The sequence below is a fragment of the Pseudophryne corroboree genome, chromosome 3, assembly GCF_028390025.1.
Source record: "Pseudophryne corroboree isolate aPseCor3 chromosome 3, aPseCor3.hap2, whole genome shotgun sequence".
Lineage (NCBI taxonomy): Eukaryota > Metazoa > Chordata > Amphibia > Anura > Myobatrachidae > Pseudophryne > Pseudophryne corroboree.
In genome coordinates, this window is record NC_086446.1 from 377071983 (window position 1) to 377204375 (window position 132393).

Consider the following 132393-nt stretch of genomic DNA (forward strand, 5'->3'; position numbering starts at 1 on the left):
TTGATTTCTGGTGTCAAATTTGTGACCCAATACTCATTAACCCTTGCAAAACTGTATGATCTGAATAAGAAGCTGGAGCTTGAATAAGAAGTGAGTAAGAAGCTGGAGCTGCTGGCCGAGTACGAAGCTAACTTCAGCCTCGTCAGTCTTGGTTACACTTTGATTTAATCCAGAATGGTGGTGTGCTAGTCTTGTGTAGCAGAATATATATATAATGTGTGTATATATATATATATATATATAAACTGTGTGTGTGTATGTATGTATGTATGTATGTATGTACGTACATATATAAACACACACACGTCATGTCATATACACGCACAAACACACGCTGCCAAGGTCCAGCCAGGTACAAGATGTACTATGTGTGTCCGTGAAGTGTAGTGTCTGAGTCTTGGTGCATAATAGGATAAGACTCAGTGTCGCGAGGGAGGGGGCACAAGCATCATTGGCGGTGAGTGAGCTCCTTGTATCCATGAGGTTCTTGCTGGTGAAGCATTATTCTCACCTCAGTGAGTCTTCCTGATTTCCCCGCTGTTCCCAGCAGATGGCGCTGGTTTCCAGTAGAAAAGAAAGAAGGGGAGGTGTGGCAGAGAAGAGAAAGGGAGGGGGAGAGATAGAATCATAAGCTGTCTGTAACAGTGTACAGAGAAGGAAGAATGGAGGGGTGACGATTGGGAAGCATGGGGCGTGCAGTGGATTTAGGGATGTCTTGTGGAGGGTTCTGCAACCCTTTGGTGGTCCTGTTTGTGATGTGCTGCATAGGTTGCCATGGGAAATCACTGGTGGAGCCCCCAATGCCTCAGGGTAAGTCTGGAGGATGTTGAAGACAATGAAATGGGGTGGTAGCAGGGTCAGAGGAGGTGGAGGGAGCTATCATAGGCACAGATTACATGTACTATGATGTATACAAATGTACCTAACCCTAGTCGTTCTGGGTGTTATATTGTGGGGGTCTTTTGTTAAGAAAAAATGATGTATTGGGTGGATTTCGATAATCCAGGGAGTCTGATCTTTGATTGGATGGAGGTTCTGATCTCTGATAGGAGATGGACCTCTGTTGTTTGATTGGTCTTGGCAGATATTGGGGTGATCATTTTCCGTGGATACTGAATTCAGATACATCCCATTCGTTTGCTGGGGTGCCTGTAACAGAGATGTGCATCCCGAGAATGGAGCTAATGTTTCCTGGGGAGGAGTATATGGATTACTGTTGTAGCACAGTTAGGGGAGGGAGGAAATAGTCTCTGGGGTGATTCTACTATGTGATGTAATGGGTGGGGATGCATTTGGGGTTTAGAAATGATGACTCTGTCCACAGATTATGATAGGAGGCTCTGGAATGCAGATGTCATTTTTTATTATTATTATTATTATTATTATTATTATTATTATTATTATTAATAATCTCATGAATTGTGAGTCGTTATATTATGGCACTGGTGTCTGGCCTGTGTATTCTGCTATTACAAGGTTCTAGTTTGAAATTAGTCTTATTTGTAAACACAATCACTTAATGGAATTTTTTATGCTGATAATAGTTAAGGGGTTAAATACTTTGATATCACATTACATCCTCTCCTTTGGGGGTCATACAGTATATAGAGGAGGGGTAAGTACCCCTTGTGATCTCACATAATAGGACTACTTAGGTTAGGGTTCTCTTTTGTGTGTATTAGCAGGCTCTATTTCTAGTCACTCCCAATATCAGCTGTCTCTGCTCTCAGCTGTCTTGCTAGCAGAGGACCGTCTCAGTTGTCTGCTTGCAAGAGGAATCTGTGTCGGTTGAAATTTTGGGGCAGATGTATTAAGCCTGGAGACGGGATAAAGCAATGATAAGCGCAAGGTTATAACGCACCAGCCAATCATTGCGGATTTGAAAAATAACAGGAGCTGACTGGCTGGTGCATTATCACCTTGCACTTATCACTGGTTTATTACTTCTTTATCCCTTCTCCAGGCTTAACACATCTGCCCAACTGTGTGGTTGCAATTTTATTTACTGTTCTATAAAATATATAAATATATATAAGTTAGTACATTTCTGTAAATATAAAATGTCCATTTATCACTAAACTATTATTAATCATACTGGACACTTAAAATACCAGGGCATATAATAAGGACACCTTCAAAAGTGACACTGCAGTCTCTCAGGAGTGATGTACTAACATGGTGCAATGGTACTAATCTGTATGCATCATAGCAATCGGTAAGATCAAACTTGTGCAATTTAATGTAAAGAACTCAAAGATCCTGGTGGATGTTATGCTCTTTATCCACTCTCTTTTAAACATGTATTTCAATATTATGGGGTATATTTATCAATGGTGGCAAGGCGACGGTGATAACTATCATTCTGTATCGCTGCATATCTTAGCAATTTAACATGTATTACCAATGCTAATTTATCATGCAAGGAATCCTTGCCAAAGCCTGGCAAAATGCCTCCTCCTAAATGACATTAGAGATCCATTCACTAACACCATTACACCATGGTGAAAGATGGAAGCACTATAACGCATGCCCAAGTAATGCAAGTGCGTGGCGGGAATTCAGTAAAGTCTCTACATCAGCATTGAACCCCATTGACAATGTAAGGTATGCCATCCTGAGCTTAGTGAATTGCTCACCATCGATGTTCCCATATAGTTCTAGATTACCCTGTATTATAACTAAGGCAATGTCTGAGAAATCTGATGTCTCTACCATTTACCTTTGGTAAATACGAAATGAAGGTAATAGAACCTGTTATTGGCATTTATGTCCACATTTTGGCTTTTCAACACTTCCTAAATAGATCCCCCTATCTATGAGAATGCATATATTGACACAAATAATGAATGGGAGAATTTATTATTATTACTAACAATATTCATATAGCCCCTAGATATTAAAGTGATTTACATAGAAAGTGTAATTATTCACATCAGTCCCTGCCCCAGTGGAGCTTGCAGTTTTTACTCTCTGCCATGCCTCGGGATCGGTATGTGATCCCGCCGCACGGTATGCCGAATGTCAGTATACCGACACTGGCATCTTGCAATCAGACCTGTCCTTTGCAATGTGCAGGCCAGCGGCGGCTGCAGGGGATGCTGGGTGAGTTCCGTTATAGAAGCCTCTCCACAGTGCATTGTGGAAGAAGCCCCATAGGCTTTCGCTAGCGTTAGCATATATAGGGGGATATCCAATTAGCCCCAGTAATTTACTGGGGCTAATTGTCCCGCTGGGGGCTAGCTAATTAGCCCCGATAAGCCGCGGCACGCGCCAGCTTATCGGGGATTTTGTTTCACCTGACTCAGGCAGGCGAAGCAGAATCCCCGGAAAAAGCCCCGTTTTAGTCCGAAAACAGGCTGATTCACACGAAAACACACAGGTTTCACTGAACCTGTGTGTTTTCGGGAGAAGTGTTTTTTTTTTTTTTTACAGGCGATCGCTCTGGATAGCCTGTAAAAAAAATCGGTGAAACATCGGAAAAAAGTCCGAAAAAGGACGTTTTTCGGACCCAATGTTTTACCGGGGATAATTGGATATCCCCCATAGTGGCAGATGCTCAATTAGCTTAGTGATATCATTCAGGTGCTTGGAAGGCAGGGGTATTTCTAAGCAGGAAAAAAAACACATTTTGTTTCCCCCAGCACCCTGAATAATAGCAGTAACCAGATTTAAATCCCATACAATATCTTAGAATTCAGAGATCTTGGTTACATATATCTGCGCAAATGTATGTATAAGCCCCCAAGCCACATCAAGGCCTCTCTGTATGTATTGGGGGTCCCTAGCGCTATATCTACAGTAGGTGCAGGACGTGGCACCCCAAAAAGCAGCATAAGACAGACAGCCAAGGGCTGCATACCATTGAAAAAAGTATAATGTTAATAGATTAGTTTTAAGAAGCCGAAGCTATAGCTATTTCGCTAGCGTTACCCTGTGCGGCGGAGACTCAGCGTAAGTACATATGGAAATGCGGTAAATACCCCAAAACAGGGTGTTTACTGCGTTTTCACTTTAGTACATCCCGCCTTCTGTGAGAAGTATGAAATGTCAATTGTTAAAGGGAGTATAAAAATAAAAGGTCACTCTCTATGGCCATGTACAATTCATTTTGCCAATTACCCGCTAGTTTTGTATATCAAAAAGCAAAATGTGTGTGAAAATGTATCTATGTACTTGGCTGTGGACAACAGGGTAATGGGGAGAAAATCGGGACACAAATGGGATAATTTGAAGGTGTCTGTACTTGCAGTAAAAGGAAAAACAAATGAAAGTTTGATTTAACAAAACTACCTGTGATGCTCTTTTTCACTGTTTTATTACACAGACATAGGAGGGAATTCAATTAGCCGTAGTAATTTACCGCTGGCTATTTGATTTCCTGTGGCTAAACAATAAGCCCCGAATCGGCAGCTATTATCGGGTATTTTTTTTCAGGACCTGAGCAGGCTCCTAAAACAAATCCTTGATAAAAGCCTGCATTTATGAATCCAGCAGCGAAAGCACGTAGGTCTGTGAACGTATCACGGATTCTGTGGGTTATATTTACTAAAAGTCGATTTTGAACATCTTTTGTTCGATTTTTGATCGATTTTGTGTTTCAGGGTCTAAATCACACATTTACCAATATGATATTTTACTTTTTTTGCAAATTTGTTTTTTTTCTGTTAATTATCTGTTAGTAAATATGGGATTTAGGGGTATATTTACTGAAAGTCGATTTTCAGTATATGTTTGGTTGATTTTGTATTTCGGGGTCTAAATTCCACATTTACTAACAGATGATTTTAGGCATATTTGTTTGAAGTGATTAAAAAAAATTGCCATTAGTAAATGTGTAATTTAGACCCTAAAACACAAAATCAATCACAAATCAACCAAACATTGACAAAAAAATAGATCAAGATCGACTCAAATTGACTTTTAGTAAACATTCCCCTTTTGTGTTTTTGCCTGAAAATTTATATTTTTTGCAGGCGCAAAAAATGGAGCCTAATTGAATAGCCCAGTGAAAATCGATTAAAACTCGTTTTTCGCACTCGAAAAAATATTGGATCTAATTGAATATGCCCCTAATCTTATGGAAATTTTTGCATTTTTTTTATCCATTTTTTGTCCAGTATTTACCCCAGACTCAAATAGCCCTAATTTGTAATCCAAATAAACACCAAACAAAACAGAAAGTCCTTGTTTTTTCAAAAGGAAAAGGTAAACCTGTTTATCGTTTAATTCAAATGGTAATCCAAATCCAAATGAGATCTATTTGTTTTTCCCACTAAAAAGAAATAGATGACTGGAAGCTACTGTATTCATTGCACCATCGCAGAATGAATGTGAACTCAATTTAACAGTATTTAGGGGGTAATTCAGAGCTGATCGCTGCTGTGCGTTTTTGCACAGCGTGCTATCAGATCCGAACTGTGCATGCGTCTGAGCCGCAATGCGCCAGCGCGTTGCACCACAGCAACAGGCATCGGTGCAAGGTGATTGACAGGAAGTGGCCGTTTGTGGGTGTCAACTGACCATTTTCCAGGAGTGTCCAGAAAAACGCAGGTGGGCTCAGGCGTTTTCAGGGAGGGTGTCTGACGTCGGCTCCGGCCTCGATCAGCAGGATTCTATCGCAGCAGCTGAGTAAATTCTGGGCTGCGCAGAAACTGCACAAACTGATATTTGTGAAGCTCTGCTACAGAAGCGAACGCACACTTGCACAGTGATTTTCCCCTCCCCCTGTAGGCGGCGACTACCTGATCGCAGGGCAGTAAAAAACGCAACCCAGCGATCAGATCTGAATTAGGCCCTTAGCTGTTTAGCCAAGCACAAGTGGTTTCCCATACTGCTCATAATGTGATTGCCTGATGGTGAATCAGTCTTCCCTGATTTAATCACACATCAACAGAGATTAAATAAGATTTTACTTACCGGTAAATCTATTTCTCGTAGTCCGTAGTGGATGCTGGGGACTCCATAAGGACCATGGGGAATAGACGGGCTCCGCAGGAGACAGGGCACTCTAAGAAAGAATTAGGAATACTGGTGTGCACTGGCTCCTCCCTCTATGTCCCTCCTCCAGACCTCAGTTAAGGAAACTGTGCCCGGAAGAGCTGACACTACAAGGAAAGGATTTTGGAATCCAGGGTAAGACTCATACCAGCCACACCAATCACACCGTATAAATCGTGATAAACTTACCCAGTTAACAGTATGAACAACAACAGAGCACCAGATAAACCTGATGCAACCATAACATAACCCTTATTTAAGCAATAACTATATACAAGTATTGCAGAAGAAGTCCGCACTTGGGACGGGCGCCCAGCATCCACTACGGACTACGAGAAATAGATGTACCGGTAAGTAAAATCTTATTTTCTCTAACGTCCTAGTGGATGCTGGGGACTCCGTAAGGACCATGGGGATTATACCAAAGCTCCCAAACGGGCGGGAGAGTGCGGACGACTCTGCAGCACCGAATGAGCAAACACAAGGTCCTCCTCAGCCAGGGTATCAAACTTGTAGAACTTTGCAAAAGTGTTTGAACCCGACCAAGTAGCTGCTCGGCAAAGCTGTAATGCCGAGACCCCTCGGGCACCCGCCCAAGAAGAGCCCACCTTCCTTGTGGAATGGGCTTTTACTGATTTTGGAGGCGGCAATCCAGCCGCAGAATGAGCCTGCTGAATTGTGTTACAGATCCAGCGAGCAATAGTTTGCTTTGAAGCAGGAGCACCCAGCTTGTTGGATGCATACAGGATAAACAGCGACTCAGTTTTCCTGACTCCAGCCGTTCTGGCTACATACACCTTCAAAGCCCTGACTACATCTAGTAACTTGGAATCCTCCAAGTCACGAGTAGCCGCAGGCACCACAATAGGTTGGTTCAAATGAAAAGAGGACACCACTTTTGACAGAAATTGCGGACGAGTCCGTAATTCTGCCCTGTCCATATGGAAAACCAGATAGGGGCTTTTATGTGACAAAGCCGCCAATTCTGACACACGCCTAGCCGAAGCTAAGGCCAATAGCATGACCACCTTCCACGTGAGATATTTTAACTCCACGGTTTTAAGTGGCTCAAACCAGTGTGATTTCAGGAAACTCAACACCACGTTAAGATCCCAAGGTGCCACTGGTGGCACAAAGGGGGCTGAATATGCAGCACTCCCTTTATAAACGTCTGAACTTCAGGAAGAGAAGCCAGTTTTTTTTTGAAAGAAAATGGATAGGGCTGAAATCTGGACCTTAATGGACCCCAATTTTAAGCCCATAGTCACTCCCGACTGTAGGAAGTGAAGGAAACGGCCCAGCCGGAATTCCTCTGGCCTCACACCAAGCAACATATTTTCGCCATATACAGTGATAATGTTTAGCCGTCACGTCCTTCCTAGCCTTTATTAGCGTAGGAATAACCTCATCCGGAATGCCTTTTTCTGCTAGGATCCGGCGTTCAACCGCCATGCCGTCAAACGCAGCCGCAGTAAGTCTTGGAACAGACAGGGCCCCTGTTGCAACAGATCCTGTCTGAGAGGCAGAGGCCATGGGTCCTCTGTGAGCATTTCTTGCAGTTCCGGATACCAAGTCCTTCTTGGCCTATCCGGAACAATGAGTATTGTTCTCACTCCTCTTTTTCTTACGATTCTCAGCACATTGGGTATGAGAGGAAGAGGAGGAAACACATAAACCGACTGGAACACCCACGGTGTCACTAGTGCGTCCACAGCTATCGCCTGAGGGTCTCTTGACCTGGCGCAATACATTTGTAGCTTTTTGTTGAGGTGGGATGCCATCATGTCCACCTGTGGCAGTTCCCATCGACTTGTAATCTGTGTGAAGACTTCTTGATGAAGTCCCCACTCTCCCGGGTGGAGGTCGTGCCTGCTGAGGAAGTCTGCTTCCCAGTTGTCCACTCCCGGAATGAACACTGCTGACAGTGCTTTTACGTGATTCTCCGCCCAGCAAAGATTTCTGGTGGCTTCCGCCATCGCCACCCTGCTCCTTGTGCCGCCATGGCGGTCTACATGAGCCAATGCGGTGATGTTGTCTGACTGAATCAGCACCAGATGGTTGCGAAGCAGAGGCTCCGCTTGACTTAGGGCGTTGTATATGGCCCTTAGTTCCAGGATATTGATGTGCAGACAAGTCTCCTGACTTGACCACAGACCCTGGAAATTTCTTCCCTGTGTGACTGCCCCCCACCCTCGGAGGCTTGCATCCGTGGTCACCAGGACCCAGTCCTGAATGCCGAACCTGCGACCCTCAAGAAGGTGAGCACTCTGCAGCCACCACAGAAGAGACACCCTGGCCCTGGGGGATAGGGTGATCAGCCGATGCATCTGAAGATGCGATCCGGACCACTTGTCCAACAGATCCCACTGAAAAGTCCTCGCATGGAACCTGCCGAAGGGAATGGCCTCGTATGACGCCACCATCTTTCCTAGGACTCGCGTGCAGTGATGCACCGACACCTGTTTCGGTTTTAAGAGGTCTCTGACCAGAGTCCCGAGCTCCTGAGCCTTCTCCGTCGGGAGAAAAACCTTCTTCTGGTCTGTGTCCAGAATCATGCCCAGGAAGGGCAGACGCGTCGTAGGAATCAGCTGCGACTTTGGAATATTCAGAATCCAGCCGTGCTGTTGCAACACTTCCCGAGAGTGTGCTACGCTGATCAGCAACTGCTCTCTGGACCTCGCCTTTATGAGGAGATCGTCCAAGTATGGGATAATTGTGACTCCTTGCTTTCGCAGAAGCACCATCATTTCTGCCATTACCCTTGGTAAATATTCTCGGTGCCGTGGACAGACCAAACGGCAACGTCTGGAATTGGTAATGACAGTCCTGTACCACAAATCTGAGGTACTCCTGATGAGGTGGATAAATGGGGACATGCAGGTAAGCATCCTTTATGTCCAGAGACACCATAAAATCCCCCTCTTCCAGGCTTGCAATGACCGCTCTGAGCGATTCCATCTTGAACTTGAACCTTTTCAGGTAACTGTTCAGGGATTTTAAATTCAATATGGGTCTGACCGAACCGTCCGGTTTCGGTAACACAAACATTGTCGAATAGTAACCCCATCCCTGTTGAAGGAGGGGAACCTTTACCACCACCTGCTGGAGAAATAATTTGTGAATTGCCGCTAACACTATTTCCCTCTCTATGGGGGAAGCTGGCAGGGCCGATTTGAGGTAACGGTGAGGGGGCATCACTTCGAATTCCAGCTTGTATCCCTGAGATACAATCTGTATAGCCCAGCGATCCACCCGTGAGCGAACCCACTGGTGGCTGAAATTTCGGAGACGCGCCCCCCACCGATCCTGGCTCCACCTGTGGAGCCCCAGCGTCATGCGGTGGATTTAGTGGAAGCCGGGGAGGACTTCTGTTCCTGGGAACTAGCTGTATTGTGCAGCTTCTTTCCTCTACCCCTGCCTCTGGCAAGAAAAGACGCACCTCGGCCTCTCTTGCCTCTTTGTGATCGAAAGGACTGCATTTGGTAATATGGTGCTTTCTTAGGTTGTGAGGTAATATATGGCAAAAAATTTGACTTCCCAGCCGTAGCTGTGGAAACTAGGTCCGAGAGACCGTCCCCAAACAATTCCTCACCCTTGTAAGGTAAAACTTCCATGTGCCTTTTTGAGTCGGCATCCCCTGTCCATTGCCGAGTCCACAGGACCCTTCTGGCAGAAATCGACATTGCATTTATTCTAGAGCCCAATAGGCTAATGTCTCTCTGGGCATCTCTCATATATAGGACAGCGTCTTTTATATGCCCCAGGGTCAGTATTATAGTATCCTTGTCCAAGGTATCAAGTTCCTCAGATAAAGTATCTGTCCATGCTGCTACAGCACTACACATCTAGGCCGACGCAATTGCCGGCCTTAGTAGGGTACCTGAATGTGTATAAATAGACTTCAGGATACCTTCCTTCTTTCTATCCGCAGGATCTTTTAGGGTGGCCGTATCCTGTGACGGCAGGGCTACCTTCTTAGATAAGCGTGTCAAAGCCTTATCTACCCTAGGGGAGGATTCCCAGCGTAACCTGTCCGTTGGCGGGAAAGGATACGCCATAAGCAACCGTTTGGAAATCTGCATTTTTCTATCTGGAGATTCCCAAGCTTTTTCACATAACTCATTTAACTCATGTGAAGGGGGAAAGGTCACCTCATGCCTTTTTCCCCCAAACCTATAAACCCTCTTGTCAGGGACTGGGTTTTCCTCTGAGATGTGCAATACATCCTTCATTGCTATAATCATGTGGCGGATGGCTTTAGCCATTTTAGGCTGCAACTTTGCATCATCGCCATCGACACTGGAGTCAGAATCCGTGTCGATATCTGTGTCAACAATTTGGGATAGTGGGCGCTTCTGAGACCCTGACGGCCTCTGCGCTGTAGGAGCAGGCATGGGTTGAGACCCTGACTGTCCCAAGGCTTCAGCTTTATCCAACCTTTTATGCAAGGAATTAACATTGTAATTTAAAACCTTCCACATATCCATCCAATCGGGCGTCGGCGGCGATCCCACATTCATTTGTACCTGCTCTGCTTCCACATAGCCTTCCTCATCAAACATGCCGACACAAGCGTACCGACACACCACACACACAGGGGATGCTCTATTTGAGGACAGAACCCCCACAAGGCCTTTTGGAGAGACAGAGAGAGAGTATACCAGCACACACCCCAGCGCTATATGACCCAGGAATTACACAGTAACTTAGTGTTTACCCAGTAGCTGCTGTATATACTGATTTTGCGCTAAATTTATGTGCCCCCCCTCTCTTTTTACCCTCTTTCTACCGTGAATCTGCAGGGGAGAGCCTGGGGAGCTTCCTCTCAGCGGAGCTGTGGAGAGAAAATGGCGCTGGTGAGTGCTGAGGAAGAAGCCCCGTCCCCTCAGCGGCGGGCTTCTGTCCCACGATTTTGTGTAAAATAATGGCGGGGGCTCATGCATATATACAGTGCCCCCCCCCCTGCGCCCTGTACCCTACAGTGACCGGAGTGTGTGGGTTTAATGTGGGAGCAATGGCGCACAGCTACCTCATATGAAGACTGGAGTCTTCTGCCGCCGCTTTTGAAGTCTTCTTGCTTCTCACGCCGGCTTCTGGCTTCTGGCTCTGCGAGGGGGACGGCGGCGCGGCACTGGGATCGAACGACCAAGGGTGCGTTCCTGTGTACGATCCCTCTGGAGCTAATGGTGTCCAGTAGCCTAAGAAGCAAGACCTATCCACAGTGAGTAGGGCTGCTTCTCTCCCCTCCGTCCCACGTAGCAGAGAGTCTGTTGCCAGCAGATCTCTCTGAAAATAAAAAAATCCTAACAAAATACTTTCTATTTAGCAAGCTCAGGAGAGCTCACTAAGGTGCACCCAGCTCGTCCGGGCACAGATTCAAACTGAGGTCTGAAGGAGGGACATAGAGGGAGGAGCCAGTGCACACCAGTATTCCTAATTCTTTCTTAAGAGTGCCTTGTCTCCTGCGGAGCCCGTCTATTCCCCATGGTCCTTACGGAGTCCCCAGCATCCACTAGGACGTTAGAGAAATTATATTTCTATTGATGTGGGGAAAAGACAGTTACCAGTGTTGTCCCACTTCATTGATGTCTATGGCTTATTCATGTTTGTAGGTAAATTAATGGGGCTCTAAAAATGAATGGGGGCTCTACAAGTAAAAATCAATGGTAAAGACAAAGCATAATGATGGTTAAACCACTTTTGTAAAATGACTACTGTATGTACAGAATAAATTCACATAGATATGAATGAAGCTTGTTTAATAGATTAACATGATTTGAACTCATTAAATAGTAAAAACCAGTATCCAAAAACATGTCCATATTAATTTTCAAACAAGTGCAAATGGTCATGGATGCATGTAAGGGCTGATTCCGAGTATGACACATCTGCGGCCATTTTCACATTCAGCTGCACTAGCCTATTTATTGGTTTACTAGCGTCTGCACGCGGCTTCATTCACGTGGATGTCTCTTATTGCTCAGCAAAATGATCCATCTAAAACAGGAGTCCCATCTGTGTCCAGATCCCTCAGACAAGCACAGATGTCGAGCTACTGGCCTACAATACTACCATAGCATTTCATTTGTTATATAAAGATATGACCACACAAGGCACTAAACCTTTAATCTTCTATAGTAAGGAAGCTCCTTGCTGACTCCCAAAAACGTCATAATCAATCCTTCGGTAGGTACTCTGGATGGCTGGAAGTATGTGGACACCCTTTCTAATGAGTGTGTGGCCATGTCAGCAACACCCATTGCTAACAGGTGGCATCAAGCATGTATCTGTTCATCTATGCAATTTCCATAGTCTAACATAAGCAGTGCAATAGGACCTGCGGAACAGTTTAGTGTCGTTCAGTGTGGCACTGACATAGGATGTCACCTTGGCAATAAGTCAATTTTGGGTTTTGCGTAAAGCACTTCGTCATTGGCTCTTAGAGCAGTGAAAATGTGTTCTCTGTGGTGAAGAATGCAGTTTGATGGATGAATCTGAGTTTGGTGGATGCCAAGAGAACAGATCCCTCCTGTATGATTTCCAACTGTATGAGAAATAATGGTCTTATGTTTTTCATGGTTTGTCCTGGGCCTCTTAATTCTGTGAAGGGAATGGTTAATGCTGCAGCATACAATACATTTGAAAGACTCATTTGCCTCCAGTTTTGACGCAACAGTTTGAGGAAGGCCTGTTTCAGCATGACAATGACCATGTGGACAAAGCGAGTCTATGACTGGCCTGCTCAGAGCCCTGCCTGAATCCCATCAAACACCATTGGGATGAATTGGAACACCAGCTGTGAGACAGGCCTAATTGCCCATTATCAGTGCCCGACCTCACTTATGCTCTGGGTGTGAAGGACTGTACAGATTCACCCAGTATGCAGTCATATATACATCTATATATGAACAGAGCCGAGATGCTATTGGTCAATTCATTCACCTGTGTGGTGTGGTTGGAGTAGAACTGGGGACACCTAAGGCAACATTCCACTGCCAAAACACGCAAAGTTGTGTAGTCAAATGCAGAATGAACATTTTGCATATCCCTACTTCTGGTAGCTGAATAGGGTACAATGTACACACAAAGCATGCATTATGTCTAGTGTTTTTCTGCAAGAACACTGCCGTCACTCTAATTGTACCTCACATTCATTTTCTGATGTCTTGTATTCCATTCCTTTAATGTATGTTCCGCTCTTTATGGTGTAGGTTTAAGGTACAGTCACAAAACTTTTCTCTCCAGCATTCCAAGGAGACCCCAAAGTGAGAGGACCACCAGAGATGTAGTGTGTCAGTGAGATCTATTTATCTCTATGCCATGTCACCACTGTGCTATCCACAGAAATAGTACTGATAAGAGGATAGTACGGTGAGAAAAGTCAGCCACAGTTTGCTATGGGAAACTCCGAGCTGTATATATCTTTGTTGTGCACACAGCTCAAAGACAATCTGCGCTCCAGGCCACACTGTTTTCCTAGTGGCATTTTATTTAGAAGAGAAAACGCTTATGTTCATATTGGGGCTTAGGTAGAGTTGGGCGTAAACGCAAATTGTGGGTATTCGACCCCAGGAGCAAAATATGCACTGATGTTGAGGATGATTGTCTGCCAATGCTGATTGGCTGTGTGTGTGCTAGTCCCTCCCACTGTTACTTTTGTCACTAATGATATTTGCAGTCATGCTGTGGAAGGAATGCAAATTCACAGTTTTTCAAAGAAAACAATGAATGTATTTTAATGTATTTTAAATGGGAAATTATTAATAACAGTGTGTGACGTAGTCAGGATCCAAAGTGGGACGTAGTCAGGATCCCGGCAGTCAGAATCCTGACACTGGAATTCCAATGCTCACAATGCTGACAGATGCCCATGATGAGTATTAGGGTCAGGTACCCGGGAGGGGGGGTTAGACTGCAGGAGGGGACAGTTAGGTTAGGCTGCGGGAGGGGTCTGTCTATCTATCTATCTATCTATCTATCTATCTATCTATCTATCTATCTATCTATCTATCTATCTATAGTATATTGTGTACAAATAGTGTATTGAAACTGTTACATTTACTACTAACATTGTTAAGCCACATCTTCTGATGTAAACCAGGTGTATGTATATTACTGATTTCTTCTGGCACATATGCAGTGTCGCCGAGAAGCAGGGGGAGTGTGTACAAATTACCCGGGCTGCTGGATGGGCCTGAGGGGGGGGAGGTCCGCTAATAACCCCATTCAGCCCCCCCCCCGTGGAAGATACCTGTATTGTTGCCAGACGGCGGTCGCGCCATCCTCCCGGTGATATCTTCTGAAAGATGGTGCCGCACATAGAAAGCAAGGACTATGGCACTGTGCCAGAGGCCTTGCTCTCTAGTGGCCAGCGTCATCTTCCTAAATATCAGTGGGAAGATGGTGCTGGCCGGGGAAGAGGGACCCACTTCCAGATTAAGTAAGTTAGTAAGAGGTGCCCTCCCCCCGCCTCCATATGTTAAAATGGCACCACCCTTTATTTTATACTAAAGGGCATAGTCACTCCCACTTAAAAATCCACGCCTTCAGGCCTTTACTGGAGGCCTGGGTTGGCTCTCAACGGCCCTGCACATATTCCATCCTTGCAGAGCTGCTTCACTTCTGATGCAAAATTCCTCTTCTATGATTTATACCCCTTTCACATCGCACAAATAACCCGGTATCGACTCTGCATATTGCTGGGTCGACACGGGTCAGTTTGCGGTGTGAAAGGGCCATGGTCAAAATCCCAAATAAAGCAGTGTTATTCCCGGGTTGAATACCGGGACAGTAGCAGCGTGAACGGGCTTCCGGGTCGATGCGACTGGGACCCGTTCACTACAATAGGGAGAGGCAGCGCGGAGATTTGCTCATCTCCTAGCGCCACCTCCGCCCACGCCCATAAAACCACGACAACTGAGAGGTCTACATTTGGCAATAGCCCAACCTCCTGTCCACTAATTTATGGAAAGACTGTTCTGACCATCCACTGACAGTCCTGTTTTCCGTCCATGACAAACATAAACCTATCTTGTCCCTATTTGCTTTTCCTCCGTGTCAGAGCTGTCATGTCCCTTTATGTTATTCCTTTCTGTCATCATCTACTTTAGCAATGTTTTCGCCCTTTCTGTTCCCCCCTTCTCCCCTCTTGTATTTATTTTGCCTGTTTGTGAGCCCGGAGCATGTAAATGAGGTTGTTACCAAGACAACAGGAACACTTTTTCATCCCATTCACTTCCAGTGAATGCCTGGGAGACTGGTCCAAGTCCTGCCACCTTGTTTTTTGTTTTTTTCAGTTACCCAATAAACATAAAGAGTTTTTACAGTAAGAAACAGAGGATTATACATGGTAAGATTGCACAAACAAGTATCATGCCTTATGTAAAGTGATAAAATACAGCAATAATTCTTGTGCTAAAGAAATTATAGGGAACATTTATATGGAGCTACACTATATGGAGAGGCAATGCAGAGTAACAGGAATTCATGTAGGGAAAGGTTATTTGGATTACATTATTAGGGAATATATATATATATATATATATATATATATATATATATACACACACAGTACATATATATATATATATATATATATATATATACACACACACACAGTATATATATATATATATACAAACAAATCTAGAAAACCACAGCACTCACCACCCCAGAAGCGGGGTGCAATATCTGCACTCACCACTCATAGGGTGGGGTGCATGTAGCCCATGGCCACCTACTCAAATATATACAAACAGAAAGTTCAGCACTCACCATAGCAAGCTCACTTATCCTTGGTTAACTCTTATTAGCCGTGGTCACAGGCCTTTTCATGCACCCCTGTGTAATCTCACTTGTTCTAAACCTGTGTCAGCTGCTCCTTAGTAATTTATCAGCCAGTGTCAGGTGACTAGTGTACCTTTAAAAGCCATAAGATGCATGGCAGATACACATTAAACCTAGTGGGCATTTGTGCAGTATATTATGTGTGATACAGTTGCCAGGTTTTAATTTTTGAGACTCTGTGATAGTGTAGGACCTGCATTAAGATGGGGTACCTTGGCGAGCGGTATGCAGGCTTCCGTGCATTGGCCAATTCACTAACTAAACCCCCATCATTTATTTATTGATGTTGTGAGGATAAGTGAGCTTGCTATGGTGAGTGCTGAACTCTCTGTTTGTATATATTTCTCTAACGTCCTAGTGGATGCTGGGCTCCGAAAGGACCATGGGGAATAGCGGCTCCGCAGGAGACTGGGCACAACTAAAAGAAAGCTTTTAGACTACCTGGTGTGCACTGGCTCCTCCCACTATGACCCTCCTCCAAGCCTCAGTTAGATTTCTGTGCCCGGCCGAGCTGGATGCACACTAGGGGCTCTCCTGAGCTCTTAGAAAGAAAGTTTATTTTAGGTTTTTTATTTTACAGTGAGACCTGCTGGCAACAGGCTCACTGCATCGAGGGACTAAGGGGAGAAGAAGCGAACCTACCTGCTTGCAGCTAGCTTGGGCTTCTTAGGCTACTGGACACCATTAGCTCCAGAGGGATCGACCGCATGGAACTGGCCTTGGTGTTCGTTCCCGGAGCCGCGCCGCCGTCCCCCTTACAGAGCCAGAAGCAAGAAGAGGTCCGGAAAATCGGCGGCAGAAGACATCGGTCTTCACCAAGGTAGCGCATAGCACTGCAGCTGTGCGCCATTGCTCCTCTTGCACACTTCACACTCCGGTTACTGAGGGTGCAAGGCCCTGTGGGGGGGGGCGCCATGAGCAGCAATAAAAACACCTTGGCTGGCAAATATATCACAATATATAGCCCCAGAGGCTATATATGTGATAAATACCCCTGCCAGAATCCATAAAAAAGCGGGAGAAAAGTCAGCGAAAAAGGGGCGGAGCTATCTCCTTCAGCACACTGGCGCCATTTTCTCTTCACAGTGCAGCTGGAAGACAGCTCCCCAGGCTCTCCCCTGTAGTTTGTAGGCTCAAAGGGTTAAAAAGAGAGGGGGGGGGCACTAAATTTAGGCGCAATATTGTATATACAAGCAGCTATTGGGAAAAATTCACTCAATATAGTGTTAATCCCTAAATTATATAGCGCTCTGGTGTGTGCTGGCATACTCTCTCTCTGTCTCCCCAAAGGGCTGTGTGGGGTCCTGTCCTCAGTCAGAGCATTCCCTGTGTGTGTGCGGTGTGTCGGTGCGGCTGTGTCGACACGTTTGATGAGGAGGCTTATGTGATGGCAGAGCAGATGCCGATAAATGTGATGTCTCCCCCTGTGGGGCCGACACCAGAGTGGATGGATAGGTGGAAGGTATAAACCGACAGTGTCAACTCCTTACATAAAAGGCTGGATGACGTAACAGCTATGGGACAGCCGGCTTCTCAGCCCGCGCCTGCCCAGGCGTCTCAAAGGCCATCAGGGGCTCAAAAACGCCCGCTCCCTCAGATGGCAGACACAGATGCCGACACGGAGTCTGACTCCAGTGTCGACGAGGTTGAGACATATACACAATCCACTAGGAACATCCGTTACATGATCCCGGCAATAAAAAATGTGTTACACATTTCTGACATTAACCCAAGTACCACTAAAAAAGGGTTTTATGTTTGGGGAGAAAAAGCAGGCAGTGTTTTGTTCCCCCATCAAATGAGTGAATGAAGTGTGAAAAAGCGTGGGTTCCCCCGATAAGAAACTGGTAATTTCTAAAAAGTTACCGATGGTGTACCCTTTCCCGCCAGAGGATAAGTTACGCTGGGAGATTTCCCCTAGGGTGGATAAGGCGCTCACACGTTTGTCAAAAAAGGTGGCACTGCCGTCTTAGGATACGGCCACTTTGTAGGTACCTGCTGATAAAAAGCAGGAGGCTATCCTGAAGTCTGTATTTACACACTCAGGTACTAGACTGAGACCTGCAGATAGTGCTGCTGCAGCGTGGTCTGTAACCCTGTCAAACAGGGATACTATTTTGCGAACATAAGACGTCGTCTTATATATGAGGGATGCACAGAGGGATATTTTAGCCGTCTGGCATCCAGAATTAATGCAATGTCCATTCTGTCAGGAGGGTATTAGAGACCCGACACTGGACAGGTGATGCTGACTTTAAAAGGCACATAGAGCTTTATAAGGGTGAGGAATTGTTTGGGGATGGTCTCTGGGACTTCGTATCCACAGCAACAGCTGGGAAGAATTTTTTTTACCTCAGGTTTCCTCACAGCCTAAGAAAGCACTGTATTATCAGGTACAGTCCTTTCGGCTTCAGAAAAGCAAGCGGGTCAAAGGCGCTTCCTTTCTGCACAGAGACGGGGGAAGAGGGAAAAAGCTGCACCAGTCAGCCAGTTCCCAGAATCAAAATTCTTCCCCCGCTTCCTCTGAGTCCACCGCATGACGCGGGGGCTCCACAGGCGTAGCCAGGTACGGTGGGGGGCCGCCTCAAAAATTTCAGCGATCAGTGGGCTCGCTCACAGGTGGATCCCTGGATCCTTCAAGTAGTATCTCAGGGGTACAAGCTGGAATTCGAGGCGTCTCCCCCCCGCCGTTTCCTCAAATCTGCCTTGCCGACAACTCCCTCAGGCAGGGAGGCTGTGCTAGAGGCAATTCACAAGCTGTATTCCCAGCAGGTGATAGTCAAGGTGCCCCTACTTCAACAAGGACGGGGTTACTATTCCACACTGTTTGTGGTACCAAAACCGGACGGTTCGGTGAGACCCATTTTAAATTTGAAATCCTTGAACACATACATAAAAAAATTCAAGTTCAAGATGGAATCGCTCAGGGCGGTTATTGCAAGCCTGGAGGAGGGGGATTACATGGTATCCCTGGACATCAAGGATGCTTACCTACATGTCCCCATTTACCATCCTCACCAGGAGTACCTCAGATTTGGGGTACAGGTTTGCCATTACCAATTCCAAACACTGCCGTTTGGACTATCCACGGCACCGAGGGTCTTTACCAAGGTAATGGCAGAAATGATGATACTCCTTCGAAAAAAGGGAGTTTTAATTATCCCGTACTTGGACGATCTCCTGATAAAGGCGAGGTCCAAGGGGCAGTTGTTGGTCGGAGTAGCACTATCTCGGGAAGTGCTACAACAGCATGGATGGATTCTATACATTCCAAAGTCACAGCTGGTTCCTACCACACGCCTACTGTTCCTGGGGATGGTTCTGGACACAGAACAGAAAAAAGTGTTCTCCCGCAGGAGAAAGCCAAGGAGCTGTCATCTCTAGTCAGAGACCTCCTGAAACCAAAACAGGTATCTGTGCATCACTGCACACGAGTCCTGGGAAAAATGGTAGCTTCTTACGAAGCAAAATTCCATTCGGCAGGTTCCATGCAAGAACCTTTCAGTGGGACCTCTTGGACAAGGGTCGGGATCGCATCTTCAGATGCATCGGCTGATAACCCTGTCTCCAAGGACCAGGGTATCTCTACTGTGGTGGCTGCAGAGTGCTCATCTTCAAGAGGGCCACAGATTCGGCATACAGGACTGGGTCCTGGTAACCACGGATGCCAGCCTTCGAGGCTGGGGGGGCAGTCACATAGGGAAGAAATTTCCAAGGACATTGGTCAAGTCAGGAGTCGTCCCTACACATAAATATTCTGGAACTGAGGGCCATTTACAATGCCCTAAGTCTGGCAAGGCCTCTGCTTCAAAACCAGCCAGTACTGATCCAATCAGACAACATCACGGCAGTCGCCCATGTAAATCGACAGGGCGGCACAAGAAGCAGGATGGCGATGGCAGAAGCCACAAGGATTCTCCGATGGGCGGAAAATCACGTCTTAGCACTGTCAGCAGTGTTCATTCCGGGAGTGGACAACTGGGAAGCAGACTTCCTCAGCAGACGCGACCTACACCCGGGAGAGTGGGGATTTCATCCAGAAGTCTTCCAACTGTTGGTAAACCGTTGGGAAAGGCCACAGGTGGACATGATGGCGTCCCGCCTAAACAAAAAACTAGATATTGCGCCAGGTCAAGGGACCCTCAGGCAATAGCTGTGGACGCTCTAGTGACACCGTGGGTGTACCAGTCGGTTTATGTATTCCCTCCTCTGCCTCTCATACCAAAGGTACTGAGAATAATAAAAAAACGAGGAGTAAGAACGATACTCGTGGTTCCGGATGGGCCAAGAGCTTGGTACCCAGAACTTCAAGAAATGATATCAGAGGACCCATGGCCTCTACCGCTCAGACAGGATCTGCTACAGCAGGGGCCCTGTCTGTTCCAAGACTTACCGCGGCTGCGTTTGACGGCATGGCGGTTGAATTCCGGATCCTAAAGGAAAAGGGCATTCGGGAGGAAGTCATTCCTACGCTGATAAAAGCCAGGAAAGAAGTAACCGCAAACCATTATCACCGTATTTGGCGAAAATATGTTGCGTGGTGTGAGGCCAGGAAGGCCCCAACAGAGGAATTTCAGCTGGGTCGTTTTCTGCACTTCCTACAGTCAGGAGTGACTATGGGCCTAAACTTGGGTTCCATTAAGGTCCAGATTTCGGCTCTGTCGATTTTCTTCCAGAAAGAACTGGCTTCACTGCCTGGAGTTCAGACATTTTTAAAGGGAGTGCTACATATTCAGCCCCCCTTTTGTGCCTCCTGTGGCACCTTGGGATCTCAACGTGGTGTTGAGTTTCTTAAAATCACATTGGTTTGAGCCACTTAAAACTGTGGATTTGAAATATCTCACGTGGAAAGTGGTCATGTTATTGGCCTTGGCTTCGGCCAGGCGTGTGTCAGAATTGGCGGCTTTGTCATGTAAAAGCCCTTATCTGATTTTCCATATGGATAGGGCAGAATTGAGGACTCGTCCCCAGTTTCTCCCTAAGGTGGTATCAGCTTTTCACTTGAACCAACCTATTGTGGTGCCTGCAGCTACTAGGGACTTGGAAGATTCCAAGTTACTGGACGTAGTCAGGGCCTTAAAAATTTATATTTCCAGGACGGCTGGAGTCAGGAAAACTGACTCGCTTTTTATCCTGTAGACACCCATCAAAATAGGTGCTCCTGCTTCTAAGCAGACTATTGCTCGCTGAATTTGTAGCACAATTCAGCTGGAGCATTCTGCGGCTGGATTGCCGCATCCTAAATCAGTAACAGCCCATTCCACGAGGAAAGTGGGCTCATCTTGGGCGGCTGCCCGAGGGGTCTCGGCTTTACAACTTTGCCGAGCTGCAACTTGGTCAGGGGCAAACTCGTTTGCTAAATTCTACAAATTTGATACCCTGGCTGAGGAGGACCTTGAGTTCTCTCATTCGGTGCTGCAGAGTCATCCGCACTCTCCCGCCCGTTTGGGAGCTTTGGTATAATCCCCATGGTCCTTTCGGAGCCCAGCATCCACTAGGACGTTAGAGAAAATAAGATTTTACTCACCGGTAAATCTATTTCTCGTAGTCCGTAGTGGATGCTGGGCGCCCATCCCAAGTGCGGATTGTCTGCAATAATTGTACATAGTTATTGTTAACTAAAGGGTTATTGTTATGAGCCATCTGTTGAGAGGCTCAGTTATGTTTCATACTGTTAACTGGATATGGTATCACGAGTTATACGGTGTGATTGGTGTGGCTGGTATGAGTCTTACCCGGGATTCAAAATCCTTCCTTATTGTGTCAGCTCTTCCGGGCACAGTATCCTAACTGAGGCTTGGAGGAGGGGCATAGTGGGAGGAGCCAGTGCACACCAGGTAGTCTAAAAGCTTTCTTTTAGTTGTGCCCAGTCTCCTGCGGAGCCGCTATTCCCCATGGTCCTTTCGGAGCCCAGCATCCACTACGGACTACGAGAAATAGATTTACCGGTGAGTAAAATCTTATTTTATATATATATATATATATATATATATATATACTGTATGCAAACAATATATCTTATATATGGACTTCACAGTCCTCGGTAGACAAACGATGGGAGAAAAGATACGGTGAAAATCAACTGTGTACAAGTAGAAAGGAAAATGTTAGCCGGCATATTTCAATGTTTTTTCTTTACCCTCAGATATTGCCTTTGTGATTAATAAGGTTAGACTTGTAATATTCCAATGTCACCAGTTGTGTCTATACTTGACTGAACTCCTATATATGTCCTCAGCAGAAGTCCACATAAAAGTCCAGGTGTATGAGAATGGAGACCTCTCTCCCTTGGCCTCGGCTGTGGTGGAGATATTCGGGAATCAGAGCGGCCTGGCTTCCGGCATCACTGATCAGGATGGTATGGCTGTGCTTGGCATCAGTTACAGACTCGGAACCTGGGTTCTTGTTACTGCTAGCAAAAGAGGCTACGTGACCAACTCTGTGCCCTGGCGTGTGGATAGACTTCCACGTAAGGATTGTGAGACATAGCATATGTATGTATGTATGTATATATTGTGTGTGCATTTTGACATTGCCATACTTTCATGTGGAATCAAACTCATTATTATAGCATCTACCAGCAACTGGTTCGGGAAATATATCAGTACTATGAACAACTACCACCTATATCCTGAACCTTGTGCATCTAGTTATTTACAGTTTACTTCCAGGACTGGTTTTAAAAATAATGGTAAATGCTAAGATGCCAGTGTTTTGTATTCATTTTCATTTATTCATTCTATTTAAATTTCTTTTAATCAGTCAGACACCCTAAAGACTGATGGTGATCCTCCATTGCTAACAGTGTATTGTAGTGCGGGCAGGCATATCAGACCTGATCTAGGGGTAACAGTATATTGTAGTGCGGGCAGGCATATCAGACCTGAGCTAGGGGTAACAGTATATTGTAGTGCGGGCAGGCATATCAGACCTGATCTAGGGGTAACAGTATATTGTAGTGCGGGCAGGCATATCAGACCTGATATAGGGGTAAGTTACACTGCCTTCCCTTCAGCTGTAGTGTCATAAATACACTAGTGGGGAGTAGTTCTAGGGTCAGTCCCTCTTTTGCAAAAGATGTGTGGCAGAGTACTAAGAATGTGGCCCAATTAATTGCCCCATTTGCCATTCAAAAACCACCTCTTGCTAGTACATTACATACTGGAAAGTAATCTGTAACTCCTTACACAGGCAGCCACATTATGCTCATCACAAGGTTTTGTATTCTTTACTGATTTCCATTCTCATCCCACATTCACAGACCTGACTTTATGCTCTGTAAACATGCCAGTGTAAATTGGTCAGCTTTCTGATGTATTGGGACCGATACTTTCTCCAGATTCCCTGATGGGGCTGGAGTTAAGCGCTGGCATCTGTTAGTGTTTTGGGACATTCATTTTACCACCTGTCCTCTGTGGTGAGATATAAAGAAATTCCTGACATGCTGACCGCAGCTGTGTATCTGGGAGTGGTCATCTGTAATGCTGTTGTCTGGTGTCTCCAGTCTATCATATACCATAGGGCCTGATTCAGAGATATATGTAAGTCTATAATGTTTAATGATCCATGCATGCGGAGGAGCCGCGGCTGCACATTTGTACAATGGTCCTGCTATGACGGTCGCAGTGCCCCAAAAGCTGCAGCATGATTAACATGCTTCTGGTGTTTGGGGGAGCAGTGATGGGGAGAATTCTAGGGAACGGGGGCGCGTCTGACCCTTTTTCTGGGCAAGCTGAAGCCAGTGGCTCAGTCCTTATATGCAGATTCACTGGCACCGGCTGTGTGATTATGTCAGACATCCTTAATAACCTGAAAGTTATGATGCTTATGCAGATGATCCAATGCTGCATTTTCAGACGCTGCAAGCGGATCACAGAAGCCTGCAGTAGGCGTCTTTTTACTTAAGACGCCTTGTGCGTAATTCCACACAGCCACTGCGACATCAGTGCCATTAGCGCCCACCTCCGAATCAGCCCAATAGTCTTAAAGTAGATCGATCACCTATACAGCGGATGCACCCATTCAATTGGACCATTGTGCAGTCTATTGATGCACTGGGGAGTAGGGATATCATTGAGGCATCAGGTACTTCATTCCTCTTGTTTCAGTGATAAAATTGGTGGTGACAGGCTGCACCGTGTCTAGGTGACAGGTATACGTTTTTATTTCACTTGTTGATGGTGCAGACAGCGGGTACATAATAAATGCATTACTTGCTGTGTATACACAACATGTCCCAATGTTGCATGCATCTCACCAGCGTAGGACTCTGGGCTAGATTTACTATTTTACCATTAATGTGGTTTGCTAAAGCTGCCAAGATCTGTGGTATTGATCAATAGTTTTCAAGTGGCATCAAAAAAACATTCTAAAAAAGCCTGGTTTAGCATTTATTTATGTTGCCACTTTAAGGGGTATATGCAATTCCGGGCGAATTGCAGCACTTTTTCGCCCGTTTTTAAATTCGACACAATTCGACCGTCGAATTCCGGCAGGTGGGTGCCGGAATTCGACATATTCAATAAAAAACGAATTCGACAGTCCCGCTGTCGAAAAACGGCCGATATGACGGATTTTGATCCGATTTTTAAAAATGGTCAAAAAACTGTAAAAAACCCGAAAAAAAATTGCGTGGGGTCCCCCCTCCTAAGCATAACCAGCCTCGGGCTCTTTGAGCCGGTCCTGGTTGCCAAAATCCGGGGGGGAAAATGACAGGGGATCCCACGTATTTTAACAACCAGCACCGGGCTCTGCGCCTGGTCCCGGTGCAAAAAATACGGGGGACAAAAAGAGTAGGGGTCCCCCGTATTTTTTGTACCAGCACCGGGCTCCACTAGCTGGACAGATAATGCCACAGCCGGGGGTCACTTTTATACAGCGCCCTGCGGCCGTGGCATTAAATACCCAACTAGTCACCCCTAGCCGGGGTACCCTGGAGGAGTGGGGACCCCTTCAATCAAGGGGTTCCCCCCCCAGCCACCCAAGGGCCAGGGGTGAAGCTGCGGATGGGGGGCTGATAGCCATGTGTAAAAATGTAAGAATATTGTTTTTTGCAGAATAATTACAAGTCCCAGCAAGCCTCCCCCGCAAGCCGGTACTTGGGAGAACCACAAGTACCAGCATGCGGGGGGGAAACGGGCCCGCTGGAACCTGTAGTTCTACTGCAAAAAAAATACCCAAATAAAAACAGGACACAGACACCGTGAAAGTATAACTTTATTACATACATGCCGACACACATACTTACCTATGTTGACACGCCGACTCTGGCCTCGTCTCCAATGTCGACGTCCGGGGTACCTGAAAATAAAATTATACTCACCTGATCCAGTGTCCAGTTCTTTTATTATAATCCACGTACTTGGCAAAACAAAAAAACGCATTTACCCGAACCAGACGGACTGAAAGGGGTCCCATGTTTACACATGGGACCCCTTTCCCCGAATGCAGAGACCCCCCGTGACTCCTGTCACAGAGGGTCCCTTCTGCCAATGAGGAAGCGCCACTTCGTGGCACTCTCCTGATTGGCTTTGCGCGTCTGAGCTGGCAGACAGCGCATCGCACAGCTCCCTCCATTAGTTTCAATGGTGGGAACTTTGCGGTCAGCGGTGGGGTTACCCGCGGTCAGCCGCTGACCGCGGGTGACCTCACCGCTGACCGCAAAGTTCCCACCATTGGAGGGGGCTGTGCGATGCGCATCTGACAGCTCCGACGCGCATAAAGCCAATCAGGAGAGTGCCACGAAGTGGCGCTTCCTGATTGGCTGAAGGGACCCTCTGTGACAGTACTCACAGGGGGTCTCTGCATTCGGGGAAAGGGGTCCCATGTGTAAACATGGGACCCCTTTCAGTCCGTCTGGTTCGGGTAAATGCGTTTTTTTGTTTTGCCAAGTACGTGGATTATAATTAAAGAACTGGACACTGGATCAGGTGAGTATAATTTTATTTTCAGGTACCCCGGACGTCGACATTGGAGACGAGGCCAGAGTCGGCGTGTCAACATAGGTAAGTATGTGTGTCGGCATGTATGTAATAAAGTTATACTTTCACGGTGTCTGTGTCCTGTTTTTATTTGGGTATTTTTTTTGCAGTAGAACTACAGGTACCAGCGGGCCCATTTCCCCCCCGCATGCTGGTACTTGTGGTTCTCCAAGTACCAGCTTGCGGGGGAGGCTTGCTGGGACTTGTAGTTCTGCTGCAAAAAACAAAATTCTTTCATTTTTACACAAGGCTATCAGCCCCCCATCCGCATCCCTTGGATGGGGGGGACAGCCTCGGGCTTCACCCCTGGCCCTTGGGTGGCTGTGGGGGGGACCCCTTGATTGAAGGGGTCCCCACTCCTCCAGGGTACCCCGGCCAGGGGTGACTAGTTGGGTATTTAATGCCACGGCCGCAAGGCGCTGTATAAAAGTGACCCCCGGCTGTGGCATTATCTGTCCAGCTAGTGGAGCCCGGTGCTGGTACAAAAAATACGGGGGACCCCTACTCTTTTTGTCCCTTGTATTTTTTGGACCAGGCGCAGAGCCCGGTGCTGGTTGTTAAAATACGGGGGATCCCCTGTAATTCCCCCCCCCCCCCCGGATTTTGGCAACCAGGACCGGTTAAAAGAGCCCGAGGCTGGTTATGCTTAGGAGGGGGTACCCCACGCATTTTTTTTTTCTGATTTTTACACCATTCCATGAAATTTTTTTTTTTAAATAATATTTTTAAAAATATATAAATAATACTTGTGCCTCCTAAATAGACAAATCAAGTACCTAATCCCTTCTAATATAAATAGATATGCTATTACCAATAAAAAAAACACAAAAAAAAAACATATTTTTACATTTTTTTATTAGATTCCGCCAGCAAAATGTGGCGGATTGAAAATGACGAATTTACTGTCTAAAAGCACTGTTGTCGAATTTACAATCTACAATTGAATATACTTTTGTCGAAATGCCGCATTTGTACCATTGCAGAAATGTCGAATTTGACAAATGTCGAATTTCAAAAAGTCGAATTTGGAATGGCCGTTTTTTTGGCGAAAAGTACTGTATTGCATTGTCGAATTTATTTTTTTTTGGTGAAAATGTACAGTTTTTCGACATTTTCGGGAATTCGACCGTAATTGCATATACCCCTAAATCGGTTAGTCAAAGCGGCCAATCATCAGCGACTTTAACAAACTGTGTAATAATAAATCTAGTCATGTGTCTCTTATGTTCAGTGTTGTTGCTTTACCATTGTTGGTAGTTCTCTCATCCTTTGTCTGGCAGGATACAACTAGTTTCCTGTCTTCTTATCCAAGGTCACAAGAAAGAATTCATTGGTATTTCTGTCAGCCCACTGTTATCCATTTCCCTGCCTTTTTTCAAAGCCACTTCACTCATACAATATATCTTCCCTTTTCCATAGTTTTCTTTAAATTCAGACACCTCTACAATGTGTCTCAACATTTCAAATGGGCAGTGAGGTACATTTAATAATGAATGTAAATAAATGCCTCTTGGTTTCTTTCAGACAGTATACAGTTACCCTGTGGGGGCAATTAATTAAAAAAATTAGTTCGTAAACATAAAGACATTGGGGGTTATTCCGAGTTGATCGTAGCTGTGCTAAATTTAGCACAGCTACGATCATTCACACTGACATGTGGGGGGACGCCCAGCACAGGGCTAGTCCGCCCCGCATGTCAGTGCGTGCCCCCCCCCCCCCCCCGCAGAAGTGCAAAGACATCGCACAGTGGCGATGCCTTTGCACTTCAAGAGTAGCTCCCAACCAGCGCAGCTTTAGCGTGCTGTCCGGGAGCTACTCGTCGCTCCCCGGCCCGCAGTGCCCTCCTGCCCAGCGACCGCCTCTGCCTCAGAGGCAAACACTAGGCAATGACGGCTGGCATGTGCCAGCGCATGCGCAGTTCTGACCCGATCGCTGCGCTGCGAGACACTGCAGCGAGCGATCGGGTTGGAATGACCCAATTAGGAGTTAATCTGAGTTGGATGCAGACACGTCTTTTGCCGCAGCCGCTTCTGTGTCTTTATGTTAATGCTGCAACTGAAAGCTTTCTACAGAGACTCCGACTGGCTGCGGTGCAATTCTGTCTTAGGGCCTGATTCAGCAGTAGACAGATATGTTAAGCCACACAAAAACAGCTTTGCAAATCCATCCACTGAAAATGCAAATACAGAAGGAAGTGTCAGACACCTCTTTGCTGCACTTGCGATCCCAGAAAGGTTGCAGCCTGAGATCAACATTGCGACTGCTGGTCACGATGTTTCCCGCAGATGGCCAGCTGAGTAAGCCTCAATTTGCGCCCTGCGAGGCCAGGAAGTATATGTGTCTGGAGATGCAGACCCTGGCCTTGCCACTCCAGTAAAATGGGGGCGACACGCCCCTGTTTCTGTAAACACCAGCCTTCCATGCCCCCCGAACTCCTCTGCCTATTAATCAGGCAGAGGCAGAAGGGGGATTAGGTGAGATCACTCAGGACCCATTCTGCACATGCACAGAACAAGTCCTGCGCAGACTCCTGATCATCTGGAATCTGCGTGGACATTTGGATCAGCGTGTACTGCTGAATCAGCCCCCTAGTGTGTCTTTACTCACACCCCAAATCTTGCATCTGCTCTATGGCAAGCACAGTTTATTTGTATGAACAGTTCTGCTTTAGAAGCAGCTGCTGTCAGCGACACGTCTGGCTAGCTGGGAGGCATTTGATATGCTGGCTGTCGGGATCCCGGCGCTCACCATACCGACGCCGGAATCCCGACAGCCGGCATACCGACAACTATTCTCCCTTTTGGGGTGTCCACGACACCCCTGGAGGGAGAATAACTAGAGCAGTGCACGTAGCGCGCACCCATGCCCGCAAGGGGCTCTTTTGCACTCCCCCGGTGCCTGCATGCCGGCGGTCGGGATCCCGGCGCCGGCATAATATACTAAACCCTGGCTAGCCAACCACCTGTCGCCTCCAAGGAACGCCCGCTAAACATCACTTTCTCTCCATTCAAATTAATTTTGCTTCTCCAGGCAGTAACCATCAGGCCACATGGATAGTGCCACTCGATGCATGCGCAGACTTATAACATAAGCTGCTTGCCTCCAACATCGCCACTGCATCCACCTCTGAATCAGGCCAATTGTCTATTTGCTATGTATTACGGCAGAGTTACTTCAGTAGTTTTCTTACATTTTTTCAAATGTGTGAATTGATAGAGCACAATCAACATAAACAGAATTCAGTTAGCAAAGTCAAAAACACTACAAATCATTAACAAAATTATAGCCTGGCATGGTCGCATCAGATGGGACCACACCAGGCTGGACTTTTCCTGACATGGTCGCATCTGAAGCGAGCAGTCAGAAAGCCCACTGTGCGGCTGCTTCCAGCAGCTGCCGCTTTCAGAGGGGCCTCCTAGCCCCTCTAGTTCTCTTCCCCAGTGCCTGCTGTGCTGCCGATCACTGCTGATTGGGCAGCCCGGCGGCACACCCCAGCCCATGGCTGCAGACATTAGTAGCTGCTAGGGAATCATAATATAAGTCCTACTTACCTTGCTTGTGTACACCCTGCGACTGCAGAGAGTAGCAGCTGCTGGGAAAATGTAGGCTCATGATGTTCCGATCATTGATGGACCGATATCTAAGCCTTCAATGTTTATAAAAAAAAAAAAAAATCTTTTTTTTTTTATAAAATTGTTTTAGATATGTTTCAAAGGGCAGGCATTTAATTTACCGGTTGTTGAGATCCCGGCTGTCAGGATCCCGACACCAGAATCCCCGACACCTGGGAAAATACCGGCGGTCGGAATCCTGACCACCGGCTAGAATCCCCACTTGGGTGATGGTCCACGCCACCACCCGAGGGGTAATATAACCCGCCACCAGGCCCAAAGCGGGGCGAGCGCTGTGAGCCCGTGAGGGGACACACTGTGCTTGCCGTCGGTATCCTGACCGCCGGGATATAATACCCAATCTGTTTCAAAGAGATATTCTTAACTTAGTTCAGTCATAAAAAACCCATACATTTTTTAGCACTTTGTGGAAAAAAAATATTAGCCAGTTAAGTGGTTAAGCACTAATGAGTTTTAAGGGAAAGCATGCCTTCAAATACTTGCGCAACCTCACCTTCAGCGCTCTGTTTTCACCCCACTGTCACTCACATACTCTCTGTTTGTTGTTTCAGTATATGCATCAGTAAGCTTGTACCTGGTTCCTGAGCGGCCGGCCACGCTTATACTATATGAGGACATCGTACAGATTCTGCTGGGCTCCCCAGGTACCTTTCATATTTTTCTGTACTTAGGGTTTCCGCTTATATCATATTACTAGTGTGTCATGTTTAGGCTGTCTTGTGTTCAGATAGCTAATTGCGTTTTAGCGGATTGTAAAACCCGCCTCAGAAAATTCTGAACTGAAAGTTAAATCTGTACAGAAGGTCATTGTGTCTGTTTTGAATACACTGTGTGACTTGTGTAATATTCTGAGAATAGACATACACAGACTTTTCCTGTTTAAATGAATTTTACCCTATTTATTGTGTGTTGAACACGGCACGTTTGACGTAGAGAAACCTCACACAATGTTATATATGATGATCTGACATCTGAACTATTTTTTGCTATATAGCACTGCAGGGAATGGATAATGGTGGTCATTCCGAGTTGATCGCTAGCTGCATTCATTAAAAAAATGGCACTTCTGCGCATGTGTATGCGGCGCAATGCGCACGCGCGACGTACTATTATCACGAACTATGTAGTTTCACACAGGGTCTAGCGAAGCTTTTCAAAGCACTGGTGTCCGCAGAGTGATTGACATAAAGTGGGCGTTTCTGGGTGTCAACTGACAGTTTTCAGGGAGTGTTCGAAAAAACGCAGATGTGGCAGAAAAAACGCAGGCGTGGCTGGGCGAACGCAGGGCGTGTTTGTGACGTCAAAACAGGAACTGAACAGTCTGAAGTGATCGCAAGCGCTGAGTAGGTATTGAGCTACTCTAAAACTACACAAAAAAAATTTGTAGCCGCTCTGCGATTCTTTCGTTCGCACTTCTGCTAAGCTAAAATACACTCCCAATGGGAGGCGGCATAGCGTTTGCACGGCTGCTAAAAACTGCTAGCGAGCGAACAACTCGGAATGACCACCAATATGCCTTAATTTGTCAAATGATGTGGCTGGCTCTCTCTGAATGGTATACTATGATCAGTAGATCTGGACATAGAAGTAGCAGAGAGGGTGAGTCACAGAGTGGAAAGAGAACTGGCGTGTTCATGTGTGGATAAATAATTGTTATTATCAACCACCAGCATATTATGCAGCACGTTGCAAGGAATGTTTTATCCTTTACATCAGTCCATGCCCTAATGGAGCTTGCACTCTAAATTATATGACGAATGCATACACTAACCTACATAGTGTCAGAGTGGGGTATTAAGGGCCCACAGGGGGAATGCAGTGATAGGAGCACACTGAGGAGCGGTGGCACAAAGCTGAAGGGGTGTGACCAGCCACCAAAGGGGCGTAAGGAAAGAAGAATAACTGACACCTCACCTGAGTGATCCTTCTTTCCTTCTGGCACAGTAAAAGGGACATTGGTATAGTTTTAAACAATGTGAGACAGCTTTCTGCTGACCTGCCATCCACTTACAATAAATGGGCAATACTGTGTGTGCTAGTTGGTGTAACTATTAAAGAGGCAACTAGGCCAAATATAGGGCCTAATTCAGACCTGATCGCAGCAGCAAAGTCTTTCTCTAATGGGCAAAGCAATGTGCACTGCAGGGGGGCGGGGTGCAGATATAACATTTGCAGAGAGTTAGATTTGGGTAGGTTATTATGTTTCTGTGCAGAGTAAATACTGGCTACTTTATTTTTACACATTTTGGGGGTCTTCCGAGTTGTTCGCTCGCTAGCAGATTTTAGCAGCATTGCACACGCTAAGCCGCCGCCCTCTGGGAGTGTATCTTAGTTTAGCAGAATTGCGACCGAAAGATTAGCAGAATTGCGAATAGAAAATTCTTAGCAGTTTGAGTAGCTCCAGACCTACTCACACATAGCGATCAGTTCAGTCAGTTTCGTTCCTGGTTTGACGTCACACACACGTTCAGCCAGCCACTCCCCCGTTTCTCCAGACACTCCCGCGTTTTTCCCTGACACGCCTGCGTTTTTCCGCACACTCCCAGAAAACGTCCAGTTTCCGCCCAGAAACACCCACTTCCTGTCAATCACACTCCGATCACTTCAACGATGAAAAATCTTTGTTTGGGCGTGAGTAAATGTACTAAGTTTTGTGTTAAAATACTAACTGCATGCGCACTGCGAACCATGCGCATGTGCATTTTTGCCTTAATCGCTCCGTTGCGAAAATCGGCAACGAGCGAACAACTCGGAATGACCCCCTTTATATCTGCCTCACCTGCAGTGCACATGGCTTTGCCCATTAGAGAAAAATTTTACTACTGCAATCAGGTCTAAATCTTCCTCTAATGGACAAAACAAAGTGCACAGCAGGGGGGGCAGATGTAACATGTGCAGAGAGAGTTAGATTTGGGTGTGGTGTGTTCAAACTGAAATCTAAATTGCAGTGTAAAAATAAAGCAGCCAGTATTTACCCTGCACAGAAGCAAAATAACCCACCCAAATCTAACTCTCACTGCACATGTTATATCTCCCCTCCTCCCCACCCTCCTTCAGTGCACATGGTTTTGCCCATTAAAGTAAGATTTTGATTTTACAATCAACCTTGAATTAGACCGTATGGGTAGTATTCATTTAGGTCGAAAAAATAGCATTTTTCGACGGTTTTTAGGTCTAATTTACATTCAACCTATTCAATGCCCGTGCCGTTTTTTCAACTGGTCATAAAATCCGTCACTGGCGTAAACCATGTGTATCAGTGAATTCGCGGGCATTTTAACTCGCTTTTGGCTCAATTTTTGCGCATTCAGATTCAACAGGGGCTTATGTATTAAGTCACCGTCTTTTTCAAGAATGCCTCCATAGGCATAAAGAGGTTTATGTAATCTGAGGATGGCATAAACCAATGGGTTCAAACTCCGAAAATTAAAGGGTCAGACCGTAGACCCCAATGATAATATTCTAGACTGTGGTTTACAGCGCAAATTAGCCTTGCGCAGGAGATTTCCATGAAATCTCCTGTATTAGTCTGTTATTCATAGTGGGAATACTGTAGCTTCCACATCAGTTTATAAAAAATGGCCATAATAAATTGTCAGCGAAAGAAATGAAAACATTAAATACATAAAGTGAGTGCACTTTTACCTATATGAAACATAAACGTAACCGCCAAAGCATATAGTGATGATAACAGAGCGCTTGTGATAATGCAATACCTATGGAATAAAAAGATTAGTTGTATGTTTACAGCACTTTCTTTGATTTACTGTAAAATCCACAGAAAAGGATCTCTAGAGGTTCCAATATTGTTGCCGTTGGTGACTGAGTGGGAGCGAAACAGGTAATGTGCTAACTTTACCTAAACTCGTACCTGTATTTTACACATGTCCCGGCTGGTTCCCTTTCGCTGCTGTCAAGGATAGCTTAAAACAACACATATTCTTCTTGTTATTGAAAAAAACTTTAATTGAAAACGAAAGTTGTATTCCTAGTTTTGTTTAAAAAAAAATTCAATAAAAAGAAGAATGTGCTATTTTAAGCTATCCTTGATAAAGTGCATGACGCCCAAAACACGTTGGTTAGCACACGAAATAATAGCCACAGAAAGCAAGAGACTAAATTCGTTATCAGCCGCCATCAGGGGCACGGATTCCACACTGTAAAGGGACCAGCGGGCCACCTCTGTTACCAGCCACCGTCCGGGAGAGCAGGCGTAGCAGCGCATGGAGATCAGACGCACACCTCTGTTACCAGTCACCGGACGAGCCAGCAGTGAAAGGAACCAGCCGGGACATGTGTAAAATGCAGGTACTAGTTTAGGGAAAGTTAGCGCATTACCTGTTTCTCTGACGTCCTAGTGGATGCTGGGAACTCCGTAAGGACCATGGGGATTAGCGGCTCCGCAGGAGACTGGGCACAAAAGTAAAGCTTTAGGACTACCTGGTGTGCACTGGCTCCTCCCCCCATGACCCTCCTCCAAGCCTCAGTTAGATTTTTGTGCCCGGCCGAGAAGGGTGCACACTAGGGGCTCTCCTGAGCTTCTTAGTGAAAGTTTAGTTTTAGGTTTTTTATTTTCAGTGAGACCTGCTGGCAACAGGCTCACTGCATCGAGGGACTAAGGGGAGAAGAAGCGAACTCACCTGCGTGCAGAGTGGATTGGGCTTCTTAGGCTACTGGACACCATTAGCTCCAGAGGGACCGAACACAGGCCCAGCCTCGGAGCTCGGTCCCAGAGCCGCGCCGCCGGCCCCCTTACAGAGCCAGAAGCAAGAAGAGGTCCGGAAAAATCGGCGGCAGAAGACATCCGGTCTTCACCAAGGTAGCGCACAGCACTGCAGCTGTGCGCCATTGCTCCTCAGCACACTTCACACTTCGGTCACTGAGGGTGCAGGGCGCTAGGGGGGGGCGCCCTGAGCAGCAATAAAAACACCTTGGCTGGCGAAAATACATCACATATAGCCCCCAGGGCTATATGGATGAATTTTAACCCCTGCCAGATTTTACAGAAAAACGGGAGAAAAGGCCACCGAGAAGGGGGCGGAGCCTATCTCCTCAGCACACTGGCGCCATTTTCTCTCACAGCTCCGTTGGAGGGAAGCTCCCTGGCTCTCCCCTGCAGTTACTACACTACAGAAAGGGGTTAAAAAAGAGAGGGGGGCACTAATTAGGCGCAGTATAACAATACAGCAGCTATAAGGGGAAAAACACTTATATAAGGTTATCCCTGTATATATATATAGCGCTCTGGTGTGTGCTGGCATACTCTCCCTCTGTCTCCCCAAAGGGCTAGTGGGGTCCTGTCCTCTATCAGAGCATTCCCTGTGTGTGTGTGCTGTGTGTCGGTACGTTGTGTCGACATGTATGAGGAGGAAAATGAGGTGGAGGCGGAGCAATTGCCTGTAACAGAGATGTCACCCCCTAGGGAGTCGACACCTGAGTGGATGAGCTTATGGAAGGAATTATGTGACAGTGTCAGCTCTTTACAAAAGATTGATGACATGAGACAGCCGGCGACTCAGCCTGTGCCTGTCCAGGTGTCTCAAAAGCCATCTGGGGCTCTAAAACGCCCGTTACCGCAGATGGCAGATACAGACGCCGACACGGATACTGACTCCAGTGTCGACGATTAAGAGACGAATGTGACTTCCAGTAGGGCCACGCGTTACATGATTGAGGCTATGGAAAATGTTTTTACACATTTCTGATAATACCAATAACACTAAAAAGGGTATTAGGTTGGGTGAGAAAAAACTGCCTGTAGTTTTTCCTGCATCTGAGGAATTAAATGAAGTGTGTGATGATGCGTGGGTTTCCCCCGATAAAAACTGTTAATTCCTAAAAAGTTATTAGCATCATACCCCTTCCCGCCAGAGGATAGGGCACGTTGGGAAACACCCCTTAGGGTGAATAAAGCGCTCACACGCTTGTCTAAACAGGTGGCACTACCGTCCCCGGACACGGCCGCTCTTAAGGAACCTGCTGACAGAAAGCAGTAAAATATCCTAAAATGTATATACACTCACACGGGTGTGATACTGCGACCAGCAATCGCCTCAGCCTGGATGTGCAGTGCTGGGGTGGCTTGGTCGGATTCCCTGACTGACAATATTGATACCCTAGATAGGGACAGTATATTACTAACTATAGAGCATTTAAAAGATGCATTTCTATATATGCGTGATGCACAGAGGGATATTTGCCGACTGGCATCAAGAGTAAGTGCGCTGTCCATTTCTGCCAGAAGAGGGTTATGGACAAGACAGTGGTCAGGTGATGATGATTCCAAAAGGCATATGGAAGTATCGCCTTATAAAAGGGAGGAGTTATTTGGGGTAGGTCTAACAGACCTGGTGGCCACTGGAAACAGCCAATTCCCAGGAACAAAAGCCCTCTCCCGCCTCCGCAAAGTCCTCAGCATGACGCTGGGGCTTTACAAGCGGTCTCAGGCACGGTGGGGGCCCGTCTCAAGGAATTCGAGACGTCTCCCCCTCGCCGTTTCATAAAGTCTGCTTTACCGACGTCTCCCTCAGACAGGGAGACAGTATTGCAAGCCATTCACAGGCTGTATTCCCAGCAGGTGATAATCAACCCCTCCTGCAACAGGGAAAGGGGTACTATTCCACACTATTTGTGGTACCGAAGCCGGACGGCTCGGTGAGACCATTTTTAAATCTAAAATCCTTGAACACTTACATACAAAGGTTCAAATTCAAGATGGAGTCACTCAGAGCAGTGATTGCAAACCTGGAAGAAGGGGACTATATGGTCTCTCTAGACATCAAAGATGCTTACCTACATGTCCCAATTTACCCTTCTCCAAGGGTACCTCAGGTTTGTGGTACAGAACTGTCACTATCAGTTTCAGACGCTGCCGTTTGGATTGTCCACGGCACCCCGGGTCTTTACCAAGGTAATGGCCGAAATGATGATACTCCTTCGAAAGAATTGAGTTTTAGTTATCCCTTACTTGGACGATCTCCTGATAAGGGCAAGATCCAGGGAACAGTTGGAAGTCGGGGTAGCACTATCTCAGATAGTGCTGCGGCAGCACGGTTGGATTCTCAATATTCCAAAATCGCAGCTGATCCCGACGACACGCCTTCTGTTCCTAGGGATGATCCTGGACACAGTCCGGAAAAAGGTGTTTTCTCCCGGAGGAGAAAGCCAGGGAGTTATCCGAACTAGTCAGAAACCTCCTAAAACCAGGCCAAGTGTCAGTGCATCAGTGCACAAGGGTCCTGGGAAAAATGGTGGCTTCCTACGAAGCAATTCCATTCGGCAGATTCCACGCAAGAACTTTCCAGTGGGACCTGCTGGACAAATGGTCCGGATCGCATCTTCAGATGCATCAGCGGATAACCCTGTCACCAAAGACAAGGGTGTCTCTCCTGTGGTGGTTGCAGAGTGCTCATCTTCTAGAGGGCCGCAGATTCGGCATTCAGGACTGGGTCCTGGTGACCACGGATGCCAGCCTGAGAGGCTGGGGAGCAGTCACACAGGGAAAAAATTTCCAGGGCTTGTGGTCAAGCCTGGAGACATCACTTCACATAAATATTGTGGAGCTAAGGGCCATTTACAATGCCCTAAGCCAAGCAAGACCTCTGCTTCAAGGTCAGCCGGTGCTGATCCAGTCGGACAATATCACGGCAGTCGCCCACGTAAACACAGGGCGGCACAAGAAGCAGGAGGGCAATGGCAGAAGCTGCAAGGATTTTTCGCTGGGCGGAAAATCATGTGATAGCACTGTCAGCAGTGTTCATTCCGGGAGTGGACAACTGGGAAGCAGACTTCCTCAGCAGGCACGACCTCCACCCGGGAGAGTGGGGACTTCACCCAGAAGTCTTCCACATGATTGTAAACCGTTGGGAAAAACCAAAGGTGGACATGATGGCGTCCCGCCTAAACAAAAAATTGGACAGGTATTGCGCCAGGTCAAGGGACCCTCAGGCAATAGCTGTGGACGCTCTGGTAACACCGTGGGTGTACCAGTCAGTGTATGTGTTCCCTCCTCTTCCTCTCATACCAAAAGTACTGAGAATTATAAGACGGAGGGGAGTAAGAACTATACTCGTGGCTCCGGATTGGCCAAGATGGACTTGGTACCCGCAACTTCAAGAGATGCTCACGGAGGACCCGTGGCCTCTACCTCTAAGAAGGGACCTGCTCCAGCAAGGACCCTGTCTATTCCAAGACTTACCGCGGCTGCGTTTGACGGCAGGGCGGTTGAACGCCGGATCCTGAAGGAAAAAGGCATTCCGGATGAAGTCATCCCTACCCTGGTCAAGCCAGGAAGGATGTAACCGCAAAGCATTATCACCGCATTTGGCGAAAATGTGTTGCGTGGTGCGAGGCCAGTAAGGCCCCGATGGAGGAATTTCAACTAGGTCGATTCCTGCATTTCCTGTAAACAGGAGTGTCTATGGGCCTAAAATTGGGGTCCATTAAGGTTCAAATTTCGGCCCTGTCCATTTTCTTCCAGAAAGAACTAGCTTCACTACCTGAAGTTCAGACGTCTGTAAAAGGGGTACTGCATATACAGCCTCCTTTTGTGCCTCCAGTGGCACTTTGGGATCTCAATGTAGTTTTGGGGTTCCTAAAGTCACATTGGTTTGAACCACTTGAATCTGTGGAGTTAAAATATCTCACATGGAAAGTGGTCATGTTGTTGGCCCTGGCCTCGGCCAGGCACGTGTCAGAATTGGGGGCTTTATCCTGTAAAAGCCCTTATCTGATATTCCATTCAGACAGGGCGGAATTGAGGACTCGTCCTCATTTTCTCCCTAAGGTGGTTTCAGTGTTTCATCTGAACCAACCTATTGTGGTACCTACGGCTACTAGTGACTTGGAGGACTCCAAGTTGTTGGACGTAGTCAGGGCCTTGAAAATATATGTTTCCAGGACGGCTGGAGTCAGGAAATCTGACTCGCTGTTATCCTGTATGCACCCAACAAGCTGGGTGCTCCTGCTTCTAAGCAGACTATTGCTCGTTGGATTTGTAGTACAATTCAGCTTGCACATTCTGTGGCAGGCCTGCCACAGCCAAAATCTGTAAAAGCCCATTCCACAAGGAAGGTGGGCTCATCTTGGGCGGCTGACCGAGGGGTCTCGGCGTTACAACTTTGCCGAGCAGCTACTTGGTCAGGGGCAAACACGTTTGCTAAATTCTACAAATTTGATACCCTGGCTGAGGAGGACCTGGAGTTCTCTCATTCGGTGCTGCAGAGTCATCCGCACTCTCCCGCCCGTTTGGGAGCTTTGGTATAATCCCCATGGTCCTTACGGAGTTCCCAGCATCCACTAGGACGTCAGAGAAAATAAGAATTTACTTACCGATAATTCTATTTCTCGTAGTCCGTAGTGGATGCTGGGCGCCCATCCCAAGTGCGGATTGTCTGCAATACTTGTACATAGTTATTGTTACAAAAATCGGGTTATTATTGTTGTGAGCCATCTTTTCAGAGGCTCCTCTGTTATCATGCTGTTAACTGGGTTCAGATCACAGGTTGTACGGTGTGATTGGTGTGGCTGGTATGAGTCTTACCCGGGATTCAAAATTCTTCCTTATTGTGTACGCTCGTCCGGGCACAGTATCCTAACTGAGGCTTGGAGGAGGGTCATGGGGGGAGGAGCCAGTGCACACCAGGTAGTCCTAAAGCTTTACTTTTGTGCCCAGTCTCCTGCGGAGCCGCTAATCCCCATGGTCCTTACGGAGTTCCCAGCATCCACTACGGACTACGAGAAATAGAATTATCGGTAAGTAAATTCTTATTTTCGCTCCCACTCAGTCACCAACGGCAACAATGGTGGTCATTTCGAGTTGTTCGCTCGGTAATTTTTTTCGCATCGCAGCGATTTTCCGCTTATTGCGCATGCGCAAAGTTCGCACTGCGACTGCGCCAAGTAAATTTGCTATGAAGATTGGTATTTTACTCACGGCATTACGAGCTTTTTTCTTCGTTCTGGTGATCGTAATGTGATTGACAGGAAGTGGGTGTTTCTGGGCGGAAACTGGCCGTTTTTTGGGAGTGTGTGGAAAAACGCTGCCGTTTCTGGGAAAAACGCGGGAGTGGCTGGAGAAACGGAGGAGTGTCTGGGCGAACGCTGGGTGTGTTTGTGACGTCAAACCAGGAACGAAACTAGGATATACACAAATATTTTTTCTGAAGCGCCCACATTTTTGTGTATATACAGGAACGAAACTGACTGAACTGATCGCACTGGAAGAGTAAGTCTCGAGCTACTCAGAAACTGCAAAGAAATTTCTATTCGCAATTTTGAGAACCTTTCGTTTGCAATTTTGATAAGCTAAGATTCACTCCCAGTAGGCGGCGGCTTAGCGTGTGCAATGCTGCTAAAAGCAGCTTGCGAGCGAACAACTCGGAATCACCCCCAATATCGGAACCCCCTAGAGATCCTTTTCTGTGGATTTTACAGTAAATAAAAAAAAAGAGCTGTAAACATACAAGTAATCTTTTTATTCCACAGGTATTGCGTTACACATACCACTATCACAAGCGCTCTGTTATCATTAATATATGAAATAATCTCCCTTTTATTCAGAGCTGCTCCAACAGAACCCCCATTGAAAATGCGCAGTCTTATATAAATTTATGTAACAGCCAAAGCAGTAAGTTATATAAGTTTCCACTTTTTCTTATTTCTGGATTGGGAATTAAACCACACATTTACCACCAGAAATCAGGATAAAGCTAATAGCAGATGTCTAGAAAAGGTATGTAGGAGTTGTACGGTTTCCTGCAGAGAACCAGACAAGTGGTCACTTGTGAAGTCTGTATTCCTTTCACAGACTGTGTCATGACCCAGTGGAGTATCCAATGGTCTTTATAGGTGTACCAACCCAGGGGTTGGTCACAAACTTGGTGTTCTCTGGATTGCAGAGCTACTGTATTGTGCTTTTTCAGATAATTTCCTGCATCTTCACTGCAGTCAGGTCTACTAGTGCCAAGACACATTCAACCAGGTCATTGGGTTTTTGCAGCTTGCTGGTCATGTACTTTTCAAATGATACTAGATGCACACTGGAAAAATACTCCTTCCAAAGGCTGTGTGATAGTTTTATTTGTATCTCTATATCTTCCTTGAGAAACTTAGGGGTCTATTTACTAATCCTTGGATGGAGATAAAGTCTATGGAGAAAAAGTACCAGCCAATCAGCTCCTAACTGCCATGTTACAGACTGGGTTTGAAAAATGACAGTTAAGGCCCGTACACAGTGGCTGATATATCGGCCGTTCTCTTGACCGGCCGATATATCGCGGGTCCGTCGGCCAGTGTGTATGGCCGATACGTCTGTGAACTCCGTCGTTCACAGACGTATCGCGTCGGCCCCGCAGCACAGCCGACGGCCAATATATCTACCGATATATTGGCGCATCGCTGTGTGTATACGGGCGGTCGGCCGACCACCCGTACAAATCCTGCGGCGGCCGTCGGTGATTGACAGCTGAACTGGGCGGGCCGACCGCCCCGTACACACACAGCGACGCGTCAATATATCGGTAGATATATTGGCCGTCGGCCAGTGTGTACGGTCGATACGTCTGTGAACGACGGAGTTCACAGACGTATCGACCGTACACACTGGCCGACGGTCCCGCGATATATCGGCCGTTCAAGAGAACGGCCAATATATTGACCAGTGTGTACGGGCCTTAAGGCTTAGTAAAAAGAACCTGAAGTGCCGGCCAATCTGCTCCTAACCGTCATGTTGGTATTTGAGAGATGACCGCTAAGAGCTGGTTAGTTGGTTCTTTTTCTCCATCCAAGGCTTTGTAAATAGACCCCTTTATTAGACAAGTCTGTCCATATTGTTAAAGGAGAACTGGGATTTTTTTTTCTTTTTGCTTCACTGCTGTAGTGGCCACAGAATAGCCCATTTGGCCTTGTCATTTTCCCTGTTCCTATGGGCTTTACAACAGACAGCTGTGCACATTTCTCCATAGGTCTGCAGACGTGTATGTTTATCAAAATGAATGTAAGGTGTATTGCTTAAATCAAAGTTCGCCAAATACCGGTCACTCCTCCCACCAAGACCCTCCTCCAGACCTCAGTTAGATTCTTGTGCCCGGCTGAGCTGGATGCACACTAGGGGCTCTCCTGAGCTCCTAGAAAGAAAGTATATTTAGGTTTTTTATTTTACAGTGAGATCTGCTGGCAACAGACTCACTGCAGCGAGGGACTAAGGGGAGAAGAAGCGAACCTACCTAACAGGTGATAGTTTGGGCTTCTGAGGCTACTGGACACCATTAGCTCCAGAGGGATCGACCGCAGGACCCGACCTTGGTGTTCGTTCCCGGAGCCGCGCCGCCGTCCCCCTTACAGAGCCAGAAGCATGAAGAGTCCGGAAAATCGGCGGCAGAAGACTTCGGTCTTCACCAAGGTAGCGCACAGCACTGCAGCTGTGCGCCATTGCTCCTCATGTACACCTCACACTCCGGTCACTGATGGGTGCAGGGCGCTGGGGGGGGGGGCGCCCTGAGGGCAATATAAGACACCTTGGCTGGCAAATCATCACAATATATAGTCCCAGGGCTATATATGTGATAAATTACCCCTGCCAGAATCCATAAAAAAGCGGGAGAAAAGTCAGCCGAAAAAGGGGCAGGGTTTCTCCCTCAGCACACTGGCGCAATTTTTTTTCACAGTGCAGCTGGAAGACAGCTCCCCAGGCTCTCCCCTGTAGTTTTCAGGCTCAAAGGGTTAAAAAGAGAGGGGGGGCACTAAAGTTATAGTGTTAATCCCTGCATTATATAGCGCTCTGGTGTGTGCTGGCATACTCTCTCTCTGTCTCCCCAAAGGACTTTGTGGGGTCCTGTCCTCAGTCAGAGGATTCCCTGTGTGTGTGCGGTGTGTCGGTACGGCTGTGTCGACATGTTGGATGAGGAAGGTTACGCGGAGGCGGAGCAGAGGCCGATAAATGGGATGTCGCCCCCTGTGGGGCCGACACCAGAGTGGATGGATAGGTGGAAGGTATTAACCGACAATGTCAACTCCTTACATAAAAGGCTGGATGGCGTAACAGCTGTGGGACAGCCGGCTTCTCAGCCCGCGCCTGCCCAGGCGTCTCAAAGGCCATCAGGGGCTCAAAAAACGCCCGTTACCTCAGATGGCAGACACAGATGTCGACACGGAGTCTGACTCCAGTGTCGACGAGGTTGAGACATATACACAATCCACTAGGAACATCCGTTACATGATCTCTGCAATGAAAAATGTGTTACGAATTTCTGACATGAACCCAAGTACCACATAAAAGGGGTTTTATTTTTGGGGAGAAAAAGCAGCCAGTGTTTTGTTCCCACATCAGATGAATGAATGAAGTGTGTAAAGAAGCGTGGGTTCCCCCGATAAGAAACTGCTAATTTCTAAAAAGTTACTGATGGCGTACCCTTTCCCGCCAGAGGATAGGTCACGTTGGGAGATATCCCTTAGGGTGGATAAGGCGCTCACACGTTTGTCAAAAAAGGTGGCACTGCCGTCTTAGGATACGGCCACCTTGAAGGAGCCTGCTGATAAACAGCAGGAGGCTATCCTGAAGTCTGTATATACACACTCAGGTTATATACTGAGACCTGCAATTGCCTCAGCATAAATAGTGCTGCTGCAGCGTGGTCTGATACCCTGTCAGATAATACTCTAAGACAGGGAGAATATTTTGCTAACATAGAGCATATTAAAGACGTTGTCTTATATATAAAGGATGCACAGAGGGATATTTACCGGCTGGCATCCAGAATTAATGCAATGTCCATTCTGCCAGGAGGGTATTAGAAACCCGGCAGTGGACAGGTGATGCTGCCTGTAAAAGGCACATGGAGATTCTGCCTTATAAGGGTGAGGAATTGTTTGGGGATGGTCTCTGGGACCTCGTATCCACAGCAAAAGCTGGGAAGAAAAATTTTTACCTCAGGTTTCCTCACAGCCTAAGAAAGCACCGTATTTTCAGGTACAGTCCTTTCGGCTTCAGAAAAGCAAGCGGGTCAAAGGCGCTTCCTTTCTGCACAGAGACAAGGGAAGAAGGAAAAAGCTGCACCAGACAGCCAGTTCCCAGGATCAAAAATCTTCCCCCGCTTCCTCTGAGTCCACCGCATGACGCTGGGGCTCCACAGGTGGAGACAGGTGCGGTAGGGGCGCGTCTCGGGAACTTCAGGGACCAGTGGGCTTGCCCACAGATGGATCCCTAGGTTCTGCAAATAGTATCACAGGGATACAGGCTGGAGTTCGAGGCGACTCCCCCTCGCCGTTACCTCACATCAGCCTTGCCTGCTGCCCTCAGAGAAAGGTAGTACTGGCGGCAATTCACAAGCTGTACTTCCAGCAGGTAAAATCAAGGTACCCCTCCTTCAACAAGGCCGGGGTTACTATTCCAAAATGTTGTGGTACCGAAACCAGACGGTTCGGTAAGACCCATTCTAAAATTGAAAGCCTTGAACACTTATATACGAAGGTTCAAGTTCAAAATGGAATCGCTCAGGGCGATTATTGCAAGCCTGGAGAATTTCATGGTATCACTGGACATCAAGGATGCTTACCTGCATGTCCCTATTTACCCTCTTCACCAGGAGTACCTCAAAATTGTGGTACAGGATTGTCATTACCAATTCCAGACGTTGCCGTTGGTCTGTCCCCGGCACCGAGGTATTTACCAAGGTAATGGCCGAAATAATTATCCCGTACTTGGACGATCTCCTTATAAAGGCGAGGTCCAGGGAGCAGTTGTTCGTCGGAGTAGCACTATCTCGGGAAGTGCTACAACAGCACGGCTGGATTCTGAATATTCCAAAGTCGCAGCTGGTTCCTACGACGCGTCTACTGTTCCTGGGTATGGTTCTGGACACAGAACAGGATAAAAAGGGTTTCTCCCGGAGGAGAAGTCCAAGGAGTTGTCGTCTCTAGACAGAGACCTCCTAATACGTATACAGGTGTCGGTGCATCAATGCACACGAGTCCTGGGAAAGATGGTAGCTTCTTACGAAGAAATTCTATTCGCAAGGTCCCATGCAAGGATTTTCCAGTGGGATCTGTTGGACAAGTGGTCCGGGTCGCATCTTCAGATGCATCGGCGGATAACCCTGTCTCCAAGGGCCAGGGTGTCGCTGTTGTGGTGGCTGCAGAGTGCTCATCTTCTAGGGGGCCGCAGATTCGGCATACAGGACTGGGTCCTGGTGACCACGGATGCCAGCCTTCGAGGCTGGGGGGCAGTCACACAGGGAAGAAACTTCCAAGGCTATGGAAAAGTCAGGAGACTTCCCTACACATAAATATTCTGGAACTAAGGGCCATTTACAATGCCCTAAGTCAGGCTAGACCCCTGCTTCAACACCGGCCGTTGCTGATCCAGTCAGACAACATCACGGCGGTCGCTCATGTAAACCGACAGAGCGGCACAAGAAGCAGGATGGCGATGGCAGAAGCCACAAGGATTCTCCGATGGGCGGAAAATCATGTGTTAACACTGTCAGCAGTGTTCATTCCCGGAGTGGACAACTGAGAAGCAGACTTTCTCAGAAGACACGACCTCCACCCGGGAGAGTGGGGACTTCATCCAGAAGTCTTCCAAATGATTGTACACCGTTGGGAAAGGCCACAGGTGGACATGATGGCGTCCCGCCTCAACTAAAAGTTACAAAGATATTGCACCAGGTCAAGGACCCTCAGGCGATAGCTGTGGACGCTCTGGTAACACCGTGGGTGTACCAGTCGGTGTATGTGTTCCCTTCTCTGCCTCTCTTACCCAGGGTAATGAGAATAATAAGAAGGAGAGGAGTAAGAACTATACTCATTGTTCCGGGTTGGCCAAGAAGAGCTTGGTAACCAGAACTCCAAGAAATGATCTCAGAGGACCCATGGCCTCTGCCGCTCAGACAGGACCTGCTGCAGCAGGGGGCCTGTCTGTTCCAAGACGTACCGCGGCTGCGTTTGACGGCATGGCGGTTGAACGCCGGATCCTGAAGGAAAAGGGAATTCCGGAGGAAGTTATCCCTACGCTATTTAAAGCTAGGAAAGAAGTGAACGCAAACCATTATCACCGCATATGGCGGAAATATGTTGCGTACTGTGAGGCCAGGAAGGCCCCAAAGGAGAAATTTCAGCTAGGTCGATTTCTGCACTTCCTACAGTCAGAGGTGACTATGGGCCTAAAATTGGGTTCCATTAAGGTCCAGATTTCGGCTCTATCGATTTTCTTCCAAAATTGAACTGGCTTCACTGCCTGAAGTTCAGACTTTTGTTAAGGGAGTGCTGCATAGTCAGCCCCCGTTTGTGCCTCCAGTGGCACCGTGGGATCTCAACGTGGTGTTGGATTTCCTGAAGTCGCATTGGGTTGAGCCACTTAAATCCGTGGAGCTATAATAACCTCACGTGGAAAGTGGTCATTCTGTGGTCCTTGGCGTCGGCCAGGCGTGTATCAGAATTGGCGGCTTTGTCATACAAAAGCCCTTATCTGTATTTTATATGGATAAGGCGGAATTGAGGACTCGTTCCCAATTCCTTCCTAAGGTGGTATCAGTTTTTCATGTGAACCAACCTATTGTGGTGCCTGCGGCTACTTGGGACTTGGAGGATTCCAAGTTACTGGACGTAGTCAGGGCCCTGAAAAGTATATGTTTCCAGGACAGCTGGAGTCAGGAAAACTGACTCGCTATTTCTCCTGTATGCACCCAACAAGCTGGGTGCTCCTGCTTCTAAGCAGACGATTGCTCGCTGGATCTGTAGCACGATTCAACTTGCACATTCTGCAGCTGGACTGCCGCACCCTAAATCTGTAAAAGCCCATTCCACGAGGAAAGTGGGCTCTTCTTGGGCGGCTGCCCGAGGGGTCTCGGCTTTACAACTTTGCCGAGCTGTTACTTGGTCGGGTTAAAACATTTTTGTAAGAGTCTACAAGTTTGATACCCTGGCTGAGGAGGACCTAGAGTTTGCTCATTCGGTGCTGCAGAGTCATCCGCACTCTCCCGCCCGTTTGGGAGCTTTGGTATAATCCCCATGGTCCTTACGGAGTCCCAGCATCCACTTAGGACGTCAGAGAAAATAAGATTTTACTCACCGGTAAATCTATTTCTCGTAGTCCGTAGTGGATGCTGGGCGCCCATCCCAAGTGCGGATTGTCTGCAATACTTGTTTATAGTTATTGCCTAACTAAAGGGTTATTGTTGAGCCATCTGTTGAGAGGCTGTTATATTTCATACTGTTAACTGGGTATAGTATCACGAGTTATACGGTGTGGCTGGTATGAGTCTTACCCGGGATTCAAAATCCTTCCTTATTGTGTCAGCTCTTCAGGGCACAGTATCCTAACTGAGGTCTGGAGGAGGGTCTTGGTGGGAGGAGCCAGTGCACACCAGGTAGTCCTAAAGCTTTCTTTAGTTGTGCCCAGTCTCCTGCGGAGCCGCTAATCCCCATGGTCCTTACGGAGTCCCAGCATCCACTACGGACTACGAGAAATAGATTTACCGGTGAGTAAAATCTTATTTTTGCAATAATATGCAAATTGTGACTGATGTAAAAAATGCAACAGACTTTAGCCTGATGACGCTTTAGGCAACTTTCCAGATCACTCTAAATACTAGTACTGATGTCAGGCGCTATCAACAATTATAAATAATGTATAAATAAATAAATAATTCTCTTACAACTCATACAATTTAAATAGCCGCAGACAGGGTAAAATGGCCTGTGGAAGTGGCCAACGTAATTACACCTGATTAAAACCAGGTGTAGCAAAAAAGATTCTAGTTAACCTCTTGCGCTACTTTCCAGATCAGTGGAGGATGTTTGCTTGCCCATCACCATTTAGGGGGACATGTAGTAAGCAGTGATAAAAGTGGAGAAGTGGCCCACAGCAACCAATCAGCTGTTCTGTATACTTTGAAAGTATGCAAATTATAAATGTTACGTCAATGCTGATTGGTTGTCATGGGCAACATCTCCACTGGCTCACTTCTCCACTTTTTTCACTGCTTAGTACATGTCCTCTTTAATTACATACCTGACTTGTGACATGCTATGAATAGATGCTAGAGAGGCATGTTGCTGTCTAAGGAGCATATTGAAGGGGCATGTGTGGCATGGTTATTGAAGGGGCATGTGTGGCATGGTTATTGAAGGGGCATGTGTGGTAGTATGTACAATTTTTTGTTTTGGTTGGGGGAAATGGTCTGGCCTCTAGACTTTGTTGACCCTTGACTTATATGATTGTTTCAAAACAGCATGCTCTCCATGCAATGGGTCCCCAAATTTTGATAGTCCTACATCGAAATCATGCTTTAAAATAACATTGAACTGCAGTCCAAATTGTGCTCATCTCAGTCATGGAGGCCGACATCATGCATTTGTTGGCTGTAAGCCACACTTAAAACACCCTTATTGACTCTCTAGATCCTGAGACCAATGAGTTTGCACCGTTGCCCAGTATACACAGTATACAGAGTTGGGGGTAATGCATTATTAGTGGGCTTACTTCACAGTTGCTGGGATGTAAGGATTTCCTTTCTGTCATTAAAGTCACTGACTTTGCCCACTACATTGTAAGAGGCTTAGCTGCTGCCACAATCAGGCTCCCGGCACCTGTTCTTCTTTGCATGTGTTGTTTATTGTGCTTATTCTGATTGGCGGTGCTGGCACTATAGAATGTGCACCTGCATTTTCTTTCTATCAGTGTGGAAGTCACAGTGATAGGCTGGTTACTGGTGGCTGCTGGGGACTTGGGATGGGTCAACACTGCTATGCCTGACATGAACTAGGGCAGAGTGATCACTGATCTGTAATGTTAGAGATGATCTCTATTACTGACACTCATCTAAAGCTGCTTTCCTGGAGTTCAGCCATGGGCCAGCATCTTCTCCCCAACTCGGCAGCAGCACTCTCCAGCTCTGGCACTTGGGCATTATCTGCATGGCTTCCACCCTGCAGGACATGAAGGTCTGTTCTCTCCAGGGGCATCAGTTTATGGGAGCAGGTCCTTATACCCCTATTCCCCATCTTCCAGCAGTCACCACCATCACAGCGGGAGTCCCTACCTGAATTACCAGCACTACAGCAACACCTTCAGCCATGCTTGGAGAGGATACATAGACCTCAATAGGTTATACACCCATTTATCACCTGAAGTACAAAACAATTTCTCTTCTGCTTTAATGACATTTTGTCATGAAACAGCGCAGCGACCTCAGAAACAGGGCTTACCCATCCGGAGACTGGTACTGTTGTTGTATGGTGCGTGGAGGGTCCGTGCCAGGCAGAACACTGCTGGAGTTCCGGCCTCAGCCACGGCTGGCTTCCCTGTTCAGTCTCCTCTTCTGGCCTGTGCTAGCGGGGATGGTGTTCCACTTGTCGGCGTTCCCGCCAAGCCGGGACTGTGGGCGCCCCATGTTGGAAGCGGTCAACTGACCGCTGGCCGGCCAACGGGGAGACAGCTGTGGTCCTTCCTGCCACTCTGGCTAATCGGCTACTACCAGTGCCTATAAGAGAGACAGCCAGTGTTCAGCCTGTATTAGTACTGAAGCCGGGATGCAGTTAAGTTCCCGAAGGACGACACCGGGAACCTGAAGGACACCACAGGCGCGGCATGTAGATACCGACGCTGCTCGGGATACCGGCATCAAAATACTAACAGCTGTAATCCCAAACATCCTTTCAGTGGGACGCGGGGGGGGGGGAGGTTTAGGTATGAGTAGGGGGGTTAGGGTGCAGGGACAATAGGGTTAGGGAACGGGGGGGGTTGGGTTTAGGCACTTAAAGGGGGAAGTTAGGGTTAGGCACCAAGCAGGGAGGGTTAGGTTTAGGCAGCAGGGTAGAAAGAGTTAGGGTTAGGCACCACCAGGGAGGGTTAGATTCAGGTACCCACAAGGGAGGGTTATGGTAGGGGTCAGGGGAGGGTTAGGGTGCTTTACAGGGGGCTGTCGGGATTCTGATGGTTGGGATGTCGCGGTCGGTATTCTGACCGCCAGCATCCCGTCCTCTGGGAAATCATACTAAACCCCTGAAGCCAGCCAGTGATCAGCCTCTACTCTCATTGAATCTGCCTCTGCTTAGAATCACTCTCAGTCCGGACTTTGCCTCTCTGGTACCATACCAGTAATAGTCTGTCACTGTATCTTGTGTGTCCACTCCACTCTGGAATGCAAACCCTTAAGTTATGTGTTCCGGCACGCTGTTGTGGGGGCATGGCTAGGCAGGTTGTCAGAATTTGCATTAACTGCTGCTGAGGCTTCTGGCAGCAGCATCACAGAATGATCAGTAAAATGTGGAGCAGCAGGGAGACCCGGCCAGCCAAACATATAAGTGACTGACGGCGGGGCTAACAGGTCAGTACCTTGCCAGGAGAGTGGGTTGCTAGTGGGCAGATGCTTTCCTAACTGGGCATTCTGGCGACAATGAGTACACTCACTGCATTGTTTTTCCATTTCACACAGCTCTCAAGGTCTCCATATGTCCAACTGAAGGGTTCCGGTATGAATGGTCGACCATGTTATGGTCGACAGTCATTAGGTCGACCACTATTGGTCGACATTGGCATGGTCGACATGGACAAATGGTTGACACATGAAAAAGTTGACATGAGGTTTTTTTTACTTTTTTTGGTGTCTGCGCTCGGCACAGATGACCATTCCCAATCGTAGTCCACGTGGATCGTAAAGTATGGAAAAGTTCCACAAAAGAAAAAAAATGTGAAAAACTCATGTCGACCTTTTCATGTACATGGTCGACCATCCAAACGGATACCCAACTGAAGCCAGGGATCAGTCACACTGAGATCACCCAACAGTATAGAAATCATGTGCTTCATAGTCTGACCGACCCCTGGCTGCACATAAGCTCATGGGACCCTATTCCCCCTGTGCAAGGAGCCAGTGGGGAAGGGTATGCAGAATATCTCAACTACAGTGGTGTGTGAGGGGTGTATGCAGGACATGTGTACTACAGGGGTGTGTGTGTGGGGCTATGCAGAACAAATGCTCTACAAGTGTGTGGATGGAGGGGGGGGGGTGTATGCAGAAGATGTGCACTACATGGGTGTGTCGGAGGAGTGGGATATGCAGAAGATGGGCACTACCATGTGTTTGTGTGGGTGGAGTGGAGTATTCAGAAGATGGGTATTACCAGGTATGTGTGGGTGGCGGGGGAACGTATGCAGAAGATGGGCACTACCAGGTGTGTGGAGAATGGGGGGTTCTGTGCAGTAGATGGGTACTACCGTGTGTGTGGAGAAGGGGGGGGAGGGGTGTATGCAGCAGATGGGCATTACCAGGTGTGTGTGGAGGAGGGGGGGTGAAGCAGTAGATGGGCACTACCAGGTGTGTGTGGAGAAGGAGGGGGGGGGGGGTGAAGCAGTAGATGGGCACTACTGTGTGTGTGGAGGGGGATATACAGTAAAATGGGCATGCCACTACCAGGTGTGTGTGTATAGGGGGTGGGTATGCAGTAGATGGGCACTACTGGGTGTAAGTAGGGAAGGGAAGGGTGGCTTTACGGGGATGTGTGAGTGGAGCAGGGATGCAGTTACAATGTCGACTGTTAGGATCCCGGCGTTCAGGATACTGACACCGAAATCCAGACAGTCGACAATGTCGCCAGCCGGAATCTCGGCGCACCAGTGCTATTGCCACTCGTGGGTGTCTACAACACCCGAAGAGTGGGAATAGATCCTATGGCGAGCGAAGCGAGCCACCGAGCCAGCAAGGGGACTCTCAGTGCTTGCCCTGCTGCCGACATTCTAGCGGGTGGGATGCCACTGACAGGATATTGACAGCCGTAGTGTAGGAGTTGAGCACTGTGTGTTTTTTTCCATCCTGTGTCCCGATGGTGTTCATATAGATTTAGACGCATGCACGGAGAAGTGTATTAGAAATGTGTTTGGCGTACCTTGGTGGTTACAGGTGGTTGGCTAATAAAATGCATATGTAACTTAATATGGGCATGTTGTTGGTGTGACACAGGCATGTTGCTGATAGTGCTAGGGTACAGAGACATAAATGACACAGTAACGTATGTCAACAGTGCGACCGATGCACAAAACATGATTGCAGCATCTCAGTCTTTCACATTAGAATGCACAGATGTACACCAGGGATGCCGCAAGAGATGCAAGGAAACTGCCGCAAGAGATGCAAGGAAAGCCACGTCTGTGTCCAACTCATAATCAGTCCCTCTGAGGAGGGAGTATACTACCCCCTTCCCCTCGATAAACCCCAACCCTCTCAACAGACCTTGCCTATTTTGGGGCAGCTTCCAGAAATTTTAATTTTCAGAAATAAACAATTTCAAGTTTAAATTTCCAGAATTGATTGACAAGCAGAGGCGATCGCATTTTCTGCAGCCCCCTCCGAAGAAAATGCAGGTGCATGCACAGGACGGGTGCTGCACATGCGCCCGCATCTTTTTTTGTAATTTTTGTGGTTGGATCGTATACTGTGATCCAACCTGAATTATCCCCAATATTTGGACATCAGCTCACAAATTGGAGACATTACCCATTAGAAACTTATACTATAGAACACCAGCCTACAGTTTACTGACTCATTGGACATCGTGGGACAGACCATAAAAGACATTATGTGAACACTGACATTATACCCTGGAGCACACCCATCTAAACATTATTTGACTACTGTATTAGGGGATTGAGACATCCCCTTTTAGGAGCTGCTAAGGGTAATTATCTCAGAGTGCTGCATATATTATACACATATATACACTTATATATATAGATATATATAAATGCGAAAGACCTCACTCACTGACTGATTGACTCATCTCTATGGGGTCTGTTTAGATTTGGCCAGAGTCACCACTTGACATACAGGCCTACTAAATTGGGACAAAACCGCCTTCTATGCCCTGACACGCCCACTTTCAGGTGAGGCTGTCCCTTATGAAATCCATGAAAAACCCTAATTGTGTAAACGACAAAGTACAAATAGAAATAAAAGCGCACTTACCTTATTCCATAAGAAAGGTCAGCATATGTCAAATGGGAAGCAGCCCATGGCTGCACCCAAATTCCTCCTCCCTCCTACTCCTTTCTCCACTTATAACACTACACTAAAATATTTATAGACTAACTAATAAAACTTAACACTTCGTAACTTATACTAATCAAATTATCAGTATCGTTAGCACTAAGCTCAAACACCACCAGCTCCACAGTTTGTGTCCTGCACTAGTGGGGATCAGGTAACAGGATAAACCCTACTGTGCTGCCCTGGCTTACCACTCACTGTGTAATCAAATATTACAAATATTTGTATGACATAAAGTATCATCAGACTGTGTATAGGGGTAAGCAGGGACAGAATAGAATATCTCCCACCTGCCACAATTAACACACCTTGAAAGGGGCAATATTTTACCAAAATGGGTGGAGCTTTGTAGATTGGGGCGGGCTTATTTTGTTCCAGTGACGCATGTCTGAATGCTGTGACGTGGATCAGGCATTGCCAAGCACCATAATAAAGTTTGGGTAGAGACCTGACAATGCTGCTCCATCCTCCCAGGGCACCCTTTGTGCTCTCAGAATGGCAGAGCAGGTGCCTCTTTTCATATGCAGCATTGATAAAGCCATAAAAGTGACACCTGACCCCATCTGCCAAACTTACTCAAATTCCCTCACCCCTAACCCAATCCCTAACCCTAATACCATAACGGGAAGACTGGAAGGGCCATATGGTTCTTATTTGCCATCAAATTTTATGTTTCTATTGCAATTACGTATACTGGTCAGTACGTATATATGACTCCTGGATACTCTTTTTACACTGACTTCAAAAACTGGGACACGCACTTATACAGTGCCTACTATGACACCAGTACATTTCTATAGAACTACTCAGAGTACTACTCACTATAGATTATCAGTAAGTACAACCTATCATATTGCTTATACATATTGTGCGCACCGGTATACTTTACATTCCACAGTAGCCAATTGTACTATACTGCACTATATTATTTATTAACAGTTTCTTATATAGCGCAGCATATTCCGTTTCACTTTACAATTAGAACAACAGTAATAGAACAAAACTGGGTAAAAACAGACAGACATAGAGGTAGGAAGACCCTGCTCGCAAGCTTACAGTCTACAGATGCTTGCTCATGTGTGTATATACGAAGGTGGTTCAATATGTAAGGTAACAAGATCTCTCACATGTGTAATATTCTCTATTTCAATCTAATTTCCCACTAGACCAGAGCAGGTAGACCACTGCTTCCTCTCACAGCACCTCATAGCAGTTGTACTGGTCCAACATCAGCTGAAAGATTGTGGGGCGGGCGGAAACATGGTCAAACATTAAGGTGTGTAGTGTAAACATATTTCTGCGTCTAAAGGACAGCAGCTGAGATTCATCGCAATATCACTAACTCTAATGCATATATCCTCCTGAATCAGACCTGCAATGCAGCAAAAATTGTCATCTGTGGTGGACGTGTTTGACTGACCGGCTCACTTCTCATCTTGAATGTCTGTCCTGCCGTTATCAAAGGCAGTGCACCATATCCAAACCTGTTTCCTTGACATGATGTTATCACCGTACTCCTCATCAAGTTGGGAATTAATTTCTGCTACATCAATAATGGTACTTAATAATTTTCACTGGGAAAGGGCGCAGCTTCGAGTGTCAAATCCTGACACTAAAGGCCCCGCCCCCTCCCTCTTAGTGCTAGGACTTGGATGATTAACTGAGTCCCAGGGGTTAGAAAAAAAGTATATATTAATTTCCTGCTGTGGGTGGCCCCCTGCCACATTTAAGTGTTATGTCACAGTGTCACAGGGCACTCCTTGCGGATTGCACCAGCACCATAGGCACCACCCTCCCATTGGAATACTACAGGGTACTGGATCACTGAGTGCTACTGTTGATAACTGTTTCTGCCAATCAGAGTTGAACACAAGCCAACTGTAATTGCACTCCCATTGCATGCACAGACCTAAATGATTTGTGCACATCTCTGTGACCGCACCTCCCTATTTGTACACTTGGTTTTATCAGTAGTAAGCACTTGAACCAACCCTAGTATTGGAATTGCCCCCTTCCCCCCATTACACCCCTGCAGCCACAAGTTGGGGTGTGCCTGAGTTGCATTGCCTGTAATTGCATACATTCGGCACCGGAGAATGTGCAGTGTGAGAACATGCAAGATCTGACTGCACACCGGATATGCATTCAACCCTGCATCGGCACCTTAAGCTGGGTACACACTGGCCGATTTATCAAGCGGGTCGGCGGGTGTGTACCTCCGAAATGTCTGTGAACGACGTTGTCCACAGTCATATTGTGCCGCCTCCGCAGCCCAGCCGATGGCTGGAATATCTGCAGATATATGGTCGCATCTGGCTGTGTGTACGGGCGTCCCGCCGAGCACCCGTACACTTGCTGCAGGGACCACCAACACAGCTGGTCAGGCAAATTCAAATGACTTCCCAGCTGTGACATCGGAACGACATATCGAGTAGCCGATTGGTGTCTATACTTACCTGAATCGGACGCTCTCTCAGCGCGACCTCAGGGCCACCAACATGTCGTCCCAGTATGTACCCAGCCTCAGTGTTTTTTGCTGCTTGCTTTTCCCCTTGTACTGTCTGTCTGAACTAATTATGTTGATTTTATTGTAATTTTAACTATATAGCGCAAGAGTCACTTGAAGGCGCCATATAAATAACAAATAATCCGTATCCCATATCCAAATATCCCGAAATACGGAATTATTTGAGTGATCCAGAGATAGTGAAACCTTTGTTTTCTGATGGCTCAATGTACACACACTTTGTTTAATGTACAAACTTATTAAAAATATTGGCTAAAATGACCTTCAGACTGTGTGTATATGAAACATAAATGCATTCTGTGCTTAGACTCAGGTCCCATCACCTTGATATCTTAATATGGTATGTAATTATTCCAAAATACAGAAAAATCCAAAATCCAAAATACCTCTGGTCCCAAACATTTTGGATATGGGATACTCAACCTGTATATAAAATTGTATGTATGTATGTATGTATGTATGTATATATGTATATATGTTCCAGCTTAACACTGGAATGCCTGGAGAAATTTACACCAAACTTTGTACACATATGATTTACAATCTGGTAAGAAATACTGTGGGGGTAAGACACCCCTAGGGGTGGGTGTGGGAAGGGGGTGACATGTAAAAATCCATATTTTTCGGCATAACTCTGGAATGCCTGGAGAAATTTACACCAAACTTGATACACATATGTCTTACAATCTGGAAAAAAATAAGATTTTACTTACCGATAAATCTATTTCTCGTAGTCCGTAGTGGATGCTGGGGACTCCGTCAGGACCATGGGGATTAGCGGCTCCACAGGAGACAGGGCACAAAAATAAAGCTTTAGGATCAGGTGGTGTGCACTGGCTCCTCCCCCTATGACCCTCCTCCAAGCCTCAGTTAGGATACTGTGCCCGGACGAGCGTACACAATAAGGAAGGATTTTGAATCCCGGGTAAGACTCATACCAGCCACACCAATCACACCGTACAACTTGTGATCTGAACCCAGTTAACAGTATGACAACGTAGGAGCCTCTGAACAGACGGCTCACAACAAGAACAACCCGATTTTTTTGTAACAATAACTATGTACAAGTATTGCAGACAATCCGCACTTGGGATGGGCGCCCAGCATCCACTACGGACTACGAGAAATAGATTTATCGGTAAGTAAAATCTTATTTTCTCTAACGTCCTAGTGGATGCTGGGGACTCCGTCAGGACCATGGGGATTATACCAAAGCTCCCAAACGGGCGGGAGAGTGCGGATGACTCTGCAGCACCGAATGAGAGAACTCCAGGTCCTCTTTAGCCAGGGTATCAAATTTGTAGAATTTTACAAACGTGTTCTCCCCCGACCACGTAGCTGCTCGGCAGAGTTGTAATGCCGAGACCCCTCGGGCAGCCGCCCAGGATGAGCCCACCTTCCTTGTGGAATGGGCCTTGACAGATTTAGGCTGTGGCAGGCCTGCCACAGAATGTGCAAGTTGAATTGTGCTACAAATCCAACGAGCAATCGTCTGCTTAGAAGCAGGAGCACCCAGCTTGTTGGGTGCATACAGTATAAACAGCGAGTCAGATTTTCTGACTCCAGCCGTCCTTGAAATATATATTTTCAATGCCCTGACAACGTCCAGCAACTTGGAATCCTCCAAATCGCTAGTAGCTGCAGGCACCACAATAGGCTGGTTCAGGTGAAACGCTGACACCACCTTAGGCAGAAAATGAGGACGCGTCCGCAGTTCTGCCCTGTCCGAATGGAAAATCAGATATGGGCTTTTATACGATAAAGCCACCAATTCTGACACTCTCCTGGCTGAAGCCAGGGCCAGTAGCATGGTTACTTTCCATGTAAGATATTTCAAATCCGCCGATTTGAGTGGCTCAAACCAATGGGATTTGAGAAAATCCAAAACTACATTAAGGTCCCACGGAGCCACTGGGGGCACAACCGGGGGCTGTATATGTAGTACTCCTTTTACAAAAGTCTGGACTTCAGGAACTGAAGCCAATTCTTTCTGGAAGAAAATCGACAGGGCCGAAATTTGAACCTTAATGGACCCCAACTTGAGGCCCATAGACAATCCTGTTTGCAGGAAATGTAGGAATCGACCCAATTGAAATTCCTCCGTGGGGGCCTTCCTGGCCTCACACCACGCAACATATTTTCTCCAAATGCGGTGATAATGTTGTGCAGTCACCTCCTTCCTGGCTTTAACCAGTGTAGGAATGACCTCTTCTGGAATGCCTTTTTCCCTTAGAATTCGGCGTTCAACCGCCACGCCGTCAAACGCAGCCGCGGTAAGTCTTGGAATAGACACGGTCCCCGCTGAATCAGGTCCCGTCTTAGAGGTAGAGGCCACGGATTTTCCGTGAGCATCTCCTGAAGTTCCGGGTACCAAGTTCTTCTTGGCCAATCCGGAGCCACGAGTATCGTTCTTACTCCCCTTTGCCGTATAATTCTCAGTACTTTGGGTATGAGAGGCAGAGGAGGAAACACATACACTGACTGGAACACCCACGGTGTTACCAGAGCGTCCACAGCTATTGCCTGAGGGTCTCTTGACCTGGCGCAATACCTGTCCAGTTTTTTGTTGAGGCGAGACGCCATCATATCCACCTTTGGTTTTTCCCAACGGTTCACAATCATGTGGAAGACTTCTGGATGAAGTCCCCACTCTCCCGGGTGTAGATCGTGTCTGCTGAGGAAGTCTGCTTCCCAGTTGTCCACTCCCGGAATGAACACTGCTGACAGTGCTATCACATGATCTTCCGCCCAGCGAAGAATCCTTGCAGCTTCTGCCATTGCTCTCCTGCTTCTTGTGCCGCCCTGTCTGTTTACGTGGGCGACTGCCGTGATGTTGTCCGACTGGATCAACACCGGCTGACCCTGAAGCAGGGGTTTTGCCAGGCTTAGAGCATTGTAAATCGCTCTTAGCTCCAGTATATTTATGTGAAGAGACATCTCCAGGCTTGACCATACTCCCTGGAAGTTTCTTCCCTGTGTGACCGCTCCCCAGCCTCTCAGACTGGCATCCGTGGTCACCAGGACCCAGTCCTGTATGCCGAATCTGCGGCCTTCTAACAGATGAGCACTCTGCAACCACCACAGAAGAGACACCCTTGTCCGTGGCGATAAGGTTATCCGCTGATGCATCTGCAGATGCGATCCGGACCATTTGTCCAGCAGATCCCACTGAAAAGTTCGTGCGTGGAATCTGCCGAATGGGATTGCTTCGTAAGAAGCCACCATCTTTCCCAGGACTCTTGTGCATTGATGTACAGACACTTTTCCTGGTTTTAGGAGGTTCCTGACAAGTTCGGATAACTCCTTGGCTTTCTCCTCCGGAAGAAACACCTTTTTCTGAACCGTGTCCAGAATCATTCCCAGGAACAGCAGACGTGTTGTCGGGGTCAACTGAGATTTTGGAAAATTCAGAATCCACCCGTGTTGTTGCAGCACTACTTGGGTTAGTGCTACTCCGTCCTCCAGCTGTTCTCTGGACCTTGCCCTTATCAGGAGATCGTCCAAGTAAGGGATAATTAATACGCCTCTTCTTCGCAGAAGAATCATCATTTCGGCCATTACCTTGGTAAAGACCCGAGGTGCCGTGGACAATCCAAACGGCAGCGTCTGAAACTGATAATGACAGTTTTGCACCACGAACCTGAGGTACCCTTGATGTGAAGGGCAAATTGGGACATGCAGGTAAGCATCTTTTATGTCCAGGGACACCATAAAGTCCCCTTCTTCCAGATTCGCTATCACTGCTCTGAGTGATTCCATCTTGAACTTGAATTTTTGTATGTACAGGTTCAAAGATTTCAGATTTAGAATAGGTCTTACCGAGCCGTCCGGCTTCGGTACCACAAATAGCGTGGAGTAATACCCCTTTTCCTGTTGTAGGAGGGGTACCTTGACTATCACCTGCTGAGAAAACAGCGTGTGAATGGCTTCCAATACCGTCGCCCTGTCTGAGGGAGACGTTGGCAAAGCAGACTTTAGGAACCGGCGAGGGGGAGACTTCTCGAATTCCAACCTGTAACCCTGAGATACTACCTGCAGGATCCAGGGGTCCACCTGTGAGCAAGCCCACTGCGCGCTGAAATTCTTGAGTCGACCCCCCCCCCGTTCCTGAGTCCGCTTGTAAAGCCCCAGCGTCATGCTGAGGGCTTTGCAGAACCCGCGGAGGGCTTCTGTTCCTGGGAAGAAGCTGCTTGCTGCCCTCTCTTACCCTTTCCTCTGCCTCGGGGCAGATATGACTGTCCTTTTGCCCGCTTCTTATAGGACCGAAAGGACTGCGGCTGAAAAGACGGTGTCTTTTTCTGTTGGGAGGGGGTCTGAGGTAAAAAGGTGGATTTCCCGGCCGTTGCCGTGGCCACCAAATCCGATAGACCGACGCCAAATAATTCCTCCCCTTTATACGGCAATACTTCCATATGCCGTTTGGAATCCGCATCACCTGACCACTGTCGTGTCCATAAACTTCTTCTGGCAGATATGGACATCGCACTTACTCTCGATGCCAGAGTGCAAATATCCCTCTGAGCATCTCGCATATAAAGAAAAGCATCCTTTAATTGCTCTAAAGTCTGTAAAATACTGTCCCTATCCAGGGTATCAATATTTTCAGTCAGGGAATCCGACCAGACCACCCCAGCACTGCACATCCAGGCTGAGGCGATGGCTGGTCGCAGTATAACACCAGTATGTGTGTATATACTTTTTAGGGTAGTTTCCAGCCTCCTATCAGCTGGATCCTTGAGGGCGGCCGTATCAGGAGACGGTAACGCCACTTGTTTTGATAAGCGTGTGAGCGCCTTATCCACCTTAGGGGGTGTTTCCCAGCGCGCCCTAACCTCTGGCGGGAAAGGGTATAATGCCAATAACTTTTTTGAAATTAGCACTTTTCTATCTGGGTTAACCCACGCTTCATCACATACATCATTCAATTCCTCTGATTCAGGAAAAACTACAGGTAGTTTTTTCACCCCCCACATAATACCCCTTTTTGTGGTACTTGTAGTATCAGAGATATGCAAAGCCTCCTTCATTGCCGTGATCATATAACGTGTGGCCCTACTGGAAAATACGTTTGTTTCTTCACCGTCGACACTAGATTCAGTGTCCGTGTCTGGGTCTGTGTCGACCGACTGAGGTAAAGGGCGTTTTACAGCCCCTGACGGTGTCTGAGACGCCTGGGCAGGTACTAACTGGTTTTCCGGCCGTCTCATGTCGTCAACTGATTTTTGTAATGTGCTGACATTATCACGTAATTCCATAAACAAAACCATCCATTCCGGTGTCGACTCCCTGGGGGGTGACATCACCATTACCGGCAATTGCTCTGCCTCCACACCAACATCGTCCTCATACATGTCGACACACACATACCGACACACAGCAGACACACAGGGAATGCTCTATTGAAGACAGGACCCCACTAGCCCTTTGGGGAGACAGAGGGAGAGTTTGCCAGCACACACCCAAGCGCTATAATATATATGGGAACAACCCTATATAAGTGTTGTATCCTTATAGCAGCTTAAATATAGTAATATCGCCAAAAAAAGTGCCCCCCCTCTCTGTTTTACCCTGTTTCTGTAGTGCAGTGCAGGGGAGAGTCCTGGGAGCCTTCCTCACAGCGGAGCTGAGCAGGAAAATGGCGCTGTGTGCTGAGGAGAATAAGCCCCGCCCCCTATTTCGGCGGGCTCTTCTCCGGAGTTTGTGAGATCTGGCAGGGGTTAAATACATCCATATAGCCTCAAGGGCTATATGTGATGTATTTTTTAGCCATAAAAAGGTATTATACATTGCTGCCCAGGGCGCCCCCCCAGCGCCCTGCACCCTCCGTGACCGCTGTGTGAAGTGTGCTGACAACAATGGCGCACAGCTGCAGTGCTGTGCGCTACCTCAGGAAGACTGAAAAGTCTTCTGCCGCCTGCTTCTGGACCTCTTCCATCTTCGGCATCTGCAAGGGGGGTCGGCGGCGCGGCTCCGGGACCGGACTCCATGGCTGGGCCTGTGTTCGATCCCTCTGGAGCTAATGGTGTCCAGTAGCCTAAGAAGCCAATCCATCCTGCACGCAGGTGAGTTGACTTCTCTCCCCTAAGTCCCTCGATGCAGTGAGCCTGTTGCCAGCAGGACTCACTGAAAATAAAAAACCTAAAAACTTTTTCTAAGCAGCTCTTTAGGAGAGCCACCTAGATTGCACCCTGCTCGGACGGGCACAAAAACCTAACTGAGGCTTGGAGGAGGGTCATAGGGGGAGGAGCCAGTGCACACCACCTGATCCTAAAGCTTTATTTTTGTGCCCTGTCTCCTGCGGAGCCGCTAATCCCCATGGTCCTGACGGAGTCCCCAGCATCCACTAGGACGTTAGAGAAAATACTGTGGGGGTAAAACACCCCTAGCAGTGGGTGTGGGAAGAGGTTGACATGTAAAAATCCATAGTTTTCGGCATAACTCTGGAATGCCTGGAGCAATTTATACAGAGACACACATGGGTAGGGGCAGAGGCACCCATGTGTAAATGCAGAGGCATCCACGGGTAGGGGCAGAGGCACCCTTGTGTAAGGACAGAGACACCCACAGGTAGGGACAGAGGCACACACGGGTAGGGGTAGAGGCACCCACAGGTAAGGATACATGCACACACGGGTAGGGGCAGAAGCAAATATGGGTACAGACAGAGGGTAGGGGCAGAGGAAACCACAGGTAAGGATAGAGGCACACACGGGTAGAAGCAGAGGCACCCACGGGTAGGAGCAGAGCAATCTACGGGTAAGGGCAGGGGCAGAGGCACACACGGGTGTGGGCAGAGGCATATTTTAGTTCCGGAGCTAAGCAAGGAGACCTAGGGCGCTGTGACATAGAGTCAGCCTGCAAAACTTAACATATTTAACATACAGTGGGCGGAGCTTGGCCTGTCGTCCCAGCATTTCCAGCACTGAGCAGGGCAGCAGCAGAGGCGGGACGGGGCATAGAAGGAGGCGGATTATTCTCTTCAGCACCAGCATTTTGACAACATCAATCCGGGGAAGCCCAGAGGTGCGGCCTGACAAAGATTGGCATTATTCTTTAAATTCTGTAGCGAAGCACGGGTATTCAGCTAGTAATAGTAATATATGTTAGGACTATAGGAGGAAACCTGGACACCTGACCGAAAAACACATAAACCTTAAAATTAAGAGAGAGAAAATAGTTAAACAGACAAATCCTGCAAACAGTGAAAAACATGTCAGACAGTGCTGCAGCCCACACTGTACTTATCATGACTGGTGGTTTGTTATGTGAATGATTGACAGTAAAGTGTGATTCATCCACTGAATAGCTTCACTGTGTAGGTGGTAGAGCAGTGTTCTCCCCAGGGTCTTTCTAACAGGCGCACCACCCAGCATTTTTCACAAACCACCCAGCTGTCAATCTGTTCCAATGTTCCTGATGGACAAACAAGGATCACAGCAGCAGCCAACAGTTCTTACTCCACACTGGAACCCTCCCATTCACTGTCCATCCCACTACCCTACAACTCACTATTTGATCCACTCCTCACTCAATCTCTCCCACTCAGTGTGACATTAGGGGGTCATTCTGACCCGTTCGCACGCTGCGGTTCTTCGCTGCGATGTGAACGGGTCGGACATGTGCATGCGCGGCGGCCGCAATGCGCACATGCGTCGTTGCCCAGCAACAGCCGTCGCCGGGCAACGCCCAGAAAAAAGTGATCGCTTGCGCGATCGCAAGAAGATTGACAGCGGGGAGGCGTTCTGGGGCGGATACTCACCGGTTTCTGGGCGTGGAGATCTGAACGCAGGCGTGTCCAGGAGTTTGGAAGGCGGTTGTCTGACATCAATTCCGGGACCTTCATCACTGGATCCATCGCACAGGGTAAGTAACTGCAGGGCTAGTCTTGTTCTGCACAAAACTTTTTTAGCATAGCAGGGATGCACAAGCGATCGCAGCCCTGCTATGCTAAAATACACTCCCCCATAGTCGGCGTCTAGTTGATCGCATGAGCAGCAAAAAGTTGCTATGTGCGATCAACTCGGAATGACCCCCATAGAGTGGAGCAGGAACACTTGTGTTCTTTTTAGTGCTTCAAGTGCAAGCACAGATTAGATCAGCGGTACCATGCTATTACTCTGTCCTCTTACAGATTTTCTATATATATGTACACTATATACGTGGTGACTCACTATTCAGATTATTTAGGGTTACTGGTGGGGAAATGTAACAAGCCTCCTAAAGAGTAGAGAAGTGGACATGTGGAGAAGATTCTACCTATCATTTTATAGACTGTACTTGCAAAGAGGTAGGCAGAAGGGGTGTGGTGTAGCCCACAGTGACCATGTTGACGTTCATCATGTAAACGTCAACATGATGAACTGTCAACAAACTGTCCCTGGTGGTCTAGTGGCGTCTTACATTCTCCCAGCACTAGCATCTTCTTCCAGGTCCCAGTTCTTCTGCCCTTTTCCTAACCTCCTCTTGGTGCCTAAACTTAACCTCACCCCTACAGCCTAACCCTAACCTCCCCCCGCAACTCAATATTAACCTTTCTGATGGTGCCTAACCATTGGCATCCTGAAACGGTTGACATTTCATTTGTCTACATTGTGAACCTGTCAGCCTGGTCCATGTCAACATTCTGATGTCGACATTAGGAGCGTCAACATGGTTGCTGCCGACCATTCGACCGGATACATTCCCCCTAAGTTTGGCTGACACCAAGTTGAAGCAGGGACAATGAAATAACACTTCATCTGCGCTACTGCACATCAAAGCTGCACAAATGAATATGCTCATCTATATTGCTGACAATGACTTCCAGAGTCTTTGTGATTAATAGAAGAGTGCAGTCTGCCCCCAGCAGGCTTCGGCATATAATGCCACCCAGATGGGAAAATTATTGGGGGAGGACAATTGTACAGGCATAGTGAAAGAGAACTGCACTAATTGAAATTTATTACAATTAAAGGGCATGATCAACCTTATAGTTTTTTATGTTTCCTTAATATTTGTTCATTGTAGTTTGACTAATGACTTTTTAGTTTTAGTTTGTTATTGGATGATTAAATCTGCTACAGAGGTCACCATTTTTTTCACAATCCCCTTATCTTCAGGGCTCTCCTGTCAATCTAGTTGAGCAGTTAATATTATAATCATCTCAAAACACAATACGTTTTGGATATGGCCAAATGAAAATGGACTTGGGTGACATCACTTGTGGTGGGATATGACATCGTTGTTGTGTGTTGTTTGGAAAGGTCCCCAAATATTACCAAATATTATATATCAGACTGAGAGGTAGCAAACACAAGACTTTTAAGCCTTTAATAAGTTGCCATGAACAGCTCATGGGGGGATGGAGGGATTGTGAGTTGCCGAACTAGGTCCACTTACGAACAAAAATCTGCAAGTCTGGCTGTACTGTAAATGCGGTATACAACCACACTTTTTTGCATCAGTGGCTGTTCGCGGCTAATTGGACCCTCTCCCCTCATGTGTATTTCTATCACGGAAGCCAGTTAAGATATGTACAGTACTTTTAGGGGTAAATTTACTAAGATGGGAGTCCTGTTTAAGATGGGATATTGCACATAGCAACCAATCAGATTCTACTTCTCATTTATCTAGCACCTTCTAGAAGATAATACCTGGATTCTAATTGGTTGCTATGGGCAACATCACATCTTAAATAGAACTTTAATCTTAGTAAATTAACCCCATACTGTTAATAGTGGGTGGGATCAACTTAATTTCATTTAACTAATGTTTTTCTGAAAATTTTAAAATACTTATACCTGAAATTAAAAACAATGTTGATTTCCTTCATTAAATGCTTCACAGTAATTATTAATAACCATGAAAATAATTAATTTAACATTTCATTGTAAATAAAGAACAAAAGCGTAAATACAGCAACTCTGTGAATATCATGTCAATACATTTTAAAATCCCTATGGAAGACTGTTTGTGAATTCCACTGATATTTATTGTGTGTTCTTGCATTTATCTTTTCCTTTGTAAAGGTGTCCGTAGCCAGCCTTTGGTGCAGTTCCAGAGAAAGTCAGCCCGCTTGCCTCGATCGTCCACCTATAACCAACTGTCCTCGTCGTTGACCACTGCTAGCAACCTCCACCAGATGAGAGGATTCCCAGCATTCATTGGAGCTGATCCTGATCCCACCAATGGGGGTAATTATGCAAATATTTTTTTTCTCTAACGTCCTAGTGGATGCTGGGGACTCCGTCAGGACCATGGGGAATAGCGGCTCCGCAGGAGACAGGGCACAAAAAGTAAGCTTTTAGGATCACATGGTGTGTACTGGCTCCTCCCCCTATGACCCTCCTCCAAGCCTCAGTTAGGTTTTTGTGCCCGTCCGAGCAGGGTGCAATCTAGGTGGCTCTCTTAAAGAGTTGCTTAGAAAAAGTTTTTAGGTTCTTTATTTTCAGTGAGTCCTGCTGGCAACAGGCTCACTGCTACGAGGGACTTAGGGGAAAGAAGTGAACTCACCTGCGTGCAGGATGGATTGGCTTCTTAGGCTACTGGACACCATTAGCTCCAGAGGGAGTCGGAACACAGGTCTCGCCCTGGGGTTCGTCCCGGAGCCGCACCGCCGACCCCCCTTGCAGATGCTGAAGATTGAAGAGGTCCGGAACCAGGCGGCAGAAGACTTTCAGTCTTCATCAGGTAGCGCACAGCACTGCAGCTGTGCGCCATTGTTGTCAGCACACTTCACACAGCGGTCACGGAGGGTGCAGGGCGCGGGGGGGGGCGCCCTGGGCAGCAATGTATAATACCTGTATGGCGAAAAATACATCACATATAGCCCTTGAGGCTATATGGATGTATTTAACCCCTGCCAGATATCACAAACTCCGGAGAAGAAGCCCGCCGAAAAGGGGGCGGGGCCTATTCTCCTCAGCACACAGCGCCATTTTCCCTCACAGAAATGCTGGTGGGAAGGCTCCCATGCTCTCCCCTGCACTGCACTACAGAAACAGGGTTAAAACAGAGAGGGGGGGCACTGATTTGGCGATATGAATATATATTAAATGCTATAAGGGAGGAACACTTATATAAAGGTTGTCCCTGTATAATTATAGCGTTTTGGTGTGTGCTGGCAAACTCTCCCTCTGTCTCCCCAAAGGGCTAGTGGGTCCTGTCCTCTATCAGAGCATTCCCTATGTGTGTGCTGTATGTCGGTACGTGTGTGTCGACATGTATGAGGAAAATGTTGGTGAGGAGGCGGAGCAAATTGCCTGTAATGGTGATGTCACTCTCTAGGGAGTCGACACCGGAATGGATGGCTTATTTATGGAATTACGTGATAATGTCAACACGCTGCAAGCCGGTTGACGACATGAGACGGCCGGCGATCAAATTAGTACCTGTCCAGGCGTCTCAAACACCGTCAGGGGCTGTAAAACGCCCATTTACCTCAGTCGGTCGACACAGACCCAGACACGGACACTGATTTCAGTGTCGACGGTGAAGAAACAAACGTATTTTCCTTTAGGGCCACACGTTAAGGGCAATGAAGGAGGTGTTACATATTTCTGATACTACAAGTACCACAAAAAAGGGTATTATGTGGGATGTGAAAAAACTACCTGTAGTTTTTCCTGAATCAGATAAATTAAATGAAGTGTGTGATGATGCGTGGGTTTCCCCCGATAGAAAATTATTGGCGGTATACCCTTTCCCGCCAGAAGTTAGGGCGCGTTGGGAAACACCCCTTAGGGTGGATAAGGCGCTCACATGCTTATCAGAACAAGTGGCGGTACCATCTACAGATAGGGCCGTACTTAAGGAGCCAGCTGATAGGAGGCTGGAATATATCCTAAAAGGTATACACACACATGCTGGTGTTATACTGCGACCAGCGATCGCCTCAGCCTGGATGTGCAGAGCTGATGTGGCTTGGTCGGATTCCCTGACTAAAAATATTGATACCCTTGACAGGGACAGTATTTTATTGACTATAGAGCATTTAAAGGATGCATTTCTATATATGCGAGATGCGCAGAGGGATATTTGCACTCTGGCATCAAGAGTAAATGCGATGTCCATATCTGCAAGAAGATGTTTATGGACACGACAGTGGTCAGGTGATGCAGATTCCAAAAGGCACAAAGATGTATTGCCGTATAAAGGGGAGGAGTTATTTGGGGTCGGTCCATGGGACCTGGTGGCCACGGCAACTGCTGGAAAATCCACCGTTTTTTACCCTAAGTCACATCTCTGCAGAAAAAGACACCGTCTTTTCAGCCTCAGTCCTTTCGTCCCTATAAGAGTCATATCTGCCCAGGGATAGAGGAAAGGGAAGAAGACTGCAGCAGGCAGCCCATTCCCAGGAACAGAAGCCCTCCACCGCTTCTACCAAGTTCTCAGCATGACGCTAGGACCGTACAGGACCCCTGGATCCTACAAGTAGTATCCAAGGGGTACAGATTGGAATGTCGAGACGTTTCCCCCTCGCAGGTTCCTGTAGTCTGCTGTACCAATGTCTCCCTCCGACAGGGAGGCAGTATTGAAAACAATTCACAAGCTGTATTCCCAGCAGGTGATAATAAAATTACCCCTCCTACAACAGGGAAAGGGGTATTATTCCACACTATATTGTGGTACTGAAGCCAGAAGGCTAGGTGAGACCTATTCTAAATCTGAAATATTTGAACACTTACAAAGGTTCAAATCCAGATGGAGTCACTCAGAGCAGTGATAGCGAACCGGGAAGAAGGGGACTATATGGTGTCCCGGGACATCAGGGATGCTTACCTCCATGTCCCAAAATTTGCCTATCTCAGGTTCGTGGTACAAAACTGTCACTATCAGTTTCAGACGATGCCGTTGGATTGTCCAAGGCACCCCGGGTCCTTACCAAGGTAATGACCGAAATGAGGATTCGTCTTCAAAGAAAATGGACGACCTCCTGATAAGAACAAGGTCCAGAGAACAGTTGGAGGTCGGAGTAGCACTATCTCAAGTAGTTCTACGACAACACGGGTGGATTCTAAATATTCCAAAACCGCAGTTGTTCCGACGACACGTCTGCTGGTCCTAGGGATGATTCTGGACACAGTCCAGAAAAAGGTGTTTCTCCCAGAGGAGAAAGCCAGGGAGTTATCCGAGCTAATCGGGATCCTCCTAAAACCAGGAAAAGTGTCAGTGCATCATTGCACAAGAGTCCTGGTAAAAATGGTGGCTTGTTACGAAGCGATTCCATTCGGCAGATTTCACGCAAGAACTCTTCAGTGGGATCTGCTGGACAAATGGTCCGGATCGCATCTTCAGATGCATCAGCGGATAACCCTATATCCAAGGACAAGGGTGTCTCTCCTGTGGTGATTACAGAGTGCTCATCTTCTAGAGGGCCGTAGATTCGGCATTCAGGATTGGATGCTGGTGACCACGGAGGCCAGCCTGAGAGGCTGGGGAGCAGTCACACAGGGAAAAAATTTCCAGGGAGTGTGATCAAGTCTGGAGAATTCTCTCCACATAAATATACTGGAGCTAAGAGCAAATTTATAATGCTCTAAACTTAGCAAGACCTCTGCTTCAAGGTCAGCCGGTATTGATCCAGTGGGATAACATCACGGCAGTCGCCCACGTAAACAGAAAGGGCGGCACAAGAAGCAGGAGGGCAGTGGCAAAACTGCAAGGATTTTTCGCTAGGCGGAAAATCATGTGATAGCACTGTCAGCAGTGTTCATTCCGGGAGTGGACGACTGGGAAGCAGACTTCCTCAGCAGGCACGACCTCCACCCGGGAGAGTGGGAACTTCATAGGGAAGTTTTCCGCATGATTGTGAACCGTTGGGAAAGACCAAAGGTGGACATGATGGCGTCCCGCCCGAACAAAAAACGGGACAGGTATTGCGCCAGGTCACGAGACCTTCAGGCGATAGCTGTGGATGTCCTGGTAACACCGTGGGTGTAACAGTCGGTGTATGTGTTCCCTCCTCTGCTTCTTATAACCAAGGTATTGAGAATTATAAGACGTAGAGGAGTAAGAACTATACTCGTGGCTCCGGATTGGCCAAGAGGGACTTGGTACCCGGAACTTCAAGAGATGCTCATAGAGGACTAATGGCCTCAGGAGCTAAGAAGGGACTTGCTTCAGCAAGTACCATGTCTGTTCCAAGACTTATCGCGGCTGCGTTTGACGGCATGGCGGTTGAACGCCGGATTCTAAGGGAAAAGGCATTCCGGAAGAGGTCATACCTACCCTGGTCAAAGCCAGGAAGGAGGTGACCGCACAACGTTATCACCACATGTGGTGAAAATATGTTGCGTGGGTGAGGCCAGGAAGGCCCCACGAAGAAATTTCAACTAGGTCGATTTCTGCACTTCCTGAAAACAGGAGTGTCTATGAGCCTCAAATTGGGGTCCATTAAGGTTCAAGTTTCGGCCCTGTAGATTTTCTTCCAGAAAGAATTGGCTTCAGTTCCTGAAGTCCAGACATTTGTCAAGGGAGTATTGCATATACAGCCCCTTTTGTGCCTCCAGTGGCACCGTGGGATCTCAAAGTAGTGTTGGGATTCCTCAAATCATATTGGTTTGAATCGCTCAAATCTGTGGATTTGAAATATCTCACATGGAAAGTGACCATGCTGTTGGCCCTGGCCTCGGCCAGGCGATTGTCAGAATTGGCGGCTTTGTCTTACAAAAGCCCATATTTGATTTTCCATTCGGACGGGGCAGAACTGGGACTCGTCCCCAGTTTCTTCCTAAGGTGGTGTCAGCGTTTCACCTGAAACAACCTATTGTGGTGCCTGCGGCTACTAGGGACTTGGAGGACTCCAAGTTGCTAGACGTTGTCAGGGCCCTGAATATATATATATATATATATATATATATATATATATATATATATATATATATATATATATATATAATTCCGGGACAGCTGGAGTCAGAAAGTCTGACTTGCTGTTTATATTGTATGCACCCAAAAAGCTGGGTGCTCCTGCTTCTAAGCAGACTATTGCTCGTTGGATTTGTAGTACAATTCAACTTGCACATTCTGTGGCAGGCCTGCCACAGCCAAAATCTGTAAATGCCCATTCCACAAGGAAGGTGGGCTCATCTTGGGCGGCTGCCCGAGGGGTCTCGGCTTTACAACTTTGCCGAGCAGCTACGTGGTCAGGCGGGAACACGTTTGTAAAATTCTACAAATTTGATACCCTGGCTGAGGAGGACCTGGAGTTCTCTCATTCGGTGCTGCAGAGTCATCCGCACTCTCCCGCCCGTTTGGGAGCTTTGGTATAATCCCCATGGTCCTGACGGAGTCCCCAGCATCCACTAGGACGTTAGAGAAAATAAGATTTTACTTACCGATAAATCTATTTCTCATAGTCCGTAGTGGATGCTGGGCGCCCATCCCAAGTGCGGATTGTCTGCATTACTTGTACATAATTATTGTTACAAAAATCGGGTTATTATTGTTGTGAGCCATCTTTTCAGAGGCTCCTTCGTTGTTATCATACTGTTAACTGGGTTCAAATCACAGGTTGTACGGTGTGATTGGTGTGGCTGGTATGAGTCTTACCCGGGATTCAAGATCCTTCCTTATTGTGTACGCTCGTCCGGGCACAGTACCTAACTGAGGCTTGGAGGAGGGTCATAGGGGGAGGAGCCAGTACACACCATGTGATCCTTAAAGCTTACTTTTTGTGCCCTGTCTCCTGCGGAGCCGCTATTCCCCATGGTCCTGACGGAGTCCCCAGCATCCACTACGGACTATGAGAAATAGATTTATCGGTAAGTAAAATCTTATTATTTACATTAAATATAAAATTTAAAGGTGTTTAAGGAATAAAATCAGATCCAATTTTACATTCAAATGACGCAATGGCATATGAGTGTTCCTAGCCACTTCCTACCACATCCAGAGAATAACTAGCTGGCAGGTACAGAGGATCGTGAAATAATTTATTTTGTTTTCTGGAAACCCATAGCAAATATAGAAGAGTGTATGTACAATATGAAGTCCAGGACTAGAGAGGAGTGTGTATAATCTGAAAACTAAGACTAGAGGAGTGTGTGTATAATCTGCAGGGAAGCAGGAACAGCAGCTGCGATCACAGACAGCAAAGAGGGAGGGCAGCAGCAATCAGCCACACAGCCACTGTCTCTGCATGGCCCCTCCAACTCACTACTACCACTAATACTATATATATATATATATATATATATATATATATATATAATTTTCTCTGGGACTAGAGGGTAGTGTGTTTGCAGACTGATCTTTAGGACTGGAGGGAGGGGGGCTGTACACAATGTGATCTCTAGGACTAGAGGGGATGGACGTACAATCTGATCTCTGGAACAAGAGAGGAGTGTGTGTGTATTTTGAAATATCTAGGACTACAGGGGAATGTGTGTACAATCTTATTTCTGGGATTAGAGGTGAGTATGTATATTTTGATTTTTAAGTAATTTGTTCTTCAGGACTAAGGAAGAGTGTGTATACTGATCAGTTCTCCAGGCCTATTGAAGTGATTGATACCATGTGGGAATAGAAGTTTATGGCTGATATGAGGTAGACTCCATCTCTATGAATATATAATGAAGTTCAAAAGAACAGTAAGCCTGCCCCTAGAGAGATTTATTACTGGTATTATTAATTATTTATTATATGTCCTACTTGCAGCACATTACAATTTAAATGTGATAATTGCAGTGTATGGAGTCAGAGCACTGCTGTTTAATTCTTACTGTCTTCAGGAAGTCTTCTAAAGTTGCCTTATAAGTTATTTGCCGGTTATTATGGGCCAGACATTGAGTTACACATTTATTAGATTGATAAAGAAACACATTATGGGCCTGATTCAGAGAAGTACGCTAGGTATACTTACCTTTTCCCTGTCGGGATTGCAAACATCAGGATCCCGATCGCCGGCATTTTATACCCAACGCTATGTGAGCGATGTTGCATGCTGGAACCGACATTAGTGGCCTTGCCTGTTTCAGTGGGGAGGGTGGGCTGGCAGTCCGGTCCGGTCCCACAGAGAGCTATGAAGGCTGCACGCAGCGCAGCCTTTGGCTCTCTGTCCTGGCCTCCCCTCCCGTCTCCATAGAAATGGAGGCGTGCTGTGAGTCTGCGCCCCCCTGACTCGCGGCAAGTCCCCGTGAGAAATTGTGAGAATGCCTTGGAGCTTGAACCTATCTACAGTATTTGCAAGAGGCACGGGTGCACCATGCGTTTTACATCTTTTCAGAATTGATCACAACTGTGAATCTGTTAAAACTAGGTACTGGCATTCTCAACTTTATGTAATTTTTTTTTATACACAGTATTTGACTGATAAGATCATGTCAATATTAACCACCTTTCTGACACTGAGGCTGATTCTGAATTGGGAGCAAAGCAAAATAAAAGAAGTAACTTCCCACCTTATGCATGTAGCTGACAAATATTGGTCAGCTTTATTTTTAAGTGCAATTTAGATTTTGAGTTTGGACACACCCCTCTCAAATCTAAATCTCGGCACATTTTACATCTCCAAATCCTGCAGTGCATCATGGTCTTTCCAAGGTGCACGTTTACTTTTGCTTTTACGTTTTCTATTTCTTTGGTCCCGACTCTGAATCAGTACACATAAAATTGTTCTTTATACATGGTTGTCATTGATATTGCCCTAATTTGTTCTCCACTTGCTTTAGAGTCTTTCTTCACCTTTAATTTCTTTTATATCTGAGCAGTGTCTCTTCTTCCCTCATCTACTCCTGTGCTTTTACAGGTAACTCAAGCTGGGTGGAGCTGCTTCCTGTTGCTGCAGTCAGTGTTCATCTTTTCACCGGGAACGGCTCTGAAGTTCATCTTACTGGCCCTGCTCAGCTTTCTCTTCCAATCCCTTCCGACAGTGGTCTCACACCTGCCACAAGTATACCCGCTTGGAAGTTTGAGCCCAAGAGCGGTATGTGATCAACCACAAAACAGGGCCATGATAGGATAGCAGTTTGGCATGTCTCTGACAGGATTTAATTTATTTTCTGTTGTCTGACTTTCTTTCTCTATTACTTTCTTCTGCTTCATCTCTTCCTTCTACCATTTCTTCCTCTTTTCTGTCTGTTACCTCCAGGTCTGTGGCTCCGTGCTGGTATGGGTGTGGTACGAAGAGATGGACAGCAGTTGTACTGGTCTTTTTCATACCCAAAGCTAGGATACTGGGCAGCAGCGATCCCCTCCACTGGTCGAGGTGAGATTTTATCTTACTTTTGTTTTGTAAGTGTGGTCTTGTGTACTGTCTCAATATTGGTTCCTGTCTCTCCGGTGTTAATTCTGTTAGTTTTCTGGTTTTTTTCTCTATCCCAGTATGCTGCCGTTTCTCATTGTGGGCGGGGTGTACCAAAGGAAAAATGCGGAGGGTAACGCCAGCTTTTGCTGGCATTACCCTATAGAAGCCTATGGGCTTCTTTTCACATTTTGCTGAGAGGGATCCGATACAGATCCCTCCCAGCATACCCTATAGAAGTCTATGGGCTTCTTTAAGCTTTCTTCCTGAGAGGGATACAATCGGATCCATCCTAGTACCCTCTGCAGCCAGCATGGCCCTCTGCCTGCACATGCACAGAGGGACTACGGCGACCAAAGCCTTGAAGTCCCGGCTTCACAAAGGGCAGCTCTTTCTGGAAGAGCTGTTCTTTGCGATACTAATCGTATATGTTAGTACATATGCAAATAGTATCAATGCAAATTGTGGCGGAATGTGCCGCCATAGGTTAGTACATCCCGCCCTGTCTCTTTGAACATGTGATGAATGCCTTTCTGAATTCTGTCTATGCAGCCTCTTTCTTACACTGTGATCTCTTCTTAGGTATGCTGTCACTTATGAGTGGTGTGGACATAGCTGGTTACCATACCATCTTCCTGCTTTCTATTTTGGGCGCTCTTGCACTGCTGGTCCTCATCCTGCTTTGTCTACTAATATATTACTGCAGGTAACGGCACTGTCCCCTATATGATATTTATTGCATTCTCTGGGTTAATAGTGCACGGAATCCAACCTCTTTCTTTTCCTTTTTACAGCAAAACATCCCTCCTTCAATATTACATAATCATTTATAGAATTGTATACTTCTATAACATAAACGTATTGATATTTCACTTTTGAACTGTTCACTGTTCAACTGTTTCCTTACTAATCTCTTTCTTATTATGCCACACATCTCTGCAGGCGGCGATGCCTAAAGCCAAGGCAACAGCATCACAAACTGCAGCTCTCGGGCCTCAATGAACCCAAACGGGACCAGGCAACTTCGACCTCCCACCTTAACCTCATCAGCACCAGCCATTTGGACTCCACGTCCACAGCTGATAGTGACATTCGAACTCCAGTTCTGCGCTCTGCTTTTTCTTCCCGTGAAGATTTTTGCAAGTCTGGTGGTCGTTCTTCCATGCAGCATTCAACAGACACTCTTCCTTTAAGGCCAGGTTCTCGAGATGATTATCCACTGAAGTCTGCCCGCTCTGGAGACATGCTAGACTCAGAAGACCTTAAGAGAGGATATGGTGGAGGTGGGAAAGGACAGCAAAGAAGGCGAGCCGGTAGAGGAGGAGTTAGAGATCCTCCTCCATCTCCTCCTCCACTTCCACCACCCTTCAAGCATGTGATTGGGGACTCAAAACCTCCTGATTATTTGATGACACAATCGGCAGATCCACTGTCACGTCCCACCTCCTTGACTCAACCTGGACAGCTAATATTTTGTGGTTCCATTGACCACATGAAGGAGGGAGGGTACAGACATGCTATGCCCACATTGGTGATTCCAGCTCATTATGTAAGATTATCGTCAGATGAAAATCCCAGTGGGCCAGGTGAAGAGAATTCGGAAAGTGAGTCTGGATCCTCGCAAGTCTCACATGCCCATCATTTTGCACCTCAAGATCATGTTCAACGCCAGCAACTACTTCAACAAAGTCATAACTACCAAACAGGGTCATCTTCTCAAGATCAAGATGGAAAAGGCTGGAGCAACCACTCTTCACAAATGAGTGGTTCTGTCACAATTCCTGTGGTTTTTAATGAGTCCACAATGGCACAGCTGAATGGAGAACTCCAAGCACTGACTGAGAAGAGACTTATAGAACTTGGAGTCAAGCCTCACCCCAGAGCTTGGTTTGTGTCACTAGACGGACGCTCCAATGCCCAGGTACGTCACTCTTACATTGACCTACAGACTGGGGACAAGATACGTAGCAACGATGCCAGTCTGGACTCAGGTGTGGATGTCAATGAAATTAAAGTGAAACCTGGACCAGAAGATGGGAGAGGTGGGAGGTCCCAGCTTCAGCCTTCTTCTTTGACCTACTCCAAGCTGGTTTTTGCTGAAGAAGGTGAGCAGAGTCTAAGTGAGAGTCGGACTGGGGGTGCTTGCTCCCCAGAAGACAGCTCACTCACCCCACTTCTAGATGAGGCCTCTGAGACATGCCCAGTTATGAACAGGAGAGGTCGCAGCAGGGGGGACAGTTCCCGCAGCAGCACTAGTGAACTACGGAGGGATTCTATGACCAGCCCGGATGAGGACCTTAATGACCAATCTGAAGGTGGGGATGACCAAGATAAGAAGAGCCCCTGGCAAAAGAGAGAGGAGAGACCACTGATGGTGTTTAATGTAAAATAATGAGGGATTTTTCAATTTTCATTCTATGTATAGGCTATACCCCTCAAAGGACTCCGGGAGAAAGCGCAGGGATGCCCCTTGAATCCGAAGCCCGGGGCTGGAGAATGAAAAGACCCTGCCCCTAACTCTCCCCAATCTTCGAGGCACAATCCCAGCATTGGAGAGTTTCCTGTGTGTAAGGCCAGAGGCACCTTGATATAAATACATACATAGATTACACATATATGTCTACACATATGTAGTCACCTATACATCAACATGGTTATTTAACATGCACACATATGTATATGATACACACATATAATTCACATTTACACACTTAAGGTGAAAACACCAAAAACATACAGGTGCTTAGAGGTCCCTCTGGAATCTGGGAGTCTATGACACTTTATGGTGAGACTCTCAGTGGGACCAGTCCTCTCTTTGTGGGTGGGGCAAATTATTCCTGAGATTGGACATTTAACCTTGACTTTCTCTTCTCTCCATTTCTGGTTAAAATAGTAATACAAGGACAAGAGGTGCAGGCGCAGCTGGCTCGGACAGTCAGAATATTGTGGGCTTCATCTTCATCCTCCCTCCTCTCTGCCAAGATTGTCTCAGCTCCTGTGTTGCAGGGTATTCCATACCCAGTAGACTAATGGCATCTTCTAGTAGCTCATGCATTGTGGTCCTTGTGTTTTGTTTATGTAAGGTGTGTGGAAGATCATAGCCTGCAATGCATTATGGTCATTCTATTTCTCATATAGGGAGCAATGTAACTCCTGCCGCTAATTCTACTTTATTGGCTCCAACATTTCACTGCATTGTGGTTTCATATGCCACTTACCATGGAATCACACTTACTTCTCATAATACATCAAGGTCCTTGTTATTCTCAATTTATAAAAAGCCTTGTGATACAGTACATTGTATTCATTGTAAACCCATTCCATCTCATAATTAGCCAATAATGTGTAATGCATCATGGTCTTCGACATAAAAGTATTAAGATGTCATAGGGATACCATGCTCCTTTTTTAAAATTCATTATGGTTTTTGGACCCTGATGTTTTTATGGTATTCAGACTTCTTATATGATGCATTCTGACACTTGGTTATGTTCCTTCGAGGTGATGCTATTTATATTGCAAGAAGCTAATCCCTAGAAATTTCCCAAGGAAAACAGCACAAGAAAAGTGTATTTGTCTCGTTAAAATAGTACTGCCATTTCCTACAAATATTATTAATAAAACATGAAAAAATAAAGATTGTAGTGTAAAGAAGTGAGTTGTGACATTGTGCGGTGAGGGTTGTATACTGCTTGGATCTATGAATACATCAATTATTATTATTATTATTATGAAGCAGGACTACACTGTTTTAAAAGTCAACCATTTTGATGATCATTTTTATTTGAGTTATTACACTAGCTAACCCTTCTCCAGTAGTGGATTGGGAACTTAAAGTGTCCCTGGAAATACTTCTGAAAGTGTCCTGATGGAGAAGGGGCGTGTATGCATACTATTAGCTCTAACCAGGCCAATGCAACATCGGAGGTGGAGTCCTAGCAACTGCAGACAGAGGCCCATATGTAATAGCCCTTGATTTGCAGACATCTATGCTTTTCTGGCAAGATTTAAAGCAGTCATTCGTTTTAGGGCAAAACCAGCTAAAATGGTGCAGTTGCCTGCAAATCATGGCCTATTATATTTTTGCCAAAACTTGTTACAGTACATGGAGCTAGCAAACAAGTAGGCAAAGCATTGCACTAGTAGATAGAGGAACATTAGGCAGGGTCAGCAATAGGTACTATACAAGCATTGGTTACAAACATGGTGAAACTTAATTCAGCAACAAGGAGTTCAAATGATTAGTATAGGTTTAGTATTGAAGTGATAGTAGTTAAGTCTCGGACATCCTTGCTTTTGCATGTAGCCCACTCATCCTATGATAAACAATCTCCTCCATTGTGAATCTCTCACTAGTACTAATTTTGACTAAAAAAGCAAGAAATCACATTGCCTCTGCCTATTTGTACACAAACATTTAGGGTGTCCTAATCATGATGGTGGGTAGTAGTACTTATCCTCCAAGAATAAGTTCCATACACTTCAGTGCCCTGTGTACATTTCTAAGTAGCAAGCATTGGCGTTTCTATAATGGGTGCGGTGCACACGGGCTCCTGGGTCCAGGGGGAGCCCACACTACACACATTGCCCCCATATTTTAATACTTTCCTCTCTGGAGCCCAGCATCAGACGCTCCAACTGCGGCAAAAATCGCAGTCAAAATGGCTGCCGCGCAAGCGCAGTAGAGATTTTGGTCTCCAGAACATGGCAGGCACCATCTTTCCGGAGACCTGCGCATGCGCAGTAGACCGTTCAGAGGAGGGGGTCCACCCAAAGTCTGCACAGGGGCCCCCTCCTCTGTGAAAATGCCCCTGGTAGCTAGGGTAACTTTCATTAATATGTTAAAATGTTTTATTTTTGTAACTGTAAGTTATATTTTTTGTCTAATCATTTGCCCATTATTAGTGACAGACATCAATACAGAGAAGTATTATAGTAGTACACAATATAGAGTTCATCCTAGTAAATGATATATATAGTACAGAGAGCGTTGTAGTCACCACCATACAATGCAGAGATCACTATACAATACAGGCTACATCCTAGCGGCAACCATACAATACAGAAAGCATTCTACTGACTTCTGTATAAAGGATGTAAGTGATGGCCATAGAATACAGAATGAGGTTAGTAAATTAAGGTATTGCTGGTAAGCAGTGAATCAGTTTAGTTTGATAACCCAACCTGAACAAATTAGTTTGCAAAAGACTACTACCTTCAGTGACTTCTTTTTGCAACAGCGTTTGACATGGGAAGAGAAAGGACAGACACAGACCAGTCCTAGGCTGATCTATAAGATACATACAGATGTGGCCTCATACATCTAACCTCAATACACCACGCAACACGAGATGCCCGGTGTGAGTGCGCTCACTGGTCTGTGTCCGCGTCCGGTGTCTTTTTTGCAGAAAATGTGTTTGTCATCTTTTTTTCGCAATGCAATACAGCCACGACGTACCAGGAGACTCTGCTGATTAATTTGATACGCGACACTTGTATATTGTGTATGACTAAAGGGGGGCACACACCTAGTGATTCTACACACGCTACGATGTGTGCTAGCCTGATCCTAACTAGACCGCAAGGCTCAGTGAAAGATCTAGCAAGATTGTGCCTGCATGCAGGCCAATCTGGAACCGGCGATATCGACGCGCGGGGCTGCGCATCGCTATCGGGCATACACACAGTGAGGTGTGCTTATTTTCTAAGCAATCTAGTCAGATTTCTTAGAAATGAAGCAAACATCTCTCCGTGTGTACCCCCCTTAAGTCTGTATACTGAGCACAACATTACAGAACATGTATTGGAAAAAAGCGGCAGCTGCTACATTGTAGCACTTCATATACTGATTCAGAGACTTATGCTGGGTACACACTGGACATATATATACAAGTGAATGCCCGATATATTAAGGGCGCATAGGCAGGTGTGTACCAGCGATATGTTTCTGAACAACGTTGTTCAAAGACATATTTCTATTTCGTCCTAGAGGATGTTGGGCCGCTCAAAGAACCATGGGGTATAGACGGGATCCGCAGGAGACATGGGCACTTTAAGACTTTCAAAGGGGCGTGACCTGGCTCCTCCCTCTATATCCCCCACCAGACTCAGTTTTAGAAATGTGCCTGGACGAAACACAGGGCACTAGGAGGAGCTCCTAGAGTTTCTCTGAAAGACTTAATGTTAGGTTTTTTATTTTGGGGAGATCTGCTGGCTACAGACTCCCTGCTTCGTGGGCAAGAGGGGAGAGCAGTCTAGACCCACTTCTGATGAGTTCCAGGGCTCTGCTGCTGCTGACAGGATGCCTTCAGCTCCTGAGGGGAGACGAACGCCGGGCTCTCCTGGATGCTCCCTCCCACAGCTTGCCGTCCCCCCTCTTCAAGCCAGAAGACAGGTGAGTATAAGAGGAAAAGACTTCTCCATCTAAAGACGGCATATAAGAGGTACCGCGCACCGGCTTTGCTCAGTGAGCGCCTGGCTCCCGGAACAGTACACACCATGGGTGCGGGGCGCGGGGGGACGGACGCCCTGGGGAGCAAGTATATACCTCAAATAAGGCTGGCATATGTCTACAGTGCCCAGGCACTGCCCGCAAACCCCCGCCAGGATAAAAAAATATAACAAAAAATGCGGGAAGAAGCTCGGCATGTTGGGGGCGGAGCTTCTTCCTCACTGCTTACTCGGCGCCATATCCTCCTCCTCAAAGCAGCGCTGGTCCTTCCTCACAGGCAGCAAGGACCAGAGGGGCTAAAAACGGGGGGGGGAGGCAGTTTTTATCAAATATAAAAATGTATTGTCGCTGAGGTGTGGGCTGGATTGTCCCTCTGTGTTCCCTGTCAGACTTTTCTTTAGGTGCTGTCTTATATATGGCTGTATATGATGGGTATGTACATATCTTTTATAGATCCCATAATTAAAATAAACATTAAGTTTTCTTGCAGATCCAGGACCCCACGGGGTCTCAATAATGTAGTTGCCCAGTTGACTGACACAGGTACCGACACAGGCTCTGTTCATGTGTCGACTATGCTGATTCCAGATTAGATGCTAAAATGGCAGTGCGATTTCAGTACATTGTTGTAATAAAACTGTGTTATATGATAAGGAAAAGAAACCGGTGTTTACATTTCCTCACTCTTCTATACTGAACGCTGTTTTTGCAGTAGTCTGGGACAGCCCTGACAGAATAATCTCGACTCCTCGTAGGATTACAGTGAAGTCCCCATTTTTTCCCCTGCTGAGGGAAAACATGGGGATTGCCTCCCAAAGGAGGACAAAAGTCTATCTCATTGTAAAATCAAGTGGCTCGGCCAGCCTCTGGTACAGCAGCCCTCAAAGACGCTACCTTACTATACATTATAACGGTACACAACTCAGTCTGATTATACTTTCTGTGTGGGTGGGTAGCGCCATTGAGACGCAGACAGAGAACTGGTTCTCTGATTTGGGATGCCCTGGATAGGGATAGCATCCTCTTGACGCTCAGTTATCTGGGACGCTACAGCATTCCAATTGAAAACTGCGAGGGACATTGCCCTTTTATTAAAAGGTGCCATGTCAGTCGCTGTTAGGCGTGATTTGGGGGTTCACCAGTAGAATACTGTTGCTACCTCTAGGAATTATAGGGACTTTCTACCATATGAAGGTGGTGTTTTTTTGTTTAGATACAAAGGCCGCGGGTAAGCCGTCCCCTGTTTGTTTACAGTAGGTTCCTACGCTACTACAGGTGACACACCACTATCATCTACAGTCCGATATATGCTAGAGAGGACAAAGTTTTTTCCTTCCTTCTAGGGTAGGAGAAAAAAAAAAGAGAACCCGCCTCCTCGGGTTCCCTGGAGCAGAGGTCCTCCCCGGCTTCTGCCAAATCCACCGCATGACGCCGGGCCCCCCTTTCAGGGGCCCGCACCGGTGGGGACACGTCTACAGCTTTTTCAGTTAGGTCTGGGTTTGCTCGGGTCTAGACCCTTGGGTATTGAGTATTGTGTCCCAAGGGTACAAACTGGAGTTTCAAGACATGCCCCCTTGACGTTGTTCATATCAGCCTTACCTGCTTCGCTGCAGGATAGGGCGCTAATCTGCGGTGCAGTACAAAATCAGGTTGTGGTCCCGGTACCCCTAGCGCAACAGGGGCAGGGCTTTTATTCAAGCCTGTTTGTGGTGCCGAAGCCGGACGGCTCGGCAAGACCAATCCTCAACCTGAAATCTCTCAATTTCTTTCTGAGGAAATTCAAATTCAAGATGGAGTCTCTCAGAGCGGTGATCTCCAGTCTGGAGGAGAGGGAATTTATGGTTTCATTGGACATAAAGGACGCTTACCTTCATGTACCCATTTATCCTCCTTACCAGAGTTTCCTGAGGTTTGCAATCCAGGATACACATTACCAATTTCAGACGTTGCCGTTTGGTCTGTCCGCGGCTCTGAGGATTTTCACCAAAGTAATGGTAGAAATGATGGTTCTCCTGCGCAAGCAGGGTGTTACAATTATCCCATACTTGGACGATCTCCTGATAAAGGCGAGGTCCAAAGACAAATTGTTACAGGACATTGCAATGTCCCTGTCCATTCTGCAACAGCACTGCTGGCTCCTAAACTTGCCGAAATCACAGTTAGTCCCGACAACACGCTTGGCGTTTTTGGGCATGATACTGGACACGGTCCAACAGAAGGTGCCTCCCTATGGAGAAAGCTCTGGAAATTCAGAGTTTGGTAAAACTCTTGCTGACACCGAAAACTGTATCCATCCATCAATGCATTCGATTACTGGGAAAGATGGTAGCGGCATACGAGGCCCTCCAGTTCGGGAGGTTCCATATCAGGGTGTTTCAGTGAGACCTGTTGGACAAGTGGTCCGGATCCCACCTGCACATGCACCGGAAGATAATTCTATCTCCCAACACCAGGATCTCCCTCCTGTGGTGGCTCAACAGCTCTCACCTCCTTGCAGGACGTCGTTTCGGGATCCAGGACTGGATCTTAGTGACCACGGATGCAAGTCTCCGAGGTTGGGGGGCAGTCACTCTGGGGTGACCTTCCAGGGAAGATGGTCAAGTCAAGAAACTCATCTTCACATCACCGTTCTGGAACTGAGGGCCATTTACAACGGCCTTCTACAAGCGGAACATCTTCTTTGAAATCTGCCCGTTCTGATCCAATCGGACAATGTCACGGCAGTAGCTTACATAAACCGCCAAGGCGGCACAAGAAGCAGAGCGGCAATGGCGGAAGCCACAAAGATTCTTCGCTGGGCGGAGAGGCATACAAGCGCTCTGTCGGCAATATTCATTCCGGGAGTGGACAACTGGGAAGCAGACTTCCTCAGCAGACACGACCTGAATCCAGGAGAGTGGAGCCTCCATCAGGAGGTCTTCATGCTGCTAACAAATCGATGGGGGGTTCCCCATATAGACATGATGGCGTCTCGCCTTAGCAAGAAACTTCCGAGGTATTGTTCCTGGTCCAGGGACCCTCAGGCGGACGCGGTGGATGCACTGACAACATCCTGGGTGTTCCCCTCAGTGTATGTGTTCCCTCCGGTTCCTCTCATCCCAAAGGTGCTGAGGCTTCTAAAAAGAACAAGCATACCGGCGATCCTTGTGGTCCCGGACTGGCCAAGGAGAACTTGGTACCCGGATCTTCTGACGTTACTGGTCGACGATCCTTGGCCTCTTCCTCTGCGCGAGGACCTGCTGCGGCAGGGGCCGTTCGTCTATCAAGACTTACAGCGGCTACATTTGACGGCATGGCGGTTGAACGCCAGATTTTAGCCCAAAAGGGTATTCCCAATGAAGTCATACCTACTGTAACACTGTAGGGGTGCAAGGCGCCTTTTCCTGGGGAATATGGTAGCACGCAGCAGCTGAGGAACAACACAAGTCCAGTTTCTGGTACAACTGACCCCGGCCAGTTTTATTGAAACAGAAAATAAAACAAACCCCAAAATAAAAATACCTTGCCTGTCCGGCACTAACTAAACATAAGATATTCCTAACTGTCACTAAACAAAACACAGAGTTCTTCAGTACATACTGTATAGCTTACTTGCATCAGAAAGCGTGTCTCTCACACACAGATCCCTCAGCCTTCCCAGGCAGTCTGCCCATACTAATCAGGTTAGCAGCACTATAACACACTTACACAGCTGAAACCCTGATTAGCCCTCTGTGAGGCCAAAGACCCGAACTGGGCCCAATGTCTAGAACTCGCCTTATCTCTCTCTCAGAGCCTTTACCCAGCTTTTACAGCAAACTGAAAAGGTTCAGACAAAACAAAAAGCATTTTTCCTAGAAGTTAACATTTTCTAAAACATGTAAGAAAAGAACCTGGGACAAATATACCTGCCCTCAAACACTATCCCAGTGTTCTTGTCACACTACTCTTATCCTTGCCAGGAAGGGTGTGTCGTCGAAGCACTATCACCGTATTTGGAGGAAATATATTTCCTGGTGCGAGTCCAAGAAAGCTCCTGTGGAGATATTTGACCTTGGACGTTTTTCTCCATTTTCTACACAATGGTGTGGATGCGGGCCTTAAATTGGGCTCCATTAAAAGTGCAGATTTCTGCTTTGTCCATTTTCTTTCAGAAACAATTGGCCTCCCTTCCTGAGGTGCAGACCTTTGTGAAAGGGGTGTTGCATATCCAACCTCCTTTTGTGCTCCCTGTGGGACCTTAACGTGGTGTTATCGTTCCTTCAGTCACATTGGTTTGAACCTTTACGTAAAGTGGAGTTGAAATTCCTCACTTGGAAGGTTGTCATTTTATTGGCATTGTCTGGCTAGGCGGGTGTCAGAGTTGGCGGCCTTGTCTCACAAGAGCCCTTATTTGATCTTCCATGAAGATCGTGCTGAGTTAAGAACTCGGCAACAATTTCTGCCAAAGGTGGTTTCCTCTTTTCATATTAACCAACCTATTGTGGTGCCAGTGGCTACTGGCGCTTTGGCTGAGGATAAGTCTCTGGATATGGTCAGAGCTTTGAAAATCTATGTAGCCAGAACGGCTCCATTGCGGAAAACAGAGGTTCTGTTTATTTTATACGCTCCCAATAAGATTGGATGTCCTGCTTCCAAGCAGACCATTGCCCGCTGGATTTGTCAAATAATTCAGCAGGCTCATTCCAAGGCAGGCTTGCCGTTACCGAAATCGGTGAATGCCCATTCCACTAGGAAGGTGGGCTCCTCATGGGCGGCTGCCCGGGGTGTCTCGGCATTGCAACTTTGCCGAGCTGATACTTGGTCGCGGTCAAACACGTTTGCTAAGTTTTAAAAGTTTGATACCTTGGCCGATGAAGACCTTAGTTTTGGTCTATCGGTGCTGCAGAGTCATCCGCACTCTCCCGCCCGTTTTTTAGAGCTTTGGTATAATCCCCATGGTTCTTTGAGCGGCCCAACATCCTCTAGGACGAAATAGAAAATAGGATTTTGAATACCTACCGGTAAATCCTTTTCTATGAGTCCGTAGAGGATGTTGGGCGCCCGTCCCAGTGCGTACTGTATCTGCAGTGTAGTTCTGGTTAAACACAGTTGGTGTTATAGTTTTTTTTCAGCTTCTTGCTGAATCTTGTTCATGTCCGTTGACATGTGTTCAGTTATCTGCCTTGTTGTACGGCATGCTTATGGCGTGAGCTGGTGTTGTGCTCACCTTTGTTGTTAAATCCTTTCCTTGAAATGTCCGTCTCGCCGGGCACAGTTCCAAACTGAGTCTGGTGGGGGATATAGAGGGAGGAGCCAGGTCACGCCCCTTTGAAAGTCTTAAAGTGCCCATGTCTCCTGCGGATCCCGTCTATACCCCATGGATCTTTGAGTGGCCCAACATCCTCTACGGACTCATAGAAAAGGATTTACCGGTAGGTATTCAAAATCCTATTTGCGTCGGCCCTGCAGTACAGTCGATGGCCGATATATCTGCAGATATACAGTATTGGCGCATTGTGCTGTGTGTACCGTACACTTGCTGCGGGGACCAACGTCACAGCTGGGCGGGCAAATTCAAATGCACTCCCAGCTCCATGACAGGGATCGATATACTGAGCAGCTCTATCGGCGTGACAGCGGGTCCACCATCATATCTGTCAGGTGTGTACCCACCCTTAGTCGCACATATAGAATAGAAGTGTCACATGTCAAATTAATCAGCGCAATCTCCTGGTGTGTCCTAGTTGCATTGTGATTAAGATGCATCGTCGGCAAACAAGACGCACAATGCTAACAGAGTCTCACAGGAACTGGCGCACAATTAATGATGTATAAGGACACATCTGTATTTTAAGGTAGTTGGTCACTGTGGAAGGGGCAAGCCACCAGGAATCACGTCAGTATCTGGGTTTGCCACCAACAGGCTACAGCTGGCCTAAATGAGCTCAAGCTACTCTTGTCCTTCTCTACAAAACTAAAATAAAGTGGTATGTGCATACTTATTTTAGATTGTCAGCTGCACCTGTCTCTAACCTTCATTTGCTTGTAATTGCCACTGGCACTTTATTTTTTTTAAAATTAAATTCCTTCTCTAAAAGTTTTTTATTAACGGCTGTAGTGCTGCTTCAAAGGGGGATTATATGTATTTGTAGCATGTGATTGGTTAGCTTTGGCTTCTAATTGGATGAGCCATGTAAAGCAGCAATCCTATATATATATTTCTGGAAATAGCAAGTTAAGTACATTTCAAGGATGCATCTGGTAGTCATTTTCTTAGCTTCTTTATACAAATAATTCTCCCAATATGACTCAAAGCGATGATGCTTAAACACACAACGACCCCTGTTGTAGTAACGCTTACACACAACGCCCCCTCTAGTAGTGACGCTTACACACCAAGCCCCCCTCTAGTAGTGACGCTTACACACCAAAATAAATGAAGTGTGGGCCCCAAGAGAGAGTAGAACATGCTTAAATGTGACATTTGCATGGCCGTATTGGCCATAGATCTTAATTTAATCAGGCTGTCTGTGGCAGTGACAGACTCTGGGCCTGATTCTTATTTGTATGCAATGTCGGTATGTATGCAGCAAAGAGATATCACTGCACACGTGCCAAGGTACCTCTGAGATTCCGCTCGCGATCAGGATTTATTCTAGAGCAGAGGTTCTCAAACTCGGTCCTCGGGGGCCCACACAGTGCATGCTTTGCAGGTCTCCTCACAGAATCGCAAGTGAAATAATTAGCTCCACCTGTGGACCTTTTAAAATGTGTCAGTGAGTAATTAATACACCTGTGCACCTGCTGGGTTACCTGCAAAACATGCACTGTGTGGGCTCCCGAGGACCGAGTTTGAGAACCTCTGTTCTAGAGTGATTTATAGTCAGAGACCGTTTGGGGGAAGGAACGGAGTCACTGCAAAAATGCAAACATATCGCGACCATTTTCGTGGTGTGTCTCTGCTTACATCTGCGATCACAATCACAGAAAACATGCGCCAGCAATACAGCTCAGGAATTCCATGTTCCTCTGATTTGTGCCGTTGCTGCGAAGGTGTTCACCAGTGTTTCCCAACCTCCAACCTCAGTACACACTGCCCAGGATATAGTAATATTCATGATTCTGCACAGATGGTTATATCAAAATAACTGAGGTGCAAATTAAGTCAGATAGTGTGCATTGAGGGTATGCAGTTAAAATACCGCCCGTCTGGATCCCGGCTGTCTCAATACCGTGGCTGTTCCTGTATAGCAAACCTGTAAGTCATAATCAATTGCAGAGCCATGAGCTTTTATTTCTGGCTGTGGGCCTAATTCAGATCCCAAAGGATCTCAGTTAAATGACGCAAAGTACTGATGTTCGGTACTTTGCGCATGTGCACTATCAATCTCTTGACGCACTACAGCTGTAGACGTCAAGAGTTTGACAGTCTGCAGCAGTTTCATAGTGGGATGGGGTGGCGATGGCCTCTGTTTCTAAAAATGGAGGTGTGTCGCTGCTGTTTTGGGGGACTGTCCGAGGCCAGGATCACTAATGCAAGCAGGCAGCATCTACTTAAGAAAGCAGCAGTGATAGCACCTATGTCCACATGTGAATGAGGCCATGTGTATACTAAGGAAGGTGGGGTGCTTGATCCAGTGTGTTTGACCAGCTATGCTTAGCTAACCCCTGCTCAGTGTCGACATTTCATACCACACCCATATGGATTCGCATTTAATTTTGTGCAGTGATATTACATTCATTCTGCATCGTGATTCTTTTTTTCTGTAACAATGCTTTTTTTCTGTAACACCCCCGCATATTTTTGGAACCAGGACTGGTCCAAGAGGCCAGTGCTGGTTATTAAAATACAGGGGAACCTCACGCATTTTCCCCCTATATTTTTTAAACCAGGACAGGCTCAAAGAGCCTATGGCTGGTTATGCTTGTGGGGGGAGGGGGGGATCCCACATCGTTATTTTTCTTCTAATTTTTAACACTTTCACAGATAAGTACTGCACAGATCTCACTGATCTGTGCAGTACTTCTCTGAACACGCTGCTGAGGGAGACGTCTAATTGAAAATTACATTTTGATCTGAGTTTGCTCAATTCACGGGTGTATCGCATCGACCCAGCTCCCGTTCACAGTGTATGTAAGGGCATCAGATTTATTTCATAGACAGCACAGTTCAGCTGCATATTGCAGCACAAAGGGATACACCAGAAATTGTCTCAAACGTTTTCGGTCCCACACAGACCATCATCAGGAGAATTCAGCAAATTTAACAGAAAGCTGTCTCATCCATGTACCAAACAATCAGTATATATATATATATATATATATATATATATACACTGCTAAAAAAAATAAAGGGAACACTAAAATCACACATCCTAGATCTGAATGAATGAAATATTCTTATTAAATACTTTGTTCTTTACATAGTTGAATGTGCTGACAACAAAATCACACAAAAATTATCAATGGAAATCAAATTTATTAACCCATGGAGGTCTGGATTTGGAGTCACCCTCAAAATTAAAGTTCCTGCAAGACGAAAGCATTGATGCTATGGACTGGCCCGCCCGTTCCCCAGACCTGAATCCAATTGAGCATATCTGTGACATAATGCCTTGCTCCATCCACTAATGCCATGTTGCACCACAGACTGTTCAGGAGTTGGCGGATGCTTTAGTCCAGGTCTGGGAGGAGATCCCTCAGGAGACCATCCGCCACCTCATCAGGAGCATACCCAGGCGTTTTAGGGAGGTCATACAGGCACGTGGAGGCCACACACACACACACACACACACACTACTGAGCCTCATTTTGACTTGTTTTAAGGACATTACATCAAAGTTGGATCAGCCTGTAGTGTGTTTTTCCACTTTAATTTTGAGGGTGACTCCAAATCCAGACCTCCATGGGTTAATAAATTTGATTTCCATTGATAATTTTTGTGTGATTATGTTGTCAGCACATTCAACTATGTAAAGAACAAAGTATTTAATAAGAATATTTCATTCATTCAGATCTAGGATGTGTTATTTTAGTGTTCCCTTTATTTTTTTGAGCAGTGTGTATATATATATATATATATATATATATATATATTATTTTTGTTTTAACACAGACAACAGATGTTAGTTAAGAAACTATCTGACATTTTAAATTAGTCGCACTAGTCGGTAAATTTTAGCCCCAACAGTGGGGGTAATTCCAAGTTGATTGCAGCAGGACATTTTTTTAGCAGTTGGCCAAAACCATGTGCACTGCAGGAGGGGCAGATATAAAATGTGCAGAGAGCTAGATTTGGGTGGGGTGTATTCAAACTGAAATCTAAATAGCAGTGTAAAAATTAAGCAGCCAGTATTTACCCTGCACAGAAACAAAATAATCTACCCAAATCTAACTCTCTCTGCAAATGTTATATCTGCCCCCCCTGCAGTGCACATGGTTTTGCCCAATCGCTAACAAACTTGCTGCTGCGATCAACTCAGAATTACCCCCAGTATGTATTGAGTTGTGTTTAATAGCAGGAGTACTTGGTACCATGTCAGAGGTCAAATTGCATTTTGTACCAGACCAGAACCCACCAGATAGCAAAGATGTTGTCTCACAGGGCACAAAAGTTAAACTGATTGCTGACTAGATGTCCGGCCCCATAAAATAGTGTCAGCAGTCAATCACCACCCTGGGAGGGAGACCTCTTACCACAAGGAATTAGGACTGCATAATGGAAACAGTACCCTCTCATAAGAGGAGTTGGAACGGAATGAACCCTACACTGTGCCGCTAAAAAGAGTGTAAAGATGTGCAGTCTATGGGAATATGATAATTCTGACATACACAGCGGAACTGTGGGCATAGATGGGCAGATTCTGCCTGAGCCCCATGTTCCTCCACCATAATCCCCATGCAGGGACACAAATACAAATCCCTTCCTTGTCACTGCCTCTCAAAAATCAGGAGTTTTGGTATATACTGTATGTAGCTGCACAGTTAATGCAAAATAACAGTCATTTGGTCGACCCCATATGATCAATAGGTAAAAGTTTTACATGTACTGGTAACCTGTAAGGCGCAGGGCTGGATTAACAATGGGGCTGATGGAGCTGCAGCTCCAGGTCCACCCTCCAAAATAGGCCCACAACTTCTGCAGATCTCTATGCAGCTGCAGATAGGAAACAAATGTTTCCTTCTACAGCAGCCTACAGCTTCTTATAGGCCCCCCCCCCCCCCCCCCAACCTTCCCCTGCGCCTCTACCCCCACGCTGATTCGAGTCTGCCCTGCTGCTCACCTCTGCTGGTGTACATGCTGGGATGCTGTGGCTTGTCCCTCACGCAGCCATGGGTAGGGATGGCCATCGACCAGATGATTCAAAATCATCGATGGTCTATATGTTGAATACTTTTACCATTGATGGGGAGAACCAGATGGTTTCCCGCCATCGACAGTTCAGTGCTACCGAATTTTTATTTTTTCTCTCTCAAGGTGTCAGGGCATGGAACTTAGCCCCACCCCCTGACACCCAAGAAGCCACGCCCCCAGGCTCTGGTTGGCCCGCAGTTCATTTTCCAGTAATGCAGGGATGACCATCGATGGGTAAAACCATTGATGGTTCCCTTACAGATAGTTTTACATTATCGAGGTTATCCATCAATGGTACCATCAATGGCAACCATCGATGGATAATCCACAGATGGTCATCCCTAGCCATGGGCTGCCCTGCTGCTGCTGCAATTTGATTAGGCAGAGATGTGCAGATAGCCCCTCCCACCTCCAGGCCTGCCCCTCTTCTGCTCCTATACCCTCTGCTGCCGCCTGTTCCTCCCATCCCCATCCTCAGGCCTGCCCCTCCTTACCCCATGTCCTATCTGACCCTGACCTCTATGCTGATTCTCCAGAGGTGGGGCTTCTGTGCCTGCAGCCAGGAACCAGAGACAGAGAAATCCTCCTTACAGGTAAATGCCGGTTTCCCGGTTCCTCCCCACCCTACGCTGGCCCTGCTACATTTATTTCCCCTGCCGCAAGTTACTTCAAGCACGAAAATGGCGCACCCCTGTGATTCCTACGATCTCTGCCATTGAAGCTGCTGTCCAATATAATTTAGAATTCAAGACTGCAGATGTGCCCCAGGGAATTCTAGGCATGCCACGAAATGGGCGACGTGGAATGATTATAGGAAAGTGCACCTCCCTTGATACCACCTCATTTCTGACTAGCTTGCTATCAAATTAGACATCTACAAGTTTCTTGTTGTATCCTTTTTTTACTTGTCATGTTACTGTACATACAGTACATGGTACTATTATGTGATTTCCACTCCCCCCCCCCACCCCCTTTTTTTCTTTTCTGCAACACCCCCCTTCCATTCTATTTTGAAAAATAACAAAAATGTAATCTTGAAAAGAAGGTAACACAGTATGGTGGTGTGGGGAGGTAGCACAGTACTGTGGTGTGGGAAGGTAGCGCAGTACGGTGGTGTGGGAACATAACGCAGTATTGTGGTATGGGAACGTAATGCAGTAATGCGTGGGAATGTAGTGCAGTACTGTGGTGTGGGAACGTAACGCAGTATTGTGGTGTGGGAACGTAAAGCAGTAATGTGGTGTTGGAAGGTAGCGCAGTAATGTGGTGTGGGTAGGTAGATGTAGTGTGGAACTGTAGTCTGGAAAGGTAATGGAGTGAAATAGTGTGGAGATGTAGTATGGGGAGGTAGAGTAGTGATATACAGTACTGCAGGGATGTAATGTGAATAAGTATTATAGTAATGTGTGGAGATGTAGTGTGTGGAAGTAGTATAGTAATGTAATGTGGGGAGGTAGCATAGTGATGTAGTGCAGGATGGTAACTTAGTGATGTAGTGTGGGGAGGTAGTGCAGTGATATAGTATGTCACCACACCCCCTCTTCCCACCCAAGAACTCTACGACGCTGATCACACTACCTACAACGGCACATAATAGGCCCTTCCAAAGGCGTAAGTATGGAGTGACTTTCAATGAACCAAGTAAACTTTGCCAGGTGACTGTCCTCCTGTTCAAAGAATTATGTTGTACAGTCATTTTATTTTTTTAATTTTCGCATTACAAACAGTAGTTATGGTTTCTGTCCTCTAGATGGCAACATTTTCACACTACATCTATTTACATTCTTGGCTTCCACACATGATCTAGCTCCCAATGTACTAATCAAATTATAGATCATACTCTTCCTTTTTATCTTTTGCTGGCACACACACAAATTACTGCCAATCTTGGGTGAGTTATTATTTGATAATGTGCATGTTGCTTGTGATGTGCAATCTGCTCTGGGAAATGTGTTGTACCTTCTGTAAAGGACAATTGTAGTTGTTGTCCAGATTCTTTCTATAATTTACCTAGTACAGTCTATAAAATGATAGCAAGAATCTGATTGGTTGTTGTGGGTAACTTCTCCTCTTGTTCGATTTTAAGAAGTTTAATATATCTCCCCTTCAATCTCCAAAGTGGACACATTTCAAAAAAGGAATAAAATTAAATTATATTTAACACCAGACAAAACTAAACTGTAAGAGCCAAACTATCAACTTGGAAACATGTATACAAAAAACATATATACATATAACATTCTGTGTTACAAAACAGTGTGCAATTTTAAAATTGGATTGCATGAGGGTCTTGTTGTGTTTTATTTTTCATATGAAAATGACTGCTTGTGATCTAAAATAAGAATTTACTTACCGATAATTCTATTTCTCGTAGTCCGTAGTGGATGCTGGGGACTCCGTAAGGACCATGGGGAATAGCGGCTCCGCAGGAGACTGGGCACATCTAAAGAAAGCTTTAGGACTATCTGGTGTGCACTGGCTCCTCCCCCTATGACCCTCCTCCAAGCCTCAGTTAGGATACTGTGCCCGGACGAGCGTACACAATAAGGAAGGATTTTGAATCCCGGGTAAGACTCATACCAGCCACACCAATTACACCGTACAACTTGTGATCTGAACCCAGTTAACAGCATGATAACAGAGGAGCCTCTAGAAAAGATGGCTCACTACAGCAATAACCCGATTTTTTTTTTTTTTGGTAACAATAACTATGTACCAGTATTGCAGACAATCCGCACTTGGGATGGGCGCCCAGCATCCACTACGGACTACGAGAAATAGAATTATCGGTAAGTAAATTCTTATTTTCTCTAACGTCCTAAGTGGATGCTGGGGACTCCGTAAGGACCATGGGGATTATACCAAAGCTCCCAAACGGGCGGGAGAGTGCGGATGACTCTGCAGCACCAAATGAGAGAACTCCAGGTCCTCCTCAGCCAGGGTATCAATTTTGTAGAATTTTACAAACGTATTTGCTCCTGACCAAGTAGCTGCTCGGCAAAGTTGTAAAGCCGAGACCCCTCGGGCAGCCGCCCAAGATGAGCCCACCTTCCTTGTGGAGTGGGCATTTACAGATTTTTGGCTGTGGCAGGCCTGCCACAGAATGTGCAAGCTGAATTGTACTACAAATCCAACGAGCAATAGTCTGCTTAGAAGCAGGAGCACCCAGCTTGTTGGGTGCATACAGGATAAACAGCGAGTCAGATTTCCTGACTCCAGCCGTCCTGGAAACATATATTTTCAGGGCCCTGACAACGTCTAGCAACTTGGAGTCCTCCAAGTCCCTAGTAGCCGCAGGCACCACAATAGGTTGGTTCAGGTGAAACGCTGAAACCACCTTAGGGAGAAACTGAGGACGAGTCCTCAATTCCGCCCTGTCCGAATGGAAAGTCAGATAAGGGCTTTTACAGGATAAAGCCGCCAATTCTGACACGCGCCTGACCCAGGCCAGGGCCAACAGCATGACCACTTTCCATGTGAGATATTTTAACTCCACAGATTTAAGTGGTTCAAACCAATGTGACTTTTGGAACCCAAAAACTACATTGAGATCCCAAAGTGCCACTGGAGGCACAAAAGGAGGCTGTATATGCAGTACCCCTTTTACAAACGTCTGAACTTCAGGGACTGAAGCTAGTTCTTTTTGGAAGAAAATTGACAGGGCCGAAATTTGAACCTTAATGGACCCCAATTTCAGGCCCATAGACACTCCTGTTTGCAGGAAATGTAGGAATCGACCCAGTTGAATTTCCTCCGTCGGGCCTTACTGGCCTCGCACCACGCAACATATTTTCGCCAAATGCGGTGATAATGTTTTGCGGTTACATCCTTCCTGGCTTTGATCAGGATAGGGATGACTTCATCCGGAATGCCTTTTTTCCTTCAGGATCCGGCGTTCAACCGCCATGCCGTCAAACGCAGCCGCGGTAAGTCTTGGAACAGACAGGGTCCTTGCTGGAGCAGGTCCCTTCTTAGAGGTAGAGGCCACGGATCCTCCGTGAGCATCTCTTGAAGTTCCGGTTACCAAGTCCTTCTTGGCCAATCCGGAGCCACGAATATAGTGCTTACTCCTCCCCATCTTATCAATCTCAGTACCTTGGGTATGAGAGGCAGAGGAGGGAACACATACACTGACTGGTACACCCACGGTGTTACCAGAGCGTCTACAGCTATTGCCTGAGGGTCCCTTGACCTGGCGCAATACCTGTCGAGTTTTTCCCAACGGTTTATAATCATGTGGAAGACTTCTGGGTGAAGTCCCCACTCTCCCAGGTGGAGGTCGTGCTGAGGAAGTCTGCTTCCCAGTTGTCCACTCCCGGAATGAATACTGCTGACAGTGCTATCACATGATTTTCCGCCCAGCGAAGAATCCTTGCAGCTTCTGCCATTGCCCTCCTGCTTCTTGTGCCACCCTGTCTGTTTACGTGGGTGACTGCCGTGATGTTGTCCGACTGGATCAACACCGGCTGACCTTGAAGCAGAGGTCTTGCTAAGCTTAGAGCATTGTAAATGGCCCTTAGCTTCAGGATATTTATGTGAAGTGATGTCTCCAGGCTTGACCATAAGCCCTGGATATTTCTTCCCTGTGTGACTGCTCCCCAGCCTCGCAGGCTGGCATTCGTGGTCACCAGGACCCAGTCCTGAATGCCGAATCTGCGGCCCTCTAGAAGATGAGCACTCTGCAACCACCACAGGAGGGACACCCTTGTCCTTGGTGACAGGGTTATCCGCTGATGCATCTGAAGATGCGACCCGGACCATTTGTCCAGCAGGTCCCACTGGAAAGTTCTTGCGTGGAATCTGCCGAATGGGATTGCTTCGTAGGAAGCCACCATTTTACCCAGAACCCTTGTGCATTGATGCACTGAGACTTGGCTCGGTTTTAGGAGGTTCCTGACTAGCTCGGATAACTCCCTGGCTTTCTCCTCCGGGAGAAACACCTTTTTCTGGACTGTGTCCAGGATCATCCCTAGGAACAGAAGACAAGTCGTCGGAACCAGCTGCGATTTTGGAATATTGAGAATCCACTCGTGCTGCCGCAACACTACCTGAGATAGTGCTACACCGACCTCCAACTGTTCCCTGGATCTTACCCTTAACAGGGAATCGTCCAAGTAAGGGATAACTAAAATTCCCTTCCTTCGAAGGAATATCATCATTTCGGCCATTACCTTGGTAAAGACCCGGGGTGCCGTGGACCATCCATACGGCAGCGTCTGAACTGATAGTGACAGTTCTGTACCATAAACCTGAGGTACCCTTGGTGAGAAGGGTAAATTTTGACATGAAGGTAAGCATCCTTGATGTCCCGAGACATCATGTAGTCCCCTTCTTCCAGGTTCGCAATCACTGCTCTGAGTGACTCAATCTTGAATTTGAACCTCTGTATGTAAGTGTTCAAAGATTTTAGATTTAGAATCGGTCTCACCGAGCCGTCCGGCTTCGGTACCACAACAGTGTGGAATAATACCCCGTTCCCTGTTGCAGGAGGGGTACCTTGATTATCACCTGCTGGGAATACAGCTTGTGAATGGCTTCCAAAACTGTCTCCCTGTCAGAAGGAGACATCGGTAAAGCCGACTTTAGGAAACGGCGAGGGGGAGACGTCTCGAATTCTAATTTGTACCCCTGAGATATCACCTGAAGGATCCAGGGGTCTACTTGCGAGTGAGCCCACTGTGCGCTGAAATTCATTGAGACGGGCCCCCCACCGTGCCTGATTCTGCTTGTAAAGCCCCAGCGTCATACTGAGGGCTTGGCAGAGGCGGGAGAGGGTTTCTGTTCCTGGGAACTGGCTGATTTCTGCAGCCTTTTTCCTCTCCCTCTGTCACGGGGCAGAAATGAGGAACCTTTTGCCCGCTTGTCCACGAAAAGACTGCGCCTGATAATACGGCGTCTTCTCATGTTGAGAGGCGACCTGGGGTACAAACGTGGATTTCCCAGCTGTTGCCGTGGCCACCAGGTCTGAAAGACCGACCCCAAATAACTCCTTTACTAAGGCAATACTTCCAAATGCCGTTTGGAATACGCATCACCTGACCACTGACGTGTCCATAACCCTCTACTGGTAGAAATGGACAACGCACTTAGACTTGATGCCAGTCGGCAAATATTCCGCTGTGCATCACGCATATATAGAAATGCATCTTTTAAATGCTCTATAGGCAAAAATATACTGTCCCTATCTAGGGTATCAATATTTTCAGTCAGGGAATCCGACCACGCCAACCCAGCACTGCACATCCAGGCTGAGGCGATTGCTGGTCGCAGTATAACACCAGTATGTGTGTAAATACATTTTAGGATACCCTCCTGCTATCAGCAGGATCCTTAAGGGCGGCCATCTCAGGAGAGGGTAGAGCCCTTACAAGCGTGTGAGCGCTTTATCCACCCTAGGGGGTGTTTCCCAACGCACCCTAACCTCTGGCGGGAAAGGATATAATGCCAATAACATTTTAGAAATTATCAGTTGTTATCGGGGGAAAACCACGCATCATCACACACCTCATTTAATTTCTCAGATTCAGGAAAACTACAGGTAGTTTTTCCTCACCGAACATAATACCCCTTTTTGGTGGTACTCGTATTATCAGAAATGTGTAAAACATTTTTCATTGCCTCAATCATGTAACGTGTGGCCCTACTGGATGTCACATTTGTCTCTTCACCGTCGACACTGGAGTCAGTATCCGTGTCGGCGTCTATATCTGCCATCTGAGGTAACGGGTGCTTTAGAGCCCCTGACGGCCTATGAGACGTCTGGACAGGCACAAGCTGAGTAGCCGGCTGTCTCATGTCAACCACTGTCTTTTATACAGAGCTGACACTGTCACGTAATTCCTTCCAACAGTTCATCCACTCAGGTGTCGACCCCCTAGGGGGTGACATCACTATTACAGGCAATCTGCTCCGTCTCCACATCATTTTTCTCCTCATACATGTCGACACAAACGTACCGACATACAGCACACACACAGGGAATGCTCTGATAGAGGACAGGACCCCACTAGCCCTTTGGGGAGACAGAGGGAGAGTTTGCCAGCACACACCAGAGCGCTATATATATACAGGGATAACCTTATATAAGTGTTTTTCCCCTTATAGCTGCTGTATCTTTAATACTGCGCGTAATTAGTGCCCCCCCTCTCTTTTTTAACCCTTTCTGTAGTGTAGTGACTGCAGGGGAGAGCCAGGGGAGCTTCCCTCCAACGGAGCTGTGAGGGAAAATGGCGCCAGTGTGCTGAGGAGATAGGCTCCGCCCCTTTTTCGCAGACTTTTCTCCTGCTTTTTTATGGATTCTGGCAGGGGTTAAAATTCATCCATATAGCCCTGGGGGCTATATGTGATGTATTTTCGCCAGCCAAGGTGTTTTTATTGCTGCTCAGGGCGCCCCCCCCTAGCGCCCTGCACCCTCAGTGACCGAAGTATGAAGTGTGCTGAGGAGCAATGGCGCACAGCTGCAGTGCTGTGCGCTACCTTGTTGAAGACAGGACCATAGGTGTGCGCAGGGGGGGTGCCTGGTGCGCACAGGCACCCCCTAATGTCCGGCACCCCGATCTCACATGCCTGATGCAGCGATTGCCAAGCAGGCTGATTACTGTCCCCTCTGCGCTGCACCCTGTCAGTACTGCATTACTAACCGGACGCCTGGGTTAATCAAGGGTGCCACTGCCATCGGCTTTCAAACTCCCGGCTCCATATGTACAAAAACTGCGTGATGTGACGTGATGATGTCATGCTGCTCACACGCCCACCCGTCACACCCGCCACACGCCCACCTCTCTCCTTCTATTCTATGCCAAAGCCAGCCACTGATGAGGAGCAGCATGCAGCCAGCATTCCTCTTAGGAAGACAAATTCAATACTGGCAGGCGGTCGGCAGCAGCATTGACACGTCACTCGTTTTTCCAGCAGCAGCAGTACTAGTCTGCGACTGTCAGTGTTAGTGAGTGACTGACTTGTAAGTAAGCTGCTGCAGTTTGCAGGGGAAAGAGCGGGAGAGCCAGACCAGGCTGAGGAGGAGCAGTGTAATTGCAGTGAGTGCCATCAGGGGTGTTTGTTTGGTGCACACCACAACATCTGACAATGTATCTGCTTTATTAGGATTGGTACAAGGGTGGATATTTTATATTGCATTGACCATCAATAGATGGTGCTAGACACGCCCAAAAGGCGGTGCTAGACACACCCCTCCAATGGTGCACCCCCTAATAAAATGTGCTGCGCACGCCTATGGACAGGACGTCTTCTGCCGCCGATTTTCCGGACCTCTTCTGCCTTCTGGCTCTGTAAGGGGGCCGGCGGCGCGGCTCTGGGACCCATCCATGGCTGGGCCTGTGATCGTCCCTCTGGAGCTAATGTCCAGTAGCCTAAGAAGCCCAATCCACTCTGCACGCAGGTGAGTTCGCTTCTTCTCCCCTTAGTCCCTCGATGCAGTGAGCCTGTTGCCAGCAGGTCTCACTGAAAATAAAAAACCTAAACTAAACTTTCACTAAGAAGCTCAGGAGAGCCCCTAGTGTGCACCCTTCTCGTTCGGGCACAGAGATCTAACTGAGGCTTGGAGGAGGGTCATAGGGGGAGGAGCCAGTGCACACCAGATAGTCCTAAAGCTTTCTTTAGATGTGCCCAGTCTCCTGCGGAGCCGCTATTCCCCATGGTCCTTACGGAGTCCCCAGCATCCACTTAGGACGTTAGAGAAATGTGGAGAAATACAACCACCAACAGAGACTGCCTAACCAGGGGAGTTTAGACAAGGCTACCTTTAACCACTTGCCTGGCATGGCGACATCAGATGCGACCATGCCTGCAAGTGCTCTATCTGACTGGTCGCACGGGATGCGACCAGTCAGATAGAGAGTGTTAGCAGCGGCAGGGAAGATAAACTTCCCTCCGCTGCTGCTGTCCGGTCCCTCTGCCTCCCTGCTGATCGGTCAGCACGGCAGTAACCCCCCCCCCCCCCCCCCTCTGGTGGCTGCAGACAATGGCAGCCGCTGGGGAGTGTAAATTAACCTTCCGAAGCCACCCCCAGACCCCCCCTGTAAACCTGAAGCCTGTCCCGGCTTTCAAAATGAAAGCCGTGATGGTCGCGATGTTCCGATGGTCACGATGTTTCGATGTTTGAACAGTATTTAAAAACTATATATTTTTCTCTTTTTTTTTTACTAAAATCATTTGGGACAGGGTTAAATTCATGTTCTTCACCTAATTCACTCATAAAAAAAACCCCGACAACTTCGAGCGGCTTTTGGCAAAATAAATCGTCAGTTAAGTGGTTAAGCGCCTTGTTTATCCAGTTTACGTTTAAAGATGTGACCTCTGAATCTTGTGTTGAACTAGGGCAGCTGAAGGTTATGAGTGCCTGAAGCTATTCAATTGCTACATCACGCCCTGCACTTAAATTGGAAGATGCAGGTTACTGTGCCTAAATAATGCAGTTTAGTCATGGTAAACGGCATTCCCCAACACGTGCCAGGTGCGATGCCGTTAGCGTCGGCGGTAAGTCCATAACTAGCAGCACTAGTTGTGGGACTTCTGCTCATGCCTCAGGAAGGTGCGAGCATATATCAAAGACTAATTGAATAGCTCCAGGCACTCATTCCCTGCCCTATTCAATGGAGGTTTTAATTGGATTCCCCCCAATAATACCTATCAAAACTGTACGTCAGGAAATCCAGAAATAACTACAAAGCAATTGTGCCCACAAAACTCAGAAACAATGAACACTGGGGCACATGTATTAAGCCTGGAGACGGCATAAGGAAGTGATAAATCAGTGACAAGTGCAAGGTGATAAACGCACCAGCCAGTCAGCTCCTTACTGTTAATTTACATATTTGAGCTGATTGGCTGGTGCGTTTATCACCTTGCACTTATCACTGGTTTATCACTTCCTTATGTCTTCTCTGCCCCAATGATTCTTTTTTAGCAAAGTATTTAACTATTTAATTAAACATACACTGTGGGAATTAGCAAATAGTTGAAATTCATCACAAAAAGTGTGACTGTGGAGGAACGGATATAAATTGTAGAGTGACATTTAGACAAATGTCCTATACCAGGTCAAACCTGAGGTAGAAGAAGCTACAGATGCTAGGTAAGAGATGCTTTGAAAAATAGTAAGCCTACAATTATCAATGTGGAGAATATTTTCTCAGTAATTAAATTGCTGAATGGTTTGGGACATATACATTCAGCAACAAGTTGTAAAAAGGGGTTTAATATGAAATACCTACAATCAAAATCCCGACAACAATTGACCGACGGTCAAAATCCCGACAAGGTAAAAAAATAGTATTAAAATACCTACCGGTAAATCCTTTTCTCTTAGTCCGTAGAGGATGCTGGGGACTCTGTAAGGACCATGGGGTATAGACGGGATCCGCAGGAGACATGGGCACACTATAAAACTTTGAATGGGTGTGAACTGGCTCCTCCCTCTATGCCCCTCCTCCAGACTCCAGTTAGAGAACTGTGCCCAGGGAGATGGACATTTCGAGGAAAGAATTTATTGTTTAAACACAGTGAGTGTCATACCAGCTCACACCTCGAACACGCCGCAGAATGTGGCATTCAATAGAACACCAGCCAACGGCATGAAAAAATACAGCCATATGCTGCGATAATATGTAACACAACCAGTGTGTCAACACAACCAATAATAAGATACCGCATGCCATGGCATGAACAATGTCAGCAACAGCCTGACTGAAAACAAACACCACAAGAGTGTAACCATAATCAATAACTGCAGATACAGTACGCACTGGGACGGGCGCCCAGCATCCTCTACGGACTAAGAGAAAAGGATTTACCGGTAGGTATTAAAATCCTATTTTCTCATACGTCCTAGAGGATGCTGGGGACTCCGTAAGGACCATGGGGTTTATAGCAAAGCTCCAGACCGGGCGGGAGAGTGCGGACGACTCTGCAGCACAGATTGAGCAAACATGAGGTCCCCATCAGCCAGGGTATCAAACTTGTAGAGCTTAGCAAAAGTGTTTGAACCCGACCAAGTAGCCGCTCGGCAAAGTTGAACTGCCGAGACTCCTCGGGCATCCGCCCCAGAAGAGCCCATCTTCCTAGTAGAATGGGTCTCCACTGACTTCGGTAACTGCAATCCAGCCGTAAAACGAGCACGCCGAATCGTATCACAGATCCAGCGTGTAACAGACTGCATAGACGCAGGCGCCCCAATCATGCTGGGAGCATACTGGACAAACAGAGGCTCTGTTTCCCCAATCTGAGCCAAATTGGTGACATAAATATTCAAAGCCCTGACTACATCGAGAGACTTAGAATCAGCCAATGCTTAAGTAACCACAGGCATCAAAATAGGCTGGTTTCTGCGAAACACATAAACCACTTTTGGCAGAACTATTATCCAAGTTCTCAATTCCGCTCTATCCACATGGAAGATCAAACAGGGGCTCTTGTGAGACAAAGCCGCTACTTCCGACACACGCCTTGCGGACGCCAAGGCCAATAGCATGACCACTTTCCAAGAGAGAAATTTTAAGACAACCTTTCATAAAGGTTCCAATCAGTGTGACACAAGAAAATGCAACACCACGTCAAGGTCCCACGGTGCCAATGGGGGCACAAATGTAGGTTGGATGTGCATTACTCCTTTCACGAAAGTCCGAACTTCCGGAAAGGTGGCCAATTCCCTTTATTTTTTTTTAGAAAGAAAATTTAGAAGGCCAAAACTGCACTGAAATGGAGCCTAACTTTAGGCCTGCATCCACACCTGCTTGCAAAGAATGGAGAAGAACGACCCAGCTGAAAGTCTTCTTGGATTCACACCAAGACACATATTTACGCCAAAACTGGTGGTAAGGCTTTGCCGTTACTTCTTTTCTAGCCTGAAGAAGTGTGGAAATGACTTCACTGGGAATACCCTTTTGGGCTAGAATATGGCGCTCAACCGCCACGCAGCCAAACGCAGCCGCGGTAAGTCTTGATCCACGCCCGGATCTTGCTGTAACAGTTCCTCACGTAGAGGAAGAGGCCAGGGATCTTCTATGAGTAAATCCTGAAGATCTGGATACCAAGCCCACCTTGGCTAAACCGGAACAATGAGGATCGCCTGAACCTTTGTTCTTCTTACGTTTATCACCTCCAGAAAGAGTGAAAGCGGAGGGGACACATAGACCGACTGAAAACACCCAAGGTGTCACGAGGGCGTCCACTGCTATAGCTTGAGTGTCCCCAGACCTGGAACAATATCCCTGAGATCCCTCATCAAGGCGAGACGCCAACATGCCCAATTGAGGCACTCCTCAAATACTTGTCACTTCTGTGAAAACTTCTCGATGACGACTGTATTTCTCCCGGATGGAGATCGCGTCTGCAGATTAAATCTATTTCCCCGTCGTTCACATCCGGAACGAAGACTGCAATATAGCGTTTACCAGTCTTTCCACCCAGCGGAAAACTTTTTGCGGCTTCTGCCATTGCGGCTTTGCTCCTTGTTCTGCCCTAGCGGCTCACTTACACCACTGCTGTCAAGTCGTCCGACAGAAGCAAGACGGCAGATCACGAAGAATATGTTCGTCGAAAATAGCTCTTAATTCAAGAAAGCTTGTTGCAGACAAGATTCCCAGCTTGACCTTTTCCTCTGGAAATTGCTCCCTAGCCTCGGAGATCTGCATGCATGGACACCAGGATCTAATCTGGATCCTGAACCTTCGTCCCTCTAGGAGGTGAGAACTGAGCAGACACCTCAGGAGTGATATCCTGGCCATTAGGATTATATTCCGGTGCATGTGCAGGTGAGACCCGGACCACATTTTCAACTGGTCCCGTGAAAACCACTCTGGCATTTGACCTGCACACCTAAAAAGCCTCTTAGGCCGCCCCCATCTTCTTCATCAACGGAACACATTGATGGATTGTCACTGCAACTCTGATCCGACTCCGGATCCTCAGACCTCTTTCCACAGGAAAACTCAGAACCTCAACCGTTCAGTAACTACTCTGAATACCCACTTCCGACATCTGCGTCGTTGGGAACAACAGCCAATCCCTGTGTTGGAGAACAGTCCGAGGGAAACAACGATTTGCACCACTTGTTTCTTGACCTCGCCTTAATCAGGAGAGTGTCTAGTACAGAATAACAATGGCTCTTACTATTGAAAGAATACCATCCTACTGCCACCACTCCGGTGAAATGGCAAAGACAATCCTGGATATCACCCAGGTAAGCTGAATGCGGAGAAAAACGCAATTAAACCCTTTTCTACCTTCACGTTTTTTTTTCCTTTAAACAGAGACAGCAGGACAATGTCCTGAACCTGACGCAACTCTGGTATGGCGTCGCATACTACCTCCCCTTCCAGAGGGGAATCGGTAAGATCTATTTGAAAAATCAGTGAGGGGAATCATCTGTTAACTCCAGTATGTCCTCCTATGGATTCTATTATTAACTCACAGACCCAAGTCCATTCCCAGACTGACTGAAGAGTATTAGACGAGTTCCCACCGGTGTGGGCTCCAGCCAGATATACCCAGCGACATGCGGTGGATGTGGTAGACACAGAAAACGACATCCGCTTCTGCGAACCTAACAAGGCTGCAGAACTCTTACCTTTTCATCTTCCACTATCTTCACAGAAAGGGAAAAAAGAACGTTAGCGAACTGGTTAAAATGACTGCATCCCACAACAGAATGCGTCACCAACCGTTGTGAGGGAATCTAACTCACGAAGGTAGACTTACCAGTGGTATCCGCCGAGATCGACTTAACTGAGGCATCCCCAAACAGCGGTACACCGTCCCAGGGAAAAAACTCCAGTTTCTCTCGGAGTCAGCCTCAGCATTCCCCCGGCCACACCTGCAGTCGCACGGCAGCCTGCCGCAATGTTATAGAGAAGGATCAACATAAGAAACATCCCCTCTCTGTAGGGTAATCCTATCGGATGCCCTTCCGAATACAAACACTCCCCCATGTGCATGTAATGAAAATTACTCCAAAGCATAGAAATAAAATATCACTTAGCTTCCTGTGTACGATCCTTTGTGACAGGGCCCCGTGTCGACCAGGAGTTGACTTTCACAGTATTCTATCCGCGGCGGGAAAGGAATAAACATTCGGACTCCTTGAGAGGATCTGAGACCAACTCGCCACGGCCGACCTAGAGCTTTATCAACAGAGCGACCAGCACATGAAAAGGAATACTGTTACTTCAGCATTCATTAGAAATCGTAATATGAATATACATATTGTAATCCACATATACACACATATCCTAACATATATATATATATATATATATATATATATAAAACATACATATAAGTGGATTGTCCGGAACCGTCGGGTCTCTAGAGACATCAATGTGTTCTGAATGTGTATGACCATGTACTGAAATGAGCCAGTTGTGGATCTAGCAGGAAACCTTATGGTCGACAGAAAACCTAGTATTCGTCGACAGCAGGGAGTAGTAACCAGGCAAAATAACATTCTTGCAACCCCGAGGGGAGTATACATATATAATTTTAATAACACTTCCCCACATATACTACCATGTCTGTGCTTGAGCTACAGGCCCATGGAACCGTACCATACATATAAATATATATATATACAGGTATAAGGCAGGTACAGCATGTTAATTTTCACCCAGTAAGAACAGTTGGTGCCGCCAGGGCCACCCACATACTACTGTGTCTCCTATACAGTGTTTACTTTTAACAAGCATACAACTACCGACCTGCTGATACTGCATCTACCGAATCAAGTACCAACAGGCGTCGGCGATGCCGACAGTGATCCCCACAGCTGTTTGTGACAGAGCACTCACGCATGTCGACATATGTTGACTAAAAAGCTCTAGTGGGTATATCTGACAGGGAACACACAGATAAATGCACAACCATAATGATTACATGCCATTATCTAAAATAGTGCTATATTTCCTTCTATATAGCACTAAAACACTGTGCCCCCCCTCGTTTGCACTATATACATGCTTTTGGCGGGGACATGGAGAAAATGGCGCTGAATCTTGTTGTGAGGGTTAAGCCCCGCCCCTTCTCGGCGCGCTTCAGCCCCTCTATTAAAATAACTTTTTTATGCTGGTGGGGGTCCGTATACAGTGCCCACGCACTGTATACATGTCTTATCACACACAAAGAGGTTTATATTGCTGCCCAGGGCGCCCCCCCCTGCACCCTTGCAAAGCCGTTGGTGTGTGGGAGCAATGGCGCGCAGCGCGGCCGCTGCTTTATACTGGCGGGGGTATCGTACACGGTGCCCGGGCACCGAATATGCAACTCTTGCCAGCGGTTTTGACCCTCAGTAACTTGCTGCCCAGGGCGCTCCCCCCCCAGCGCCCTGCACCCTGTGAGTGCCGTTGGTGTGTGGGAGCATGGAGCGCAGCGCGACCGCCGCGTTGTACCTCCGTTACTGAAGTCTTCTGCCGTCACTGAAGTCTTCTGTTCTTCACATACTCAACCGGCTTCTTTCTTCTGGCTTCTGTGAGGGGGGTGACGGCGCGGCACCGGGAACAAGCAGCTAGGAGCGCCAAGTGATCGAACCCTCTGGAGCTAATGGTGTCCAGTAGTAGCCTTTAACTCACAGAAGTAGGTCTGACTTCTCTCCCCCCAGTCCCACGATGCAGGGAGCCTGTAGCCAGCAGGTCTCTCTGAAAATAAAAAACCTAACAATAAAGTCTTTTAGAGAAACTCAGTAGAGCTCCCGTAGTGTGTGTCCAGTCACTCCTGGGCACAGAGTCTAACTGGAGTCTGGAGGAGGGGCATAGAGGGAGGAGCCAGTTCACACCCATTCAAAGTCTTATAGTGTGCCCATGTCTCCTGCGGATCCCGTCTATACCCCATGGTCCTTACGGAGTCCTCAGCATCCTCTAGGACGTATGAGAAATAGGATTTTAATTACCTACCGGTAAGTTCTTTTCTCATAGTCCGTAGAGGATGCTGGGGACCAGATTAGTACCATGGGTATAGAAGGGTCCACTAGGAGCCATTGGCACCTTAAGAGTTTAACAGTGTGGGCTGGCTCCTCCCTCTATGCCCCTCCTACCAGACTCAGTCTAGAAACTGTGCCCGAAAAGACGGACAACTTCGAGAGAAGGATTTTACACAGATAGTGGCGAGATTCACACCAGCTCACACATACAAGGCAAACCAAGCTAATCAGCTTGAAAACTCAGCAACAGCTGAACCATATTACTTAACCAAGTAACAAAACAGTACTTTAACCAAGAACCAAGCAGTACTGAACTAAGTAAACACTGCAGGATTACGAAGCGCTGGGCGGGCGCCCAGCATCCTCTACAGACTACGAGAAAAGGATTTACCGGTTGGTAATTAAAATCCTATTTTCTCTTACGTCCTAGAGGATGCTGGGGTCCACATTAGTACCATGGGGATGTACCAAAGCTCCCAGAACAGGAGGGAGAGCGTGGAGGCTCCTGCAGAACTGGTTGACCAAACTTTAGGACCTCAGATGTCAAAGTATCGAACTTGTAAAACTTAGCAAACGTGTTCGACCCAGACCAAGTAGCCACTCGGCAAAGATGTAAAGCCGAGACACCCCGGGCAGCCGCCCAGGAAGAACCCACCTTACGAGTAGAACAGATGTATGACACGACAATCCCGCCGTAGAATACGCATGCTGGATAATGAACCTGATCCAGCGGGAGATCGTCTACTTAGAAGCAGGACACCCAAGTTTCTTGGGATCATACAGGACAAAGAGTCCGATTTTCTGTGACGAGCAGTCCTCTTCACATATATTTTCAGAGTCCTTACAACATCCAAGGACTTTGATGAAATTGAGGAGTCAGTAGCAACTGGCACCACAATAGGTTGGTTAATATGAAATGCCGACCCAACCTTCGGAAGGAACTGCTGATGTGTCCGGAGCTCAGCCCTATCTTCATGGAAGATCAATTAGAGGCTCTTACAAGACAAAGCCCTCAATTCTGACACACGTCTAGCAGAAGCTAAGGCCAACAAAGTGACAGCCTTCCACGTGAGAAACTTGACCTCAACCTCCGGTAGAGGCTCGAACCAATCCGATTGTAGGAACTGTAACCTCACGTTAAGATCCAAGGGCGCCGTAGGCGGCACAAAGGGAGGCTGGATATGCAGAACCCCTTTCATGAAAATCTGAACCTCAGGGAGGGAAGCCAATTGTTTCTGGAAGAAAATGGATAGGGCCGAAATCTGGACCTTTACGGATCCCAACCTCAGGCCCATATCCACACCTGCTTGCAGGAAGAGGAGAAACCGTCCCAGTTGAAACTCCACCGTAGGAAACTTCTTGGACTCACACCAAGCTAGTATCAGGCGTTCAACCTCCATGGCGTCAAACGTAGCCGTGGTAAGTCTTGATAAGCGATTGGCCCCTGCTGCAGCAGGTCCTCCCGAAGACGAAGAGGCCTCGGATCTTCCAGCAGTAGATCCAGAAGATCTGCGTACCAAGCCCTTCTTGGCCAGTCCGGAGCAATGAGAATTGCTTGAACTCTTGTTCTCTTTATGAGCTTTAGAATCCTTGGAATTATTGGAAGTGGAGGAAACACGTACACCGACTGGAACACCCATGGAGTTACTAGGGCGTCCACCGCCACTGCTTGCGGGTCTCTTGACCTGGAGCAATACCTCCAAAGTTTTTTGTTGAGGCGGTAGGCCATCATGTCTATATGAGGAACCCCCCAAAGATTTGTCACCTCTGTGATCACCTCTGGATGGAGGCCCCACTCTCCTGGATGGAGATCGTGTCTGCTGAGGAAGTCCACTTCCCAGTTGTCCACTCCCGGAATGAAAATTGCTGACAGTGCCAACGCATGCATTTTCGCCCAGTGGATGATTCTTGTTACATCTGACATTGCAGCTCTGCTCTTTGTTCCGCCTTGTCAGTTTATATAGGCCACTGACGTCACATTGTCCGACTGCACTTGAATGGGTCGATCTAGCAGAAGATGTGTCGCTTGGAGAAGACCGTTGTATACGGCTCTTAGTTCCAGAATGTTTATTGGAAGGCTGGATTCCAGGCTTGACCACCTTCCTTAGAAGGTTTCCCCCTGAGTGACTGTGCCCCAGCACCGGAGACTTATATCCATGGTTAGAAGGATCCAGTCCTGAGTCCCGAACCTGTGGCCCTCCAGAAGGTGAGGCATTTGTAGCCACCAGAGGAGTGAAATCCTCGCTTTCGGCGACAGACGTATCCTCAGGTGCATGTGTAGATGAGAACCCGACCACTTGTCTAGGAGATCCAATTGGAAGGATCGAGCATGAAACCTTCTGAACTGCAGATCCTCGTAAGAGGCCACCATCTTCCCCAGAAGACGAATGCACTGATGAATCGATACCCGGGCTGGCTTCAGGACATCCCGGACCATTGATTGTATCACCAACGCTTTCTCCACCGGTAGAAACACCCTCTGCACTTCCGTGTCGAGGATCATCCCCAGGAAAGACAATCTCCTTGTCGGCTCCAAATGTGACTTTGGAAGGCTCAGGATCCAACCATGGACCCTGAGCAGATGAGTCGTGAGAGCAATGGACTGCAACAACTTCTCCCTGGATGACGCCTTTATAAGCAGATCGTCCAGGTATGGAATTATGTTTACTCCCTGTCCGTGGAGGAGAATCATCATCTCTGCTATCACCTTGGTGAACACCCTGGGTGCCGTGGAGAGACCGAATGGCAGTGCCTGAAACTGATAGTGACTGTCTAACAGTGCAAATCTGAGATAAGCCTGGTGCAGACGCGAAATCGGAATGTGGAGATACGCATCCTTGATATCCAGGGTGTCAAAGTCGAAAAATATTGCAGTACACACATCACGTACAATATACACAGATGGCCTCCATGCGCGTACTTGCTCTGATGTGCGTGCACATATCCGCAATTTGCGTATGGTCGCTCCCGCGGTCCTGCGCATTAGCGCGTGGTATGGGTATTTACGGTAGAGTTTGTGAACGCATGGAAAGCTATCAAAACACATTACATATTTAATCCAAATAGTACACAATGTACACATAGCCTCCCTGCACCACATCAGAAAGTAACAACAGTTTGAATGGTTTCAGAACAAAGGGATTCACCTTTACAGAATAGGAGGGGACAGTACAAGGTTATAAGGTGGTGTTTAGTATCCAGTTGAAGGGTATTTTAAGGGTAACATTCCGGTGTTGGTTTGAGAAAGATTGCATGTTCCTGCGGATAGTTATTTGCAGGAGCAGAATATAGATATAAACTGTATTTACTGTACATTATGTATGTGGCGGGAATCCAGAGGAGACCACCCACAAGAGCAGTTGGGAAAGACATCGCCTACCTATTCAAACCGACCTATGACCTCTCCTGTACTGTAAATGTGCATTCCTGTGTCCAATGGACAAAGAGATTACAGTATCTATTGTATTGCTTTTTGGAAGAATTGTATAAAGGGAGCTGCTGCAGGCCTGGTCAGACACAAGACTCACAAAGTTATCTATCAGATGACCGAGGACCGGCCGGGTTGCGCAAGCTTGTCCACTCACGTATATGTACCATTGAATGTAGCCATTCACTCTGTTATATTGTATTGTATTATTTGTATTGTAACCCCCTTTCAGCAATAATCCACTGTGGTGTTGGAACCCAGCGGTAAAATCACAATTGGTGTCGTGTCTTCATTGCCCTGCTAAGGTTTAAAGCGTATTTTCATTGCATTGCATAACTGTTCAGGGTTTGTGGTGCATCTCTGGGTGTGTACGCGCTGTGAGTACTTTGTACCTTCAGCGCGGCGTTTGTAAGCGAAGTCCGTACTCAGTACGGGACTTTGTACGCTAATAGCGTACAAAGTGCGCAGAGTGTGTGTTAAGGAGAGTGTGTGTTAAGTACAGCGGCCGCAGCGGCTCCATGGTAAAGTGTATTTAAGGTGTGTTTAATGTATAGCTTTCTTTCCTAAGGATATTTTCAACATTATCAATTGGGGGCTCCTCCGGTTTTCCACATTCTTACTACCTAACACATCACAGCAGACTTTATCAGCAAAGGGTGGACAGGACAGTATCCTACGTAACCCTTTCGTGGTCGTTGGAGACACTGAAAACCCTACTTGTATGCTGATTAGATGGCGTCTGTTCTGTATGGTTTGTAGAGGTGCTGGTAGAACCCGTAGTACAACAGTAAAAAAGCTATTTAAAATCTGTGAAATTTTTTTGGGCGCCAAAAGCGTACACAAAAGGGCACCCATACTTTGCATACTCTCTCACATTGTTGCCATAACATTCAGATTGCTATATTCATCTAGACCTATGTGAAACCGGAGATATTTGTTGCTATATAGTTAAAACTAAAATTAATGTTTAAGAAAGTAAGTGTAAAGCACAAACACAGTCTGGCCTAGTTGTAAAGGTTTATACAGAAACTGTGTTGTGTTAAGTGAGCGAATATAGTTAGCATTGCTCACATTTACAGAAGTTGTGTGATCTGTTTTATTGCGTATGCACATTGGTATACGTGGCACGGAACGTGAGGACAGCGTACAAAAAACATGCACGTAGCGCAAAGCGGCACACGTGGCATAGAGTTACGCACGGTTGCGTAATTACGCAAGCTTGCGTAGGGTTGTGCGCGCATAATAAAACCACACGATAGTTTCACTTAGTTAAAAGGCGGGACAGTAGCCACGCTACAATAGCACCAAACTACCCGGTTTCTAAAGAAATTTAATATAAAAACAAAATTTAGTATAAATAAATTTTTTTTAAATTGCCTCTGGGGGTAAAGCTGCCAACTTGAATGAATCCTAATTTTCTGTACAGAAAAAAAATAAAGTGTATTTGAGTGAGCGAATGCAGGAGTGAGTGGATACTGAACCCAAGAACTGAAGTGGTCTAAGCTAGGTGGTCTAGGTGGACACACTGGGTTAGTAGAGGCCCGGTGGCGTAGGGTTCGCAACCCTGCGTTATTAACTAGGTGGTCTTAGTGGACTGAGTGGTATCCCATACAACACTTAGTGGTCTGAAGCGGTCTAGGCTAGGTGGTCTACAGCAATCGTAGGGCATATAGATAACTAGTATCTATAGGCTGTGCTATTGCATCACATGTCCGTTTGTTCTGCACAGCGCAACGTGATATTATTGTGTCATGCGCTGTGGAAGAGCATACGCAGACGTGATTGTATAGACAAAGGGGTTTTTCTTTGATAACTTCGGGAAATCTCCCTGGTGGGCTTCACTGGAAAGGGTGAAAGATAGTTATCTAATTTCTCTGTTTTTCACCCTACAAACAATTCCAGTTGAAAGATACCAAAAAGGGTATTTTCACTGCCTCTCTCAGGAAAATATTCCAAACAGAACTTCCACCGAAAGAAATTACGGTGTAAGGTATGATAGGAGCCCTAAGTTGGGTACATTGCGATCCGCTACCAACAGTGTATCGTTGTACTGGCCAGCGTGGGCGAGAGCGAGTGGAAGGCGCTCGGGTATACTTCCACCGTCTACTTATATTGAGTATTTTGGTGTTTGTGGGAATTTTTTAAAGTTATTAGAAAAGACCCACAAATATGGGAGCCAGTTGCTCAAGTAAGAGACGTTTAGACAGGGTTCAGGGAGAATTGTGGCCAAAAGGCTCAGCAAGGTTTATCATGTGTGAAAAATATGGTTCACACACAGAAGTTTTATGCAATGAGTGGGTATGTATGACTAACAATGATAGGGAACCATTCCCTAGGGTGGGCAGCTTTGAACCAGAGGTACTGCAGAATGTAAGCAGTAGAACATGTCTTCTTAAATCCAGAAAACAAAGGATTAGACATAATGATTGTTTAAAATTATGGCAACAGGAGGGGGATATGCAAAGAGGACAAATTCGCAAAACAGGTTCAAAACCTAGCGGGAATGAGAACACAAACACACCAGTGTCGACACAGGTCGAAGGGGAAGAGATGGCTTCAGTCAATGGTATATCCGTAAATGATAGTAGTATGCAAAAACAATGTATTAACCCTAATTTTTGCAAGATGTATCCTGTTTTGAAGTCTTTTCAAGGTTATAGGTCACAGGAAGATGAAGGATCCAGCCAAATTCCAGCTCTCCTCCAAGCAGTCACTTTGCAGGACACTCAGGTGGGGCCTGTCCAACCAGGTAGAGCAGTAACAATATTCCCCAAAGAAAGAACTAGTGAGGTCACAGCTACCGGTAAGTGTGAGACAGTTCATTGCACAGAGACAACAACACCTCACAGTAAACAGATTAGGAACGGAATGGTAGAATTACACCCTGTCTTGGAAATAGTAACTCCCAATGGGGGAACCGATAGTCAGGGAGTAGTCCTCACCAGGAATAATGCAATGTATTGCCCGTGGCCCAGAGATGAGCTGCGATCAATCATTTCAGAATTCCCCGACCCTCGGAAGCATTTAGCCAGATGTCAGAAATTTATCAGAGATCTGGGTAATGCGTATGAACCGACAAACACACACTGGCGGATAGTTTTGAAAGCGTGCCTACCCCCTAATATTGACACCCAAAAATGTATCACTGATTGTAGATTAGAGTCGGATAGTCTTATGACTGACAGAAACAATCAGGAAAATATAGAACGAATTAATAGGCAACTAGAGCTGTGTTTCCCCATTGAGTGGAGAAGAATTTTCTCCATAAAACAGAGGGAAAATGAAATGACATCTGAATATTTCCATCGGGCCCTGCAAAGAATGGATAGATACATTGGGGTATCAGATACAGTGAACGATGAGAATTATAGGGAAGTGGTTATTTCTGTGCTAATGGACGGACTCAATAAGACAGTAAGGGACAGGGTACAAACATTTTTGCCTGATTGGAGAGGGGCCACAGTAGCTTGCCTTAGAGAGTAAGCGATTGAACACCGTAAGAATATTGCTAGGCGTAGAGAACTGCAGGAGGAGAGGCTGAGGATTGAAAGAATACAGGCTCTTACACCAAAGTCTCATCAACCTAAACCCCAAAACACGGATAATAAAAAAGGACCTAGGATATGTTACACTTGTAGGAAGGAAGGGCATGTTGCCAGAGATTGTAGGAGAAGTAGAACACATAGCCAATATAGACCCCTAGACAGAGAAAACAAGCCACGTTATTAAACACATAGACGGGATCAAGGGACATATAGTAAGGAATCACGAGCTATATAGAAAACACAGATTCGGTTAATGGGAAGAACAGAATAAATGCAACTTTACTCTTTTGACAGAACTTACTGGGGTTAAGAGGAGGTCTCTAAAACCTCTGCTTCTCTCTCTAACAGAAGTGACCTCTAATTAACTTAACAGGAGTTTTGTTAGAGATGGTATACATATAGAGTGCTTCCACCCAGGAAGCACAAAGTATGTGGGATACCCACGAAGACTAACGTTGCATTTCACGGTTCTAGATGCATGTCCATCACAGGTAGAGGAAATTATCTCAAAGATACCAGGTTCCCTATGAACTTAGAATGGACAGAACACTGGATTGATGGCTGGGATAGTCCCAGTAGAGATATAACACACATAGAATTCCTTTTAGGGGAGCAGACCGAGTAGAGAATCATTCCCCCGTAGTGCCCAATCCAGATGTCAAATTTTGTAAAAAATTATTTGTCTCTACAAACTTATCTGTTACTAAACTCTATGTGATTTGTCTTCAAAGTTTCCTCTTCATCTCTTACGTTCACAGACAGGATTATAGTTCAAACGCCACATGTCTACTCGGTCTTTCAGAGTTCTGCTCAAACCCAGTGTATCTCACCAGCATAGGGACACCAGTATTTACGCAGTGTGCCTGGTCATGCACAAAGGGTGGATAATGAGAATACTGGTGAAGGGAGACTGTGCATAGACACCGATATGCATGATGGTGTGACAGCCTGATGGTGAACGCAAATCTGACAAATTTTCTTTTTAGTATTTCCCCTCTCTTTTCACTTTCCACAGACGGTTTACTTCACACAACTGATAATACACAACAGTTAAACACATCGAAATGCAAGATTTGTGTTCATTACAGGAAAGGGCAGTCTGGAGGTCAAAGGGATATGGCCAGGAATCCTCGGGACTGTGGACAGGTGGACAAGGTAAGCCAGTAGCCCCCAGAGCATATCTTCCAAGCTTAGCTGAGGCGGCACACGGTCTGACTCATCTGGGTAAAGAGGGTATGTGTAAGCTGGTGAGAGCCTACTGGTGTGCGCCAGGATTCTCTTCTCATGCAGGTAAGAGAGCAATGACATGTTTTACTTGCTTGAGGAAGAATATTGGAAAGTCAATACCAACAGAGCCATCCCATATCCCTCCGACAGACGGTCCTTTTCAGGTAATACAAATCGATTTCATACAGTTACCACCCTGTAGGAATTTAAAATATGTGTTAGTTTGTATTGACGTATTTTCAAATTGGGTAGAAGCGTTCCCTGCTGCCACAAATACTGCTACGTTCACTGCAAAGAAAATTGTGCAGGAATTTGTGTGTAGATATGGTATCCCTAGAATAATTGAAAGTGATAGGGGTACCCATTTTACAGGTGAAGTCTTTCAGGTCATGTGCAAACTGATGGGAATCAAATAGCAAGCTGCATACTCCGTACCGTCCACAGGCGAGTGCAAAGGTGGAGAGAGTGAATAGCACTATTAAGAACAAGCTGAGCAAATTAATGGTTGAAACATGATTGTCGTGACCAGAAGCTTTGCCACTAGTGTTGTACAGCATCAGAACCACTACCAGGTCTCCCCTTAACCTATCACCCTTTGAAATCCTTTTTGGTCGACAACCTCATGTAATGATGGACCCCCAGGATGATTTGAAATGTAATAATGAAGTGACTGTGAAATATTTGGTTGGGATGAGCCTGCAGTTGAGAAATCAACAGAGAAATTTAAAGCTGGTGATTCCTGACCTACCGAACAGTAATTGTCATGACTTTGAACCTGGGAATTATGTGATGTTTCGAAATTTCTTATGCTCAGGTTGCCTCATAGACAGGTGGGAAGGACCATATCAAGTCTTGTTAACCAGCACAACAGCATTGAAGGTCGCCGAAAGAGAGACGTGGATCCACTCATCCCACTGCAAGCAGGTCGCTGACCCGGAGAGAACTCGTGCAGTTTCATCAAGTTTTTGTGGTTTGGTAACTGTGTGTTCAAAGAGCAAAGTGAACTGTGTGTCCAAAGAGCAAAGCAAAGAGACACTAGAGCAGGCATTCCCAACCGCGGTCCTCAAGGCACACCAACAGTGCAGGTTTTAGTGATATCCAGGCTTCAGCACAGATGGTTAAATCAAATAACTGAGGTACTAATTAAGTCACCTGTGTTCAAGCCTGGATATCGCTAAAACCAGGACTGTTAGTGTGCCTTGAGGACCGTGGTTGGGAAACACTGCACTAGAGTATTTGTTCCGGGAAAGTTGAGAGTCAGAATTGTTGAAGGGCATCTGAGCACAGAGAGTAACAAGAGCTAGAACGGTTGTCGTACCACTTTCTTTTTTTTTCCACCTCCCCCTACATTTATTTCCTTTCTTTTCTCCTTCTTATTTTCCTCCTTTCCCCTAACGAAATGGATCGATCGCAAGAGACTGCGTTTCGGGTTCTGTTAGTAATTCTGGTTTTGATAAGGACAGTTTGTTTTGGTGAGGGTCCCAGAGAGGTCGAGCAGGGATCTGGAATGGGTGCTGATGGCAAGTACGAATTTGTAGGATCTCAGGATCAGCACATCATTTTGGTAAAGGCTGGCATCAGTAAGCGCTCTGGTAGTCAAGGAGCTCGGAGGCACTGTGAGGGGTTATTGTCTGATGAATATTGCATTTGTAGGAATTGTGAGAATATAGTTGAGGATGTGTGCATCCAGAGATGTCAGTCCAACCTTAATATCAACATGGACCGTCATCCGTTGAGTGATTACCACTCACTAGTGGGTAAGGTCTTAAACCAGACAGAATGCTGGGTGTGCTCACAGGTATCTCAAGGTCAGAGCAAGTCAGGATTAGTACCGTACCCTTTAGCAATAGATGAAGTACTCAAATTACGGGGTGGGAGACCGGTGGACAAGAAATTCAATATTTCTAGGCCCCCTAGTTTGAAGCTCCACCAGTATCATGTAGACAGATCCTTATTATGTTTTAATATTTCCAATTACCGAAAACCGGGAAATTGGGAAGTGACGTGGAATAACCAGACAATGACCTTTTCACACAGAGCTGATAGGATACCCATAGACTCTGAACTTGTACACCAAATAGCCAACAGTGGGAGGCATTTTCGGTATAGGTATACTCGTGGAAGCAAGACCATGTGGGTTGGAAAAGTATCGCCAGGGTATTGTGCTCATATCATCCAGCCCAATACTTGTACTGAGCAGATGGGAGAACTAGGGATAGGTTTCTTTACTTGGAAAATTTGTAATATGGTGATGTTATATTTTGTCCCCTATGTTCTCCCAGATGATGCCTATTTCATATGTGGGAGGAAGGCGTAAAAGTGGCTTGCCCCGAGCTCAGAGGGATTGTGTTATATTGGGAGAGTACTACCAGAGGTCATGACCATAACCCATGATAAGATGAAAGACGTTCACCGCAGTGCTCAGGCTCCTTATACGCATACTCACTATGAACACATTATCAAGAGACACCTCATAGATAGAACAGAGCACGCAGCCTCTGATTTGATCCACGAATCCACCGGGATTCAATTCCTTCTCGCATTAGACATCACCCGTACTGCCAGAGGAATTCTAAATTATAGGTATATCCATGCGCTAGCGAACTTGATAGATAATTTCACTGAGATGTATGACGACACCTTCAGGTATACGGGAAGGGAGTTACAAGCTTACAAGAAGGAGCTGATTCAGCACAGGATGGTCCTAAATTATATCACAGCCGTGACAGGTGGGTACTGTGTTACTCTGGCAACTCAATATGGGGTGAAGTGCTGTACGTATATTACGAACAGTACTGACGACCCAACGGAGATTATCGATCAAAAGATGGACGATATCTTGCAGTTGAAGTGGGAGTTCAGGAGGAAACACAACCTTACCTTGGCGACTGTGAGTAATGAACTGACCGGCTGGGTCTCATGGTTGAACCCACGAAATTGGTTCTCAGGTTTAGGAGAGTGGGCTCAAAATGTTATTATGAGTGTAGGGAAGTTTCTCCTTTGTATCCTGGGAGTCGTCATAATTATTGGTTTGATATTTAGGTGTGTTCGAATTCTGATGCGGCGCAAGCATGGTACAAAGTTGATGAGTCTAAGGAGCGAGGGCGCTGTTATAGCAGCAGATTTAATTTATGACCCATCCATAGAGACAGTGTTATGATAAGGATTGCAAATGAATTCCATGGCCTGTTTCTTTCACCCGTTTTTTCTTTTGTTTCCCCCTCTGCCCAGATACATCCACCCGGAAAAGACATCTGCCCTACCCAAAATGTTTATATGAATGTATTTTAGATATGTGTCTTATCTTCACCTCTGCAACCTCCAGTTAATAGCACACATAGTCGACAGGTGATATCCACATATACTAGCACTCACATATGTTTCCCCCTCCATGTATCATCAACTAAATGTGCACCCCATTTGTTTTAACAAGAAGCCGAAAAGAGCTCGGTAGTGTTTGTTGGCCCATTTACAGACCCTTGATACGGGATGAGAACGATTTAATGTATACTTCGCAATACCTCGAAGCTTATTTAGAACATATACGGCACGATGATACATGCCCCTCAGACATGGATTCATACATTCATGCTTTTTACTATCCCACTAGGTCATACATTTCCTACCTACCACTCTCCCCCGACCATCCAAACTTCTGTAGATATTGTGTAGATATTTTTCTGTTTAGTGATTAGATAGTGGCAGTTATGGTGACTGCCAAAAGGTGGACTGTCAAAGTCGAAAAATATTGCAGTACACACATCACGTACAATATACACACAGATGGCCTCCGTGCGCGTACTTGCTCTGCTGTGCGTGCACATATCCGCAATTTGCGTATGGTCGCTCCCGCGGTCCTGCGCATTAGCGCGTGGTATGGGTATTTACGGTAGAGTTTGTGAACGCATGGAAAGCTATCAAAACACATTACATATTTAATCCAAATAGTGCACAATGTACACATAGCCTCCCTGCACCACATCAGAAAGTAACAACAGTTTGAATGGTTTCAGAACAAAGGGATTCACCTTTACAGAATAGAAGGGGACAGAACAAGGTTATAAGGAGGTGTTTAGTATCCAGCTGAAGGGTATTTTAAGGGTAACATTCCGGTGTTGGTTTGAGAAAGATCGCATGTTCCTGCGGATAGTTATGTGCAGGAGCAGAATATAGATATAAACTGTATTTACTGTACATTATGTATGCGGCGGGAATCCAGAGGAGACCACCCACAAGAGCAGTTGGGAAAGACATCGCCTACCTATTCAAACCGACCTATGACCTCTCCTGTACTGTAAATGTGCATTCCTGTGTCCAATGGACAAAGAGATTACAGTATCTATTGTATTGCTTTTTGGAAGAATTGTATAAAGAGAGCTGCTGCAGGCCTGGTCAGACACAAGACTCACAAAGTTATCTATCAGATGACCGAGGACCGTCCGGATTGCGCAAGCTTGTCCACTCACGTATGTACCATTGAATGTAGCCATTTACTCTGTTATATTGTATTGTATTATTTGTATTGTAACCCCCTTTCAGCAATAATCCACTGTGGTGTCGGAACCCAGCGGTAAAATCACAATTGGTGTCGTGTCTTCATTGCCCTGCTAAGGTTTAAAGGGTATTTTCATTGCATTGCAATGGTTTGTGGTGTATCTCTGGGTGTGTACGCGCTGTGAGTACTTTGTACCTTCAGTGCGGCGTTTGTACGCGAAGTCCGTACTCAGTACGGGACTTTGTACGCTAATAGCGTACAAAGTGCGCAGAGTGTGTGTTAAGTACAGCGGCCGCAGCGGCTCCATGGTATAGTGTATTTAAGGTGTGTTTAAGGTATAGTTTTCTTTCCTAAGGATATTTTCAACATTATCAAGGGATACTCCAGACCTGAGATCACCGCTCTCAGAGACTCCATTTTATTATTTGAAGTCCCTTAGATAAGGGTTTAGCGATTTCAAGTTAAAAATTGGTCTGACCGAACCATCCGGTTTCAGTACCACAAAAAGGTTTGAATAGTAACCCACGTTGTGCATATGAGGTGGAACTGGAACAATGACCTCTGACTTTTCCAATTTTTGGATAGCTTCCTGTAGGACAGTCCTGTCTGTCAGTAAAGCTGGCAAGCCTGATTTGAAGAATCGGTGAGGTGGGGCTTCTTGAAACTGCAGTCTGTACCTCTGGGACACAATATCCTGTACCCAGGGATCCAGGCCGGACGACACCCAGACGTGGCTGAAACGTTGGAGTCTCGCCCCCACCAGCCCGTCTTCCAGGTTGTGTGGTCCACCGTCATGCTGAGGATTTTGAGGTACCAGAAGCAGGTTTGTGGTCCTGGGAGCCTGCAGGTGCAGGCTTTTTGGATTTTGCACGACCACCTCTAAAGAAGGTGGTAGGAGGCTTGAACTTTTTAGTCTTAGCGGTCCGAAAGGACTGCGATGCAGATGAAGAAAAGGGTTTCTTTGTAGAAGGCGTAGCCGAGGGAAGAAAAGGTGACTTACCCGCGGTTGGCGTGGAAATCCACTCATCCAATGCTTCCCCGAATAGAGCCTGACCTGTGGAGGGTAGGTTCTCCACACTTCTCCTGGATTCCGCGTCTGCAGACCATTGGCATAGCCAGAGTCCCCTGCGAGCTGAGACAGACATGGAAGATATCCTTGCAGTCAGCGTACCCAGGTCCTCCATAGATTCCACCATGAATCCCGCAGAATCCTGTATGTTACGCAAAAATAATTCAATGTCACTTCTATCCGCTGTATCCAAATTCTCTAGTAACGTGCCTGACCACTTTACTATAGCTTTAGAGATCCATGCACAGGCAATAGTAGGCCTCAGCGCCACCCCTGAAGCAGTGTGTATGGATTTGAGCGTAGTGTCAATCTTACGATCAGCCGGTTCTTTTAACGCGGTAGACCCAGAGACAGGTAAAACCACCTTCTTTGACAGTCTGGAAACAGATGCGTCAACTATGGGTGGGTTTTCCCATTTTTTTCTATCCTCCTCAGGGAAAGGAAAAGCAACCAGAACCCTTTTGAGGATCTGAAATTTTTTCTCCGGGGTTTCCCAGGATTTTTCAAATAAAGCGTTTAATTCTTTAGATGTAGGGAAGGTTAGCGAGGCTTTCTTATTATCTGTTAAGTAAGCCTCCTCAACCTGCTCAGGTGTTGTGTGAGAAAATAAGAATTTACTCACCGGTAATTCTATTTCTCGTAGTCCGTAGTGGATGCTGGGACTCCGTAAGGACCATGGGGAATAGCGGCTCCGCAGGAGACTGGGCACAACTAAAAGAAAGCTTTAGACTACTGGTGTGCACTGGCTCCTCCCACTATGACCCTCCTCCAGACTTCAGTTAGGATACTGTGCCCGGAAGAGCTGACACAATAAGGAAGGATTTTGAATCCCGGGTAAGACTCATACCAGCCACACCAATCACACCGTATAACTCGTGATACAATACCCAGTTAACAGTATGATAACAACTGAGCCTCACTAACAGATGGCTCATAACAATAACCCTTTAGTTAGGCAATAACTATATACAAGTATTGCAGACAATCCGCACTTGGGATGGGCGCCCAGCATCCACTACGGACTACGAGAAATAGAATTACCGGTGAGTAAATTCTTATTTTCTCTGACGTCCTAAGTGGATGCTGGGACTCCGTAAGGACCATGGGGATTATACCAAAGCTCCCAAACGGGCGGGAGAGTGCGGATGACTCTGCAGCACCGAATGGGCAAACTCTAGGTCCTCCTCAGCCAGGGTGTCAAACTTGAAGAATTTAGCAAACGTGTTTGACCCCGACCAAGTAGCTCCTCTGCAAAGTTGAAGAGCCGAGACCCCTCGGGCAGCCGCCCAAGAAGAGCCCACCTTCCTCGTGGAATGGGCTTTTACCGATTTAGGATGCGTCAGTCCAGCCGCAGAATGTGCAAGCTGAATCGTACTACAGATCCAGCGAGCAATAGTCTGCTTTGAAGCAGGTGCACCCAACTTGTGGGGCGCATACAGGATAAATAGCGAGTCAGTCTTTCTGACTCCAGCTGTCCTGGAAACATAAATTTTCAGGGCCCTGACTACGTCCAACAACTTGGAAGCCTCCAAGTCTTTAGTAGCCGCAGGCACCACGATAGGTTGGTTCAGATGAAAGGCTGATACCACCTTAGGGAGAAATTGGGGACGAGTCCTCAATTCTGCCCTATCCATATGGAAAATCAGATAAGGGCTTTTACATGACAAAGCCGCCAATTCTGATACACGCCTGGCCGAAGCCAAGGCCAACAACATGACCACTTTCCACGTGAGATACTTCAATTCCACGGTTTTAAGTGGCTCAAACCAATGTGACTTTAGGAAATCCAACACCACGTTGAGATCCCAAGGTGCCACTGGAGGCACAAAAGGGGGCTGAATATGCAGCACTCCCTTAACAAAAGTCTGAACTTCAGGTAGTGAAGCCAGTTCTCTCTGGAAGAAAATCGATAGAGCCGAAATCTGGACCTTAATGGAACCCAATTTTAGGCCCATAGTCACCCCTGACTGTAGGAAGTGCAGGAAACGGCCCAGCTGAAATTCCTCCGTTGGGGCCTTCCTGGCCTCACACCACGCAACATATTTTCGCCATATGCGGTGATAATGGTTTGCGGTTACTTCTTTCCTAGCTTTAATCAGCGTAGGAATGACTTCCTCCGGAATGCCCTTTTCCTTCAGGATCCGGTGTTCAACCGCCATGCCGTCAAACGCAGCCGCGGTAAGTCTTGGAACAGACAGGGCCCCTGCTGCAGCAGGTCCTGTCTGAGCGGCAGAGGGCATGGGTCCTCTGAGATCATTTCTTGAAGTTCCGGGTACCAAGCTCTTCTTGGCCAATCCGGAACAATGAGTATAGTTCTTACTCCTCTTCTCCTTATTATCCTCAGTACCTTTGGTATGAGAGGAAGAGGAGGGAACACATAAACCGACCGGTACACCCACGGTGTCACTAGAGCGTCCACAGCTATCGCCTGCGGGTCTCTTGACCTGGCGCAATATCTTTCTAGCTTTTTGTTTAGGCGGGACGCCATCATGTCCACCTGTGGCCTTTCCCAACGGTTTACAATCAGTTGGAAGACTTCTGGATGAAGTCCCCACTCTCCCGGGTGGAGGTCGTGCCTGCTGAGGAAGTCTGCTTCCCAGTTGTCCACTCCCGGAATGAACACTGCTGACAGTGCTAACACGTGATTTTCCGCCCATCGGAGAATCCTTGTGGCTTCTGCCATCGCCGTCCTGCTTCTCGTGCCGCCCTGTCGGTATAAACATGGGCGACTGCCGTGATGTTGTCTGACTGGATCAGTACCGGCTGGTTTTGAAGCAGGGGTTTTGCCTGACTTAGGGCATTGTAAATGGCCCTCAGTTCCAGAATATTTATGTGTAGGGAAGTCTCCTGACTTGACCATAGTCCTTGGAAGTTTCTTCCCTGTGTGACTGCCCCCCAGCCTCGAAGGCTGGCATCCGTGGTCACCAGGACCCAGTCCTGTATGCCGAATCTGCGGTCCTCTTGAAGATGAGCACTTTGCAGCCACCACAGCAGAGACACCCTGGTCCTTGGAGACAGGGTTATCAGCCGATGCATCTGAAGATGCGATCCGGACCACTTGTCCAACAGGTCCCACTGAAAGGTTCTGTGCATGGAACCTGCCGAATGGAATTGCTTCGTAGGAAGCTACCATCTTTCCCAGGATCCGCGTGCAGTGATGCACCGACACCTGTTTTGGTTTTAGGAGGCCTCTGACTAGAGATGACAGCTCCTTGGCCTTCTCCTCCGGGAGAAACACTTTTTTCTGTTCTGTGTCCAGAACCATCCCCAGGAACAGTAGACGTGTCGTAGGGACCAGCTGTGACTTTGGAATATTTAGAATCCAGCCGTGCTGTTGTAGCACCTCCCGAGATAGTGCTACCCCGACTAACAACTGCTCCCTGGACCTCGCCTTTATCAGGAGATCGTCCAAGTACGGGATAATTAAAACTCCCTTCTTTCGAAGGAGTATCATCATTTCGGCCATTACCTTGGTAAAGACCCTTGGAGCCGTGGATAGACCGAACGGCAACGTCTGGAATTGGTAATGACAACCCTGTACCACAAATCTGAGGTACTCCTGGTGAGGATGGTAAATGGGGACATGCAGGTAAGCATCCTTGATGTCCAGTGATACCATGTAATCCCCCTCGTCCAGGCTTGCAATAACCGCCCTGAGCGATTCCATCTTGAACTTGAATTTTTTTATATATGTGTTCAAGGATTTCAAATTTAAAATGGGTCTCACCGAACCGTCCGGTTTCGGTACCACAAACATTGTGGAATAGTAACCCCGTCCTTGTTGAAGTAGGGGCACCTTGACTATCACCTGCTGGGAATACAGCTTGTGAATTGCCTCTAGTACTGCCTCCCTGCCTGAGGGAGTTGTTGGCAAGGCAGATTTGAGGAAACGTCGGGGGGGGGGAGACGTCTCGAATTCCAGCTTGTACCCTTGAGATACTACTTGAAAGATCCAGGGATCCACCCGTGAGCGAGCCCACTGATTGCTGAAATTTTTGAGACGGGCCCCCACCGTACCTGGCTCCGCCTGTGGAGCCCCAGCGTCATGCGGTGGACTTAGAGGAAGCGGGGGAGGACTTTTGCTCCTGGGAACTGGCTGTATGCTGCAGCTTTTTCCCTCTACCTCTGCCTCTGGGCAGAAAAGACGCGCCTTTAACCCGCTTGCCCTTATGGGGCCGAAAGGACTGTACCTGATAATACGGTGCTTTCTTTGGCTGTGAGGGAACATGGGGTAAAAATGCAGACTTCCCAGCAGTTGCTGTGGGAACTAGGTCCGAGAGACCATCCCCGAACAACTCCTCACCTTTATAAGGCAAAACTTCCATGTGCCTTTTTGAGTCTGCATCACCTGTCCACTGCCGAGTCCATAACCCTCTCCTGGCAGAAATGGACATTGCACTTATTTTAGATGCCAGCCGGCAAATATCCCTCTGTGCATCTCTCATGTATAAGACTGCGTCTTTAATATGCTCTACGGTTAGCAATATAGTGTCCCTGTCTAGGGTATCAATATTTTCCGACAGGGAATCTGACCACGCAGCTGCAGCACTGCACATCCATGCTGAAGCAATAGCTGGTCTCAGTATAATACCTGTGTGTGTATATACAGACTCCAGGATAGCCTCCTGCTTTCTATCAGCAGGTTCCTTTAGGGCGGCCGTATCCGGAGACGGTAGTGCCACCTTCTTTGACAAGCGTGTAAGCGCTTTATCCACCCTAGGGGATGTTTCCCAACGTGAACTATCCTCTGGCGGGAAAGGGTACGTCATTAGTAACCTTTTAGAAATTACTAGTTTCTGATCGGGGGAAGCCCACGCTTCTTCACACACTTCATTTAACTCCTCAGATGGAGGAAAAACTACTGGTAGTTTTTTCTTTCCAAACATAATACCCTTTTTTGTGGTACCGGGGGTAACATCAGAAATGTGCAACACATTTTTCATTGCCTCAATCATGTAACGTGTGGCCCTATTGGAAGTTACATTAGTCTCATCGTCGTCGACACTGGAGTCAGTATCCGTGTCGACATCTGTGTCTGCCATCTGAGGTAGCGGGCGTTTTAGAGCCCCTGATGGTTTTTGAGACGCCTGGGCAGGCACAGGCTGAGAAGCCGGCTGTCCCATATTTGGTATGTCGTCAAACCTTTTATGTAAGGAGTCGACACTGTCACGTAGTTCCTTCCACATAACCATCCACTCAGGTGTCGGCCCCGCAGGGGGTGACATCACATTTATAGGCATCTGCTCTGCCTCCACATAAGCCTCATCAAACATGTCGACACAGCCGTACCGACACACCGCACACACACAGGGAATGCTCTGACAGAGGACAGGACCCCACAAAGCCCTATGGGGAGACAGAGAGAGAGTATGCCAGCACACACCAGAGCGCTATAATAATACAGGGATTAACTTAATTATTTCCCCTTATAGCTGCTATATAAGTTATACTGCGCCTAAATTTAGTGCCCTCCCTCTCTTTTTTACCCTTTGTAGCTTGATACTGCAGGGGAGAGCCTGGGAGCGATCCTTCCAGCGGAGCTGTGAGGAAGAAATGGCGCCAGTGTGCTGAGGGAGTTAGCCCCGCCCCTTTTCTGGCGGACTTCTCCCGCTTTTTTCAGGAATTCTGGCAGGGGTAATTTATCACATATATAGCCTCTGGGACTATATATTGTGATGATTTGCCAGCCAAGGTGTTTATATTGCTGCTCAGGGCGCCCCCCCCCCCCCCAGCGCCCTGCACCCATCAGTGACCGGAGTGTGCGGTGTGCATGAGGAGCAATGGCGCACAGCTGCAGTGCTGTGCGCTACCTTGTTGAAGACCGAGGTCTTCTGCTGCCGATTTTCCGGACCACTTCTTGCTTCTGGCTCTGTAAGGGGGACAGCGGCGCGGCTCCGGGACCGAACGATCGAGGTCGGGTCCTGTGTTCGATCCCTCTGGAGCTAATGGTGTCCAGTAGCCTAAGAAGCCCAAACTATCTCCAGTCAGGTAGGTTCGCTTCTTCTCCCCTTAGTCCCTCGTAGCAGTGAGTCTGTTGCCAGCAGATCTCACTGAAAATAAAAAACCTAAAATATACTTTCTCTTCTAGGAGCTCAGGAGAGCCCCTAGTGTGCATCCAGCTCAGCCGGGCACAATATTCTAACTGAAGTCTGGAGGAGGGTCATAGTGGGAGGAGCCAGTGCACACCAGTTAGACTAAAGCTTTCTTTTAGTTGTGCCCAGTCTCCTGCGGAGCCGCTAATCCCCATGGTCCTTACGGAGTCCCAGCATCCACTTAGGACGTCAGAGAAATGTTTAAAACATCTCTATTGACCTCAATCATGAGCTGCACCCCTAAGCCAGGGATGCTGCCCCCCTTAGCACATCCCCATCACCGTCAGCCGTGTCAGAGTCGGTATCCGTGTCATCTTGCATAATCTGGGCAAGTGCACTCTTCTGTGGGCATATGCTAGGGGATTTTGAAGCAATAGGAACAGAGCCTGCCCAAACTGCCAGACTTCTTTAAAACCTGAGTTTCAGTCTCAGTATGAGCTACCCTAGTAGAGATCTGAGAGATCATTCCCTTAATAGAGGTCAGCCACTCAGGCTCAGCAATAGGGATCTGAGACAAGACATTACATTCCTGTGTACAAGGAATGGATTCCTCTGGAGAAGAAATGTCCTCTGCAGCATAAGACACAGAGGGGGTCATTCCGAGTTGATCGTAGCTGTGCTAAATTTAGCACCGCTACGATCATTCACACTGACATGCGGGGGGGCGCCCAGCACAGGGCTAGTCCGCCCCGCATGTCAGTGCGCCCCCCCGCAGAAGTGCAAAGGCATCGCACAGCGGCGATGCCTTTGCACTTCAAGAGTAGCTCCTTGCCAGCGCAGCTTTAGCGTGCTGGCCGGGAGCTACTCGTCGCTCCCCGGCCCGCAGCAGCTGCGTGTGATGTCACGCAGCCGCTGCGGCCCGCCCCCCTTTCGGTCAGGCCACGCCTGCGTTGGCTGGACCACTCACACGAAACAGCGGCCAAACGGCGCCGTTCCGCCCCCTCCCGCCCAGCGATCGCCTCTGCCTGTCAATCAGGCAGAGGTGATCGCAGCCCTGCTACGGCCTTCGGCCGTCTGGCATGCGCTGGCGCGCTACGGCGCCGGCCCAGTAGGGACCAGTTCACTCGGCTGCGACAAAAAGCAGCGAGGGAGGCTGTTGCCAACAGCCTCCCTGTGCCTAACTCTAATAAAAACAACAAAACTAGAAAAACTCCTATGGAGCTCCCCTAGCTGTGACCGGCTCCATCGGGCACATTTTCTAAACTGAGTCTTGTAGGAGAGCAAAGAGGGAGGAGCCAGCCCACACTGTTAAACTCTTAAAGTGCCAATGGCTCCTAGTGGACCAGTCTATACCCATGGTACTAATGTGGGCCCCAGCATCCTATAGGACGGAAGAGAAATACCTACATTTAAAATACCGACAAGGTCAAAATACCAACATTTAAAATGTCGACAGGTCAAAAAGTCGACATAAGTTTTTCATTGTTTTCTTGTGTATGTCGACATAGGTTGATGTGGACACCATATAAGTATACCGTGTCCCCTCGCATGGCTTGCGCTTGGGGCACACTATTATATTCCCTTTCCAGGTCCACTGGGACATTAAAGTATGAACAAGTCGGTTTCTATGAAAAAATCATGAAAAACCCCATGTCAACTGTTTGACCTGTCGACATCGTAAAAGTCATTATTTTGACCTTGTAGGTATTGTAAAAGTTGGTATTTTGACCATGTCGGGATTTTGACCATCGGTCAATGGTTGACGGTATTTTGACCGATTTTGATTGTAGGTAAATTGACTGCATCCCGTAAAAAGATCCTTACTGTCTCTTCCTCCTACCATAAATATTATTTTTACATGTAACAAAAAACAAACACTTAAATTACAAATAGCTAACAATAAGATTTTACTTACCGGTAAATCTATTTCTCGTAGTCCGTAGTGGATGCTGGGGACTCCGTAAGGACCATGGGAAATAGACGGGCTCCGCAGGAGACAGGGCACTGTAAGAAAGAATTTGGATACTGGTGTGCTCTGGCTCCTCCCTCTATGTCCCTCCTCCAGACCTCAGTTAGAGAAACTGTGCCCAGAAGAGCTGACAGTACAAGGAAAGGATTTTGGAATCCAGGGCAAGACTCATACCAGTCACACCAATCACACCGTATAACTCGTGATAAACTGACCCAGTTAACAGTATGAACAACAACGGAGCATCAGATCAACCCTGATGCAACCAACATAACCCTTATTTAAGCAATAACTATATACAAGTATTGCAGAAGAAGTCCGCACTTGGGACGGGCGCCCAGCATCCACTACGGACTACGAGAAATAGATTTACCGGTAAGTAAAATCTTATTTTCTCTAACGTCCTAGTGGATGCTGGGGACTCCGTAAGGACCAGGGGGATTATACCAAAGCTCCCAAACGGGCGGGATAGTGCGGATGACTCTGCAGCACCGAATGAGCAACCACAAGGTCCTCCTCAGCCAGGGTATCAAACCTGTAGAACTTTGCAAAGGTGTTTGAACCTGACCAAGTAGCCGCTCGGCAAAGCTGTAATGCCGAGACCCCTCGGGCAGCCGCCCAAGAAGAGCCCACCTTCCCTGTGGAATGGGCCTTAACTTATTTAGACAGAGGCAACCCAGCCGCAGAATGAGCCTGCTGAATCGTGTTACAGATCCAGCGAGCAATAGTTTGCTTTGAAGCAGGCGCCCCAAGCTTGTTGGAAGCATACAGGATAAACAAAGATTCTGTTTTCCTGACCCTAGCCGTTCTGGCTACATAAACCTTCAAAGCCCTGACCACATCTAGTAACTCGGAATCCTCCAAGTCAAGAGTAGCCACAGGCACCACAATAGGTTGGTTCATATGAAAGGATGACACCACTTTTTGCAGAAATTGTGGACGGGTCCGCAATTCTGCCTTGTCCATATGGAAAACCAGATAGGGGCTTTTATGTGACAAAGCCGCCAATTCTGACACACGCCTAGCTGAAGCCAAGGCTAATAGCATGACCACCTTCCACGTGAGAAATTTTAACTCCACGGTTTTGAGTGGCTCAAACCAGTGTGACTTCAGGAAACTCAACACCACGTTAAGATCCCAAGGTGCCGCTGGAGGCACAAAAGGGGGCTGAATATGCAGCACTCCCTTTACAAACGTCTGGACTTCAGGAAGAGAAGCCAGTTCTTTTTGAAAGAAAATGGATAGAGCCGAAATCTGGACCTTAATGGAACCCAATTTCAGGCCCAAAGTCACTCCCGACTGCAGGAAGTGAAGGAACGGCCCAGCTGGAATTCCTCCGTAGGCGCATTCCTGGCCTCACACCAAGCAACATATTTTCGCCATATACGGTGATAATGTTTAGCCGTCACGTCCTTCCTAGCCTTTATCAGCGTAGGAATAACCTCATCCGGAATGCCTTTTTCTGCTAGGATCCGGCGTTCAACCGCCATGCTGTCAAACGCAGCCGCGGTAAGTCTTGGAACAGACAGGGCCCCTGTTGCAACAAGTCCTGTCTTAGAGGCAGAGGCCATGGGTCCTCTGTGAGCATTTCTTGCTGATCCGGATACCAAGTCCTTCTTGGTCAATCCGGAACAATGAGTATTGTTCTCACTCTTCTTTTTCTTATGATTCTCAGCACCTTTGGTATGAGAGGAAGAGGAGGAAATACATAAACCGACTGGAACACCCACGGTGTCACTAGTGCGTCTACAGCTATCACCTGAGGGTCTCTTGACCTAGCGCAATATCTCAGTAGCTTTTTGTTGAGGCGGGATGCCATCATGTCCACCTGTGGCATTTCCCACCGCCTTGCAATCTGCGTGAAGACTTCTTGATGAAGTCCCCACTCTCCCGGGTGGAGGTCGTGCCTGCTGAGGAAGTCTGCTTCCCAGTTGTCCACTCACGGAATGAACACTGCTGACAGTGCTCTTACGTGATTCTCCGCCCAGCGAAGAATTCTGGTGGCTTCTACCATCGCCACCCTGCTCCTTGTGCCGCCTTGGCGGTTTACATGAGCCACTAGGGTGATATTGTCTGACTGAATCAGAACCGGTTGGTCGTGAAGCAGGGACTCCGCTTGACGAAGGGCGTTGTATATGGCCCTTATTTCCAGGATGTTGATGTGAAGGTAAGTCTCCTGACTTGACCACAGCCCTTGGAAATTTCTTCCCTCTGTGACTGCCCCCCACCCTCGGAGGCTTGCATCCGTGGTCACCAGGACCCAGTCCTGAATGCCGAATCTGCGACCTTCGAGAAGGTGAGCACTCTGCAGCCACCACAGGAGAGACACCCTGGCCCTGGGGGATAGGGTGATTAACCGATGCATCTGAAGATGTGATCTGGACCACTTGTCCAGTAAGTCCCATTGGAAGGTCCTCGCATGGAACCTGCCGAAGGGAATGGCCTCGTATGAAGCCACCATCCTTCCCAGGACTCGAGTGCAGTGATGCACTGACACCTGTTTTGGTTTTAATAGATTCCTGACCAGTGTCACGAGCTCCTGAGCTCTCTCTATCGGGAGATAAACCCTTTTCTGGTCTGTGTCTAGGATCATGCCTAGGAGAGGCAGATGAGCTGTAGGAACCAACTGCGACTTTGGAATATTTAGAATCCAGCCGTGTTGCCGTTACACTTCCAGAGAAAGTGATACGCTGTTCAGCCATTGCTCTCTTGATCTCGCTTTTATGAGGAGATCGTCCAAGTACGTGATAATAGTGACACCTTGCTTCCGCAGGAGCACCATCATTTCCACCATTACCTTGGTGAACATTCTCGGGGCCGTGGAGAGACCAAACGGCAACGTCTGAAATTGGTAATGACAATCCCGTACCGCAATCCTGAGGTACGCCTGATGAGGTGGATAAATGGGGACATGAAGGTATGCATCCTTTATGTCCCGAGTCACCATAAAATCTCCCCCTTTCAGGCTTGCAATGACCGCTCTTAGCGATTCCATCTTGAACATGAACCTTTTCAGGTATATGTTCAGGGATTTTAAATTCAATATGGGTCTGACCGAACCGTCCGGTTTCGGGACTACCACATGGTCGAATAATAACCCCCTCCTTGCTGAAGGAGGGGAACCTTGACCACCACCTGTTGAAGATATAATTTGTGAATTGCAGTTAACACTGTTTCCCTCTCTGTGGGGGGAAGCCGGCAGGGCCGTCGGTGAGGGGGCATCTTCCCAAAGTCCAGCTTGTATCCCTGAGACACAATATCTATTGCCCAGGGATCTAACAGGGAGTGAACCCACTTGTGGCTGAACTTACGAAGGCGTGCCCCCACCGGGCCTAGCTACGCCTGTGGAGCCCCAGCGACATGCAGTGGATTTTTGTAGAGGCCAGGGAGGACTTCTGTTCCTGAGAACTAGCTGTGTTGTGCAGCTTCTTTCCTCTGCCCCCGCCTCTGGCAAGAAAGGACGCACCTCGGACTTTCTTGTTTCTTTGTTCGAAAGGCTGCATTTGATAATGTCGTGCTCTCCTAGGCTGTGCAGGAATATAAGGCAAAATATCAGAATTACCAGCTATAGCTGTGGAGACCAGGTCCGAGAACCCTTCTCCACACAATCCTCGGCCTTCCATATGCCTCTTAAGTCGGCATCATCTGTCCATTGCATATTCTACAGGACACGTCAAGCAGAAATCGACATAGCTTTGACTCTAGGACCCAGTAGACTCATGTCTCTTTTGGCATGTTTTATATATATATATATATATATATATATATATATATATATATATATCTCTTAAGACAGCATCTTTAATATATATATATATATATCTCTCTATATATATATACATATATATATATCTACATACTAGGGTCTCAATCTCTGCTGATAAGGTACCTGTCCACGCTGCCACAGCGCTATAAACCCATGCCGACACAATCGCCGGTCTGAGTAGTGTACCAGAATGTGCACGCTATCTGCAGGATCCCTGAGAATAGCTGTTACGTCAGGGCTACCTTTTGGGCAAATGTGACACCCTAGGGGAAGATTCCCATCCTATCCTGGCCCTAGTGGGGAAAGGATACTGCCTGAGAATTCTTTGTGGGAAACTGCAGTCTCTTGTCTGGAGATTCCCGCTCTTTTTCCTCAGCTTCTTCCCCTTAAACATGTGTACCCTTGTGTCAGGGACAGATGAGTCATCAGTGATATGCAAATCATCTTTTATTACAATAATCATATATTGCATACTTTTCTGCCATTTGGCTGTAACTTTGCATTATCGTAGTCGACACTGGAGTCAAACTCCGTGTCGATATCAGTGTCTATTATTTTGGATAGTGAGCATTGAGAGACTCTGAAGGTCTCTGCGACATAGGGACAGACATGGTAGATTTCCTGTCTGTTTTCTACTCTTTTGTGCAATAAATTCACCTTAGCACTTAATTACACATATCCAAACAGGTGTCGGCGTTGTCGACGGAGACACCCTCACACACACATATTTGCTCTATCTCCTCCTTAGGGGAGCCTTTTACCTCAGACATGTCGACACACACGTACCGACACACCACACTCAGGGAATGCTCATCTGAAGACAATTCCCCCATAAGGCCCTTTGCAGAGACAGAGAGAGAGTATGCCAGCACACACCCCAGCGCTATTAACCCAGGAATAACACAGTAACTTAATGTTAACCCAGTAG

The 132393-nt window shown here is 46.9% G+C and overlaps 1 protein-coding gene across 8 annotated transcripts; it reads left to right on the top strand.

Annotated features, from left to right (window-relative positions):
* Nucleotides 1-606: 606 nt before the first annotated feature.
* Nucleotides 607-76898, top strand: FAM171A2 (family with sequence similarity 171 member A2). Of its 8 annotated transcripts, none has more exons than XR_010243787.1 (10): nt 607-810; nt 22082-22321; nt 30007-30099; nt 65029-65193; nt 72750-72926; nt 73092-73208; nt 73827-73950; nt 74187-75559; nt 75670-75811; nt 76138-76898. XR_010243787.1 is itself a non-coding variant. In XM_063959961.1 (10 exons), the coding sequence occupies exons 1-9, from the start codon at nt 687-689 to the stop codon at nt 75759-75761; spliced, it is 2505 nt and encodes an 834-aa protein (XP_063816031.1). In that variant the 5' UTR covers nt 607-686; the 3' UTR covers nt 75762-75807; nt 76138-76898. The 8 variants fall into 8 exon arrangements, 7 of the variants coding, with proteins under 7 accessions (XP_063816031.1, XP_063816030.1, XP_063816034.1 ...); XM_063959961.1 differs by having other exon boundaries at nt 75670-75807; XM_063959960.1 differs by having other exon boundaries at nt 75670-76898.
* The last annotated feature ends 55495 nt before the right edge of the window (nt 76899-132393 follow it).

Excerpts from the sequence above, each read along its gene's own strand:
- FAM171A2 (XM_063959960.1), top strand. The coding sequence starts at position 687 with ATGGGGCGTGCAGTGGATTTAGGGATGTCTTGTGGAGGGTTCTGCAAC. Across the intron at positions 22,322-30,006 it reads TAGACTTCCACGTAAGGATT|TATATGCATCAGTAAGCTTG; the intron begins GTGAGACATAGC and ends TTGTTGTTTCAG. Across the intron at positions 72,927-73,091 it reads GAAGTTTGAGCCCAAGAGCG|GTCTGTGGCTCCGTGCTGGT; the intron begins GTATGTGATCAA and ends TGTTACCTCCAG.